Source organism: Mustela nivalis (genome assembly GCF_964662115.1).
Source record: "Mustela nivalis genome assembly, chromosome: 2".
In the NCBI taxonomy this organism is placed as follows: domain Eukaryota; kingdom Metazoa; phylum Chordata; class Mammalia; order Carnivora; family Mustelidae; genus Mustela; species Mustela nivalis.
In genome coordinates this window covers 71,715,423-71,859,601 of record NC_139021.1, presented here as the reverse complement: position 1 = coordinate 71,859,601, position 144,179 = coordinate 71,715,423, and the positions used below count along the sequence as shown (strand labels likewise).

Sequence of the window (144,179 nt, the reverse complement as noted above, 5' to 3'; positions counted from 1 at the left end):
GGGGAAAGGAGAAGGAAATTAGTACATGAGATACAGATATGGAAAAAGAAATTCAAAAAGTGTTAATATTTGATTTAAAAGATTTATGCTAAAATAAGTGGGGCACATCTAAATTTACATTTAAATATACGTGGCATCCTAATTTAGTGACTACAAAGAATATTAGATTTCCTCAAAATAGAGTTTTCTCCAAATTAGTTATCTCTCAACCTAAATTTTGCCTAAGAATAATCTTTAAATCTATCTTAAAAACATCTAAATCTTAGATATTTTAATAATGAAAAACTTTCAGATCTAATTAAAGACTGCTAAAGAATAATACTAATATTTTATTTTCTATACATGTAGTTTGATAAGCATTTAAACTGTTTAGCCAAATTAGCATAGAACTTACACATATATTAGCAACATTTTAATGATGTTGCTCTATATTTCCTGCAAAACTATTGATGATTTTGTTATTTTTAAGTAGAAAGCCATGACTTCATTATAAAAATTTAAAGTTGTCTCACTATTAAGTAAAACTAGCTTTATATGCCAACCTTTAATTACTTAATGTGGTATTGCTAAATTCAGTCACCTTCCGAAAACTCAAAATTTTTTTCCCTCAGTCTGTGGAATGCACTTAAAAGAGGCATTTGAGTGTATCCACACATTTGTGTGGGGATACACTTGATGAAATACCACAGTCGCAAACAATGATCTTCCTATTTTTAAAAAATGTAACTCACTTAATCCAAAATGCAGACATGTTTACAAAATGAATATTTTCTGCCAGATGAATCAGTAATTTCTGGATTTTAATGCTTCCTAAGCTGCTCATTTTTAAAAATGTGAACCCCTGTCTTGGATCTTTTGAGAATCCTAGACGTGGCTGGGGAGGGCTGGTGCTCTCTGTGCCATGGAACAGTGGTTCTCAAGCCTGTCTGTACATTAGAATCACCTAGGGAGCTTTAAAGATATATCTAGATCCACTTCAATAGATCTGACTTGCTTGGTTTGGTGTAGGGCTTGGGCATTGTTTTCTTTAGTTTTGAGACTCTCCGCAGGTGACTGTAAAGTATAGCTAGGTATAAGAACGGTCCCGGGACTTCGAGGAGAATGCCAGCCATAACTGATACAATGCACTGAGTGGGGTCCACCTCACTCAAGATCCCCAGCAGCCTATCCAGATTGTGCTACTGGGGCTGTGGCCCATGTTCCCTTGGCCTAAGGCTGAAAGCCTCCGAGGTAGCTCTACACATCTAATGCAGTGGGGCAGAGGGGGTTTAACCTAGCCCCACTCGTGTGTGTCTGTGTGTTTTCCTTAATAATAAGTACATTTATGGATTCACTGGCCTCTGTACTTGATGTCCATGTTATTTTTAATTTCCCCAACAACTCTATAAAGTAGTGAAAATTATTATAACTTTTCAAGGAGAAAACAAAAGAGCAAGGAGAGGGAAGAAAGTAATATGCCCAGGGTCATACAACTAGGAAGTGTTGGGATTTAAATCTGGGTAGTCTAATAGCAGAGTTCTCACACTTAAACCAAAAGGTTCGAATAAAATGCTCATGAGGTAAGGCAGGGAACAAAAATGGCCAAAGCTGATCAGGGGCAAACACTAGGGAATGGTAAGGACTGGGGAGCGCAAGGAGGGCAGCACCCCTCTGCTCCAGCCAATTGCTGCCAGGCAGGTGTGTGGCCCCAAGTATAGTTAGCACATCTGATGTTTTAAGAGGTACTCTAAAAAATCTGGAATTTTAATTTTTAAAATTTATTGATTTATTTAAAGATTGTATGTATTTATCAGATAGAGATCACAAGTATGCAGAGAAGCAGGCAGAGAGAGAGAAGGAAGCAGGCTCCGGGCTGAGTAGAGAGCCCGATGCAGGGCTCAATCCCAGGACCCTGAGATCATGACCTGAGCCGAAGGCAGAGGCTTTAACCCACTGAGCCACCCAGGCACCCCCAAAATCTGGAATTTTTAATATGAATCTTCCTCAACTTTTTTTTTTAAGATTATTTATTTATTTATTTATTTGACAGAGAGAGATCACAAGTAGGCAGAGAGGCAAGCAGAGAGAGAGAGGAGGAAGCAGGCTCCCTGCTGAGCAGAGAGCCCGATGCGGGACTCGATCCCAGGACCCTGAGATCATGACCTGAGCCGAAGGCAGCGGCTTAACCCACTGAGCCACCCAGGCGCCCTTCCTCAACTTTTTAAACTAGCAAACTTCTGTTACAAATTATGCTGTCTTCACTGTTCTTTATTCTCATTAAGAGAAGCTCTAGTCAAGGACAGAGATACTGAAAAGACAATATGAGCAACGCATTAAGCTCTGTGAAAAGAAGGCATGTAGATTCTTTTGGGGAGGGACTGGTCTTTCCACAGACAGGACCTGCATTGATCTATACAAGCTCTTTGTGGTACTCTTCTGAAACTGGTATATACTCTTCTTTGTGACCCTAAACTAAGCTGCAGGTGCAGGAATGTCTTATTGATCTAAAGGTCATATCAAGGACATCTCTCCAGTTTGTTTGTCATCTCTGTGGTCTGTGGTTCAGCAGAGATGAGGGTATCATGATATCATAAACACAGGTCTTAAGATACAACCTGCACCCATCAACTTAATATCCTGGTTTTGCTTAATTTTCATGTATAAATTTCTCATTTTTGTACATGTGCATTAATTAGTCTCAGCTGAGAAGTATGATGAACATTTTCTTAGTATTTATTTATTCAACAAACCTACAGGCTGAGAAGTGTTTAAGAACTTGGAAAAATAAAGTGTTTAAAAAAATAAAGAGTTTTATAATTTAAGGAACATTGCTTCAAATCTGATTTGGTCAGATATTGACCCTTTCTAAATAATACCTAAGATTAAGGAACATTAATTATAAACAGCTTTTTTTTTTAAAGATTTTATTTATTTATTTGACAGAGAGAAATCACAAGTAGACAGAGAGGCAGGCAGAGAGAGAGAGGAGGAAGCAGACTCCCTGCTGAGCAGAGAGCCCGATGTGGGACTCCATCCCAGGACCCTGAGATCATGACTTGAGCCGAAGGCAGCGGCTTAATCCACTGAGCCACCCAGGTGCCCTATAAACAGCTTTTGATAGATTTCTCCCTTAGTGTTCTAATACAGCACAATAGTTTAGACATTCTTAAAACAGTGCAGTGTTTTGCAAGTAATGTCATTGTTAAAGGCAGTATAACCATGGGACCTGATTGATAGCACTTTGATTTAGAAACAGTCAAAAGCTTATTTTTCATAGCCTCTATAGCAACAGGTCGGATTCCATTAGTTTGAGTTATTCATCTGAACATAATGGGAGCTGTCTTCTTGTTAGAGGAACCAGAGTTATTTTAGAAGATGTAGGGGATCATAACAACTGGTACCTTAGAAAAACAGGGGCAATGTAATTAGTTATTCTTTTTTTTTTTTTTTTGCTTCAAATTTTTTTTTATTTAATTTTTTTATTTTTTATAAACATATATTTTTATCCCCAGGGTTACAAGTCTGAGAATCACCAGGTTTACACACTTCACAGCACTCACCAAAGCACATACCCTCCCCAATGTCCATAATCCCACCCCCTTCTCCCAAACCCCCTCCCCCCAGCAACCCTCACTCAGTTTGTTTTGTGAGATTAAGAGTCACTGATGGTTTGTCTCCCTCCCAATCCCATCTTGTTATATTTATTCTTCTCCTACCCACTTAAGCCCCCATGTTGCATCACCACTTCCTCATATCAGGGAGATCATATGATAGTTGTCTTTCTCTGCTTGACTTAGTTCGCTAAGGATGATACGCTCCAGTTCCATCCATGTTGTCGCAAATGGCAAGATTTCATTTCTTTTGATGGCTGCATAGTATTCCATTGTGTATATATACCACGTCTTCTTGATCCATTCATCTGTTGATGGACATCTAGGTTCTTTCCATAGTTTGGCTATTGTGGACATTGCTGCTATAAACATTCGGGTGCACGTGCCCCTTTGGATCACTACGTTTGTATCTTTAGGGTAAATACCCAATAGTGCAATTGTTGGGTCATAGGGCAGATCTATTTTTAACATTTTGAGGAACCTCCATGCTGTTTTCCAGAGTGGCTGCACCAGCTTGCATTCCCACCAACAGTGGAAGAGGGTTCCCCTTTCTCCACATCCTCGCCAGCATCTGTCATTTCCTGACTTGTTGATTTTAGCCATTCTGACTGGTGTGAGGTGATATCTCATTGTGGTTTTGATTTGTATTTCCCTGATGCCGAGTGATATGGAGCACTTTTTCATGTGTCTGTTGGCCATCTGGATGTCTCCTTTGCAGAAATGTCTGTTCAAGTCCTCTGCCCATTTCTTGATTGGATTATTTGTTCTTTGGGTGTTGAGTTTGCTAAGTTCTTTATAGATTCTGGACACTAGTCCTTTATCTGATATGTCGTTTGCAAATATCTTCTCCCATTCTGTCAGTTGTCTTTTGATTTTGTTAACTGTTTCCTTTGCTGTGCAAAAGCTTTTGATCTTGATGAAATCCCAATAGTTCATTCTTGCCCTTGCTTCCCTTGCCTTTTGCATTGTTCCTAGGAAGATGTTGCTGCGGCTGAGGTCGAAGAGGTTGCTGCCCATGTTCTCCTCAAGGATTTTGATGGATTCCTTTCTCACATTGAGGTCCTTCATCCATTTTGAGTCTATTTTTGTGTGTGGTGTAAGGAAATGGTCCAATTTCATTTTTCTGCATGTGGCTGTCCAATTTTCCCAGCACCATTTATTGAAGAGGCTGTCTTTTTTTCCATTGGACATTCTTTCCTGCTTTGTCGAAGATTAGTTGACCGTAGAGTTGAGGGTCTATTTCTGGGCTCTCTATTCTGTTCCATTGATCTATGGGTCTGTTTTTGTGCCAGTACCATGCTGTCTTGATGATGACAGCTTTGTAATAGAGCTTGAAGTCCAGAATTGTGATGCCACCAACGTTGGCTTTCTTTTTCAATATCCCTTTGGCTATTCGAGGTCTTTTCTGGTTCCATATAAATTTTAGAATTATTTGTTCCATTTCTTTGAAAAAGATGGATGGTACTTTGATAGGAATTGCATTAAATGTGTAGATTGCTTTAGGTAGCATAGACATTTTCACAATATTTATTCTTCCAATCCAGGAGCATGAAACATTTTTCCATTTCTTTGTATCTTCCTCAATTTCTTTCATGAGTACTTCATAGTTTTCTGAGTATAGATTCTGTGCCTCTTTGGTTAGGTATTTTCCTAGGTATCTTATGGTTTTCGGTGCAATTGTAAATGGGATTGACTCCTTAATTTCTCTTTCTTCTGTCTTGCTGTTGGTGTAGAGAAATGCAACTGATTTCTGTGCATTGATTTTATATCCTGACACTTTACTGAATTCCTGTTTAAGTTCTAGCAGTTTTGGAGTGGAGTCTTTTGGGTTTCCACATATAGTATCATATCATCTGCGAAGAGTGATAATTTGACTTCTTCTTTGCTGATTTGGATGCCTTTAATTTCCTTTTGTTGTCTGATTGCTGAGGCCAGGACTTCTAGTACTATGTTGAATAGCAGTGGTGATAAGGGACATCCCTGCCGTGTTCCTGACCTTAGCGGAAAAGCTTTCAGTTTTTCTCCATTGAGAATGATATTTGCGGTGGGTTTTTCATAGATGGCTTTGATGATATTGAGGTATATGCCCTCTGTCCCTACACTTTGAAGAGTTTTGATCAGGAAGGGATGCTGTACTTTGTCAAATGCTTTTTCAGCATCTATTGAGAGTATCATATGGCTCTTGTTCTTTCTTTTATTGATGTGTTGTATCACATTGACTGATTTGCGGATGTTGAACCAACCTTGCAGCCCTGGAATAAATCCCACTTGGGCGTGGAGAATAATCTTTTTAATGTACTCTTGAATCCTATTAGCTAGTATTTTGTTGAGTATTTTAGCATCTCTGTTCATCAAGGATATTGGTCTATAGCTCTTTTTTTTGATGGGATCCTTGTCTGGTTTTGGGATCAAGGTGATGCTGGCCTCATAAAATGAGTTTGGAAGTTTTCCTTCCATTTCTATTTTTTGGAATAGTTTCAGGAGAATAGAAATTAGTTCTTCTTTAAATGTTTGGTAGAATTCCCCTGGGAAGCCGTCTGGCCCTGGGCTTTTGTTTGTTTGGAGATTTTTAATGACTGTTTCAATCTCCTTACTGGTTATGGGTCTGTCAGGTTTTCTACTTCTCCTGGTTCAGTTGTGGTAGTTTATATGTTTCTAGGAATGCATCCATTTCTTCCAGATTGTCAAATTTATTGGCGTAGAGTTGCTCATAGTATGTTCTTATAATAGTTTGTATTTCTTTGGTGTTAGTTGTGATCTCTCCTCTTTCATTCATGATTTTATTTATTTGGGTCCTTTCTCTTTTCTTTTTGAGAAGTCGGGCCAGGGGTTTATCAATTTTATTAATTCTTTCAAAGAACCAGCTCCTAGTTTCGTTGATTTTTTCTATTGTCTTTTTGGTTTCTATTTCATTGATTTCTGCTCTGATCTTTATGATTTCTCTTCTCCTGCTGGGCTTAGGGTTTCTTTCTTGTTCTTTCTACAGCTCCATTAGGTGTAGGGTTAGGTTGTGTACCTGAGACCTTTCTTGTTTCTTAAGAAAGGCTTGTACCAGTATATATTTTCCTCTCAGGACTGCCTTTGTTGTGTCCCACAGATTTCGAACCGTTGTATTTTCATTATCATTTGTTTCCATGACTTTTTTTCAATACTTCTTTAATTTCCCGGTTGACCCATTTATTCTTTAGAAGGATGCTGTTTATTCTCCATGTATTTGGGTACTTTCCAAACTTCCTTTTGTGGTTGAGTTCTAGCTTTAGAGCATTGTGGTCTGAAAATATGCAGGGAATGATCCCAATCTTTTGATACTGGTTGAGTCCTGATTTAGGACCGAGGATGTGATCTATTCTGGAGAATGTTCCATGTGCACTAGAGAAGAATGTGTATTCTCTTGCTTTGGGATGAAATGTTCTGAATATATCTGTGATGTCCATCTGGTCCAGTGTGTCGTTTAAGGCCTTTATTTCCTTGCTGATCTTTGGCTTGGATGATCTGTCCATTTCAGTGAGGGGAGTGTTAAAGTCCCCTACTATTATTGTATTATTGTTGATGTGTTTCTTTGATTTTGTTATTAATTGGTTTATATCGTTGGCTGCTCCCACGTTGGGGCCATAGATATTTAAAATGGTTAAATCTTCCTGTTGGGCAGACCCTTTGAGTATGATATAGTATGATATAGTGTCCTTCCTGATCTCTTATTATAGTCTTTGGCTTAAAATCTAATTGATCTGATATAAGGATTGCCACTCCTGCTTTCTTCTGATGTCCATTAGCATGGTAAATTTTTTCCACCCCCTCACTTTAAATCTGGAGGTGTCTTCGGGCTTAAAATGAGTTTCTTGGAGGCAACATATAGATGGGTTTTGTTTTTTTATCCATTCTGATACCCTGTGTCTCTTGACAGGGGCATTTAGCCCATTAACAGTCAGGGTAACTATTGAGAGATATGAATTTAGTGCCATTGTATTGCCTGTAAGGTGACTGTTACTGTATATGGTCTCTGTTCCTTTCTGATCTACCACTTGTAGGCTCTCTCTTTGCTTAGAGGACCCCTTTCAATATTTCCTGTAGAGCTGGTTTGGTGTTTGCAAATTCTTTCAGTTTTTGTTTGTCCTGGAAGCTTTTAATCTCTCCTTCTATTTTCAATGATAGCCTAGCTGGATATAGTATTCTTGGCTGCATGTTTTTCTCGTTTAGTGCTCTGAAAATATCATGCCAGCTCTTTCTGGCCTGCCAGGTCTCTGTGGATAAGTCCACTGCCAATCTAATATTTTTACCATTGTATGTTACAGACTACTTTTCCAGGGATGCTTTCAGGATTTTCTCTTTGTCACTGAGACTTGTAAATTTTACTATTAGGTGACGGGGTGTGGGCCTATTCTTATTGATTTTGAGGGGCGTTCTCTGAACCTCCTGAATTTTGATGATCGTTCCCTTTGTCATATTGGGGAAATTCTCCCCAATAATTCTCTCCAGTATACCATCTGCTCCCCTCTCTCTTTCTTCTTCTTCTGGAATCCCAATTATTCTAATGTTGTTTTGTTGTATGGTGTCACTTATCTCTCGAATTCTCCCCTCGTGGTCCAGTAGCTGTTTGTCCCTCTTTTGCTCAGCTTCTTTATTCTCTGTCATTTGGTCTTCCATATCACTAATTCTTTCTTCTGCCTCATTTATCCTAGCAGTGAGAGCCTCCATTTTTTATTGCACCTTATTAATATTTTTTTTTATTTCACCTTGGTTAGATTTTTGTTCTTTTCTTTCTCCAGAATGGGCTTTTATATCTCTCGAGAGGGTTTCTCTAATATCTTCCATGCCTTTTTTGAGCCTGGCTAGAACCTTGAGAATTGTCATTCTGAACTCTAGATCTGACATATTACCAATGTCTGTATTGATTAGGTCCCTATCCTTTGGTACTGCCTCTTGTTCTCTTTTTTGCGTTGAATTTTTCCATCTTGTCATTTTGTCCAGATAAGAGTATATGAAGGAGCAAGTAAAATACTAAAAGGGTGGCAACAACCCCATGAAAATATGCTTTAACCAAATTAGAAGAGATCCCAAATTGTGATGCGGGAGAAAGGGGATAAAAAGAGGTTCAAAAAGGAAGACAGAAATAAAAAAGAAAAAAGAAAAGAATTTTAAAAAAAGAAAGCACATAAGAAAAATATAAAAAAGAACAAATATATATTTTAGATAAACTAGTTAAAAAACGTTAAAAAAGAAAAAGGTAAAAGTTAAAAAAAAATTTTACACAAAGGCAAGAAAAAAAAAAACAAAAAATGAAAAAAAAATATTAAATTACCTGGAAGACTAAAAAAAATCACAGGGAAAAAGCCATGAGTTCCGTGCTTGGCTTTCTCCTCCTCTGGAATTCTGCTGCTCTCCTTGGTATTGAAACCACACTCCTTGGTAGGTGAACTTGGTCTTGGCTGGATTTCTTGTTGATCTTCTGGGGGAGAGGCCAGGTGTAGTGATTCTCAAGTGTCTTTGCCCCAGGCGGAATTACACCGCCCTTACCATGGGCCGGGGTGAGTAATCCGCTCGGGTTTGCTTTCAGGAGCTTTTGTTCCCTGAGCGCTTTCCGTAGAGTTCCGGAGGTCGGGAATACAAATGGCGGCCTCCTAGTCTCTGGCCCGGAGGAGCCGAGAGCCCAGGGCCCCACTCCTCAGTGCGCCCTCAGAGAACAGCGCCAGTTACTCCCGTCTGCCTGACCTCCGGCCGCGCTCCGAGCTCACCGAGCTTGCGACCGGTTCAAGGTAACACCGAGCTGCGAGCTTACTGTCGGCTCTGTCTCTGTAGCCGGCTTTCCCGTTCCAATACCCGCAAGCACTGCGACACTCAGACACCCCCGATCCTTCTGTGACCCTGCGGGACCTGAGGCCACGCTGACCCTGCGTTGGCTTCGCCCCGGGTAGCCTCTGGAGCGATGTCCCTCAGCGGAACAGACTTTTAAAAGTCGTGATTTTGTGCGCCGCTGCTTCGCTGCTTGACGGGAGCCGGCCCCTCCCCCCGGGGTCTATCTTCCCGTCGCGTTGGATTCACTTCTCCGCCGGTCCTACCTTTCAGAAAGTGGTTGTTTTTCTGTTTCCAGAACTGCTGTTCTTCTTCTCTTCGATCTGCCGATGGATTTTCAGGTGTTTGCAATCTTTAGATAAGCTATCTAGCTGATCTCCGGCTAGCTGAAGTAGTCTCAGCCTGCTACTTCTCCGCCATCTTGACTCCTCCTTCTCTGTAATTAGTTATTCTTAAGGAGAAACTTCAGATGAATATATTTCTCTTCGAAAACATAAGGTTATGGAAAAAATTGCACTCTTTATTTTAAAAAATAAGTTTTGAAGATTATGAATTGTTTATTTCAGAACTTGAACTGTTCAAAATTATCCTTGGCTTAAGTTTGTAAGCAGATGTCAAAATATTGTTTTTTTTTCTTTTAATGATGAGGAAATAATTATTAAAATTTGTTCTAGATTTATAAGTATTTAGAGATAGGTGTTATATTGTTTAAGAATTCTGTTCCTTTAAAAAGCTCCAAGGTGATTCTGATGCAGTCATGTTCAGAATTCTAAGAATGACTTCCAGTGGCCCTTGTCCTGATGCAATTTCCTCCTGAGTGAAGGTGGAACCCATGAATATGGTGAGCTTGGACTCTCATGGTTATATCACGTTATATGACAAAAGATAGATTATCTGGCGATTCTAATCTAGCTACAAAGCTCTTTAAAAGCAGGGTTTTCTGTGGCTTGTGGCAAAAGAAACTGAAGAGATTTCAAATGTGAGAAGTCAAGGCACCATTTTGCTAAGCAGCGGGTGGAGAAGGTCATAGGAGAATGAAAGCAGAGAGCCTTAGGGACTGAGAGCAGTGCCCTGCTGACAGCCAGCAAGGAAACAGGGACCTTGATCCTACAACCACATGGAACTAAAGTCTGCCAACACCCTGAATGAGCCTGGAGGCTGATTCTTCCAGAACCTCCAGATAAGAACTCATCTGGTCTTTGACATCCTGACTTTGGGCTTGTGAGCCCCTAAGTAGAAGACCCAGCCAAGCCTGCTGACTTCTTACCTGCAAAAATATGAGAGGATAAATGGGTGTTGTTTTAAGCTGGTAAATAGATGGCAATTTGTTATGCAGCAGTGGAAAACCAATGCATAAACATTTAGGTTTGGCAGTAGACCATTAAGGAATGGGATCCTCCCATAGGCTCTGAAGCACAGGTTCATTATTTCCACTTTTTGGATGACCAGGTGGGGTCAGAGGACTGAGGTTCTTTTCCCACAGTCTCATACCTAATGTCAGAACTATAGTTTGGGAAAAAAATATATGTACATTAAATATATATATTCATATATATATGAAAAAAATATATGTACATGAAATATATATATTCACATATATAAATATATGTACATGAAATATGAATCTATCTCTCTCTATATATATGTATGTACATATTTTTTTTTCCAAACTATAGTTTGAAGTTCCCTAATGCTCAAAAACAGAAAGGGAAAAGATCAAACATATAGGAAATAGGGAGACTGGATGAAGCCAAAGAAGAAAGACTTCAGTTCAGTAGACATTGAAAAAAAATGAGTCCTATTTCTTTAATGTGCCCGCGAAAATTGCAAACTCCAATCTGTTTGCTTTATAAGATAGTTGAATGGTTCAAGCACATAAGGGAGGCTTGGGATATTCTTTCAGGCTTAATGTAGTTGCAACTCAAGGATAGGAGATAACTGTAGAGTCAGATCCTCCTGACAGTGGCTCCAAAGGTTGGCAATGTAATCAATATGTCAGGAGGCCCAGAACAATTGTCCAGGCTTTGTCCTTTGGCAAGGGTCTTACAGCCCCCTGGCTCACTGGAGATACAGAGAACATTTAGGTAAGTCCCCCACAGTGTTTCATCAACTTCCCAGAACATACCTTTGTGCATAGTGATGTCAGCTGGAATATAAAACACGGAGACTTAATGAAGTTCTGTCCTCTGGCTCTTTAAATCAGGAGTAGTCACTCCTGCCAAAGGTATGAAGGGTGATGTGTGTGCCTACTTCAACCCAGTCTTTCCACTGAGGTTCCTTCTCTGCTGTCTCAGACACTGACTTAGGGAAGCCAAGACAAGGGGAAGAGCCACCCATCCATCCATTCATTCATCCCTTCTGCCCACACACATATATTAAGCTCCTGCTGGGGTGCTCAGTGCGATTCTGAAGCAACTGGGCTTCATCAGACCAATTTTAGTACAAAACAAAAAGCATCTTCGCTGTGGAGAGAGTAAAAATAAAAATCTATCCCTAATTCTGATCCTATCTTTTGAAAAGAGTCTTTACAAACTATATTAATCTGCTTGCATAGACAAGTTCCAAAAGTGTGTAATAGAAATTCTACAGAAATCCATCTAAGAATAATTTATGTTGCTCTTCCAAAGAGGGCTGTCCTGGCTTCACTCCCCAAATGTTTATTCATGTCAGCCATTCATTGGCTCAAGGGATATACACTGGGTGTCTTCTATGTGCTCCCCAGAGAGGCATAGGTACAAAAGTGAATAAAACAAAGTTTTGCTCTCAAAATCTAGCCCAGACAATCCCCCCCAAAATATTAATAATAACAACACATTTTGCATCCAAATACTCTGATGCAGGGGAATCTATGTGCCCAGCCATAAACTCTTGTTCGTGCAAGAATAACCTGAAAACCAGAGGACTGTACAAGTAGGTTTTTCTGCCGGGCTGAGGGTTTTTTTGTTTGTTTGTTTGTTTGTTTGTTTTTGTTTTCCTTATTTAATCTGCTTGTAAAACTCTCACTTTCCATATCTGCAGCCACTCCATTAGGAATTTTGATGAACTGGAGGACAGAAATCCTATCTGTGTGTAAAAAAGCTGAGGTATTGCATATTGTCTTTTGGATTTTTCCTCTGACAAGTGGTTGGCATCTGCTAACAACACTTCTTTTCTTGAGCTTTGTAACATTGCCAGCCTTAGAGCTGAGCTTTGAAAAAGGAGATGGGACTGTTAACAAATGCCTTTGTTATCTCCAGAATTGATTATTGTACAGTGGTTCACAGAAAAAACTTGATGTGCATCTTGTCTCAATATTTACCTGCTCCTCTCAGGAAATATTGTGCTAAGAGCAATTCCCTGCCTCACAACAAATGTCAACTTGCCTAAGATAGCTGGTGTGCAGCTCACCAATCGACTGTCTTTCTCCCCATTTGGGGAACCAGTATGATAAGACCCCAGGAAGAACTTCTCACTGGAGATCTTGGGTGATCTTTTGGTTGTGATGGCTGCGTGAAGTGTCTCATATATCTCTTTTCTCCCCTTGCTTTCATTTGAAAAATATTTATTGAAACCTTCTACTTGCTAAGCCCTTTTCTGGCCTCTTGGAAAATACTAATGAATGAAAACAAACCTGAGGCAAATGGCCTTCCTGGAGATTACATTGGGCGGAGGAGAGGAGCATTCCTCAGGCAATCCCAGTACATGGTGATAACACAGGATTGCCCAGTACATGTGCTACAAGAAGTTAATATAGTCAAAGATCAAAGACAGCTATTTTGAGAAAGTGATTTTTTTTAACTGAGTTAGAAGGAATCCAGGAATTGGGATGGGGGAGAGTGAGTGAGAGAGAAGCAGTAAAGAACAGGGAGGTGGCATTTTCTAGACGGAGAGGACAATAGTAAAAAGGGGTTTCAAAGGTGAATGAGGGCATGGCAAATGACCCTGGGCAAGCTGCTAAACTTTTCGAGGGCTCAGTTTCCTCATCTCTGAAATGAAGGAATGAAAAATAAATAAAATGGGCAAAATGGTAAAACCCATGTATAATAGTGTTGTAAGGATTAACTGGACGGTCCATGGAAATCATTGACACGTATTTCCTGATAAGTCCACATGGACAATAAGCTAGTATTTATTCATTGATTGAGGAACTGAGAAAAATTTGAGATCAGGGTGGCTGGGCTGCCTGTGGTTTTCACCCAATCTTGTATGCCAGACTTTCTTTACAGTTAGAGTATAGCCTGTGTTGTACATCTGAAGCTCTCCAATGTGTAGCAAACATTTGTTGTTTATATGTCTGTATCTGACTCAAAACTATCATTCTTTGCAGACAAGTGCTATGTCTTATTTATTTCTGTATCCACACACATAATGTAGTGCCTGGCACAAAGTAGTTTCTCAATAAATGTTTCATGGATGAATGAATAAATAGAAGAAGATAGAAGTAATAGAGTAGAGTAGAATAGAATCCTTTAAGATCTTGGTGCTAAGCTAAATGCTACAGGAAATTTAAAGAGTAACTGTTGAATTTAGTCTCTAAGATACTTTTTTAAAAGAGATTTTATTTATTTATTTGACAGAGAGGCAGGCAGAGAGAGAGAGAGGAGGAAGCAGGCTCACTGCTGAGCAGAGAGCCTGATGTGGGGCTTGATCCCAGGGTACTTGGATCATGACCTGAGCCAAAGGCATAGACTTTAACCCACTGAGCCACCCAGGTGCCCCCCTAAGATACTTTTTAAGGGCTGTTAGAACACTGCTGCCCCAGGAAGACATGAATAGACATTTTTCCAAAGGAGACATCCAGATAGCCAACGGACACTTGAAAAGATATTCAGCATCACATCATCAGGGAAATGAAAATCAAAACCACAATGAGATATCATTTCCTACCAGTCAGAATGGTTAAAATCAACAACACAAGAAACAACACGTATTGGTGAAGATGTGGAGATCTTGCACTGCTGGTGGGAAAGCAAACGGGTGGTAGCCACTGGGAAAACAGTATGGGAGTTCCTGAAAAAGTAAAAAAATAAAACTACCCTATAATCTAGCAATTGCATGAATGGTTATTTACCCAAAGAATATAAAAAATACTAATTCAGACAAGATCGGGTATGTTTAGGATGGTATTGCCATAGACCAAAAATACTAATACAAAGGGTTATGTGCACCCTGATGTTTATAGCAGCATTATTTACAATAACCAAATTATGGAAATAGCCATACACACACACACACACACATGTATATACTGCATATATTATTTATGAATATATTGTGAATATATTATATATAATATATTATATAAAATATATATGATACATTATATATATATAATATATATATAATATTATCCAGCCCTAAAAAAGAATGAAATCTCTATTTGCAACAACACGGGTAGAGCTAGAGAGTATTATGCTAAGTGAAATATGTCGGTCTCACTCACATGTGGAATTTAAGAAACTAAACAAATGAGCATAGGGAGAAAAAGGCAAACCAAGAAACACACTTTTAACCATAGAGAACAAGCTGATGGTGACCAAAAGGGAGGTGGGTAGGGGATAGGTGAAACAGGTGATGGGGATTAAGGAGGGCACTTGTGATGAGCTCGGGGTGATATTGGAAGTGTTGAATCACTATACGGTACACCTAAAACTAATATTAGATTGTATGTAAACTACACTGCAATTTAAATAAAAATTAAAAAAAAAACTGCTTCCCCAGGCTGCCAGATGTTTGGAACAGCAGAGGAATAAAAAGCTCACTCACCCTAGCAACCTTCCCTCTCGCCTCAGAGCACAAATTTTGGGCATTGCATTTCTTCCCCATGCCTCCCTTGAGAGAAAACTGTGCAGCTAAACTCTATTGCATGACAGTAAATATCCAAGACCCCTCCCAAATAAAAATCCTTATTATTATTTCAAGAATTATATGTACTCATTTTTTACAATATGGATATTTTTGAAGATATTTAAAATATGTCCAAAGATAGCTACAACCTTGGCACCTTTGCACATTATTATAAACTATATATTGTCTCACAATCCACTGTCATTAACTCTGTGCTAAAGATGGGAAGACTGAGGCTCATCGCAGCCAGGGGAGCTATCCAGTGTAGCACAATCAGTAAATGGTGCAACTGGTACTCAGGCCCGACTATGTCCTGGGTATGCAAGGCCAAGAGGGGATGGTACCTCTTCATGATAGATTACGAAGCCCACGCTACCTTTGGACTTGGGAGAGATATCCATTTTAATTTTATATTCCCTCTAACCTAGCTTTAATGATACTCCCTCACTTTTCCATTCATCTGGACCCCACTCTCATTTGGAGGTTCTGTTAAAGTTTTTCATCCTCCAGCAGCCTTCTTGAATCTGTCAAGCCAATTGATTATAGCTCCCCCTGGTCTCTGTTGTTAGGCCCTCCAGCTTTGCATCTCTGGCTTAGGACTTTCAAATACTACATTACATAGCTATTTTTTTTAGGTACATGCTAGGCCATTAGTTTAATAATAAAACCACCAAATATTAGACCCGGGAGTCCCCTTCTTCTGAATTCAGATCTTATCTCCATCACTCCTGGGCTTTGTGTCTATCTGCATGTTCTCTGACTTCTCTGTGCTTTAGCTCCTCATTTAAAAATGGGAACAAATACTACCCTCTCATAGGAGGGCAATAAGTTAATACACGTAAAGCATCTGGGAGTTTTGAGTCGCTGCTAACTATTTTCGTAGGCCAACCTTTAAAGACCTAGAATCCATTCTTCATATAAAGCTGAATTGAGGAAGGAAGGTACTGACATTTTGTTATGTCCATCTCATTTGTGGGCACCCCTCACTCCACCAGAATCCCTGGAGCTCCACAGATCACCCAGCATTTTTTGTGGGCTAAAAAACAAAAGGCCTAGAGAGATGAAGTAACTTGTCTAATCACACATGGCCAGTAGTTGACAAGGAGGTCTGGCCTTGGGTCCGTGTTCTTCTCACTTGTACTAGACATGAACAAGTCTGACTGTCTGTTATCTTTATGTATTCCTTCCTCCGCCCCCCAGCCCAAAGCTTTACATGGCTTTATTCATCCACTGAGGATATAAATAAGTTTAGACCAGTCCCAGCATTTATGGAACTCATACTTTGGTGGGAGGGGAAGGGTAGAGAAACATAACTATAGAAGAGAATTAATTTAATGATAAAGGTATGCAGAGGGAACACAGATGAGGAATAATTAATCCAATGTTGAGCAGAATGTGAGGGATGAGTAAGAGGCAAATTGAGCTGTTGTGGGATTGGGGGCATTCCTGGCAGAGGGTACTGCTGGGACAAACCCACAAGGGCAGGGAAGAGCATGACATCTGTGAAGAGCTGCAATTTCCTTTCCCTGCTAGAGCGTGGAGCCTAAGATGTGAAGAGGGGGAGAAGCCCAGGAGAGAAAGCCAGGGGTGGCATACTGGGGGAGCATTGGTGAAAGGAGTCCCGGGCGTCATGTTGGAACACCTGGGGATTGATGTCGGTTTCCAGAACTACGTACTTTAAAGCTGAGAGGGTTGTGTTGGCAGAAAAAAATAAAAAAGACCCGTGGTTTTGAAAAAGTGTTAAAATCAAGCAATATGAAACATATGTTGGTATCCTCTGAGGTGATGGAAAAGGGAAAATTCACTCCATTAGGATAGCACAGAAGTGCTGAGAGTCAACAAAATAAAGACTTTGACCAATCACTCTCTGTGTTGCTGCAGTACAGATTCTCTTTGATAAATGGAGTTTCAGCCATGAGGAGAGTTACCAAATACTGTTCCAAGCGACCTTAGTTAGCAACGCTTGTGTTCCACTTCTAACTAAGAGCAAGTTTTTCAAATCAGGTAAGATGAAAATCCTGTAGAGCTTGAAAAAAGACAATTAGTGGATGCACCAGACTCTGACCAGAGATGGGCACTGACAGCTGGAGATACACCCTCCCCGTGGCCTGCAGGACCTTCCCAGTGAGGCAGGGAGCTGGCTGGGCATGGAAGGGGGAGAGACGGAAAGGACCAGCTCGGCTGAGACAAGGAGTCCTGGCAGCTAAAGTCTATTTATTAGTGTCTCTGCTCCTCCCTTGCTGTTATATTAATATAACGAATTGCTCACAGGTGCGTCAAATGAGGTTTAGATGATTGCTGGGAGCTTTGTTACCCAAACAGGCCAAATTAGGGAGAGAAGATGCGTCAGGCAAACTAGCTCCTTAGCAGAAGTACAAAACTTGAATTAATGAAGGTCGGTGTTCACATTTGGCCTTCATGGCTTTCACGGCAGTGAGATTCAGCCCCATGTTCAGCTCTTGCTTGCCAAGAAGTTCTCTCTATCTTCACTTCTGTGGGGATAGGATAGATGGGGTGAGTGTCCCAAGGAAATTGTCTTCTCCTTCCCAATAATAATGAGAATAAAAAAAACTGATGGCCACATGTACCGGGCCTTACTGTAAGGGTGTGCAGGTTTTGTCGCTCAACACAAAGGTTCTAGAACAAAGGAGTGAACGTGTGCTGGCATCATGTTATGTAGTGCTCCCCACATCGTGTGCCCTGTGTGGGCTGCACACCCTGGAGGAAGGAGCACCTTTTTCTAACTGCCCCAAATATACAGTCCACTCAAGGACTTGTGTACTCGAGCCTTGGTACAGCTTTTCAGAGAGAGTGATTTTTCCCTCCTAACCCTCAGCGTGGCACATGAGCTAGTGGTAGCCCCCCACATATTATCTATAACCCCAACAACCACCCTGTATGGTGCACATAGTCTTAGGATCCCCATTTTACAGATTAGAAAACTGAGTGCCAGAAAGATGAAGCAACATGGTGAGAGTTTTACGTGGCAGAGCAAGGATTTGATCCAAAGCAATTTCCTATTCCTCTGCTGCCTTAAACCAAAATAAACACATTTTTTTTTCTTTATCTCTCACTCCAGAGAGAGGGATGAGAAAGGAGAAAGAATACTTCAAAACAGAGGCATGAGAGGGGCTCTATAGTCAAGAGAGCTAAGTTTGATGTTCAATATGAAGCTCGCTTTGAGTCCTCTGAATTTCTATTTCTTCCTGTAAAATGAGAATTGCCCTAGATGGCTGATCTCCAAGGTTTCCTCTAGTTTAATGTCCAAGAAATCCAATGGCCTTTTCTTCCATTCATTTTTTTTCCCTGTAGGAGAGTATTAAGACTACATAAACTCCATGCATCCTGGAGGATGATCTGAGAATACACACCAAAGCCATAAAAAGAATCATGTGCATAATTTCGTACAATGATTACAATTATGGAGAACATCCCAAGGAAATTATAAAAAAGAAGAGCTCTGAGTACAAAGCCTTGGCATTTGCTCATTGTGTCAAACAGCCAAGACCTAAATGACCCACAATAGGAGAATGGTTTTATAAATTTTAGGGTGTACATGTGATGGGGTGATTGACTATAATAACATACCAACTGTGATACCTCTCCAAGTAGAAACATGCATATGTCTTTAGGAAATAATGCCAAGCAAAAAAGTAAAGAATTTAAAATTGTGCATAGACTATATTACAGACAGAAAAATGTTTACAGATTGATTGAAAGAGAATATAATATAAAATCATTTATTTTGGTAATGGGTTTATAGTACTTTACAAAAATTAATTTTATAATATTTAAGTCTCACTATCACTTTGGGCAGTTAAAGGTACTTCATCAAAACTTTTTGACTTCTGTATTTCTCTTGGGATTTCAAAATTGATACTCATTACATAAAATTTGGAAATTCAAAAGAAAAAAAGAAATGGAAAAACATTCAAACTGCACTCATGAGAGGAAACCCAATTTTTTTTTTAAGATTTCTTTATGCATCTTAGAGAGAAAGAGAGAGAACACAAGCTGGGGAGGAGCAGAGGAGAGGAAGGGAATCCCAAGGAGATGCCCCGCTGAGTGTGGAGCCCGATGTGGGTCTCGATCTCACAACCCAGAGTTCATGTCCTGACCCAAAACCAAGTTAGACACTTCACCAACTAGCCACCCAGACATCCCACAGGCAACTTATTATGAGTTTGGTCTTTTTCTAGTTTTTTTAAACATTGGTTTTGATTTTCCTTTGCACAGGTAGATCATTCTATCTCTATAAATCTGAATCATGTTTTGCTTTTAATATTACTTAACTTTATTTTGTATTTTCTCATGTTGCTAAAAAGGTTTATAAACACATAATACATCATTTAGTCCCCCAGTTATTTCTAACTCTTGTTACATATTTAGATTATTTCCAATTATTATTGGATTATTATTTTGCTTAATAATCCTGAAATGGTCTTTATAGTTTATAAATCACTGTCCAAATTTTAGATTATTTGCTTATGATAGAATCTCAGAATGGGAAAATAAGAAACTCTTCTTTTATTCTTTTATTTTTTTTAAAGATTTTATTTATTCATTTGACAGAGATCACAAGTAGGCAGAGAGGTAGGCAGAGAGAGAGGAGGAATCAGGGTCCCCACGGAGCAGAGAGCCCAATGCGGGGTCCGATCCCAGGACCCTGGGATCATGACCTGAACTGAAGGCAGAGGCTTTAACCCACTGAGCCACCCAGGTGCCCCGGAATTCTTTTAAACCAAAACTTCTCATTCCCAGACCTCATATTCAATGTATTTTGAAGTCAGTAAGGATTGGTAATTCATCTTCAAGGATTTTTTTTAAAGGTTTTGTTTTTTATTTGAGAGAGAGAGAGAGAGAGTGAGAGACAGAGGTCATCAGGAGAAGCAGACACCCTGCCGAGCAGGGAGCCCAATGTGGGACTTGATTCTAGGACTCCAGGATCATGACCTGAGCCGAAAGCAATTGCTTAACCAACTGAGACACCCATGCACCCAAGGATTTTCTTTTTTAATTGAGGTACATAGTGGCATATTATTTGAGCTCTTATACATCTTCCTTTTGCCTATGCATGTGAAGATAGCACAGCATAAAAATCTTGGGTTGCAACTTTTTATTCTGAGAACTCTGTGGGTTTTCTTTCATTGTCCTCTGACTTGAAGTATTAAAGAGAAGGCTGAGGCTAATCTGCAGGTGGTCATCTTGAAGGAAATTGGAGTTTTCTGCTTGGTCAAGGAATGCTTATGAGTTTTAAATTTCCAATTTAAAATTATACTTTGTATCATTTGATCTAGCAATTTAAGTTCGTCAATTGGTCTCATAGGAGTAAACAGAAATGTGGTTGTTTATAGTAAAGTTTCTAATACAGAACCTTTTTTTAATGTTTCTAATACATAATTCTAATAATTATGTCTATAATCATGAAGATTTAAACTGATTTAAGTGACCAACAAGAAAGCATTAGTTAAATAACTCAGGATATGATGGACTACTCTAAAAATATTTTATAACACTTAGGGGCATTAGGAAATATTTGTGATACATTGTTAATTTAAAAAGCAAGCTACACAAATATGTATAGTCTGAATACATATGTGCTACATATAAATGTATGTAAATAGACTTATCTATGAAATACCTCCCTGGAAGAAGAATGCACACACATACACACACAAACACCAAAATATTTACCACAATTTATTAGTGAAACAGTGCAAACCACCATTTTTTCCAGGTTCTACATAGGTGTGATTCTGTGGTTAACTGATTTTGCCTAAAATACAGCAAGCTTTTCTAATTTATGGGCTTAAATCGGATGTCCTTTTGCTTTTTTGTTTTACTCTCAGGAAAGTTTTCCTCAGTTATATCTTTGATTATTACTTCTGTTTCAATTGTTCTACTTTGCTCCTCAGACCATCCTATAAGATTGGAATTTTCTTTACTGTCTTCCATCTCTACTCTCTTTTAATTATTTTGATCTGGTTTTGTCCCTTTTCTCCTCTGAAAGTTTTCCAAATCTGTCTTCTTCATCATAAATCCCATTTTCTCTCAATATCTTTCTATTCTTCACTACTTCTGCAAAAGCTTTAATTTTGTTAACATTTTTAGTCTACTCCCATCCTTCTTTCTTGTGGCGTTTGGTTCTGGTTTCCTGGAGATCACACCAACTTGCAAGCATTGAGTGATGCCAAATAGATTTCTGAAATTATTTCTTCTGAAGTTCCTGCAGTAGATAATTTTCAGAAGTCTTATGAATACACAATTCCCTTTTCCTTATTCTATAGCATTTTTTGTACAGTCCCCATGGTGATTTTGTTGTTTGCCATCTAATCACCCTTTAATAGAAGAGATCTATTCAGACCTACTGTTTGCCAATAAATGCAGTGTGTGGATTGCCCTTGACCCCAATTTCTGTCCACTGACATGCTGGTCAGATTTCTTTAACAGATCTATGGCAGATGGCGCCTTGATTCTTAGAGTTCTTACAATTCTCGTGTCTACTACACATTTGTTTCTTGCTGAACTGAAACAGGTTCTTTCCTCTTTGCCCACCTCTCAACGATCCCTGATGCTCTGATCAAAGTATACATGACAACTGTGTTCAGGATTCACTGCTACAGGATTCCTTGTCCTTGTGTCCTCCGCTATCTTCTTTAGCAATTCATAGCTTTACTTGTGGAAGTCACGCCTCCTCGGATTCACTGCACTCCCATGAACATGATCATCCTGATTTCTTTTTGTTTGTTTGTTTGTTTGCCTTTTAAATTCTGGCAATTCCAGTTTACAGTGGTTATAAAAAAAAAAAAAGAATGCTAATATGGAAAGTTAGGAAGAGCTCTCTGGGTTCTATTTTTCTCTTTCAAAAGTGGAACCCACTTAGGAAAATGATGTCTGCCCTGTTTTCAAGTTGAAACAGATCTTACTTTTAGAATAGAGATAGCTGGGAAGAGCTAAATCACATTCTTTTTAGGATCAGATGATATAATTGGAACATTGATTGCATTTTCCAACTGTTCAATGCTTGTTGTGAATGAGCAATGCTTGAATAACGTGTCACTATCTTAACAGTGGTTATTGATGGGCTTTTATGAGTTTTTGGATTTTTTGTCTTATTTGGAAGGTTGAGAGAAGATTTCCCCAACTACTTTTTTAATAGTATTTTTAAACCAGAGGCTTCTGATTTTTAAATTTATATAATAACTTTGTTTTAATATTAAGCATACATGCAAATGTATTGTGGAATTTTTATTTTAAATTTATGATTTGAATTCTAATCCAGCATCCGTTTCTGGTGGTCAGATATCTCAAAGCCACTAACATCTGTAATCTTTCAAATTATAACTGATTTGATTTCTGTGTCAGTCTTGGACTCTGCTAATAGTGAGAGATGCTGTATTTTTTTTTTCAGTAATGCTTAGGAATTTAGTCATGCAAACTGAGTAGTTATTAGCAGATTTGACTGCCTTATATGAGAAACTGTTGAAGAAACTAAATGTTTATCTTAGGAAAGAAGAAAACTAAGAAACCCTTGAGAGCTTTCAAATCTTTCAGTATTTGAAATGCTACAGTACATAAGAGAACAGCTTACTTTTATAATTCTAGGGAACAGAACTAGTTACCATAGGTGGATATCATAGGGAAACAGGTTTTAATATTAGGTTTTAAGTTCCTCAAGGCCCTGTTTGCTTTTGTTTATTGTATCCACAGCATCAAAAATAATGCCTTGACCACAGTAGGTGCTCAATAAATGTTTACTGAGTAAATGCTGTTAATCATTCTAAAGACATTTTTTGCTAATAACTTCAGGCAAAGAATAGAACATCATTTGACAGTGATGCTTTATAAGGAATTCCTAACTGGAGAGGACAGAGGTACCGAATCAACCTAAGCTTTCTTCCAGCTCTGAGTTCTGTGAGTCTGGGCCCCAGCTGCATGTTAGAATAGAGGGTATTTTCTCTTAATGCCATAATATACAGGACTGTGAATTGGGTAAGATGGTAGAGCAAAGTCCAAACCCCACTCTTTAATCCTAGCTGAGCTGGTTATGTCACCTTTGGCCAATTACCTTTCTGTGCTGGAGAAATCATGTCCCTTGTAGTAGTTTCAGTCTTTGTTATATTGCCTTGATGACGAACTCTGGTCTGCTAGGTGGTTTTGCACATACAGATGCCCTTCTTTAATCCATTCTCCACACTAGGGTTTGAAGAACCTTTGTAAAGCCTACTCTTGCCATGCTATTCCTCTCTTTGAAACTCTTCACCATAGCCTAAAGATAAAGCCCAGACTCTCATGTAATGATGAAGAGACAAGAGTCTAGAATCAGATTCTGTACATTTTGTTGCTGTTAATTCCCAGCTATGTGACTTTGGATAGCCACGTGTGTCTCAGTTTCCTTATCTATAAATTTGGGATTATAAATATTACAACCTCGGGCTTATGGGAATTAAATTATATATACACACTAGATAAGAAGGTAGGTAGGTAGATAGACAGACAGGCAACCAGACAGACAGAAGCATTTGATATATATATACATAGTAGAATTTGGCTGTTCCATGAACTCATCCATTTATTCCTATCTAATCTTATCACTGGTACTCCCTAAAACTGCTTGTAGTTTCTTGCACATACCAAACAATTGTCCTAATCTTGGAACATGCTTTTCCCTTGACCTGAAATCTCCTTGAGTCTTCCTCTGGATTATGATTCCCTTTCATCTTTCAATACCCAGCTCTGCATCTCTCCTTCTTCCCTAATTGTCCTTCCCTCTCCTAGACAATGCTGTCCTCTCCCTCCTTTGTATCAATTAATGTTCTTTTCACACATCTTTATTAAAGCACTTGCAACAGAATATTGACATAATTTGATTATATTCTGCCTCCTCTACCAAATGACCTCTTTGAAGAAAGAGAAATTTTTATTTACTCATTTTAGAATTCTCAGTGTTCAACTTCGTTCTTAGTGCATGATAGGCATACAGTAAAGGTTTGTTAAATGAGTAAAAGAATCAACAGATGGATTCCTGGGTGCCTCAGTCAGTTAAGTGCCTGACTTTTGATCTCAGGATCATGAGTTCAAGCCCCACGTTGGGAAAAAGAAGAATTAAAAATTAAAAATTAAGAAACATGAACAGAATATCATATAATGGAATCTCTAGCTATAGGTGAAGTGAATTTTCCTCCTACCTACATACCTAATTACCATCCTCAGCACATTATCCTCTAGGTTCATGAGAGTTATCTCATTCCCCCTTATAATTGTCCTGTGGGAATTGTCCAGTTGGGAATTAGTCCTGTGGCTATAAAACGGGGAAGAATAGGAGCCACATTTACTATCAGTCTAAGGGTCTAGAAAATATCAGTCAAGACTGGGCATGGTGAGCCTGGCCCATGAGCATTTTACAAGAGGTTTCCAATAAGCATTGTAACTGGTTCGTAGGTGTTCTCTCTTGCGGGCTGCAAGATTCTCCTTCTGTGCAAATCTGGGAGGAGCTGCTTTAGCACCGATTCAAGAACTAGTAAAGTTAAAAAAGATGATCTTTTCCAAAATACACCACTTCCTAAACTAATCAGTAAGAGTTTGTTTTTCTTCTTTAGTGTGTTTAGAGAAATAAGTCATGTCTGCCATAGGCAGCCATAACTGTTTTTTATGAGATAAGCAAAAAATACATACAATAGCACATAATGCACTTACATCTTAGGTTGTAATTAATGCAAATTACACAACATTCATATACAATGTAATTAGACTTCTCTAGCACATAATTTATGGTTGAATTAACAAAGAAGCTGATTAAATGAGAAAATTGATTTCTGTCGCTTGACTTTTTTTTTTTTTTTGGTTATTTTTTTTATAAAAACAGGTCTGAAGACTCGAAGAAATTAGATTATAAAGTTGGAGTTCAAGGTATTCATCCTACTCTCTGACCTTCTTCCAGAGTAGCAAGCCTACCAAGGTCCACAAGCCTACCGAGGTCCATGATACTTTCCGACAATATACCGCAGGGCAAGTTTTAGTAAAACAATGTGAGGCTTTACCCTGAAGATACAGTGAAAAGAAGGGCCACCTGTTCCCCAATGTTTATGGCAGCAATGGCCACGGTTGCCAAACTGTGGAAAGAACCAAGATGCCCTTCAATGGACGAATGGATAAGGAAGATGTGGTCCATATACACTATGGAGTATTATGCCTCCATCAGAAAGGATGAATACCCAATTTTTGTATCAACATGGACGGGCCTGAAAGAGATTATGCTGAGTGAAATAAGTCAAGCAGAGAAAGTCAATTATCATATGGTTTCACTTATTTGTGGAGCATAAGAAATAACATGGAGGACAAGGGGAGATGGAGAGGAGAAGGGAGTTAGGGAAATTGGAAGGGGAGGTGAATCGTGAAAGACTATGGACTCTGAAAAACAATCTGAGGGTTTTGAAGTGGCGGGGGGTAGGAGGTTGGGGGAACCAGGTAGTGGGTATTAGGGAGGGCACGGATTGCGTGGAGCACTGGGTATGGTGCAAAAACAATGAATACTGTTACACTGAAAAGAAATAAAAAATTAAAAAAAAAAAAAACCATGAGGCTCTTGTAACTCCAAAATACAAATGTGTGGATGATTCAGTGGTGAAACAGAATAGATTTCTTTTCATGGTTTACTGGCCAGGAGCCATTTCCTTGAGTCCTATTCAAAAGCACTGTGGCAAATTTTTTCAGATACAAATACAGAAAGTTTGTATATGGTTAAACTTTTTCCTTGATTCTAATTCCAGTGATGGAACTGAATTTGAACTCTGGAATAAACAATAATTGGAAACCTTTCCCATTTCTTAGAAGAACACCCCCTGTAAACCAATGATCAATATTCATAGACAGAAATTTCATCTCCCAGACAACAGGACTCTTGATGGCCCAGGTCTGTGTCTTCTTAGCTTCTCTCCCTGCTCTCTAACTCCTTCTCAGGCAATCAAGTCCCAAATTCTGCCAGTTTACTTTAACGTCTACAATATTTATTTCCTTCCACCCCTCCTCCATTCCTTCCTTTCTTCCTTGCTTCCTTCCATCCTTCCTTCTATCCCTCTTCCCTCCTGCCCCCCGTTCCATGTTTATTGAATGCCTACTCTGGGCCAGGCCTTGAAAACACACTGATGCATGCAACAGACAAGACATTGATGTCTAGAGGTGCCTGGGTTGATCAGTCGGTTAAAGCCTCTGCCTTCAGCTCAGGTCATGATCCTGGGTCCTGGGATAGAGCCCCGCATTGGGCTCTCTGCTCCATGGGGAGCCTGCTTCCTCCTCTCTCTCTGCCTGCCTCTCTGCCTACTTGTGATCTCTGTCTGTCAAATAAGTAAATAAATAAAATCTTTAAAAAAAAAAATAAAAAGCTGCCTTCAGCTCAGGTCATGATTCTGGAGTCCCAGTGTCAAGTCCCGCATTGGGTTCCTTGCTCAGCAGGGAGTCTGTTTCTTCCTCTGACGCTTCTCCCTCATGTTCTTCTCTCTCTCCCATTCTCTTTCTCTCAGATAAATAAGTAAAGTCTTTTAAAGAAAGTCTTTTAAAGAGTAATTGCTGCCTCAGCTACTGGAAAGAGTTATATCCTGGTATACAGAGGGCCTTGTTGGTGCCACCTTGGCTGACAGACTTTACTGTCAGAGGGTCCAAGCTATACCAATGCCTATAAGATCAAAGTAGAAATATACAAAGTTGCTTTAAAACAAAAGAATCACAGGGTGCCTGGGTGGCTCAGTCCATTAAGTGTGTGACTCCTCATTTTGGTGTTGTGGAATGGAGCCCCACTCTTGGGCTTCACACTCAGCAGGAGTCTGCTTGAGATTTTCTCCCTCTGCCCCCCTCCCACTCTCTCTCTCTCTCTCTCAAATAAATAAATCTTTAAAGCAAAAGAATCACCCTCCTACACCAGAACAAAGCTGAAATGACACCTTACTAAGCCAAGGGTGGGGATCAATCACAGAAAGACATGAAGAGAGACTAGAGGATAAGATCCATGGTGCTCATCGAAGGATTTCCCAGGAAGGGGACAGGGCATGGCTCAAGGGCCACCAGCCACCCCCTTACCCCAGTGCGGCCTCTGTCCCTAGGATGGAGATGGAGGGTTCAAGTTGTTTTCATCGCTTACCACCTGCTTGGCTGACGGGAAGTTAGTTCATGTCTCTGAGCTTCTGCTTTCTCATCTTGAAAATCAAACCACCTTCTGATAATGTCACTATCCCAGAACAAAGTGCCCTACTCATGCCACTGTAACAGTTATCACCCATGGGTAGTTCTGTTTCCCACCATAAAATCTTCAGTGCGAATTCAGTGTCATCCTCGGCCTCTTGTGAGGTTTGTTACTGTGAGTCAGTACTCCCAAGCTGACTCACTTCTTGGGTATGACAAATTTATTTTACAACTCAAAGTCTCAGGGTCAAATGTTAGTTTAGGATGTAAAATGTAACCAACATAAATGCTACTTCATGAGGCCTATGGACAGCCAGCCACTTTTTCTTTGGATGATGACACAGAAGAAGGTACTATCTACAGGTGCTTCTGAGAGTCACATGCAATAATGAATGGGAAAAGGGCTTTGTAAACTATCGAGCACTTCATACATATAAATTGGGACACAGTTTTGAAAGAAAGGATATTGCTAGGGCTTCCACTTCAGGATGCAAGATAGCCTGAATATTCTATATACGATAAATGCCAAAGTCAAGGGACAGTTTAGGAAGAATTCCCGTTGACAATTCTACCATTCCCCCCACCCTAAGAATTTGGCCAGAAAGGGGGGGGGGTATAGAAAGAGAAAGAGAGAAACTGTCATTTTTAATATCAAATCCTCCCTGCTGATTCTGTGAAGGCCTGGAAACAGCAAGTAACAATGTATAAGTGACTTTGAATTAAGACTGAACTCACTGTGCCCTTCGTTTCTCCCTCAAATGTGGAATGATTTTCTAAGAATTTAATTATCCAAACAGAGCATCAATGCTGTTAGACCCTTGTTAGTGTTAATTCAATGTGCATGAGATTTAGAGATCTTGGATACTAGGAAAATGATTTCAATTTAAATAGCCTTCTTTGTCTTACACATCACAAAACATCTTTTAACATAGGCTTTTTTTTTTTTTAATAGAATACTATAACCCAGGTCTCTCCCACTAAAAAAGAGTCTCTCTGTGGAGAAATCAGATGTTCTGCAAATCAGCAGGATGCAATAGAAAGAATACATATGAGCTTTGGTGCCTTAGAAATGTAAGTTCAGGGGCGCCTGGGTGGCTCAGTGGGTTAAGCCGCTGCCTTCGGCTCAGGTCATAATCTCAGGGTCCTGGGATCGAGTCCCGCATCAGGCTCTCTGCTCAGCAGGGAGCCTGCTTCCTCCTCTCTCTCTCTCTCTCTGCCTGCCTCTCTGCCTACTTGTAATCTCTCTCTGTCAAATAAATAAATAAAATCTTTAAAAAAATTTAAAAAAAAAGAAATGTAAGTTCAAATCTTAGAGGTTCACCTTTTTCCCTGTGTCTGTGGGCAGAAGCTTAACTTCTTTGAACCTCAGTAAATTAACCTCTCAGCAAGGACTGAGAGCAGACAAGAGGGCATGTGGGAGAGCCACCAAAATGGGGTGAAGGCAGAGACATGTCTTGAAGCTGGTGGTCCTGGTGGAGTCTGGGGTCTAGAATTATCCGATCCATCCTAAGGCAAGAAGGGGACTTGTAATGAATGTTGGCCTGAGGACACGATAGGTCCATTGGATTTCATGACCCACAATTAAATCATGGCTAGTAGAAAACAACAAAGCAATACCTCCTAACCAATAAAGCAATACCAAAACATAACTGCTTAAAAAGTGTTATGGTACTGTAAGTGAAATATAGATCTCATATGTTAACTGTGGAACAATTGTACAATAGAAATCAGCCAATCCTACTGGAATATGTTTATTTCAAAAGTGTGAGATAAGCCCTGTGACACAATAATTCCTTTGAAAGGCATAAAGGAATCATTAGTTATTATGAACTGAAACTATGGCTTCAGGTAAATTAAAGTTCATAGTTTTAAAGTCTGAGAGTAGAACTTTATTACTGGACCAACAAAGATGTATGTATGTATAATTACTTTTAAATCAGTGTCCCAGCTTACACTTGTTTCATTCATCTTTTAGATGTAATTTGAGGTTTCCAGTGCAGTATAACAATTTTCCTGCCTTATTAACACCTTACATGTGTATAGCCTATGATCAATATTACTTTCCCCCCAAATTTGTGAGGTGTTGGGACAAACTTTGTTATCCCCTTTTAATAACAATAATTTAAATCTCAGAGAAATTACAGGCCTTTTTCAGAGTCCAAAGTGAAGTGATTGAGCCCAAAGAACAATCTGAACTTAGAATTCTTTTCATCAAATATATACTCAAAGGACTCACCATAAGCGAGATTATTTGGTAGGTAATTTCTCCCCACTCATAACACCATGATTCCCCTAATTTAATAACCTATTGTACCTTCCTCTTTACCTTTTCTCCATCAAGAGCTTTATTCAAGAACTAATATCCAGTGTCAGTCATTTCCACTTCAGTATGAATTCAAGCCAATGAGCCATGTGGCCTCCTCCTTTATTTGTTTGCCTTTCAGTCATTATCTTTCAGCTGAATAATCACAAACATGTTTCTCTTATTTTTTTAAGGATTTTTAAAAATGTATTTATTTGACAGAGAGACAGAACACAAGCAGGGGGAGTGGCAGAGAGAGAAGGAGAAGGAGGCTCCCTGCCAAGCAGGGAGTCCAAAGTGGGGCTTGATCCCAGGACCCTGGGATCATGACCTGAAGCGAAGTTAGATGCTTAACAACGGAGCCACCCAGGTGCCCACAAACATGTTTCTCTTACTGAAAGAATTTCAGGAGCATAAGGAGCTCTAACGGTTTCTGTTTAGAGACCTCTACTAGAAGCCCTTAGTGAAACACTGCCTGAGATATATCCATGAACCTGAATTATTAAATGTGCCTCGCCACAGGATGGTAAGCTTCCTAAAGGAAGGGACCACAGCTGTCCAGTTGGCTTTTGTATTCCCAGTGGTTGACTACAAAGCCTGTCATATATTTAACACTAAATAATTCTAGAATCAATAACATCAACCTAACAGATACAGCAAGTCATGTCAAATATATCACATTTTCATAAGCTGAGTAAAAAAAAGAGAGAGAGAGAGAGAAAAAGACACTAAACGACATATTTGAAAAGAATTTCACAGCCATCAGTCAGATTGAAAAAGAATTTCTTAAGGCACCTAAACAATCCACCCTCTGCCTGGGAACTGCTTACACAATCAGGTCCCAAAGAAACTAAGATGCTAAAGAAGGGCCTGGGACTCCAGCTGACATGGCCGCGGTAGGGATCCGGGAGAGTTTGTGCTTACTCATGACTTGACTGTGATACCTGCGTGTTCTTATATTGCCACAGAAAAGTAGAATCCAGCCTTTGGATTCATGGTTGGTCATACTTCTTACATGAACACATTGCTCTTTTGAAATGCAGGGTTATGTTGATGTTAGATGAGGACTGGATATAACCTGGTGGGTCGGGGGGAGAGTTGCCCCTTCCCTCATGAGCCCACCAAAGCCTCCAGACCCCACACCAGAAGGCAAGATGTTTATCCAAGACAAGAGAAGCTTCTGTTGCTTGGGAGGAATCAAATTCCTAGTCAGAGGTTGAGGAAAATAAAAGTTCCTGTATAAATGAGCCTTAAAGACAGAAGTGGGAAAATTAGGACATAAGCAAAATTTTGGAACACAAAGTACATGAAGCTTACTGATTTAGAACTGGGGACAATAACAGTGTGCAGCTAATTCCTAATCAGGGTTTTCAATATAGTGTGTGTGTGTACATGGAGTTGGCTTGATAGCATGAAGGAATAAGACAGGTCAACCTGTGTCCCGTATTGGTTTTTACTTTATGCGACTAAGACCTCAGAATAAATGGAAATACTCTGCTCCTTGAAGGCAAGGATGATATCTAATTTCTTAGACAGCAGTTTGTTTTTGTTGTGTCTAATAGATACTCAATAAATATCTATTGAATTAATTCATTCATACAAGGAGACAAATCCAGTGATTATTTTTTTAATATAATTGTACAACACTCAAATGTTATTAGCTACAGGTTGGGTTATTTTGAATCTAACTCTTCAAATTGCTGGAGAGTGTTTTTCATATAACTAGTTTATTGCCTCATGGAGAAGAGTAGTATGTATCACTTCTTAAACTGGTTTGCATTTTCTGTGCTTTGTATTTTATTTTTTCAGAAGGAGAAAAAAATGATAGCAAACCCCGATTTCAAGGCACCCTTCTTAAGTAGGTGCAGACAAGTATGAAATAACTAAACACTTACAGTGATTCACATTTTCACCCAGGTGCTCCTGTGCAAAATGACACAGAGAGGGCTATGTTTACAAACTATTGGCCAATTTAGCATTTGTCGAGAGAATACGTAATGGATTGGCACTGGAGTAACTCAGGAGACTGATAGCAAACCTTTAGATTGACATTTTTACAGAAGTAATAGGAAATACCCTGGAACCCTCTTTGGTATATTTTTTGAAGTACAATATGCATTTTGTTGTTGTTGTTACTTATTCTCTTTCCCTGTTTTTTTGCTTCCTAATTGGTGGTCTGTCTCATTCCAGGAAAGTATTAAGGAAGCACGTTGAGGTATACATGGATTTTGCTGCAATAGTTGCTCCATTCAGGGAATGTAGAACAAACTTCGAAAAATGTAGATTAGCTCTTATCACTTCTCCACTGACTCCTTCAATGACTTCTCTGGTCACAGGCCACCTTGCCTGGTGGCCTCTGATGCATGGGGTCCTCTTGATAAGGGATGCCACAGAGTACACAGGTGCTCACCATGAAGGTCCTGTATGCCAGATTAAAGACCCTGGATTTTCTCCTCCAGGCACTGGAGATGATTTCAAATAAGGGCATAATCAGACCTGGGCTTCACATTATGGAACTGCCGTACAGTATTTTTCTCTGGAAAGCTGGTTCTTTACTGACCTCTCTGAAAAGAAAGCCCACAGGAGGAATAAATCTCCCCCTAAAAAACAGTGAAATATACTGAAGCGGTAACAATCTGAGTGCAAGTGTGGGCACAAATAAAGTTATATCTCATCTGAGCAGTAGCTGCATGGTTGCCCAGAGAGAGAGAGAAACCTTCACAAGGCTTCCTCACTTTGGAACTTCTCTGAGAATCTTAACAGGGTGATCAGTGTCACTGGAAAGGAATTAGTTGGAGAAAATCTCTGAGTAGTAAAAAATCTGGAGGGCTGAGTGGCTAAGGAATGAGATGACCTTTGTCATCCATCTAACAGACTCACAAAGTCTTTCTTTTGAAGCTGCTGATCACTTCCCCACTCTAAATACCTCTCTCTTGGAAGTGGGGAGGCATTTAAGGCACTCAGTCCTTACCTGTATTATGGTACTTAGGGCACTATTTTATTTCATTTATTAATTTTTTAAGTTTATTTATTCAAGTCGTTTCTACACCCAGTGTAGGGCTTGAACTCATGATGCCAAGGTCAACATTACATGCTTCACCAACTGAGACAGGCAGGTGCCCCACTTAGGGCAAGACTTTTTTTTTTTTAAGATTTTATTTATTTATATGACAGACAGAGATCACAAGTAGGCAGAGAAGCAGGCAGAGAGAGATGGTGAGGCAGGCTTCCCACCAAGCAGAGAGCCCTATGCGGGGCTCAATCCCAGGACACTGAGATCATGACCCGAGCCAAAGGCAGAGGTTAGGGCAAGATTTTAAAAAACTACCTGTTTACTTATCTTTCTGTCCCATTGTTCTATGAGTTACTTGGGAATGGAACTAGTCTTTCATTTCCTTACCATCGGCGCCTAGCACAGCGCATCATTCACAGGGAAAAAATACTTGGGTTTTGTTTTGTTTTTAGACAAATGAACATACGAATGAATAAAAATTGAGCTTTATAAATGAAAACAGACATGATCGTTCAGAAAAATATATTCCAGAGAAGATGTGGGCTCCAGTTCCAAGGATACTTAAAAGTATAATGGTTAAAACTTACATAGGTGTGTGTAATTAAAAATCAATCTGCAGCTGGACCTTTGGTAAATGACCTTGGGGAGTCCTCCGACTATGACAGGAGTCTCCAAATTTAGTCACATATGGTAAATCCGAAGGAAAGAACACACCAGGTTCTCACAATCATTGTGCAGTTTTCCTGACAGGTATAGACGGATATTCATGGCATGTCAGGGAGGACAGAACAACTGGGGACACAGCGACTAAAAAGAGCATGTGTTTGGGAATTAAATGATGTGGCATTAACAGTAATGGAATTAGAGCCTGAGTAGCTAGATAGCGAATGGTCAGTGAGTGATACGCACAAAGGTCATGTCAGTTGCCCAAGATCATACAATTAGACCAATGAAATAAATCCAGCAATGCTGATTTCCAGAGCTCTATTTTGGGTTCTCACATAGTGGGAACCACTAGAAGTGATTCAAGATACTCTTTTTGTATTAACAGAAATATATGTGGTCTTTTCTGTCATGCATACATAAAATATGAGAAAGCATTAAACTGTAATCATTAGAGACTCCTTGAGTGGAGTTACCCCTAAGTCAGAAATTAAGTGGGAAAAACCTTAGTATTCAAGTGCATTGGTTTACTCTATGCATTTTAATATATTTTGGGGTAAATTCTTAAATGAAGAGATAATGCCTGATAAGCCGCTTAAATATTTGAATGCCAATAATGAAATCATAATTAAATCAAGTAAAATGTAATAGTAAATGTCTATCTAATGTTGCTATTCCCTCATGGATTCCTTGGAATTTGAATGGATAAAAATTTTATCTTATAATTCTTGGGATTTCGTTCAACATTTATTTCATTATCAGTGCAGACCTACACATACTAACTAGTTTAAGGACAATGAATGCTGGGGTCTTTGACTAAAGACAGCAGCAACATAGCAAATGATTTTAATTAGAATAATATAATTGTACTTAAGAAAGATAGTCTAGTATATAGGAATAGGAATGGTATAGGAATTATATAAATGCCATTTCCTTCAGCCTGAACCTGCTGTGTGACCTCGTGTAAGTCAGATAATCTTCCTCAATTCTATAGTTTTCATTTATAAAAATGAGAATATTGCCTAGTATATCTTTGTTTCTCTTGCATATTTAAGCTTTAAAAATTTCATACACCTGTATTTCTTATAAAATGAAATCAAATTAAATGAAATTTAATAAATAATTTGAGCACCAAGTGTGCTCTGTTCACTGTGGAAAAATCTGGTATATAATGCTGGACATTTATAACTTTTGCTCTATGAAAACTCGCTTGTTCATTCTGCATGTACTCCCCGATCAGCCCTCAGCAATATATCCAATACAGAATTATCTGTGTCCTAGAAATACAAAAATATTAGTGCCATAGAGCTGCTGTAACAAGGTGCCACAAATTTGGTAACTTAGAACAACAGGTGTTTATCCTCTCCTAGTTCTGGAGCCCAAAGTCTAACATGGAGGTCTCCACACAGCTGGGCTCCCTATGAAGTCTTTAGGGAGGAATCCGTTCCTTGCCTCTTCCAGTTTCTTCTGCTGTTAGCTGTTTCTCAGCTTATTGCCGCATCACTCCTGTCCCTGACCGTCTGGTCACATTGCCTCCTCTCCTCTATGTCTCCATTGTGTGTGTCTTACAAGGATACTTTTAATTTGATTTAGGACCCACCTGTATAATCCTGGATTATCTTTTTTTTTTTTTTTTAAGATTTATTAATTTACGTATTAGGGAGTGAGAAAGAATGATCACAAGCAAGGGACAGGGCAGAGAAAAGGAAAGAAGCAGACTTCCTGCAGAGTGCAGAGTCAAATGGGGCTCCATCTCACAACCCTGAGATCACGACCTGAGCTGAAATTAAGAGCCGGACACTTAACTGACTGAGCCACCCAGGCACCCTTGTCCTGGATTCTCTTCTCATCTCAACATCCTAACTTGAGATACAAAGCCAGCAAAGATTTTTTCCAAATAAGGTAACACTCATAGATCTGGGGACTGAGTCACGGACATATATCTTGGGGAGCCACCATCCAACCCACTACAGTGACCAAACACAAAAACAACAAATAAAAGCGTCATTCTACCCTTATGGAGCTTATAGTCTATGAGGGGAAATAGACATTAAGCCATAATATTATTATAAAATGTAATTATACTTTCTATATTGTTGTACATTAATAGTTTTACATTGTAATTAGGTCTGTGGAGGGAAATTACAGGTGCCTTGAAAGATTTTAACCAAGGAAACTCATTACGGCTGGGAGTAAGGTCAGACCATTAAACAAGGGACAGTTAAGCTAGCACTGGTGAATATGTAGGAGGTGGGGCCTAGGTAGAAGCTGTTGGCGACATGGGGAGATACCATTCCAAGCAGACAGAACATTACTTGGAAAGGCCTTTATATGGGGGTTTGTAGAAGTGAATGAAGCCCACTGTTGCTGGAGTATAATGAGCAGGGGCAGAGTGGAGTGAGTTGAGGCTAGGTCATATGATGGAGGGATTTGAAAGCCTTTATCAAGACTTCTGAAAAGTCTTGGCATCATTAATGTGTTTTAAGAAAGAATACCTGAATTATATTTTTAGAATGTTACTGCAGCTAATATTTGTGTTTCAGGGAAGCAAGAGTAAAAACAGGGCAAAGGATGGTTCGAGGCCAGAGATGGATGTGGCTGGGTCCAGGATGATAGCAGGAGAGATGATGGAAGTGAAGGGATTTGAGTTACATGTTGGATGTACATTGACAAGGATGGGGAAAGGGCTGGTTATAGTTCAATGAGGCACAGGGAAGGTACAGTGATGGCTTTTAGTCTGTTGGGGGAACAGGCATTAAACAGATGCCCATAGGAGAGGGATTCTTAATGGGATTCAATAATGGAGATGAGACAAGTGACAGCACCTGGAACCAGACAGGGATGCATGCCTGCCTATCTTCCTTCCTTCCTTCCTTCCTTCCTTCCTTCCTTCCTTCCTTCCTTCCTTCCTTCCTTCTTCCCTTCCTTCCTCTGTTATCCACTCTCCTGTCTTTTTTTTTGTAACTTCCAGTTAGATTGAAGTCTAAGCATTCCTAATTATAAAGACTTTCCATCTCTTCATGAGGTGCTGTTTATATGGTTTTGATTGATGATTGTTCAATGGTGGAATTACAACCACACCAGCTGAATCACCCTTGAAATTTGTGCAGTGACAGGTGTCACATACATCTCTCTCTCTCTCTCTCTCTCTCTCTGCTGTTTATAAGGAGCTTAGCATCTACTCTAAGAGATTATAGTCCTTATGGGTTATCCCATAACGCATGGTAGGGATCAGGATTTAAGTAGGAACAATATATAAAGGAAGCAGAAGAGAGAATGATGGGGGGTGGCTTCGTTTAGACTAGGTCCTACACATTGGGAAGGATTTCAGTCCGTGGGAATAGGGAGGAGTCATCCAGGAGTAAGAAGCAGCCTGAGTGAGGGAATGGAGGCAAGCATGGAGAAGGTGTGGTCAGGAAGAGACCCATCATCTTTGTGGTTTGATCAGGAATATATAGGAGTGCCCTGCTAGAAGAAGATTATAAAATGAATCTAGATTGAAACGTAGAAAAATGAACTACTTTTGTCTTTAACCCCTGAAGGAAATTTCTGATCTATGGGAAATTCCAGAGCCATGTTTGTTGAAAGGTGTTCCTCTTCTCCCAGTCATCATGTCATTGTTGTCATAATCACCATTGCTAAATTTTATGATTGTGTAGCCTTTGCAATTTATCATTCACTACCTCATTACATTGATGATGTGGTTTGGGCAGAAGTAACAGAAACTATAAACAATGTTGGCTTAGATAATCAAAAGGACATTGTGGCTCCTGCTATTGTTAATGCAGTGCTGACTTTAGACAGTGACTCCATGATATGACAGGATGAGTTCTTTTTGGTCTCTCTGCTTTGAGCTCTTTGGATCCAGTTTAATTATAAGACCCATTCCCTTTAGAAGCATACACTGCTGTGTCCTGGTCTACAGGATTTTTTTTTTTTTTTTTTTTTTTTTTTTTTTGTCTCAGGTCACATGCTCTTATCCAGAGCTGAAGCTGAAGACAGCTTCTGAGAAATCACACACTTCTCCAAATTGGAACTGGGTTTTCAGGAAGGGAGAAATGGTCTGGGTATGGGTGGGATGAGAGCCAAAGAAGGAACTAAAAAGTATCCTTTAGAGAAACATAGGTACTTTCATTGCCATTTTATAGCTGAGGAATAGAGGTTCACAGTACTGTTGGTTGCACAAAGATGTACTTGTTCCCTTTCTGTAAGAGGATCATGTATGTTGAGACAAAACAAAGTTACCTGTCTATGGGAATTCGTAGATGAAAGTATATTACTATCCCTTCTGAATAGAAAGGACAGACACGTGTCATGGATTGTATGACCCTGAACAAGTTATTTAACTTCTCTTTCTTTTACTTGTGTGTGTGTGTGTGTGTGTGTGAGAGAGAGAGAGAGAGAGAGAGATGTGTGTGTGTGTGAATGTGTATATGTGTGAGTGTGTATGTGTATGTATGCTGAAAAATAGAGATGAGAGGAGCACCTACTTCACACGGTTGCTGGAAGGATTAAATAAGACATTTACAAATACAGGTGACCAAATGACTTTCCCGTTCATTGTGTGCTTTATCTTAACAATGCCCAAGAAATTAGCTGAGGGCATCTATTCTAAGAGATGAAATTCCTGGGGCCTGGTATGGTTATTAGCCAAAGGAAATGCCAAACCAAAGTCTCGTGATTCCAAGTTCTATCTGCCTCTCTTTCCACTATACTGTGCTGCTGCTTAATGAGATCCCCAGCTCTCTATCTTTTCACCTTGCAGATAACAGGAACCACACTGAAAGAACTACACATGCAAATTATTATTAGCATGAAAACAGGTAATTATTATTTTTTTACATTTGCATCATCACAGATGATCTTTGCATTAGATATCCTTTAGCAATGAATGACTGCACCACAGGGCTTGTGGTTCATCCAGACAGTCATTCATTTTAAATAAGAAATTCATTTACTGTCACTCATGTTGCTTAAACAATGCAAAGCAAAGAACAACTACAGGGCCGTCTTAGATTATAAGGGCTGGGATGGAAGCTGGAAATCACCTAGTCCAGCCTTCTGATTTACATATGAGCAAAATGAGGGTCAGCATGAGGAAGGTGACACAATTAATTAGTGGCAGAGCTGAGACTAAACCCATTTTCTTTATTTCTCTACCCAAGCCTTGCCATTAAAGCATGAATGCTGGTCATCTGACTCCTATTTAGTTAGGAATTCCCTGATTGTTTAAAACACATGGAGGACATAGGATGGAGAGACACTTAACGTGCTAAAGGTTCCAAGGGAAAATATATTAAGAATCTTTCATAAATTCCCTTGTGCTATATTAATTTTATCTCATTTATTTCTACAATGTACTTGTGGGGGGCGGGATGGGTATCTGTCTGTACTGAATGGACTCATTTGAGTCCTGCCAGTGTGAAGGTATGAAGAAAAACATTTTACATTAAAACAGAACAAATTGCTTATGGTAACCATTGCATAATGAAGGACCACAATGAAGAATTACAGCTCAAATTACTTATCAGGTCTCTTCCATTTTCTAAGTTTTTAAAGTAGAAGATTGCACAGTATAATTACAGTAAGTTAATTTGCATTCATATTACAATTCAGTGAGCAATTACATTCTTTTTATTTAAAAAATATATTTTATAAAGTGTGATTTCCATCAGTAAGTTTCCAGGAAAGAGTGGTGACTTTTTCCTTGTGAGGTTTTCATACAAATTCAACCACACAGCATAGACCTTCCAGTAGAGAGTTTTATATAGCCTTTATCGTCTTTCTGGGACAGGAGAGAAGAGAACCATTTGAAGTATAACTGTGGTTTCTGAGTTTTTTGAGAACTCTTCAAGGAATCATCAACTGTTGGGGTTTCAAAGGTCAACTTAAAAGTCTTATGGCTCAAGATTCCATTCCTCCATTCACTTCCACAATCCGAAGCTTAAATGTGCCTATCCCATTTCTGCTAAACCATCATCCAACCTACGTTTGCTCAACTCCTCTGCCAGGAAATCCTTTACCTTTTGGTGACACCCACAGCATTGCTGGACAGTACTTTCATTCTGTGTATGTAGGGGGCAGTGGTGGTGAAGGTACTCTATTTTGGCCTAACCTAATGTACTTTAAAGGATACTTAGATGAAACAAGAGAGGGAGACAAACCATAAGAGACTCTTAATCTCAGGAAACAAACTGAGGGTTCCTGGAGGGGATGGGGTGGTTGGTGGATGCACATTGGGGAGGGTCGGTGCTGTGCTGAGTGCTGTGAATTGGGTAAGACTGATGAATCACAGATCTGTGCCCCTGAAACAAATACTACATTATATGTCCATTTTAAAAAAGGCATACTTAAAACACACACACACACACACACACACACACACACACACACACTCTCTCTCTCTCTCTCTCATTCATTGCTTTGGTTGTGCCTTACATAACATAGAGCACTCTTTTTGTTGAGGTATAAAATTTCATTTAGAACTTGCAACATTATCACAAACATCTGTGTTGGGCCATCATGGAGTGGTCCCCATGAGGACTGTGGGGTCTGATGGGCTGCTCCACTTTCTCTGCACTTGATCTCTTAAATATTTAAAAGGATGAAATTAACTTATATTGCAATGCATAGGTTTTTTTTTTTTTACCTGCAATGCATAGATATTAAGAGTAATTTGGCCAATTTTGGCAAATGTATTTGCCTATGTAACCAACACTACATTAAAGAAAGAGTATATTCTATTAATCCAGGAAGTGCCTTGTGCCCCTTTCCAGACAATCCCTCTCCACAGAGGCAGCCAGTGTTCTGATTTTTCTTATCATACATTTAATTTCCCTGTTCTTGATCCTCCTATAGAAGGAACCATAATAATGTTATTGATCTTCTTATAGAAGGAATCATAATAATGTTCTTGATCTTCCTATAGAAGGAATCATAATAATGTCTGGTTTCTTTCATTTAATATTTTTTAAAGATTGGTCCATGTTGCTGTACTCATGAGTAGTCTATTTTGTTTCTTGCATATTAGTATAGTAGTATTCCACTGTATGACTTATCCTCCTGTGGAAAGACATTTGTGTGGTTTCCACTTGGACCTATTAGAAGTATATAACTTTCTAGCATATGTGTTTGTGTGTATGTGTGTGTATTAAGTGTGCGTGTATGTACTTATTTTATTTCTCAGAGGTAAATACTTAGGAGTGCAACATCTATAAATGCCCAAAGAGTAGATGTATCTTTAACTTGATAAGTTTTCCAACATGACCACACCATTGTACACTTCCACTGGAAACATATGAGAGTTCTATGTCCTCACCAAAATTGAATGTTGTCAGGCTTCCAAAATTTTAGAAATTTTAATGGGTGTGAAGTGATATCTCATTATGGTTTATTTGCATATTCTTTATGATCAGAGATGACACACACCTTCTCGTGTGCCTATTGGCTATATTCAATATATCTTTCTTTCTTTTTTATTTTTAGCAAAGTGTCTGTTCAACCATTTTGTCCATTTTGATTAGGTTGCTTATCTTTTTATTATTAATTGATAGGATTTGTTTATATTTTCTGGATTTAAGCCCTTTGTCAGATATGTATTTTTAATATTTTCTCTGGGCTTTTAGTTTACCATTAATTTCCTTAATGCTGTCTTATAATCATCACATGTCTTATATTTTTATAAAGTCTAATTTATTATATTTTCTTTTATGTTCAATGAATTTTTTTTTCTGAGAAATCTGTGCATACCTAAAACCTAAGAGGATCCTTTTATAGTTCTTTTCTAAAATCTTTACTATTTTAGTGATTGTATATTGTTCTATACATGGTGGAAGGAAGGGACTGAGGTTAGTTTTTTTCCATATCTTTGTCCATTTGTTGCAAAACCATACTTTAAAGACATTTCTTTCCTCAATGCATTGTGATGACAACTTTCTAAAATATATATATGTATATATATATATATGTGTGTGTGTGTGTGTGTATCAATTGGCCACATATATGTTGGCCTATTTGTTTCTCTATTCTGTTCCATTGATCACTTTATCTATCCCTAATGCTAAGACTGTACTGTCTTGATTATTGTAGCTTTGTAGTAATTCTTGAAATAAGGTAGGATAAGCTCTCTAATTTTGCTTTTCTTCCTCAGGATTGTTTTGGCTATTCTAAGTCTCTTTGCATTCTCACATACATTTTAGATTTATCTTGTCAATTTCTTGAAAAAAAAAAAGGGTGGGATTTTTTGGGATTTGTACTAAATGTGTAGTTAAATTTGGGGGAGAATTGACCTCAATGTTGAGTTTTGTAAACCGTGAACATGGTACGGTTCTCCATTTATTTGGGTTTTCTTTAATTGTTTTCATCAAAAATTTCTGTTTTGGGCCGAAATCTTGGATGACTTTTGTTCAATTTACTCCTACTTTGAGACATGCTTTTATAAATAACATTTAAATTTTTCATTTTCCAATGGTCTAACTATGTAACTTTGGGAATGATTTAACCTGAGTTTATTTTAACCTATAAAATGTAAATTCATGTATTTCTCAGAACAAGGCTAAGTATAAAAATATACAAATAGCTTTTTGGTATTCTTTAACTATTAAATTGGATTTAAATATAGAAAGTTCCTAATACAATACATGGTATATTAGTATTCTTTTGGTCAAAAGTGAAAAAAAAAAAAGAAACTAACCCAAACTGACTTAAGTAATAGAGGGGATATTTTGGCTCATATTGAAAAATCTGGATGGGGGGATGATAGTTAGCTTTAGGCATGACTAAACCAAACATTCTTCGAGTTTCCTCATACATCTCTATTTTTATCACCTTAGTCTGTTTTCTTCTTTGTTAAGGATTTTCTTTTTCTTTTCTTTTCTTTTTTTTTTTTAATTCTTCATTTAAGTAGTAGTTCAGTACTTCATTTAAGTAGTTCACATACACTGCATCACCAGTTCCCTGCTTAGAATTTAGTGATTCTTTAGTTGCATATAACGCCCAGAGCTCATTCCATCAAGTGCCCTCCTTAATGCCCATTGCCCAGTTACCCCCCCAACCTTCCCTTTAGCAACCATCAGTTTGTTTCCTAGATTTCAGAGTCTCTTATGGTTTGCCTTCCTATCTATTTTCACATTATTTTTCCTTCCTTTGACTATGTTATCTGTTTTGTTTCCTCAGTTCTACATATGAGTGACTGACTTATCACACTTTGCATAATATCCTCTAGCTCTATCCACACTGTTGCAAATGGCAAGTTTTCATTCTTTTTGATGGCTGAGTAATATTCCTTTGTATTTATATCCCACATTTTCTTTATCTCTTCACCCTTTGATGAACATCTGGGCTCTTTGCATATTTTGGCCCTTATGGACATTGCTGCTATAAATATTGGAGTGCAAGTGCCCCTTTGAATCACTATGTTTGTATCCTTTGGGTAAATACCTAGTAGTGCATTTGCTGGGTCATAGAGTGAGCCTATTTTTAAATTTTTAAGGAAACTCCATACTGTTTTCAAGAGTGGCTGCACCGGTTTATGTTCCCACCAACAGTGTAAGAGGGTTCCTCTTTCTCTACATCCTCACCAATACCTGTTTTTTTCCTGACTTGTTCATTTTAGCCATTCTGACTCATGTGAGGTGGTATCTCATTGTGGTTTCGATCTGTGTTTTCCTGATCTCTGAAGGCTTTTCTTATGAAATGGGTTCTTAGAGCTACAGGCTTACCATCTTTCCAGTTTAGAATAGCAGTAAGGAGAAAGCATTTTCCCTAGTTGCTCTAGCAAAAGTACACAGGCCTATTGGACCATCCCTGAATTGTGGCCATTGATGTGTTGCACCTGTTTCTCCCTGGAGTTCAAGGTTGGGTCAACTCTCCCCAAATTAAATGGAAACCAAATCACTGAGTGTAGGAAATGGTTCCCCAACAAAATTTGGGTGGTGTTTACTAATGAAGGGGCAATGGCTGCAGAGAGGCCAAAAAACCAAGCATCTGTCATAACTTGAATATTGTAGCCACAAGCTACATGGCATTGTATCTTTTAGCATTCTGATTCTTCCCTGATCTCATACTCCATAGGCTCCGGAAACTTGGTCTTTCTGATAGCGTCCAGGCTCCTCCTATTTTCAATCACTAACATCCACTTATGCTCCATTTTATGATTGAAAAAAAAAATTGGGATTTGTGTTGGAACATAAGAGCCTTTTTTTTTTTTAAGATTTTATTTATTTACTTGAGAGAGAGACAGTGAGAGAGAGCATTAATGAGGAGAAGGTCAGAGAGAGAAGCAGACTCCCCATGGAGCTGGGAGCCTGATGCTGGACTTGATCCCGGGACTCCAGGATCATGACCTGAGCCGAAGGCAGTTGTCCAACCAACTGAGCCACCCAGGCGTCCCCATAAGAGCCTTTTGATGATTGTTTCAGCTCTGCACTTTGTTTCTACTATGCATTTAGCCAAAAAGAGCAGATTGGTAGCATAAATACAATTGTAGTGCCACTAGTCCCCTCCACAGCCTCCTTGGAGAAATAAAAGGAGGGCTATTTATAGCAACTGTAAACCAGAGTCAAGTTTAGTCATAATACTGCCACACAACGTTTCCCTGGAATCAAGAAAGGCCAGCATCATAAAAGAAAGGAGCTTCTGTTTTGATGAAGACTTACAGAAATTTCTTGTCTTTTTAACCTTCAGAAGAGAAATAGCAATTGAAAATCTTGCTTGAGTCCAGGGTGTGTAAGAAACATATCTGAAATGTGGCTAATGTAAGGATTGCAAAATATTTTTTCTTGCTTTTTAAAAAATCTGAGCCCTTTCACAGTAAATTCCAAAGTCCTTAATATGGCAAACAAGACCCTTTAAAATTTGGTTACATTGCTTCCCTCTATATAGTTAACTATATCTACCCTCTACCCCCATGAGGGTATTTGTCCATTCTCTTTTCTTGTCCTGAAATACCTTTCCCTGCTTCATTTGGTCATCTTTCGAGATGATATCACTTCCTTCCTGAAGTCTTCCTAATGTCCAACTCTGTGTTAAATGCCCCTATCTGATATTCCCCTAGCATGCTGTACTTAACACTACCATAGCATGGATCAGAATGCAGCATAATGATGTATGGCCTTCGTGTGCCTCTGATTTGTTTGAGAATGAGTTTTGTTTGCTTTTTGTTTTCTTTCTTTGTCAATGCCAAGCATTGTGCCTGGTATGGAGTAAACAATCAGCAAACACTTTTTGAGTAAAGGAATAGAATCGGAGTGTTAACATGAACTTGAATGAAAGGGCCTGTGCAAGGCTCATTTACTTTAGGTATTAACCTTCGAAATTTTGTGCATTCTATATACTGGTATACTTTGAACACATGATGTCTCTAGTAAGCTGGGTAGAAATGTTCCTACTGAGCATTAGTCAAAATCTTATTAATTTGAGAGCTTTATGTATATAGAATATTAGTGTATTCCTGGCATATGCAAGCACTAGAAACCATTTAATAAACAGTGGCTATGTAATAATTTGTGTTTGAAACCCTCAGAGCTTATGGCCCAAATTTATTTATTTATTAGAAAAAATTGCAGGAATAAACTTAGTTTTAAATAATATATACTACACAAAATGAGCTACTTTCCATTTCTTTCACAGGAGGAGTAATTTCTGGTAATTGAATTGATGATTTTTGACATTTGGTTTTACTTTTAATCCTAGGTCAGTTTCAAACAGTAACTCATACAGGCTGCTCCTCTGTTTAGCTCGAGAATCAGGTACATCAGGATGAATTATGTGAAGTTCAATAAAACTCCTTTGTGCCCATCCACCTGCCCATGCCCTTGCTTTTTTATTCAGTTGACTCACAGCTCCTGAAAGGCAGAGTCTGTTTCTGATTTATCATCATTCCCATTGCATAGCACAGAGTCTGATATATAAAAGGAATGGCATAGATGCTTGTTGATTTAAAATGAACTATTTTGGGGGCGCCTGGGTGGCTCAGTGGGTTAAGCTGCTGCCTTCGGCTCAGGTCATGATCTCAGGGTCCTGGGATCAGGTCCCGCATCGGGCTCTCTGCTCAGCAGGAGCCTCCTTCCCTCTCTCTCTCTCTCTGCCTGCCTCTTCGTCTACTTGTGATTTCTCTCTGTCAAATAAATAAATAAAATCTTTTAAAAAAATGAACTATTTTGGCATTATTCTAGGAGGACAACCAATGTTTACTAGGTGATTCCTTTGGTGCTAGCTATGTCTACTGCATTATCTCTCTTAAGACCTGCTGTGATCTCATGAAGCAGGTGTCTCATGAAGCTAACACCATAGCAGAGTAAGGAATGTTGGAGTGCAGAAAGGTGAGTAGCTTGTCGAAGGTGATTCAGGCCCATCAGATTTCAAAGTGGGCAGTCTATCCAGTATATGTTAAAAGCGATACTTCTCTCACTGGGCTGCCATGAAGATTAAATGAGTTAATGTATGGAAAGCACCCAGCACAGTGCCTGGAACATAATACAAAATGCATACATCTTTGCTTTGCGGTTTCTCAGAGTAGATGGTAAAGAAATGTTTATTGATTTTTTTTCTTTATGCCACACTTAATAGAAAGGACATTGTTATGTAAAGAGAAGAAAAACAACACCTACTTAGGTATGTTCTTTCTTGATATGTTTACTACAATAACTCAAAATAGTGCTTTAAGACTTGGTTTGGGGTTTAACCCAGAAGAATATTAGTGTCTTCACCAAGTTCTTGGTGAGCAGCTTGTGTGCACTTACTGTCTTTCTGTTACACTTTCTTCTAGCCTGGACTTGGGAACAGCTGTGGCTTATTGCCCCTGTTGGATGTAATGGGGATTTGCCCAGTTTCTGTAGTTGACCTTATTCAACATTGAATATAGAGAGAGTTTTACATGAACCTCTTCCATTTCTATTACTTGGCCAACTCAGCGTCCTGCATTCCCTTCAAACTTCCATTTGTACAGAAGCTGTTATTACGGAATAAGTTTAATGGGTCGTGAATTTTATGCAGAAAGCGAGGGTTTCTCGATGACTTTGTATGTACCAGCAATGGACGTATTGGCTCCACAAGGAGTGCATTAGGCTAAATATTTTTAGCCCACTGACCCTGGGGGTAATAATCCTAAATGCTTCATTAAATTTTCATGGGTGAGTGACAGAAGCTATGAGGGGAAAAAAACCCCAAAACCCAAATCTGCCACATTAGCTTTATTATTATACAGCTGGAGGACAGGAGTGTGGCCCCTCAAAAGAATAAAAAAATCAATTTTTTGAGGAACTGTTCCCTGTCTTTTCTTCCTTTCTTGGCCCTGTTCCCATGGGCAGCCCTTGATCAGGTTTTTTTCTCTCTCCCACACCTGGCATTCCGGCGTCTGGAGACAGGTTATACCATACCAGACATTTACTGGAGTTAAACCCAATCTCAGGATACAAGACTTTCAGACCAAAACAGTCTTCTGTGCAACTAGGACCAGAAGGAGGGAGCAACTGTTTACTGGCTGGGGCCTTCTCCCTTGCAGGCCGCGTGTTCGAACTGAATCTGCAGATTGTCTTCTGCCGAGCATTCTAAGAACGCGAGTGGGCGAGCAGACCAGCCCGCATACCTTCAGGGGCTTGAGCCCCTAGGACTGAGGGCCACGGGAGCGATGCAAGCCTTCTCCCTTCTCCTCGCCCAGTGGAGCCTCAGTGGAGAGGCGGGTCTGCCTAACCAGGGTTGGCCGCTGAGAGCTAGCGGCCCCTCCCGCGAAGGAGCGAGGGGGCAGCGGGCCCTCGCCAAACCCGCCTCTGGCTCTCACCCGAGGTCGCTCTACCCTTGGGAATGCGTGAGAAGTTTGGAGGCTTGGATAAGAGTAGACCCTAGGGAAAAATGAGGCAGGTCGGGAGGGCGCTGTGGTCGGTGGGGACGGTGGCGAAAAACACTGGCTACTTTCAGCCGAGGCTGAAAGCTTTGACCCTTTCCCTCCCTCCCCCGCTCGGCGCGATGCGGCTGGGGAGGAGACCCCAAGCCCTGGAGGGGACCCCAAGCCCTCAGCTCCGCTCGCCTCCTTCCGCACCGGGATGCGGAGTGAGCGCAGGGGCTCCAGAGGCGCGACCGCGAATCGAGGCGCACCCGCTCGCTTGTTCGCTCCTTCTGCCTCCTCCACCCCGCGGCCGCCATGATTCGGCTAAGCTCGCGGAGCGCGCTCAGGCGCCGCGGACAGCGTCCGGGCGAGAGCGGGGGCGAGTGCCGGAGCCGCAGCCAGAGCCGGAGAGAGGAGGCCCCGGGCGAGGGCGCGCCGCAGGCGAGCGGCCCGGCGGCCAGGCGGCGGAGAGGCAGAGAGGGGAGCCAGCAGGTGAGCTAGGTTGCCCTGCGCTGGGCGGGCGCGGGGGCGGATGGGGCGGAGGCCGCGGGAGGAGTCGGGGCTGCGCGGGCGGCCTTCTCCTCCCCCGGCGCTGACGCAGGCTGGTGGCTCCTGGGGAGAATGGACCCTGCGCGGCGCTCGCCGGGGCTTTCCCAGGCTGGAGAGCGCGCCTGAGTGTGTCGCCCGCCGTGCATGGGGAGCCGCTTCCAGCGCGGCTGCGACAGCGGAGGAGGATGCTGTCCGCGAGCGGAGGTGAGTCGCGGTGGGGCCCGGCGCAGCTCTGAGTTCAGCGCCAGCAGGTGCCGGGGGGAGAGGGGAACCGGGTGCCAGACGCCACCGCTGGGGCTCCGGGCGCAGAAGAGGGCTCCTGGGCGCGCCCGTCGTGGGAGTTTGGCTGGGGTGTTGCGAGGATGGCGACAGCAGTTTTCCGCCCGCTCCCTCTTTCTGCTGGGAGAAAAGGAGCGACCTCTCCTCCTTCCTTTTGGCTCTCCCTGACCACCCCTAGTCTCCTTCTGACCGCGCGCGTCTTCTTTCCAGACGTCCTCACCCCAAACACTCGTCTCTCTCCGAGACCGGCTGCTCCCTCCTCCCTGCCGCGAACCCGGTTCTATCCACCTTTGAGCCCTCCCTTCCACTCCAAAACCTCCCCATTGCTCCGGAGCCCATCTCCCGGCCTCTCGAGCGGCTTCCCGCGGCCGGACCCTCTTCCCCACTCATCTGTAGAGCTACGGCTCTGCCCGCAACCGTCGAACAAGCGGGTTTCTCCTATAACCCCTACCTTTTCGCAAACACCCTCAGAGCTGGACCCCGCGTCTCCCCGGACCCAAGCCGTTCCCGAGTCCTCCGTGGACTCCGTTCTGTGCTGCTCCCCCCTGTCCCATTCCCCAGGCTCCCCGCAGCCCCGATGGCTCTCCTCCCTGGCCCGCCCCCTTGGTTTAGGTTCCAGACTGGATGCTGTGCCTGGGAACCAGAACTCAGGGCTTTTGTTTCTGTTTTTGCTTTCTTTCTTTTTCTTTTTTTCTCCTACTGGGGAAACTTTAAAATCCCCGTGGTTCGGCTCCTAAAAAGCGCTATCGGAGGGCTCAACCGCCGAGAGAATCTGTACGCAGGGAGACAGAGATGGGGGAGATTGTGTCGCTCGTCGGAAGGGAGCCTTGGGATGAGTGTACAAAGTAAATTTCAAAACGGAGGTGGTTGCTGCTGCCGGGACCCTCCTTCCCCGGCTGATTCCGTCCCCGTCCGGCAGAGTATTATTGTGACCCTTGGTGGGAGGGCGAGTCTTTTCTCTGCACTTTTTAAGGCGCCCGTCCCTCCCCGCTCCCCTCCCTTGGTGGTGCTGGTGACCTGACCGGGTGGGGGAAGAGCTAGTCGGCGCAAGGGAAATCTGCTTGGAGAGGCTGATGCCACTTGGCTCCTGCGTTGCTTGCTCCCGGACCCGCCAGATTGTGTATGTTTCACTCTAAACTACCCGCCACCCCCAACTGCACCACACAAGTCCTCATTGTTGGGGGTCTGCCAGGGCACGTCTGCCTGGGTTGGGAGAGTCTTAAGGAATGGGATGCGGGTAGGGAGGCCGGGGGCGCTCAGCGAACGGGCGCCGACCCAGCGCGGGCATCCGTGAGCTCCGGCAACTGTTGGCGAGCGTGGTTGCGTGCCCACGTGGGTCGGTGCCTGGCGGGTAAGTTTGGAGACTCAGGCACGCCTGGACTTAGATCCTTTAGGAAGAGCCGCGAGTGGAAAGCTTGCGGAAGCGAGTGAGTCTTTTTCTGTCCGGGCGCTGGGCGGATAAGAAAAACACTGGCTACTTTGTGAAAGCCAAGGCTGAAAGCTTTGACCCTTTCCCTTTCGCCCGCGGCAACCTAATCAGAACTGTGTAAAAGTCAACTTCTTATCAGAAATTGTCTGCTGTTGTCCTTGATTGAAACCCCAGCATTCAAATGGAGTATTGAAGAACTCGCAGACATAGCTTTTGAAGTGCTATTGTTCTTTTCCATACACAGAGGCCCTCTTAAAGGTTTGGGAAGTTCTAAATGCAGTGATTTGAAAGACTGACATTGTAACTATTTGCTGACTCTCAGGGGATTGGCAGGGATGAGAGCAGAGGCCGCGGTGAGAAGTGCAAATGTGTTGCTACAGTTTTCTTGGGAGCAGTGCCACTGTCAAGTAGGAATTCAGTTCTAAGCATCAAGTTGGCAATTAAATCTCCTCCTAAAGCAGATTTAGGGGATGATTTTTACTAGGTTTTTTTTTTTTCTTTTTTCTTTTCTTGATGGTTTGCTTAAGGTCTGAGTAGGCATATTTGAAACATTTAATCATGTTAATTGTATTCAACAATAGAATCTGGATAAAAATTACTTATTGTTGATGAAGCTCATCTCACAAGCTGTTTCACAGTATGTTTCATTTGCAAGACACACCACTGTAGGAGGCTGCAGGGAAGAGATGCCATCACTTACTGTTCTGTTCTCTTCCCCAGGCCAGAGAGGAATCTGCTACTTCACTCCCCTCTGCCCTCCAAAGTCATTTCCCTTAAAGGGATGGGGGTTGGCTTGGTACCTGATAGGACCCTTCCTAAAAATTGCATTTGGTGGATATATGGATGCCTGGAGCCACCCTCCAGGCAGATGAAGAATCTAATTGAAGCAACATTTCATTTTGATAATTCACTCAAGTCAAACATTTTGGTTTTTGCAGGAATTTAATCCCTCTCTCAAACTACTAAAACTAACAAAGCAAGAACATCACAGTTTATATCTTTTAGATGGCACTTTAAAAAATTGCCCACATTGAAGGCTGTTGTCAGGAACTTTCAGAATTATTTAGGGCTTACTGTGAAGAACATGCACTGGGTGAGTTAAGTAATTGAGGATAAATCTCTTGACCTCTCAGAACTTCCGTTTTGTTATTTGCAAAGCAAGGACAGTATTATCTACTTTGTATGTTCTTCCAACAATTTGATAGGGAAAACTATCTCTCTGGGCCCTTTGACAGATAACAGGACTTCATGGGAATGGTAGTTTTTGGTCAGAGGATGGAGTCCTGCTAAGGAGAGAGGATATTTGGCGTTGGAAGGCCATGATGGAATCCTGACTATGTGATGTTTGGTAAATCACTTCTTCTATTAATAAAAAATAAAAAAAAAAGAATAGTTTACCTTTTTGGATCACTTACTAAGAGTCAGGTACCCTTTTAAGCACTTTGCATGCATTAGTTTATTTAATCTTTAAATAACCATGAATAATCTTTGAGTAACCATAGGTTGATAGTTGTATTTTTGTTCCCCTTGGATTGATAAAGAGACTGGGGCCCACAGAGGTGGTAACTGGTCCAAGGTCACAAAGCCAATAAGTTATAGAATTAGGGTCTGTCTGTTTGTTTGTTTATTTATTTATTTATTTATTTAGAGTGCCCATGAGCAGGGAGGGGCAGAGGGCAAGGGAGGAGGAGACAATCCTAAGCAGGCTCCATTATCAGCATGGAACCCCATGTGGGCCTCATCTTCACAATCTGGAGATCATGACCTGAGTCAAGAGTTGATAGGTAACCAACTGAGCCACCCAGGTGCCCCTAGAACTGGGATTTAAATCCAAGCTTTCTGGTTCCTGGGCCTGTGTGGCAGCACACTGCTGCCTCTGTGTGGGGGGTGATCCCAGCTATCTCTCGCGGTGGTTGTAAAACTTAACAGGGAACAATGGAATAGACTTCTGGCAGGAGCAAGTTATAGATTTTTCTCAAGGTTCAGATGCTAAAACAAAATGAGTATTGTGTTATCAATAGGGCATTGGGCTGATGATAGACATTTTGAACACTTGGGACTTCATGATAGGTATTGGTCAGTATGTTCACATCTGTCTGTGCTGTCAAAGTATTCTTTAAGTAGGTATTCAGAAATTGCATTACTACGGTTGTCTGTTACCAACTGTGATAAGCAGAGATTCTTAAAATTGAATGGTGGCATAACAGGTAGTTAGAAGTCTGGACTTGGGTGCTAGACTGCCTGAGTTCAGACCCTAGTTCCTCCAGCCCTGCCAGCGGTGTGGACTTGACCAACCTCTCTGACTTCTCCATGCTTTAGTGTCCTTGATAATAAAACAACAGTACCCACCACCTATGACTGTGGAGACCATTATAGGAATTAACACCAAGTGCTTAGAACAGCAGTGAGTATGTAATGTTACTAATCTATGTGTTACCCTTCAAATGAAAGCCAGATTCTTCCTTTTCATAATACAAAGTTCTCTGTCATTGATATCCCAAGGCCTAAATATCCTAACAGTATCTGTTATTATTTTTATTTTTTTCCTAAACAGGAGATATGGAGAAAGAGATATAGTTCAGGATTTCAGAGAAAGGTTTTATTGTTGTTGGTTATTTTTTTGTCTTTTTAGTTTATTGGAAATATTACCTTGAACATTTACATTCTTTGTGAAGAGAATTGGGAAGTATACATAATGCTAAACTCTCCATGGAATTGCTCTTTTCAGAAACTGTTTTGAGGAAAATAAAATGACTGTTGGATTGATTGGATTCTAGTAGTAGAATAGTCAATTCTCCCCACTTACAGATTGGAAAACAAGTCAGATTGAAGGAAGCATGTAAACATAATGGCTGAGAGACACCATTGGAACCCAGAATTCTTGGGCTCCTCTTCCACTGTTTTTTCCTCTGGGCCAGATTGCCTCCCATACCAGGATAGGGAAGTAGCCTGAAATATAAACAAACCTTGAAGCAAGGGGAATGTTGCCAGACTGGGAGCAGGAGCCAGTCAGATGTTCGGTACTGAAAAATGTGTCCAATAGGAAAAGAAAATGTGTCCAATAGGAAAAGAAAACCCCTCCTCTTATAAGTACACTTATATCCATGAAAACTGGCACTAAACTCAATCTATGAAATGCATATCAGGATATGAACCCATGTTAAACATACACACACACACACACACACACAGCAGTTGATGACTTGAACACCTCCCTTAGGTTGGAGAGCAAATGAACAAATGATTGGGTTTCTTTTTCTGTGAGATGCTCTTTGTGTTTTTCTTCCACTTAGTTCTCAGATATGGGAAGGTTTTGGTTCAGGAATCATTAAAACTCCTCCGGCTTCTATTTCATGAAATATGCAGCATATGCAATTGGAGAGAAATTGCCAGCTTGTTTATTATTATTATTATTATTATTATTATTATTATTATTTGAACCCAACATATAACCAATCTACAATGCCAGTGGGGGATTCTCATAAAGAGAAAGGAAAACAGAAATAAAATTTTTGCTGAATAGAGCAACTCACAGCCAAAATGATACAAGTTTTGTGATGGCTAAGATGGGTTGTTTAGTTTAGGGGGTAAAAATGAGAGGAGGGCAGTCCCAGACAGATGAGGCCATTCAAGGTGAACCCCAGTCCCTGTCGACCACCTACAGTGAGCCTTGCAAAATAGTCAACTTGGTATATTGGCTCCAAGATTCAATTTCTGACTCTTGCTGTTGGTCAGTGTCTCTGGTTCTTGACTGGACAACTGTGATCTGTTGGTCCATCAGTTAGTCTTCCTTTCCCCCTCTTTTCCTCTTCTTGTTTTTGTCTCAGAGTTTGTCTCTCTTTCAGTCTTTGAATTGGTTTGTATCTCTTCTTGTTAGTGTCACTTTTGCTAGTAAAGACTGAAAAGTTACAAATATGTCTTTGAGACTATCTGGGAAATGGAGGAAGCTAACTCAGGGAATGTGCATAGACATTACTTCCATGCCCATTTAACACATACTTGCCTGAGCACCTAGTTTGTGTCTGGCTCTGGCTTTGTGCCTGGCATTATGAACAGTACCATGAGCAAGGATGTCGTCTCTGCCATCTAGGCACTCTGCCTCACGCATAAATTACTGCCACAGTGTGAGATACGGTACAGGAAATATCTGCATGGCACTAGAAGCTTCCAGAAGAGTAACTTATTATGTCTAAAGAAAGGAAAAGGAGGGGGAAGCTTCAAAGAAGAGATTGTTTTTCAGCTGGAAGCTGAAGGTTGACCAAGAATTTCTCAGGTCTTGAAGGGATCCAGACCGGGAGAACTGTGGGCAAAGATAGGTGGGCATGAAGGTTCATCATTGGTTTGGAGACAGGCAAAGTTTGGTGTGGTTGTAGTGTACAATATGTGACTGAAATGGATTATTTTATACAGCATTTTCCAGATTGTGTTCCAAGGAACACTAGGGTTCCCCAAGATGGTTATGAGTATTTTAAAAGAAAGAACATACAGAAGGAAAATATTCTGTGCCCCCCAAAGTTTGAAAAGCATTGAAAAACATAACACACTCTTGCTAAGACATGGTATTTACTGACATTAAAACTTCAGTAAGAAGTAAAAGCAAGCAAGCAAGGAAGCTCATTGAAATCATTAAGATCTTCTAAACTTACTTGCCAGAGACCCTCTCATTTCAAGAATCCCTTTTTAAAAAGTGTCTTATGAGATAGAGTGGGGAATGTGTTTGTAGGTAAATCAATTAGGATTTTTACAAAAAGGAGTTGATTTTTTAAAAATATTTTATTTATTTATTTGACAGAGATCACAAGTAGACAGAGAGGCAGGTTGGGGGGGGGTGGTTGGAAGCAGGCTCCCCGCCGAGCAGGGAGCCCGATGTGGGGCTGAATTCCAGGACCCTGTGATCATGACCTGAGCTGAAGGCAGAGGCTTTAACCTACTGAGCCACCCAGGCGCCCCAAAAGGAGTTAATCTTATCATAAAAGTAATATGTGTGATTTGAAATGTAGTATAGTATATGTGAGACATACAAAAAAGTATAAAAATAGAGTAAAAGTTGATTAAAGAAGAAAAAAAAGCAACCCAAAAAAGCTGAGAACACTCAGCTTAAGAAATAGAGCCATGTAAATACAGTTGAAGTCTCCTTTCCCTGATCATATCTCCTTCCCTTCTGCCAGAGGTAACCACCGTCTTATATTTGGTGTTTATGATTCCATATAATTCTTTTGAATATTCTTTTTAGAAGACAAAGAATTCCTTTGAATTCTCATTCAGTTTCTAGCTTGTCAGTACAGAGATAATAAAGAAATTGTTGTTCTGTCCAGGAATTGTTGTTCTGTTCCTGGAATAAAATTCATTTATAAGCTCTTCAGAAGAAGGAACTATGGCTTCTCCTTTTAACAGTTTTCAGAATGCAGTAGATGCTCAATAAATTTCTGCTGAATTGAATTGAACTAAATGTGTGCACTCTCATGGGGTATATTAAGTTCACGTGGTAACAAAGATTGGGGAAAAGTAATTATTTTTCGTTAACAGTATTGAAATTCTTTGTGATCAGAGATCTTGAAAACTTTTTTTGTTTCATTTTTGTTTTGTTTTGTAATCTGGATCTGTAAGTGAAAAGGCATTTCAGGTCATCAAGTTGAGCAGGAATAGAGATCCAGGTCTCCTGTACCCATGTCGGTATTCTTCCCACCTCCCCACCTTGACTTACCATCCTCAAGTATATTGTGTTGAACATGTGAAAGACTGAAGCATTTTTCTATATGAGGAATCACCATTATGCACAGACATTGTAACATATCTGCAAAAATGGGGACAGCAGGACAGACGTCTACCTATGGCCCAAGGGATGATGATTATTTGTCGATTGCTATCCTTCTCTCTCTGTTGCTGTCTCTCTGTGTCTTTCTCCGAAATTCTTTTTTTTTTTTAAATTTCAGATTTTATTCATTTATTTGACAGAGAGAGAGATCACAAGTAGGCAGAGAGGCAGGCAGGTTGGGGGGGGGGGGGGCGGGAGCAGGCTTCCCACTGAACAGAGAGCCTGATGTGGGATTTGATCTAGTACCCTGAGACCATGACCTGAGCTGAAGGCAGAGGTTTAACCCACTGAGCCACCCAGGTGCCCCTTGGAATTCTTTATGTTATTAACTCTTTCATAAACTCACTTCCAGTAATATTTTTCCCATTCAAATATTATTTATATTTTAGGAGCTAGAGGGGATACTCGTTTCTCTCCCGGAATATGCCTAGGATATTCGTGTGGATAAAATTTCAAATTTTTCTTCTCTCCTTGCTTATTGGGGTACCTTTCTCCTCTTTCTCACATTATGCCATCATGTTTCATTGTATTTTCTGGGGTGAAGATAATGCAAGTCATACTAATTTAGGTTGATGTAAAAAAGGGTGTCATTTTAAGGCAAAATTACAGGAAGGAGAAGCTGATCACTTGGTTACCCTAATATCACTCCATATTTTCTCTTTGCTCTCCCTGGGTTCATAGGAGTGAGGTCAGATATCATTTTGTATACATTTGACTGCTCCAAATGTTTCAGTGGAGAGAGAGGTCTTGATTCCAGTAGCCATAAGTTAATGTGGCTGAGAGGAAGGGGGTTGGGAGAATGGATTGACATTGTCCTTTTTTAAAAACAAAAATACATGAGTCATTCAGCATAGGCTCAGCCAAGTTTGATGCCTCCCTGTGCCTGCCTTTCCTAGGCATGTGTATCGTTCTCAGGCTTCTGGAACCTCAAACTCTATTAAACACCATACTTCATTATGCCCTATGCTGTTCTGCTCCATGTCTGTTTCTCTCGATTCCTCTAAAGATTGAGAGTTTCTCCAGGGCCCTGTCGACTTGTCTTCCATGCCTCAGAGGCTTAGCTTTTCCAGGAAGTTCACACTAAATTCTTGCTTCTTCTGATTTATAATGCCTACCAAGGTTACTTTGCAGTAGAGAGAAGATTGTCCTCCCTTTCATGAACTATTTTGAACCTTGAAAACAAAATAAGAGCTTTCTCTTGTAATTTTCAGTGTTTCCTTTTGGGACCAGTCCTTGGCTCCTTTTATGCCCAAACTGTGCATTTCCTGCCCTGTCCTCTCTCCTTCCCTCCTTTACCTTGCTTCCTTTGTTTGTTTGTTTTGTTTTGTCCTTCCCCTTTCACCAAATCAAAGAAATTGCATGAAATCAACAACCACAAAAGGGCTCCCAGCTTAAAGTTTTGTAGTGTGATCTTGCACAGTTGCTGAAATATGCTTTATTCCCTCTTTCATGTGTTATTTCTATTTGGGGGAATAGTCAGGAGGTGGACCTTATCAGTTCTTTGCCCAGTTCCCTGGTAATGTAGGTATTTTAGCTGGGTGATTGTTCCCTTCATGGGTTGTCTGCAGTTGGTTTAAAATTACAATTTAAAGATGGAAACTCTGCCAACCATTGTGTTTTGGGGGCAAGGGGAGAGTGTCTCTGGGTGCTGTCCTGTGAGCACACCTCAAAACCCAGCCACACCACTGGGACATCCAAGCAGAACGTAACAATGTTAACAGTAGACACTGTGTCAGTGAGCGCTGTGTCAAGAGACACATACCAGGTAGCCTAATAGAAGGAATTTAATACAGGAAACTACAAGGAAAATTTTCATAGAATCACACACGTGTCTGAAGAGCTGAGAGTGGGATGGAACAGCAGTGGGAAGCTCCTTCTGGAGTTAGAGGCACAAAGGGAAGGGGTACTGTTCCCAGAGCCTGGGAATTGGGGCTGCATGGTGGGAGCAGGTCCCACACAGGGCTGAGTAGGATCCATCGAGGAGACTGGGCCGCTGCCCAGGATGCCACCTTGAAGCAGAAAGAGAGGGATAGAGGGAGATAGATACCCTAGTTTCTAACCCCCTCCCTTTCTTCCTGTCTCCTGCCTGCCATTCCCATTGATTGACCCTAACTGGAAGTCAGTTGGCCAGGGAGCCTGGGAATGGGACTTGGGCTCAGCTTCCTGCCATGCAGGAAGGCTGCAGCGCAGGGGAAGGAGCCTGAATCGGATCAGAGAGAAACAGGCAAAGGACTAGTTCTGATGCCAGGAAGACTAGTCTCTTATAAAAGTGTTTGTTAATATTGCAGAACTTGGGAATGGGAAGTAAAGCCCTGCTCCTCCTCTAAGCTGCCCTCCCATGCTGTCCCATCCAACCTCCCTTGCTGAACTGTGAGAGGGACCCCTGGCATTGAATCTCTATCTTGCCAGGGGGAGCTACGTCCATGCCAAGTGCCCTGGTGAGTAGAACAGTGATAGTCCCTATTCTGCAGTTCCCAAATCTAGATGACTCTGAAAAGTCCCAATATTTTTCCTAATTCATTGAATGGCAAGACCTGATCTGATCTGAATGGATACGAGGCTACTTATCATATCTGTTGATCCCCCTGAGTGTGAATAGTCATACATATGGCTTGAGAGGTATTGATGAACTTGATTACGGAGGGAGGGACCTAGCTAGGGGTAGTCCAGATACCTAAAAGCTAAGTGTGTGACATGTGACATGCGACACGCTGCCTTTCTGAACTGCATATTAAAATCTGCATTCCGAACACATCAGACCCAGGAAATTTGGATTGTGAACCTGTATTTCAACATGACAGGAGAAGGAAGAGTGGAAATGTGGCCTGATTATAGGCAGCTCTAGGCCAGTGCTCCTGGTAAGCAGTACAGCCGTTCCGGGATCACTGAATGCCAGAGCAGGGTTCCTCTGTAGCCTGGCCTAACAGCCTGCTCAGTCTATAGATGGGGAGACTTCATTGAGGTTGGAGAGCTGGTCCATGTGTTGTGGGGTCACCAAGGGCTTCTCAGAGGAGCTGCTACTACTTGAGTTCCCTTTGCAGTCCATGCTGCTTTGGTCTGAAGCTTGGGTGACTTCCAGCCTTGAAGTTTCAGAATGAAGGAAGCCAGCTGGTGAGTGAACATACAGGTAAATCTGCCCTCCAGCTGTGGTCATCTTATCCTTTTGTAGCATTTCACATAGGCACGCACATTTGCACACCCACACACATGTACTCACACTCATGCAAAAACTTTTCAGCTTCTGATCTTATCAGACAGACAGGATGGGTGTCACCATCCCCATTTTCCAGACCCTCAGACCAAGGTTTGAGTAATGAAGTAATTAGGTCCATGGCTGTGGGCAAGTCCCTGAACGCTTGGAGCCTCCACTGGAAAATGAATTCTTACTCATGCTTTTGTTTTAATTGTTTAGCCACAATCAGACCTATACGGGGAGTGGCAACACAATTAGAACTGTGCCTGGTGCCCATCGACCATCCTTTCTTCCTCACCGCTCCACCTTCAGACAAGTAAAGTAGATTACATGAAGCCACACAGCTATTCCCTTTGAAAGGGAAGGCTACAGTATCATGAAGAGAACTTAGTAGTTGACTGAAGACAGACCTTTTCTCTCTGTGTCTCTGCTTGCTTGCTTGCTTGCTTGCTTTCCTGGCTTTAAGAGGAGGGGCTTGAAGAAATGCCACCATACTAATTTTCTCTTTCTCTCCTGGGAAACTGGGTCTCAGTTGGCTGTGAACTTTGTGACCCCTATTGTCTTCACAGATCCAGATACGCACAGGTTGTTATTTTGGTTACTCCAAATCTGACTGGAGAGGAAACAACCAGATCACAAATACAATTTGCTGTAGAGAGCAACTTTATTTCTTGTCAGCACACATGGGACTTTGCTTATCATAATTCATGGTACATGGGCATAATAAAATATTCTCTTTTTCTAAGTATTTTGCAAGATTAGTAAGGCTGCATTCTTAGGGAAAGTTTATTAATCCATAACTTATAGAAAACTCCAGAGGAAGAAGATATGAGATATGTCCTGTAAGACGTCAGCGTTCGTTATTCAACTAGCTCTCTGCCAGGTGTAGTGCAGGTTGCTGATAGGATAGCAACTCTCCCTTGGATGTGATCTAAACCAGCAGTTGTCTCCATTTTGTTTTCAAATTGGGAGGGTGTGAAAAAGTAGGCGGCAGCCCACTGAGTAATCACGGTCCTTGGGATGCTGGTCCCTTCCACCCTTTTGGCGGCACTGTAGCAACATTAGACACAGAGGCATGCATCGGACCCTGGCTGCCTTGCCTCAGGCTGTGTGCCCTGGGTCTCTGCTCTCTTAGCAAATGGAGATGGTGTGCTGGTGGCAAGGGCGATAGCAATGATGAGGGTGATGGTGAGGAGGTTAGTTACCTCTGTGTCCATTACAAGGGGTAATGGCTGATGGGGAAGTACTCTGTGATCTGTCCTGTCACTCATTTACCCATGTTCAGTGTACCCTTGCAGGGTATTGGCACGATGGTGGGCTCCGTGGAAATGGCCACAAAAGATAGGCTTCCTTCTCAAGATTGAGGATTGGTGTGTAAAGCCCAGATACACAGATGACAACACAGTGGCTAAATACAACAACAAAAAAAGTAGAATTAGTTGAGGGATGAATTTTGCCAGCGTCCAGCTAAGTAATTTGAAGGTGAACTGGGATTTGCTGATGGATCGTTCTTTTTTTTTTTAAAGATTTTATTTATTTATTTGACAAACAGAGATCACAAGTAGGCAGAGAGGCAGGCAGAGAGAGAGGAGGAAGCAGGCTCCCCACTGAGCAGAGAGCCTGATGTGGGCCTCGATCCCAGGACGCTGGGATCATGACCCGAGCCGAAGGCAGAGGCTTTAACCCACTGAGCCACCCAGGCGCCCTGATGGATCATTCTTATTGTAAATATGTTTCAGGTATTGTGTGGGGTGAATGTCACAGCAGCTGTTGTCTACCAGGGAAGGCGCAAATCCACAAATGCATGGAGGAGGTACGTTCTAGGTGAGGGGACCATGGTAAAGGTAGAGATGGGCACCTCCATGTATGGTGAGCCCTGAATGAGCTGGTATGAGCTGGCCAGAGCCGGGGAAAGTGAGGCCGTAAAGGTAGTACCTGGTTGCCATGTTAGCCTTGAGATTGTGGCTGGTGGTGAAACAGGCTTTTCTTTGTGTGCCCTTCTGGGCAGGTCTCACTCTTCTCCTCTTCCCTGAGGTGAACAGGCAGTCTAAGGAGAAATGGGGTTATATTTATTTAGGTGAAACGAGGATAGGTATGTGGCAGGTACGGTGTGTTTTAATGGTCTCTCAGAGGCCTCCTGTGACCATATCTGCAAGCCCAGGTGCCTACAAAGATGGTGTAGTTGACATTGCTGAATGAAACAATCCAGGGGAGGCATTGGGGGGGGGCTTGGGTTAGCTACTATTCAGCTCCAGCCAAGGGTTGCCATAAGAGAGTTCTAGACCAAAGTAGCCAAGTCTTCAGCTTTATTGAGAAAAGTTAGAAATTTTTTAAAGACTTATTTATTTATTTATTTGCCAGAGAGAGAGAGAGAGAGAGAGAACGAGCATGGGAGCAGGGAGAATGTCAGGAAGAGGGAGAAGAACTGAGCAGGGAGCCTTGGACAGGACTCAACCCCAGGACTCTGGGGTCATGACTTGAGCCAAAGACAGATACTTAACTGACTGAGCCACCCAGGCATCCCAAGAAATCTGTTTTTTAATTGTGAAATCCATCAGTTTAAAAATGTGGCACGAAATTAGTTACAGAATAATGACAATAACAACAGAAAAATAACATTTGTAGGCTAAAGATAACTGGCCCATGGGCTGATTTTGACTCATGAACCCCCTCATTGTGGATTCTGGCCTATTCTTGATAATTATCTATGACTACATAGATCTCTCTCAAATGGAAGTTCGATAAATATACCAAGGGGTAAATCGGGCCATTTTTAGTAAGGAAAAGTTTCTGTAAGACAGTTGGATGGTAGGAATTGGTCCTCATTTATTTCTGTGTGTTTCCTCAATCACCTCTTCTGTTGTTCTTGATTAAATGCTACTGATACAGGGTAAACCTTTGGTAAAACCGGTATCCATGGCAATCCCAGTGTGTTGCTCACTGTTTGCTGGGCAGCACTGAGGTATATGTGTGTCTGATTCTACAGCTGCCTTGGTGAAGCCTGTTACATCCTGCTGCCCAGGCAAGTGCCCGTAGTAAGTTAGATGAGTGGGTGTGGTATCTGTAAATGACAGTGTTCTATGGTGTTCTTGTTTAGGGTTGAGCTTTGACTCCCAGCCTCTGAAATATGCACATTTCAAACCAGAGTGAGAACACAAACAACTTAGTATTACTGTGGAATTGAGTGAATGTCATAAATATTTCTTTATCTTTTTCATAGCTCGCATAAAATTGTTAAGATATAAAAAAGTTGTTCATTCTAAAAACAACGAAAATTCATTGGCTATCCATCTCCTAAATGCGTGTGTCTCTTTGGGTTTTCATTAGCGTCTAGCAATATACTTTGAGAAATTAGATTTGAACAGAAGTTTCAGCAGAATATGAAACTCCTGGTGTTCATAATGAACCCGTTTTCAGCACTGATCCACTGCGTACAACAGCCTCCTTTTAACCATTATTTCTTCAGAAATAATCCCTTGTTTATTGAATTTGGAAAACACACAATAAATATGAAAAAAAAAGTCATAATATTTCTACTCAGAAGCAGTCTCTGTAATGTTTTGAATTACAGAGATAAACAGGCTAGAGATTGAGGTCAGATGAATATGGGTTTCTATCCAGGCTTCTTCTTTTATGTATTCTTTTTTTTTTTTTTTTAAGATTTTATTTATTTATTTGACAGACAGAGATCACAAGTAGGCAGAGAGGCAGGCAAAGAGAGAGGGGGGAAGCAGGCTTCCCGCCGAGCAGAGAGCCCGACGCGTGGCTCTATCCCAGGACCCGGGACCACGACCCGAGCCGAAGGCAGAGGCCCCAACCCACTGAGCCTCTCAGGCACCCCTTTTATGTATTCTTGATAAGTCTTATTTTTCTCACCTATGAAATAGAAATATGGATATTATCTCTTTTATCTGATATTTTCTTGATTCAACCAGATAATGTACATGAAGCACATAGCTCTTCGCTCTTTTATCTGATATTTTCTTGATTCAACCAGATAATGTACATGAAGCACGTAGCTCATTGGTTGGTACACAGAATGCATTAAAAAATGAGCAATATGCTTATGTCTCCTATTCCTTTGGCTACAAACATTTTACTTTGTGGAATCCATGTGGTCAATGACCTATTTTCTGTTAAAAAAAAAAAAAAAAGGACGACTTCCCTTGTTCCCATATCTCTTTAAGAATCACTCTCCCTAGTATCCTTTTTAATATATTTCTTTACAGACCTGAATCATCCTTAAACTTTTCCCTTGCATGTTTAAGGTGTTTTCCATCCTTCTTTATTATAAATAATTATTTGATGGATATCTCTCTTCATCAATCGTTGGTGGCAGCTTGATTTTCTGGTTAATATAGTGACTGCATCTCAATGGGAAATGGGCAGGACTCCTGCCAGCATCCTCCATTGGAACCCATGCCGATGATGGATGGGAATGTTCTGTATCTGCACTGTCCAATATAGTAGCCACTAGCCATGCATGGCTGTTGAGCATTCGAAATGCAGCTGGTGTGACTGAGAAACTGATTTTTTTTTTAAATTTTTAACATTACTTAATTTTAGTTTGAAAAGCCCTGTGAGTTCATGGCTGCCATATCGTACAGCATGGGCTTCTGCTTTTCCGGTTAAAGGAGTAGAGTAGACCTAGGCTGGGGTTTGTTTTTTAGAGAAACCTGTCAGTGAAACATCTAGCTTTATCTTTTGGCCTTTTCCTTTAATTCTCTGGTACAGGTACTTAAGTACTGGATTTTCCCTTTCTTTGTGTACCTTCTTTTTATTTTGGCAGAGGGTTGATAGAGGACACATCATGTGCCAGCTAACTTCTTAACTTAGAAGCTGAGTTTTCAGTTTTGCTGATGTGAGGACAGTTCAGGTTGTCAGTGACAAGAATGTAGCTTAGTATGACTTTGGTCTAAAGGGGAACTCCTTGGCCTTTTTAATAGGATACTTTTAATATCTCAGGGAAAGTCTAAGTTGCCTCTTATAATCGGTGTCTAAATATCTAAATATATTACTACAGGGCTTGATTTTGAACACAGGACAAGTAAGAAAACGAAGTTTTTGCCTTGATTTTTGTTGGGTTTTGATTTATTTTGTTTTGGGTTTTTCTTTTTCTTAGAATAATCTCAGTGTGGTTGATGCACAGATTGGTTGATGCACAACCAATCTCAGTGTGTAAATGGCCTATTAAAAGGGCCATTTACAGAAAAGGGTATACAAAGAGCCAACATACACAAAAAGGTATAGTTCATTCCCAGAGAAATGCAAATTAAAGCAACAAAAAAGCCATTTTTCAAATAGAAGATTGAACATTTTTCAATTTTTTGGAGTTTCACTAATGTTGATGAGGCTGTGGAAAAAAACAACACAGTGCTGATGGAAATGTGAAATTGCTACTAACTCATCAGAAAATAATCCTGCAGAATCTAGTAAGAGTTCTGGTTCTCACACCTTTGTACAAATGCATTTTACTCATAGAAATTATCTGACCAAAAAGTTAGCATGTGTAAAAGCCTGGTTAGCCAGAGGGAGCCATGTTGTTGTAAGCTTAGATTGGAACTTACAAATCCCGGATATAGGGGCGGGCCAGGCCGGATGGAGACATCCAATCAGTGGGGTGCACATATATTTGCTATGGTGAGCTGGAATTCAATTGGCCACCGGTATGGCTGACCGAGCATGACTGTGCAGTTTTCCCTGTGTGTTGCAATCTCATTGGCCACCTGGGTGTGGGCCGGGCTCAACCACGTCTATAAAGGTTAGTGTGGGAGGTCAGGTGGGGGTAGCGTCCTTCGGGTGGTCGTTTGAGGTCTCCTGGCTGTCGGGGGAGCGGTCTCGTGGGGAAGTGGCCTCATCTTCGGGGGAGCGGTCTCGTGGGGAAGTGGCCTCATCTTCAGGGGAGCGACCTCTTCCGGTAGGGTTGTGGTGGGGAAGCAGAGTCCCCGGTCGGGGAGCAGCGTGGTCGGATAGCGGCCTTGCGAGGGAGCGGCGTGGTCCGTGAGCGGCCTCGTCCGGGGAGCAGCCTCCTGGTGTAGGGTTGTGGTGGGGAAGAGGAGTCCCAGGGTCCGGGAGCGGAGTCCCGGGGTCGGCGATCAGCGTGGTCCGTGAGCGGCCTTGGCTGGGGGCTGCGTGGTTGGTGAGCGGCCTTGTCCGGGGTGCACCCTCGTTGGGGGAGCGGCCTCCTCGGGTAGGGTTGTGGTGGGGAAGCGGAGTCCCGGGGTCGGGGAGCGGAGTCCCGGGGTCGGGGAGCGGCGTGGTCCGTGAGCGGCCTTGACGGGGAGCTGTGTGGTCCCTGAGCGGCCTCGCGTGGAGCAGCCTCACTGGGGAGCGGCGTTGCGGTGGGGTTTGTGGTCAGGTAGGGTCGTCCTCAGGTAGCGGAGTTGGGAGCGGCGTTGTCGGGGTCAGTGTCCTGGTCCTGTCCTGGTCGTTGTCGCCCGGACTGGTCGGTTTGATTTTAGATGCTTGGCAAGGAATAAAACTTTGTGGGACTTTCGCATTACATCAGTCTCCTTCCTTTGATCAGGGACCCTAACTGTGCATTAGAATATTTATTGCAGCATTGAGGTGGAATTAAAAAAACTGATAGCTAGAAGTCCATCAGGAAATCCATTGGAAAAATTAAGATCTAAATCAAGAGAAGTCTATAGTATGGAATATTATGAAGCTGTTACAAAGAATGAGTTATGGACACACACTGACCTAGAGGAATATGTAGGATATGTTAAATGAAAATAGAAAGCTTTAGAGTCATATGCATGATTTTTTTAAGGTAGCCTTTGCACTGTAGGGCTGTCTCTCTGGGATGTTAATTCTTAGGAGGTAGGGAAAAGGTGATGGTGTTTTGAGAGAAATTCTCTTCTTTTTATCCCACTAAAATGATAACAACATGGGAGATTTAATTTGACCATTTAATTATGTATTTCATAGTAACTGGACTAGGAAAGAAGAAATCCAGGTTCTGTTTTGACTTACATGCCATGGATTATATTATTGGATTCCTAATCTCTTCTATCACCTGTTGAGGAAATATGAGGAATTATCAAATGCTCCAAGGTCCTCCTAGGACAAGATAATGTTTCCTCTGCACTTCTTACATTTTGCTGTAGTTATATACCAAGATTTAGAAGATCATAAATTAGTATGTCAGCTATGGTCCCCTAAAAAAGGGCCATCAGTCTTCACTTGAGAAGGTTCAGTGCATTTATGCCCATACTTAGCATATGGAAAATGGACACTCAGTCTGGAACACAGCCTACTTTTCATAGAATCTCCCAGTCATAGAACAATACATCTAGGAAGAAATGAGCAGACTTTAAACATGATTGCTCATCAGAATTATCTGCAAATCGAATAAATGCAGATCTATCCTATGCATACCCTCGAATGTACAGAATCAAAATATCTAGAAACTAAGCCCAGGAATCTTTTAAAAAATGACAACCAAGGGATTCTGAGCCATCTCCTTTGTACACTAGTGTTTGTGGACTACAGATGAAGTTTATCCTATAAGGTCGAGCTGCCTGTCAACAAGGCAGGGAAGACAACAAACATTTGTAAAGTCCCTACATAGGAAATACCTCTTAGTGCTAAGCCCTCCTGCACAGCTAGCAAGATGTATGAAATTCAAACATGTTAGTAGAGTTTCATTTTTCCCAGACTAGGATCCTTGATAAGGAATTTTTCCTAAAGTAACATACAAGTCTTGCCATAAAGGGTTACCCTGAGCCACTTTAATCTGCAACTGATTCTCTGTGTCCTGATAGGCTGTGTCCTAATCTTTAGTCCAAGGGCATATACTTTATGCAAAAACTCCATCATCCGGTGGAGCCCTCTTTAAAACTTTGTTAAAGCTAATGGTCAAATTGTAGTTGTATAGTCCCTCTTTAAAAAAAAACAAAAACAAAAACAAAAAAAAAAAAACAGTCTATTAACACCAGACCTTCAATTTCTGAAATGCTTAAAAGAATATTACCACTAACAGAAAGACCAAGTGGAAAGGGAACCATTTAGAAACACTGAAACAAAGCAAATGGCACACATGGCATTTCTTTTTAGTTCTAAGGCAGTGAAGTACCAGATGTCATGTAACAAAGTCTGAGGGGACCATGGAACCTAATGGGCATAGCCAGAGTGCTAGCTTTAAAAAGCTCTTGTGCTTATAAAAACAAGCAACTTGTCACCATTAACTCCATATGTTAGACTTAAGACTTTTTCCAGCCTGCATTTGATTTACTTAAACACTTGTAATGCTTACCTTTTGCATTAAAAGGGAGAATATTAGTGAATAAGGGGTTTGTCCAGCCCTGTTATAGATCTTTCACATAGTAGGTTGCTTAGTAAAAATCTGGTGGCTCTGTTAGCTACTACCTTCTAATTGTGGGGATGGAAAAGGAAAGGTCAGCTGAAGTTATCTCTGAACTTGAAATAAGCTACACAACATAAGCAGTGACTTCATTATCTTATGGGGATGGCAGGAAATGGTGAGTTTGAAAATCCACAGCAGAAGTCTCTAATTCCACAATCTTAAAATGAGCCTTGGTTAATTTCAGGGTACACAATGCATAGATATAGTTACAAAATTACCAATGACCAGTCCTTCAAGTTCTTTTTCCTAGAAATCTATGGAATTATCCAAATGCAATGTTGCTCACACCTGTCTGACCACTGCTCCTTTGTCTCCATTGATGGATCCCCTCCCTACCCCAACCCCATTTGCTGCTCACATTATCACTCAGAACGTTCTCTGCAAGCTCTGTATTCTCTGCTCCAAACATGTTGATTGTTTTTCAGGGCACTAGTTCTATTATCTCTGTTCTGATGAGTTTCAGGCCTTTATTTCCTGTTCTGGCTTCTTCATGCTTCCAGTCTGATATGTTCATGATGGCTGCTGGACATTTCTATGTAGATGCCAACTTTTTTGAAACTGTTTATCCTTTAACACTTGTCCTCTTCCTATCCTCATTCAGGTTGGAGAAATCTAACCACCCAAGGTCAAAACTGCTCATTTTTTTTCTTCCCCACTATCATTACTCACTGAATCTTAGCATTCCTTTTTCCCAGCAGCAATGTCTTCCCTCCATCTCATTTCTCTCAATCTTCTTTCATTATATCATTCTCATGTGGCCATAATAACCTCCTAATTTCCCACTGCCTCCGTCAGTTCTATGCCTCAGTACCAAATTAATCCTCCTCAAGTACATTTATGTCATGTAGCTCTGCTGATCCAGAACACTTCAGTAGGCCATGACTTCTCAAGAATGCTGTTCAAACTCATTTTTCTGAAGTCCAAAACCCTCTGCAACTCTTTCCCTTTCCCCTCTGTTCTGGTCCGAGGAGTCTGCCATTTCACCAGACATGACCACAGCTCACTCCTACTCCATCCACTTCATTTTTAGCACCTAGGAGGCTGTCCTGAGCTCTGTCCTCCCATGTGAAAGGTCCCTTCCCTTCAACCTCTAGATTTATGTTTCATCTCTAGCGTGACCAAACAAACCCACAGAGACCACCTTTAACAGCTTTTTTGTTAGCACTAGTCACCTTTAATATAGAGCCTGTATCTTCAACTACTTCATATGCTTCCCCTAGTATTTCATAAATAGTAAATGCTCAAAGATTTATTTTGATTAGATTTAGAAACTGGCCTATTGCCTTGTTTATGATTCTCCATCCAACCTGCCCAAAACAATGAAAGAAAAAAGAACCCAAAGAAAATACTGGCAGGTAAGCTAAGTACCCCTCCTCCAAGGTTCAAACAAAGTTCTGTGAATAGAATTCAGTCTCCTCTGTCTCTGTTCAAATAATGCATGTCTCCTAAGACTGGGAAATCTGTACTTGGGGAAAGGTACCAGCCCAGATGGAGATATGGAGGAATGACTCTTGCCATAGGAACTTTTCTAACTTCCAGTTTGAAAAAATTCCTTTAGGGGGATTTTCTGATATACATGTGTGTCCCTCACTGTAACCAGCAACTGGTCCTTGTTTATGTGGGACAGGCAATTAGCATAGACCTGGATGGTTTCCCTAAGATTTTGCAAGTTCTGTGTTTCTGACCCTTAGAAGAATAAGTCATGATTTTACCTAGATGAATTTTCCTTAGCCAAACTACCTTTTAAAAAATACTAAAAACACAATTCTTCTTTCCAGCCCAAATTTTTATTTTTTCAAATATTCATAGTACAAAAGCATAATTCTTAAAACCCTGGTGTGAGTTTCCAGATAGATATATTTTTCTAAGATCTTACTCATTTTAGAGCAAGCGAGCACACAAGTGGGGAGGGGTGGAGAGAGAGTGAAACAAAATCTGAGGCAGATTCTGCGCTGAGTGGGGGGCTTGATCCCACAACTGCGAGATCATGACTTGAGCTGAAACCAAGAGATGCTCAACTGACTGAGCCACCCAGGCACATTACTTTCTTAATTATGCTAACTGGGATTGATTAAGTCTTAATATATTTTGCTGTGAAGAATTGGCTAATACTAAGAATAGATTAAATATTCTAGAAAATGATGGACCCAGGGACTGAATCAAAGTATGCTAGCTTGGAGGGTATACATATAAGTCTTCAGGAAAGAAAAAAAAAAAAGATGCACACCCTTCTCTTTGTCTTCTAGTGTGAGAGATTGGGTCCCAAAGCCTGCTTCTAATAGTATGCCAATGAGGCTGAAATCAAAGTGTCAACAGGGCAACATTTCCTCTGACAGCTAGAGGGGAGAATCTGTCCATTCCCTCTAGCTTCTGATGACTGTGGCTACCTCATTCCAAACTTTCTCCATGGTCACACTGCCTTGTCTAATCTCTTGCTTCTTTAAGGACATGTGTGATTGCATCTTTAGGCTCTTCCAGATAACCTAGTGCAATCTCTTGTCTTGATATTCTTAATAAATTTGTAATGCTCTCTTTTCTTTTTTGTCATACAAGGGAATACACATTCTAGAACATCGATGTATTTTGCGAGCCATTATTCAGCCTACTAGAATGATGATGATTATTCTGCATATATAAAAAACTTAAAGTTTTAAACTATAAAACAGCAAAAATATTAGTGTCTATACCATATGGTCAACAATGATTATTCTTGGGAGTGGGTCGACCAAGAATTTTCACTTTCACTACCACACATGCTTATTTTTTCCCCCTAATATTATTGTGCTTTTGAAACCATTCACTCTTCTATTAAGAACATGTAACTGATATGTTTGTATTGAGGGATAAAATGGCAAGGATTAAAGTGCAAAATTCCAGCCATATAAAAGCAAAATGATGCCCTAATTGGGTATCTTTCTCCTTCATCTCATGGTACTTCTTTCCAGCACGGCCCTCCCTCGTCCTTGTGCTGCTGCTCATTCACTCATCTGTGCAACTTGGATTGAAAACACACTTGAGACAATTAAATCCAAACTTGGATTTGCTTGGCCTCAAAGTCCCTGCTGTTCCCTCTGTTGCAGGCTGTTTCTCTTAATTTCTCCCTTCAAAGACCAAAGAACATTCCAGAAGAAAGGGGACAAGGAGAAGAATTGGAAGGAATAGGGAATATTTCTTTTTTTTGACTTGTGGTCTGAGATGTCTTTGGTTTCGTGTATGTTTGTTTTCCTCTCCTCAGCAAAGGCTGCAGAGTCCTGTGTGGGGATAGATCAAGCCTTACTCTTCACGTCCCAAACTCTACCATTTGTGGAAGGTTTCTTTGCTATGCTGCTGACTTAGTATCATTTGTCCTCTTTCTCAATTTGGATTCTTGGAGCATTTGCTATCTTTTAGGCAAGGATAGTAGGAGAATGCCCTAAGAAATGCAGTTTCCCTTCAATCTGCTGCCAGAGCCCAGTGCCGCAGATTTAAGATACATAGATCTCATTGGTGATTAATAACTCCCCCCATCACTCTCCTCTAACATCCAGTTTCTTTACAAATCCCTAGCAAGATCAAAGTGTCCACTGGTTTGAGCAAACTAAGGATTTGTAATTACACAGCGGTGTCCTTCCCTAGAAACGAGACTTCAACATGTTGAAGGACAAATCTGGAAACCCATCTTCTTTTCTATAGATATCTTAAAGAATTAGTCACTGTTGCATTGTATCTACTTGGCCATACTTTGCATTTTTTGTAGACAAGATATTTTCCATTGTTTTGGTGAAATAACAGTTTTAACATGTATATGCAATCAGGCATTTAATTAAATCAACTTAGTTTATCACTGGGTGCATTTATTGTACTGTCTAATCACGGAGGTAAACACAGCTGCCATGGGCATGTGGTGAGAATACTCTGGAAAAAGGGGGCATGGTGGGAAATCTGTTTAAAAGCTGCCAATTTATCTTTCCTTTTCTCACTTGAAATTTTGTAGAGAGGGGCTAGTTTTCACTGATAACAAAGGCAGCAGTCAAGTATATACTTTTTAAGGAGTTGAAGAAATCTAGATTTCATAGAAATGAATCATGGGAAAAGTGTATAACCAAGCTTCTCAAAACTGATGTGTGTAGAAATCACCTGGAATCTTGTGAAAATGCAGATTCCAATTTAGTGGGGCTGGGCTGGGGCCGGAGATTTTCAAACAGGCATTTCTGGTAATGTTCCCCACCCCCACCCCCACTCTCCTGGCGCTGATGCTGCTGGGGTTGGTTCAAGAGACAAGCAAGATTGAGAGGAGTCCGTCAAATGATTCGAGGTCACCATCTTTTTGAAATCAAGAAAACATCCACATCTTTTGTTTTTAGGGGCCAAAATATAGTGTTCTTTTTTGATGAATTAAAGAAGCTCTAATCCAGCGGAGTGCCTTTCTGATATTCCAAGCCTGCAATAATAGCTGCTTAGTTCTTTAAATGGCTTGGTTTACTCTGGACTTTTAAAATGTATGTATTTTTAAATTTCCAAATGCTACCATACTCATTGAGAGTAGAAACAGGATCCTGATAGTGCTGGATGCATATTAAATATTTAACATATGTGTCACCAATTGAGTAAGACTCTTTTGTTTCTATAAGGTATTTCCAGTGATCCTTGTCAGTGAATTTCCCCTTTTGCAAATTAAACAATTGAGAGAGCTTAGGAGGACACTGGGTCTAAGCTTTAAATGTGAACAGAGATTAAAGGCAAAGGTTAAGGCTTCCTATTAGATTTCAAAGAAATACTCTGAGATCTCTGGGAAACTGTCATCACCTGAATGCCCTGTCCTTCCCTTCAAGATTGCTATGCCAACGCCCTTGACATTGCTCCTCATTCAAAGCAAGCCTTCTTTTTCAATCATTTTCCCTTCTGTTTTGGTATGAACTTAACACTTTGTCAGTGGGATAATCCTGTGTATCTTCGAGAGGTTGGAGGTGGGTAAAGAGATCATGGACAACATTTATGTCCCAGCACCTATCTTGACACATCTTATTTATGTATAATTAGGTGTACTTACGATCAGAATTCAAACTTAGGGATTTTGCAAATATGACCATTTCCTAAATCATTTCTAGACAAAAACTTTAGCTTTGAAATTTTGAAAATACTTTTGAAATCTGTTACTTTAATTTAGGGCGTATATAAAATCAGGATCAAATTTCATTTGTGGGTCGCATCTAACAATTATTAGAGTGTTTGAACTTCAGCCTTGTTTTGTGCTAGGAGAGAGAAGCGGACAGTAAATAGCAATGGAATGCAGCTATAAATTGGAAATGCATACAGGACTTAATTTAATATAGAAGACTAAAGTAGCCTTCCACTTGCCAGGATACTGTAAAATCAATCTTCTCTCAGAAATAAGGAAAAACTGAATGAAGTCATTAGGAGTTAAAAATAGTAGATAAGGGGCGCCTGGGTGGCTCAGTGGGTTAAGCCGCTGCCTTCGGCTCAGGTCATGATCTCAGGGTCTTGGGATTGAGTCCCACATTGGGCTCTCTGCTCGGCGGGGAGCCTGCTTCTCTGCTTCCCTTCCTCTCTCTCTCTCTGCCTGCCTCTCTGTCAAAAAAAAAAAAATAATGTAGATAAAATCTTCTCAAGCTGCCTATATAAACTTCACAGAGTCCTTACTGTTTATTTTTTGTTACACACAATATATTATTTGCCAAGTTCCACAAACCTAATTGCCAGAGCAGAGGCTCCCAGCCACCTCCTCCCCCCCCCCCCTTTTCTGAAGCAGAGTCATGAACTGATTACATGGAATAAATAACTCATTAGGGTCATCCATACATACTTGAAATAAGAAAATATGGCTAAGTGTCCTCCACAGACAGGCTACTTAACCAGTTTTCTCTATTCAGACTTTATTCACTTACCAAACCAAACTTCAGATCACATTTGTCTATTAAAATCCTCAACATCCTACTGGAAAGTGAATTGTGCTTAGTGAAGGAACTAATCTTTAAAACGAGCTTACTTTTTTGGGAGAATGCTTTGGACATCCTAACTTTTCAGTGTCCACAAGGGCTAAAACCTCTCTCTGGCCTTCTAGAAGAAATTTTCATAGCCTTGTGAGGGTTTGTACTCCCCAGTTTGTTTCCCAAAATAGAGAGAAATGAGAGCTGTCACAAGTTTCTTTCAAATTCTCCATAGAAACCCTGATCAATCTGATATTTTCCAAACTATCATAATCTGGAATTTCTAGCCAAATAGCATTTCAGCTGTTGTGTATTTAAGTGTCTATTGTTTATAAGTAACAGAAACCAATTTGAGATACTTTAGACTAAAAAGGGGAATATATTTCAAGGATTCAGACTGGGCTCTGGGGACTTGAAGGTGAAATCATGGTTGAAGGTGAAATCATGGACCTTTCTCAAAAGCCCTGGTCTCACCAGACCTACAGTCTCTCAGTATCACAGTACCTGAATTCTGAAAAGAAAGAAGTGGCTCTCCATGTTTCAACTAACAAAGGCCAGGGACCCAATTTTAGGTAACTTAAGTCAAAAACCTGGTACCAAGCTCTACAGACAAGGTACAGAGCTTGGGAATCCCTGTGGCCAGGCTACAAATAGTACCCACTACAGGAAGTATTGATTTTTTTTTTTTTTAAACATTAAGACAATAGTAGTGATCAAATTTTTACAACTCCTTAATCTGTACTTCATACAAGCCTACTCAAAATGTTCTAGAAGGGTTGAAGATAAACCCAGTAGTTCTGAGCTTGGGTTTCCTGGACCTATAAAGATCCATGCTAGGATTCTGAAAGTTCTTCAGCCGCTCCCGTGTTCTGAGAAGCCTTCACTTACTTACCAGGATAAAGCTGCAAAGGATCACTAGCCCCTTGAGTTTCTTGGATTTTTAGCTAAAATGTTATTAAGTTGATGTGGTAATGTTCTGTGTCCTCATGATAGAAGTTCATTATATAGATCTTTATTTAATCATGGAGAAATTAAACTCAGAAACAGACACAGTACTAATAGCAAACACTCATGCAATGTCTTCTGTGTGCCTGTGCTCTTCCAGTACTCCAGACGTGATCTTTCCAAAGCTGCAGTTCATTGACAAGGGAGGTAGAAGGAGATATTTAAGTGCCAGAGAAGACTGGGAGCCACCAAACCAAGTCTTCAGTTAGAGTTCAGCATCAGCGGTGATCCTCATGCAGAGATAGAAACATCTTGCTCTTGACAGGGAGTTAGTTATTCCCAGAACAAACTTCATAACTGAGTCTTCTTTTGCTTGCCACCCCTGAGTTTGATTCTAGCCACAGTTTCACACATTCCCAAGTTGTAGTTTTGGTCTGTGTTCAAAGTAACCCTTCAGCAGGCTTGCATTTTTTACTGTGCTGGACATCTGGGGTTAGACTGTTTAGCAAGATAAAATATCCTCATTAGACTATAGAACAATTTGAAACCACATAGGGCTGTTGTACTCTTTCAAGAATTTGAAATGTGTACTCTGATCTGCCACATGGCTTGTCTATCACTTCAAAACCATAAAGTAGCTATTTAATAACAATCCAGATCTAAGTGTTACTTTGTTAGATAATGAACCAGATACCTTTTCATAAATATTCATGGAAACACTCAGAGATGATATCCCCTCCTTTACAGATAAAGCAACTGAGGCTTGGCAAATAGCTTGGCAAATAGCAAATAAAAAGTACTCCAAAGCACCCCAGGAGTGAAAGCTGTAATGTTCTAGGCAGCAGAGACTGTACCTGTTTCCTGTTGTATTCTCAGTCCCCAGCACAAAATGGGTCCATAATAAATACACAAGTAAGAAATAAACGAACAACTCCAACTCTTATTTCGAAGTTCATTCTCTTTTCTGCTATATTGTTTCCTTTAAGATTACCCTGGCATACATTTTGTGCCTAAGCAAAGAAATAATTTATCAGCACTAGTAGGAGTAAAATATTCTGTTGTCATAGAATAAATGTATACTTCCACCCATTGGCTTGTCTTTTGTGTTGTTGGCATGAAGGTTAGTTGCAGTATATAGAAATAAATCCCCATAAGAAAAGCAATCACCATAAATCCATGCTTGAGGAAAGGGGCCATCATCATTTTGTTGGAATGCCGGTACAATATGCGAGCTATCAAAATTCACCTAATTCTGGGATATTTTTTCCCCAGATAACAATATATAAAAGGTAATTCCATTGAACTAATCTTGTCAGTATGTTTAGTTGATGTTTTATAGCAGTAAAAATGTACTTAACTGCAAACCTCAAACCAAGTTACTGGAAGGAAAGATAAATACACGGGTGATCTGTGTTATGAAAATCACAAGGCAAAATTGCTCTAACTTTACTCTTACATTGTTGATCATACCACATTGCTTTAAACATTCGAATTCCAGTTCTAAGTATTCATTGGCCTGAAAGAAATACTGTATGAATTATAACATTTACTTGCAGTCCTTAAAAAATAAGGAGGATGTATGCAGAAGACTTTGTCTTGGGAAATGCTGCCCAATGTTTGCTGGAGAAAATGGCTATATTGATTCCGGACAATGGTTTATATTATCTTAGCAAATACAGTTTGAGGTCAGTTACCAGTAATGCTATTTTTCACTGAGTTTATAAACTTCCTGGTATTTATAAAACTGAAAGAATGTGTGCTGTTCAACTTGTAACCATGATTATTCAGTGGGTCACTTTAAGTAAATATGTAAACATCTGGTTCCAAGAGACCAGCAAAGACCTCACAGCTTCAGATCTGTAAATAGTGCCTCTCTATTAAACCTCCTATATTAGTGTTTGGGGGAAAAACAAAACAAAACAAAACAAAACAGCTAAATGTTGTTCAGGGGAATATATAAGGTCAATCTTAGTTTTGTAAGCTTCATGATTATATGACCCAAAATAGATTATTTAGACCAGAGAGGGATAAATTCCTTTTTGGTTCTGGATCCTTTTGTGAAGCTGATGACCCCAAAATTGGCAGAATATTACATACAGCTTTAGAAGGTTCTCTGAACTGAAGTTCATCTATCTACATTAAGAATATAAATATCACTTCAATTTTTAGGCACAGGTGTACATGAATTTAAATCTACATATTAGCCTATTTTTCTCTTTAAACTCTTCATTATATTCATGTGCCTCTAAGTGCCCCAAACCATAATGCTACAAATGCAAGAAAAGTTATTCTAGCAAAGTGGTATTTGATACTGTGCTGTTTATCTAGGCCCTCCCCTTTCCCTTGTCCACTAGGCAGTAGCTTATATTCCTTAACCTTATGTGGAGAGGCCTGCTCTGAGATTTTGGTTGTTCAAGTGTAGGATTTTCTCTGGAAATTTTTTAGAAGTCATATTCAGGAAATGGGAGAAAACTGAACCTGGGAACATAATAAAACTTTTGAGCATCATGCTTCCCTTTTCCAGCTAATTCCATGGTGGTGTTACTCAGCTAAAATCTGTATGTCAATATCTTTGCCTTTCTTAAGTATCAGTTACAAAGTTTCTGCCTGAAATAGACATCTGTCTCTAGGATCTTACAAATCCAATTGGAGAGAAGAGGCTATACACGGAACAAGAAAATAGTGAATTATTCAGTATTGATACAGAATTGTAAATATTGATGGGGGTAATGGATGCTAAGAGGAAGTCTACAATTAAATCATTATAAACATAATGAGTAATAGTGTGTTCCCAAGCTTATCCGAGCCTAAATCCTATTTTATAACACTGATTAACATCCAAAACAAACTAAGGAACTATTATCTAGAATTATCATAAATTTTCCTGAGGCTGAGGGAAGCCCTTGAGAAATAGACAGGATGTGAGTTTGGTTTGGTCCAGAATCACCAGGGATTAATTGTTTTAAAAAAAATTCATTACTGAGCATTACCTCTGTCCTATGAAATCATAATTTTTGATGTGGTGGCATTGGATCTCCACATTTTAATACCATCTCTGCCTTTATGAACAGTCAGGCATGAGAACCCCCTTACAGACATGTGTGATGAAGAGGAAAGGTGTCCATACCATGTAGACAAAAAATGTTCAACAGTAAAATTCTTTGAGCACTTTGAGTCTAACCTCAAAACTTGAGAACTTGAAAGATTTTGTAAATAGTGACCTCTTCCAGGCTATCATTTGCTGGACCTAATAAAATGAACATCTCATTGCTAAAATAGTCCTTTTGGATTTCCATTTCAGCACATGGTTTCAAATATTTACTTCCTGCCAAAAAATTCAAATAATGCAAGTTTGTGTACATATAAGTCACAAACACATCTATCTACATAATTTCTTTTGATTTTTTTATGGGAGCATGTGGAGGCACTGATTGCCTTATATGTCAAACTTCATAAAAGTGAAGCAAGGGAAGAAAATAATTACAGAGTAAAAGGAGTTTCATGCACTTTTTTTCTTCATGACTGTGAGATCTTGGATAAAATTTGAGGACCTGCTAAGTCTGATGCCCAGGACTTGTGATGAAAAATTCCCATTTTTCCTCAGTGAGAAACACTTTTTTTAAAAAAAATCTAAATCTTGGGGAAGAGCTTTGTTATGGTTGTGGGCTCTCCACCTCTGTGGGATCAGGAAGCTGGGGACGCGCCCTTAGACGCTGCCTCTGGCCCCTAGCTGTAGCCCCACTGCTGCCGGTGATAGATTCCTGTGGCCTTTTAAGTGATTGAATAATGATGGAAATGGATCCAAAATAATAAATGACTGCTCTACTAAAGCAGTAGAAGACTCCTCGTATCACCTTCCAGTTCAATTCAGTCTTCAGGAGGAGGCGGAACAAGTGAAATAGAGAAGACTGAAGAGAAGACGACCTCACTTTGGAACTGTTTACTCCTTGACTTCTTTATTTCTACTTGTTTTAATTTTGCTGTGAATTTAAATAGTGAAAACCAAAGAAATAGAAGATACATTTGGGAGCTTTATATAACCCAAGAAATTTGCCTTGAAAGCTGCTATTCTTTGGAGGAAAACATACTAAGTTCCTGTCTGATTAAAAACAAACCAGATTTCCTATGTCCCTTAGATTCTGAAGAATAAAACAGATATAAATACATATCCGCACACTTTTTAGCAGCTCTGTAGGAATAATGAGATTTATAAATTAAGGGCTTTGTTATGTGGATGTTTTGCCGCTGGAATTGACTGCTCAGAAGATCTTTTATTGCTCTCTAATGCTATATTTTTGATCTGTGGCTTTGATGGCATTCGCCCACACATGAGTTTACCTCTTTCCAGTTATGACCTTGTTATGAACAGTGTTTGCACTCAATGTGCAAATGTCCATGTATTATCTATTTAAACAGCATCATAGTGCCATCACTCAAGGAAGTTGAATGAGGTGAACATAGACATAGCTCTTTCCCCTTCCCCCCATTTTTTAAATGTAACAAATAATTTTTATGTTTCCCTCCCCCTTTCCCCTTCCCCTTTTTGGAAACGTGTCAGGAACTAGATAGTTTAAGATGAGCAATTGAGGAGACTTGAAAAAGTGATACAGACAGAGCCTGGCTTCCTTGTGCTTTATCACAAGGCGTGCTGCTGGCCAGCCTATTTCAGCACCCTTTTAACAAGAGAACCTCGTAGGAAATCCAGCTGGCAGACTCAAGGAGTTCGGGAAACAGGACCACAGAGGTTACACTCTGGGATCCTGGCCATGAGGTTGGATGCCTCACCTTGCTGAAAAGAGACACTGGACCTAAATGGCACAGCATGACTTTTTTCCTGCTTGGCTAAATTTCTCAACACCACAGTCAGCTAAGTCACCTACAGCCACCTTCGAAAACCACGGAGAGCACCTACCCCGAGGAGATCGTAGGTTTGGAGTAAGCCGTCGTCGACATGATTCCTCTGATGGCTTTTTTAACAATGGACCTCTGCGAACTGCAGGAGATTCCTGGCACCAGCCCTCCCTGTTGCGCCACGACTCTGTGGACTCTGGTGTCTCTAAGGGAGCATATGCTGGAATCACAGGGAACCTATCTGGTTGGCATGGCTCTTCCCGAGGTCATGATGGCATGAGCCAGCGTAGTGGGGGTGGCACAGGGAACCATCGCCACTGGATTGGCAGCTTCCATTCCCGGAAAGGCTGTGCCTTTCAAGAAAAGCCACCTACAGAGATTAGGGAAGAAAAGAAAGAAGACAAGGTGGAAAAATTACAATTTGAAGAGGAAGATTTTCCTTCTTTGAATCCAGAAGCTGGCAAACAGAATCAGCCATGCAGACCTATTGCGACCCCTTCTGGAGTGTGGGAAAACCCACCTAGTGCCAAGCAACCCTCCAAAATGCTAGTCATCAAAAAAGTTTCCAAAGAAGATCCTTCTGCTGCCTTCTCTGCTGCATTCACCTCACCAGGATCTCACCATGCAAATGGGAACAAATCAACCATGGTTCCAAGTGTCTATAAGAACCTGGTTCCTAAGCCTGCACCACCTCCTTCCAAGCCCAGTGCATGGAAAGCTAACAGAATGGAACACAAATCAGGATCCCTTTCCTCTAGCTGGGAGTCTGCTTTTTCCAGTCCGATCTCTGTTACCAAACCAGTAGTACTGGCTTGGGGCACAGTTTTAAGCTCTCCTAAAGAGAGTCCCTCCAACACTACTCCTCCGATTGAGATCAGCTCCTCTCGCCTGACCAAGCTCACCCGCCTAACTACCGACAGGAAGAGTGAGTTCCTGAAGACTCTAAAGGACGACCGGAATGGAGACTTCTCAGAGAACAGAGACTGTGACAAGCTGGAGGATTTGGAGGACAACAGCACACCTGAACCAAAGGAAAACGGAGAGGAAGGCTGTCATCAGAATGGTCTTACTCTCCCTGCAGAGGAGGAAGGGGAGGTCCTCTCACACTCTCTGGAAGCAGAGCATCGATTATTGAAAGCAATGGGATGGCAGGAATATCCTGAAAATGATGAGAATTGCCTCCCCCTCACAGAGGATGAGCTCAGAGAGTTCCACATGAAGACGGAACAGCTGAGAAGAAATGGCTTTGGGAAGAACGGCTTTTTGCAGAGCCGTGGTTCCGGCCTGTTCTCCCCGTGGAGAAGCACTCGTAAAGCAGAGTTTGAGGATTCGGACACGGAAACCAGTAGCAGTGAAACATCAGATGACGATGCCTGGAAGTAGGCATATAAGTCCTCAAAAATCTGACCCAGTAAACTCAGCTTGTGTGTTTAGGGAGTATACAGAAGAAATCATTCTTTTCCTTTTCTTATATTGAATACTTCATGCACAAGGGAAAATAGTCATATCCCAAAGAGAGAGCAATTGGCTTGTTTAGCTTTTGTTGTTCTTCCCTGTTATCTGCTTAATAGAAGTTTGTGTGATGGGAAAGATTTTTTAAATACACACACACACACAGACACAGTATCTATGAGGCGACGCACAGGTGGGAGCTGGCAGTGCAGAGAGGAGACGCAGGTCTGCAGCAACAGCTTCTACCACCAACCCTTGGGGCACTCACCCCTGTGCTCAAGCAATCATTGTCAATGACAAAGTGACTATTGAAGTTATAATTGTATTAAATTAATGCTAATAATTTGGATATTTTATTTTATTTTTGGCTGCTCGGGTAACGTTAGCCCTTAACCAAGCATACATGGTTTTCTTCTTTTCTTTTTTTTTTTCCCCCTTTTTTTGGGTACAGCTGTAAAATATTTGGATATAGGAAATGTTGTGTTATTCTTGCAGCCTTGATATTCAGGGTGGATTGTAAAATATAAATTTTTGTGAGATTTCAAAGATTAAGATTATTTTGATAACATTATTTACAGATTTAAAAGATGTGGTTATCACAAGTCTGTTGAAGGGGAAAACTACTGCATAAAATAACTAACTTGGAATAAATATTTTGCATCAGTTTGGAAAAAAAAAAATCTAAATCCTTATTAAATGGTGGGACTGGATGTTTTTTTCTCTTAGGAACTAAAAGGGAAGGGAATTTAAAAGTATTTTACTTTTTAAAAAAGAATTTACTTTTCCTGAGGCTCTACTAAGGATCAGGTCCTTTATTTCACTTACTGCCCCTTCAACATTCAACACAACTCCATAAAGGAGGTGGTATGTCTCTAAATCCTTTTCATGGATTAAGAAACTGAAGCAGTAAGAAGTTGCATGGCCTCCTTAAGGTCTTAAGGACTGTTAAGTGCCAAAACCAGAGTTTTGACCCTCTTCTCTGTGCTGTGCTTGTTTTTCTGTAGCACATTTCCCGAGAGCAGCAGGATCTCTAAACATTGTACCTCTAGCCCAGGACACCCCTCACTTCCTGGTGGCAGACCATTTCTGTAGAGGGGAGCAGCCCACACCAGTTTCAGCTTGGGTGGAATCTGCTGATTGTGGAAACTTCTAGGAGCATCACAAGGTCCCTAGTGTCTCCTCCACTCCAACAAGCAGAGTAGAGCAGTGATTACCAATGTGGACTTAGGTTTGATAATGACTAGCTGTTTAGCGTTAAGTGAGTTACCCAGCCTTTGAGACTCTTCCCTCAGTTGCGCAATGGAAGTGAGGTCTACCGCACAGAGCTGTATGGGTTTAACAGCTTTAGTGAGGTGTCATTTACATGCTCTAAAATCAATTTATGTATAAATTTCACTGAATTTGGTAAGCATCTTTAGTTGGGAAATTGCCACCACAACCTAGTTTTAGGACTTTTGCATCACCCCCTAAAGTAAAGGGCCTTTTTCAATCCCTAATGCCTACCTTTCCTTGGTCCCAGAAACCATTTGACTGCTTTCTGTTCCAACAGTTTTGCTTTTTTCCAGAATATCACGTGAATGGAAACTGTGTAGGCTTTTAGCGTTTTTCAGTTAGCATGTTGTTTTGTGGTGCATGCATTTTGTTTGTACCTTGTATCAGTAGTTCATCCCTTTTATGGCTGAAAAGTATTCCATTGTATAACCTACCACATCTTATTTATGTTTGGGTAGTATCTATTTGGGGTTACTATGGATAATGCTGCTACACATAATCATATAAATATTTCTGTGGCCATAGGTTTTGTCTTGGGTAGATACCTAGAAGTAGAATTGTTGAGCCAAGTAAGTATATGTTTAATATTATAAGATGCTGTCAAACTTTTCAAAGTGGTTCTACCATTTTGCATATCCACCTACAGTACATAGTGTTTCAGTTCCTCCACATCCTCAACAACACTTGGTATTGTCCACCTTTCTAACCTGAATTATTCCAGTGGGCATGGAATGGTGTCTCAATGAGGGCTTAATTTAATTTCAATGATGGTGAGCTTCTTTGTGTCTTGTGGATCATTTGTATATCTTCTGTGGAGTATCTGTTCAACTTATATACCTTCTTTTGTGTGGTGCTTGTAAAGAAAACTATGTATCTTTTGTGTAAGGTGTGTTCAAATATTTTGCCCAATTTAAAATTAAGTTGTATGGTTACTAACATAAAAATTTTTTCTTACTGTGTATTTTAAGCACTTTTTATATTTTTTGGAAACATTTTTCATTAGATATTTCTGTAAATATTTTCTCAGTCTTTAACTTTTCATTTCCTTGCTGGTATATCTCAAAGACCAGAGTACTTGTAATAAAAGCTGACTTACTAATTTTTTTCTTCTATGACACAATAAACATAAGCCAGAAAAGAAGCTTTGGGTGTCACATCTCAGAAATCTTGCTTAACGCAGTGTCATGGATTTTTTTTTCCCTAGGTTTTCTTCTAGAATTTTTAGTTTTAAAATAAGTTCTCATTTAGATTTATGATCTGTTTTAAGTTAACTTTTGTGCATGGTACAAGGATCAAGGTTCATTGTTTGCATGCAGATGGCCAGGTATCCTAGCACTATTTGTTGAAAAGATTTTCTTTTCACTATTGGTTTACTTCACGCCTTTGTTAAAAAATCAATTAACCATTTAAACATCTTTCCAAATTCTCCATTCTCTTTCATTGATCTGTATTTCTATTCTTATGCCAATATTATACTATTTGATTATTTTTATATTGTTTTGAAATCAGGTAGTATATAAGTCCTCTAACTTTGCTGTTCTTCTTTAAAAATGCTTGGTATTGAGGAGAGCCCAGGCAGCAACCTCTTTGACCTCAGCCACAGCAACTTCTTCCTAGAAACGTTGCCAAAGGCAATGAACCATTTCAAAGAACCATTTGAATGGTTCAGTGAACCATTTCAAAGAACCATTTCTTGGTTTCATTGATCTATTTAATTTTTAACATTTTTATTTTTATTTCTGCTCTACTCCTTATTTCTTTCCTTCTGCTGCCTTTAGGCTTTGTTTGTTGTCCCTTTTCTATACATGTAAGGTGAGGTTGTTTGAGATTTTTCTTGCTTCTTGAAATAGGCCTGTATTGCTATATAGTTGCCTCTTAGAATTGTTTTTACAGCATCCAAAGATTTTGGACCATTGTGTTTTCATTTTCATGTACTTTATTTCTGTTTTTATTTCCTGGTGTTGGGCTGGCAGGAAGGGCTACTAAAGATGGCGAAAGTTCCCGCCACAAGACCTGAGCTCGGACAGGAGAACAAAGGCCCAAGCAGGAATCTGAGACCCCCCGCCCCGGGCTCCCGTGGACCAATGGGATCCCGATGAGCAAGCGGGATATCCAAATAAGGGAAACTTCCAAAAGACCCCTGAGCTTCCTCTGAGACCCCTTAAAAGTCCCCTCCTCCCTGCCTTGGGCGCGACTTCCGCCACTCTGCTTTCCAGAGTGGCGGAACCTCGCCCGAGGGTGCCCACCTCCTCCCGGCGCAACTTTCCTGGCTCCCCTTCTCCTGAGCCCTGAAACTTCGGCGGAGAGCATTTTTAATAAATCTTGCCTTGCACCCACTTTGCCTGGTGTTGTGTTTATCTCGCCGGAAAAAACTTTACACCTGGTTGACCTATTCATTGTTCAGTAAAGCATGTTAAACTCCATGTATTTGTGTTCTTTGCAGATTTTTTTCTTGTGGTTAATGTCTAGCTTCATAGCATTGTGGTCAGTAAAAGATGCATGGTAGGACTTCGATCTTCCTGAATTTGCTGAAGCGTGTTTTGTGAACCAGCATGTGATCTTTTCTGGAGAATATTCTGTGATACACTTGAAAAGAATGTGTTTTCTTTTAAGATAGATTTAACAGATATACTCAAAATATCCTATTCTAGTGTGTCAGTCAAAGCCATTGTTTCCTTGATTTTCCATTTATATTATCTGACCATTGCTATAAATGGTGTTTTTAAAGCCCCCTATTATTATTAGCTCCTTTGTTACTGTTTTATATATTTGAGTGTTCCCCTCTTTGGTGCATAAATATTGATAACTTCTATTTTCTTGTTGGAATGTCCCTTTTATGATTATATAGTATTCTTCTTTATCTCTTATTATAGTCATTGATTTAAGGTTTTTTATCTGGGGGGATCTGGGTGGCTTAGTTGGTGAAGCATCTGAATCTTGAATTCAGTTCAGGTCATGATCTTGCAGTGGTGGGATTGAGCTCCACATCAGGCTCTGCATTCAATGGGGAGACCACTTGAGATTCTCTCCCTTTACCTCTTCCCCTTCTCACACGTGCTCTCTCTCTAAAGTAAAACTTTAAGTTCTATTTTGTCTGAACTAAGTATTGCTACTCCCACTTCCTTTGACATCCATTTGTATGATAAATGTTTTTCCATACCCTTTCAATTTGCAGGTGTCTAGGCCTAAAACGAATCTCCTATAGGCAGTATAAATGGGTCTTTTTTCCCTCAATCCATTCTGTTGTTTTTTTTTTTTCTTCAATCCTCTATGTCTTTTGATTGGAGCATTTAGTCCACTTACATTCTAAATAATTATTGATATGTATTTATAGCCATTTTATTACATGTTATATTTTTTGAAGTGTTTCTCTAATCCTTCTCTTATCATGATTTTTGACTTTTTTTTTTTAGTGATATTCTATCCTCTTCTACATATAGCTTTCTATATTAAGTTGGTTGTCATTTAACTTTGTGACCATTCTTTGTTCCTTAACTCCCCACATTTTAGGTGTATGTTTATATTTTATATTCTTTTATTCTGTGAGTTCTTTGACTCTGTGGTTTTTTTGTTTTGCTTTTTTTTTTTAAGAGGAAAGAATCATTTTTACTACTTTTGTCTTTCCTACCTCTATATTGTCACTTTTGGGGTTTCCTTTCCACTCAGTGAATCCCCTTTAATATTTCTTGCAGGACTGGTTTAGTGGTCATGAACTCCTAGGAGGTTTTTGTTGGGGAAACTCTTTATCCCTTCTTCTATTCCTAATGGTAGTCCTGCTGGATAGAGTGTTCTTGGCTGCAGATTTTTCCAACTCAGCATTTTGGATATATCATGCCACTCTACTCTGGCTTGCAAAATTTTTTGAAAAATCTCCTGCTAGCCTTATGAGTTTTCATTTGTAAGTTAATGACCTCTTTTGTCTTACTGCTTTTAAAATATTGTTTTTACCATTATATTTTGCCAGTTTAATATATGTTCTGGTGTAGGTCTGCTTTTGTTGATTTGATGGTAGTTTTTGTGCCCCCTGGATCTAGATATGTTTCCCTCCCCAGATTAGGGAAGTTTTCAGCTATTATTTCTTCAAATAAATTTTCTGCTCCCTACTCCTTTTTTTCTGGAACTCTTAAAATACAAATGTCCTGTTTGAAGTCACCGAGTTCCTTAAATGTATTGTTTTATATAATTCCTATTTCTTTTCTTCAGTTTACTTCCCATTCTGTCTTCTAGGTCACTAAATTTTTCTGCTGCTTCTACCTAGTGTTCATTCCATCAAGCACGTTTCTCATTTTGTTTATTGAGCCCTTTCTCTCTTCTGTATCATGCCTTATTTCTGTTAAGGGTTTCATTCATGTCCTCCACTCTTGTCTCAAGTCCAGTGAGTACCCTCCTGATCATTGCCTTAAATTCTCTATCAGGTATATTACTTATATCTGTTTCACTTAGATCTCTAGGCATGGCCTTGTCCTGTTCTTGCATTTGGGATAAATTTCTCTGTCTCCTCATTTTTTTTCTGCATTTCTGTGTCTTATTTCCCTGTGTTGAGAAAATCAGCTATGTCTTCTGCTCTTGAAAAGAGTTACTTTATAAAAAAGAGGTCTTGGAGTGCCCTGCAATAGAGTGTCCCCTGTTCGCAGAATCTGGCATTTCAAAAGAGTATTCTCTGTGTGATGCCTATAATCTGTTGTTGTGTCTGAGTCACTTAGGTTCCTTTCAGTGCACTTGTCTGCACTGACATTCTGCCTGTTGTGGGCTGTGCTTGTTCTCTGTAGTGTTAGTAGGACCCAGGCACACCAGTTCTGAGGGAGCATGGCCACCAGGGAACTTGGGAGTGGGCAGCAGGATTAGCAAAATTTCCATTAGGTCGCAAATCCTATGCCAGATCTCTTGAAATGCTATAGTGGCTGGGGGCCATACACCAGCAGTTGGAGGCACAAGGTGTGGGGCATAGTATGCAGCAATGTCTGGGCAGGGTACATGTGCAGCTTTAACAGAACTTACCTTGAGGTCAGGCCTGAGTTATATTTTGCAGTGCTTGATATTGACCCACAGATCTTCAAGTTTGTTTATTTTTAACTTTATTGTTCTGTTTTTAGATTGTGACCTACTGATTTTTCATTCATTGTTTTTTTCTTCACCATTTCAAATCTGTTTGAGTATATACAATATATTTTTCACTTCCATTAATATGCTTTTCTTCTCTACAATAGCCATTAGATTCTTTTAGTTTCCTTCTCTTAGTATTTACTATTTGTTCATTATTTGAATATTCCTTGAACAGGATTTCCTTTAATTTTTTAATGTATTTATAATAGCTCTTTGAAGTCTTTGTCTTAAATCCAACCTCTGAGCCCACTCAGTGTCAAATTCTAATGGCTGCCTTTTTCCCTAGATATGGGTCATTCCTGTTCCTTTTCCCATCTCATATATTTTGGTCAAAAAATAGTAAAAAGTATTTGTAGTTGTACTCACAGTGAATCTGAAATCGGTTTTGTTCTTTGGAGGGATTTAGACTTTAACATGCCTGGAGTCAAACTGAAATCTCCAACCACAGATGTTTTTTCTTTTGCCTAGTTCTCTAAGGAGTTCCTCTGCACCTGCATAGTTCAGAGGCCAAAGAGGCAGAGATTGTAGTCAGAGACTCTGAGTTAGTCAGGCTTTCATCCTCCTCTGTTTTGTGTAGATTTCACTGTGCATTCAGATGTGTGGCAAATTCACATGCTTTCTTTCAATTTTTGTTGGGTTCCCTGCTGTATCCAATAAGCACACATAGTTTAGCAGTTAACCAGGTATATATGGAAAGCTTATTGTATCAGTTGCTCTATAGCTTTCTCACATCCAAAATCTCCCTCTGAAATTTCTAACTGCTTTGTTGCCTGCTCCTGAGTCTGTCACCTCCAGCTCATAAAGCTGGATTTTCACTGCCCATGTTTGGTAGTTGGTGGAGCTTGGGAATGCTCTCAGACTCCCACCTCCCCTCCAAAAGTTAATTCTTAGTTATTACTCAATGCAGTAGCAGTTTCACATGAATTAGTATTTCCCAAGTTGTTGCCTACCTTTGGTTATTTTCCAGTGCCCTGAAATGATTGTCACAAATGGTTTTGTCCAGTGTATAGTCATTTTCTATGGAGCAGTCATCTGACCATCTCATGCTGTTGTTACCAGTAGAGTCCCTAGATTACTTTAAGGATAAAAAGAAATAGTGTGCATTAAGTGTTGGGTATAGTTGCTGGCATATGGTAAGCACTCAGCAGGTGATAGAATCTGTTAAATAATAACAGGAAAAGCTAGATCCCTCAATGGACTCTCAGTATTATTCATCTCTTCTGGAACATAGCTTCCAAACTATGTGCTGGAGGATCCATCTCATCAGCCCTCAGGTTTCCTGTCACCTCCACCTTATGTAGGATTCCAAAATCCTCCATTTAACTACTGTTTCATGCAAATACTATCATTTTCTGTGTGTGTCATGATGTAGAAAGGCTTAGGAAGCATTACTTTTAGAGGACAGCCTGGAGCAGGATCCCTATTTGGTTTTCTAGATCTGCTTTCAAACAAGTTCATGGGAACAAGTCTTTTAAGGTACTTTTCAAAGTTCTCTGAAATAGGAACTCCCTTACATATAAGACTCTCCATTCAATAAGTAATGTTGATGACTTGCAATGTGCCAGGCCCCTTTTCCCACCTTCTCTTAATTCCAGGAGTAAACCAGAGGTCCTGACTCCAGTGTGGCCCATGGTATTCTCTTCACTACCCTAAGGGATTGAAAGGCCCTAATTAGATGTGTGGCTTGCCAAAGACCTCTGGGTGTGTACATGCATGCATACATGCAGGAGATAGCTCTAGTAATAGCTCTGAGTATCCTGCCATATGTCTTCTAGGATAGTGCTGCAGAATAAGGTAATGGTGATCTTGGGTCACACAGTTTACAGTGCTGTATGGGAAATAGGCAGAACTTCATTTCAGTTATTTTCTGGTCTGGGGCCAGTCTTTTCAGTCACCAACACACGGTTACTGTTGCAGCCATCAGCCTTACTAGCTAGAGATGGACAATAATGTTGGTGCTCTAAGTCGTTGTTGGAATTTTCAAGTTTCTATTCCTGCTTGTGTGAACTAACCCTCAGTAGAGTTCTTTGTGCCCTAGGCTTATGGGTTTATGCTAATTCGTATAACTTGGTGAATATATATCTACTTTCACAACTCTAGCATATTAACTAATAAATATTACATTTGAACTAACTTGGGTATTGCTTTTTACTGTTTATCTGTGTCCCAATTTGATTCAAAGAGGTTAACACTTTTATAGAGACCTATGATTTAATGGCAAAGTACATCAGCTTCCCACTAATGGATCATGTTTTGATGTTGCCACTTAATAAACCTTTTATGTAACTGTCAGCATTTCTGTGTGATACTAGCTTCAGTAAAAATAGCCTATGATGCCCACTTTTGAAGTAATATAAAGAAGACATGATTTACACATAATAAATTATGGCAAGAAAAATAAGCTTCACTGTTAAAAAAAAAATACAAACAAAAAACACATTCCCAGGGAAAGGTTTACTGTTGGTAATTAAAATGCTTTACAGAAATGTTTCACTGAAAATAGTACAATGGTGAATTGTATTATTAGACTTACAAATCAAAACCCCAATGAGATACCACATTACACCAGTCAGAATGGCTAAAATTAATGAGATAGGAAACAACAAATGTTGGCAAGGATGTGGAAGCAGGGGAACCCACTTACACTCTGGGTGGGAAGGCAAGCTGGTACATTCTTTACTCTGGAAAGTGGTATAAAGTATGGAGGCTCCTCAAGATGTTAAAAATAGAGCTGCCCTATGACCTACCAATTGCACTACTAGGTATTTACCCCAGAGGTATAAATGTAGTGATCCAAAGGGGCACCTGTGCCCCAATGTTCATAGCAGCAATGTCCACAGTAGCCAAACTGTGGTAAGAGTCTAGATGTCCATTGACAGATGATTGGATAAAGATGTAGTACATATATAAAATGTAATATATACAATATGACTCAGCCATTAGAAAGGATAAATACCATTTACACTGATGTGGATAGAATTGGAGGGTATTATGCTGATGGAAATAAGTCAGTCAGAAGAACAATGATCATATGGTTTCACTTTTATGTGGAATAAAACAGCATAGAGGGATCATAAGGGAAGGGAGGGAAAACAGAATGGGAAGTCATCAGAGAGGGAGAAAAAACTATGAGAGATTCTTAACTATGGGAAACAGGGTTGCTGGAGGGGAGGAGGGTAGGGGGATGGGTAATTCGGTGATGGGCATTAAGAAAGGCTCATGATGTGATGTGCAATGGGTGTTATATGCAACTGAGAAGTTACTGAACACTACATCTGAAACTAATGATGTACTGTAAGTTGGCTAATTGAATTTAAATAAAGAATAACATAAATTTTTCAAGCAGCTGCCAGTGCACAGTTCACACTGTAACAAGGGAAACATGGCTTCATCACACTCAAGTTGTTGCAACAACCTCTTGTTCTTTAAATCTGTTTTTCATCCCTGCACAAGCAACTGCTAGTACAGAAAGATGTGTTAATTAAGTCCAGCATAGTTCATAAGGGAATTATTCTCTATCAACAAGAGAAGTTTTGAAGTCAGTGCCAAAGGTTTATCTGAGGTTTTGTTTTAATTTAATCAGTTCATGTTTGGGCCCCTGCAATTAATATTCTTCTTCTAAAATGATCCTGAAATCTATGTACCATTTCAAAGTTCTGTAGGTAAAATATCAGATAAATTTAAAAAGAAAAAGTCTGTGAGGTAACTTGGTAAAGTATTGAACCAAGATATTTAAAGCTTGAAATTAAATGTCACAACCATAGTTGCAGAAATATATAGGAAACATGAAGGATTTGTTGTTCATGACGCAATGGGTAGGCTAACGATGCTATATTCCACAGTCATGGAGGGATCCAAGCTCTTTTAATCTTTTCTCAGTCTTGCAGTGGGTTCTTGCACCCCTAATCACATGAGGAAAGTGAAGGTGAAGATGATCTCAAGTGAAGTTTCAGGGGCCAGGTTTGAAAGAGGTACATAGTACTTCTTCCCTCATGCCATTGACCAGACTAGTCTCTCAGGGCCGCCTAAATGAGCTGAAGAAATAGACTGTGATAATCTAAATAAAAAGATAAAAATAAAGATATTGATGAGCACCACTAATCTTGATCACAAGCATGGAGCTATACACTTACATAAATACATAACATGAGCTCTGAACAGGTGTATGAGGCCAATAAGCCTTACTTCTAAAAACTTAAATATTTGGTTATTATGTGAACTTCCCCTCATTTTGTTTTTTAATAAGATATCCCTTTTTATTGAGAGAAAATTGACAAATAGAGTTCTCAGAATGTAATTTTCAAGTTCTCAGTCGTTGCTTTTTCTCAAGATTGTGTTAGCTATTCAGGATTTTTGTAGTTCCATACAAATATTAGGACTATTCCAGTGTTTTGAAAAGCACTGTTGGTATTTTCACAGGAATTGGTTTGAATCTGTAGATTGCTCTGGGTGGAGTGAACATTTTACCAATAGTATTCTAATCCATGAACATGTATCTTCTATTTGTTCATGTACTTTTCCATTTCATCAATGTTTTATAGTTTTCAGGGTACATTTTTTTCTTGGGTTGATTCCTAAGTATTTTTATTCTTTTTTGTGTAACTTTAAATGGAGTCTTTTAAAATTTGGTTTTCTGCTACTTTTTTTGGTGGAGTCTTCAGGGATTTTATTTATGGTGTCATGTTCTCTGCAAATAGTGACAATTTTATTTCTTTACCAATTTGGATGGCTTTTATTTCTTGTTTGATTGCTGTGCATAGGACTTCAGGTTATGCAGAATAAAAGTGGTGAGAGTGGAATCCTTGTCTTGCTCTTGCTCTTAGAGGAAAAGCTATTTTTAACCATTAAGTGTTCTATTACCTGTGGGTTTTGCCATCAGTGGTCTTTCTTATGTTTGAGGTATGTGGTCCATGTAATCCCACTTATGAGTTTGTATCACGAACAGCTGTTGAGTTTTGTTATGACTTTTCTGTCGGGGACCACCTCCAGCCGGGAAAGTCCCCGCCATTACAAGATGGCGCTTGGCTCACTGCCAGCAAAATACGCTGCAAGTAAAAAACGAACTTTCTGGTGAAGCCTGTCTAAAAGAGGACATAGTCATTGGCTGTTTCAAATTTAATAAGCATAGTAACAGGACTCTCATTGGCTCTCCCCACTGCTTGGCCCCTTATTTGTCACGCTGCCGCATATAAGCTAAGGAAGTTGACGAAATAAAAGGAGGAAATGAAGCATTAACACCGAACCAGGCTTTTTGTCGTCCTTGCGGGTCGAGGGCGAAAAATGGTGCCGAAACCCGAGAAATATTAAGAAAAATATAAAAACCTTGCAAGGGAGAAGTCCGCAGGACAAAGAAGTGCCGATTTGGATTCCAGAGAGATTGGTCCGGAAGGCCCCTGAGAACGAGGATGAGGACAGAGGAAGCCGTGATCCTCCTACTGTCGTGGGGGACTCTGATATTCCTAATTCCCCAGATGGCGACACGTGAATTATGGGCTATTCTAAAGGCTTGGCCCTATCCTTTACCTTTAACTAATTCTTCCTTTATTTTCCCCCGTTCTTCACTAGCTGAAATACTGAGTGTTGGTTCTATTGTTTCTTTTTCTGCACTCTGTGTTACCCCTGTAAAATTCTCTAACCTTAGTCAGATTAGCAATTCCTCCGAACAGCTTTCCCAGGTTTGCAGGGTGCTTGGTCTGACTATATTCAAAATTTCACACAAATCCTTTTGGCTGAGATAACTCGAGTAAATAGTACGCATGTGCAACCAGCTTCCCTTCCAGATCTATTTCAAACATTGAGCAATATGTTCCAGTTTACCAAACAATGGGCTGGCACAATTGGTCTTCTTGTCCTCCTCCTTATTGGCATTCTGCTTCTATTCAGAAAAGTTCGCCAATGGAGAACACAGCAGCGAGAGCAGAGCCGAGCTATAGTACAAGCCCTTATGTCAATAGAGGCTGGGACATCTCCCCAGATATGGCTAAGCTTGCTAGATCGGTAGTCAAAGATGGGTAAGATCAGTAGAGAAGCATACCAACCTAAGACAGGACAGAGATCATTGATATCTTGTGTCTGATGATGGGTAAGGATGTTTTCTGCTACTGACGACCTAAGACAGGCACCATCTCTGCCATAAAACAAAAAAGGGGGAGATGTCAGGGACCACCTCCCACTGGGAAAGTCCCCGCCATTACAAGATGGCGCTTGGCTCACTGCCAGCAAAATATGCTGCAAGTAAACAACGAACTTTCTGGTGAAGCCCGCCTAAAGGAGGACATAGTCATTGGCTGTTTCAAATTTAATCAGCATAGTAACAGGACTCTCATTGGCTCTCCCCATGGCTTGACCCCTTATTGGTCACCCTGCCGCATATAAGCTAAGGAAGTTGACGAAATAAAAGGAGGAAATGAATATTAACACTGAACCAGGCTTCTTGTCATCCTTGCGGGTCGAGGACTACACTTTTCCACATCAATTAAGATACCATTTTTATCCTTCATTTTGTTAATGTAGTATCAATTGATTTTGTAAATATTGAACCATTCTTACACTTCCAGATTAAGTCTCACTTGATTGTGGTGAATGATTTTTTTACTGTATTGTTAAATGTGGTTTGCTAACTTTTTTCAAGAATTCTGGCATCTGTATTCTTTACGGATATTGGCCTGTAATTCTTTCTCCTGCTCCTCCTTGTAGTGTTTCTGTCTCATTTTGGTATCAGGGTAATGCTAGCCTCATAGAATGAATTTAGAAGCTTTCCTTCCTCTTCTATTTTTTGAAATAGTTTGAGAATAGATATTATCTCTTAAATATTCTAGAACTTGTGAATATGTCTAGTTTTAGACTTCTGTTTATTGACTTTCTTTACAATTTAATTTTATTACCAATCATCTGTTCATTATTTTCTATTTCTATTTACTTTTGGAAGATTGTATGCTTCTAGAAATTTATCCATTTCTTCTAAATTGTCTAATTTGTTAGCATATAATTTTTGATAATCTCTAATCTGTATTTCTGTGGTATTGATTGTTATTTCTCCTCTTACTGATTTCAGTTGGGTACTCTTTATTTTTCTTCATGAGTCTTGTTAAAAGTTTATCATTTTGTTTATATTTTCAAAGAAAGCTCTTGATTTCACTGATATTTTCTATTTTGGTAATTTTTTAGTGCCTATTTCATCTGTTTCTGCTCTGATTGTTATTTCCTTTCTTGTACTAACTTTTGGCTTTGGGTTTTGTTGGTTCTTCTTTATCTAGTTCTTTAGATGAAAGATGAATTGTTTACTTTAGATTTCTATTGTTTCTTGAGGTAGATTTTTCTCGGTATAAATTTCTCTTAGGATGGTATTGTTGTGTCTCAAAGGTTTTGGACCACTATGTCTTCCTATTTATCTCCATGTATTTTATTTTTCTTTGATTTTTTTCACGGACTCATTGGTAATTTAGTAGCATGTTGTTTAGCCTACATGTCTTTTTTTCCAGTTTTTTTTTTCTTTTGTAATTGATTTCTAGTTTCATTCCATTGTGGCCAGAAAAAAAAAAAAATGCTTGATATGATCTCCATTTCAAATTTATTGAAACTTGTTTTGCTATCTACCATATGATCTATGCTGGGGAATGTCCATGTGCACTTGAAAAAAAAAGTATATTCTATTTTGGGTATTCTGTTTATATAAGTGTATCTGATTTAATGTGCTATTCAAAAACATTGTTTTCTACTGCTTTTTTCTCCCCTGCCTGGATGACCTTTCCACTGATGAAAATGGAGTGTCAAAGTCCCCTGTTACTGTTACTGTATTACTGTCACTTTCCTCCTTTGTGTCAATATTTGCTTTGTGTTTAGGTACTCCAATGTTCGGTGCATAGATGTTTACAAGTGTTATATCCTTTTGTTGGATTAATCCCTTTATCATTATGCAGTGCCCTTTGTCTCTTATTATAGTCCTTGTTTAAACTTTATTGTGTCTAAGTATTGCTATTCAGCTTTTTTCTTTTTCATTTCAATTTGCATGGAGTAACTTTTATCCTTCACTGTTAGTCTGTATGTGTCTTTAAGTCTGTAGTGTCTTGTATGCATCATATAGATGGGTATTAGGTGTTTTGTTTACCATTCAGTCACCCTGTGTCTTTTAGAGTATTTAGGCCATTTACACTTAGTTGATTTGTTTTTGCCATTTTGTTAATTGCTTTCTGATTACTTTTGTAATTCTCTTGCTCTTATCGATGAGTTTTAGTGCTATGCTTGATTTCATTTCTCTTCACTTTTTGTGCATCTGTTGTAAATTTTTGGTTTGTGATTACCATAAGGTTCATATATAACATCCTAAATCAATCTATATTAAGTTATCTTCACTTAAGTTTGAATACACGTTAAGGAAGTTTCATTCTTCCTACTTCCATGTTTTTTATGTATACTGTCCTATTTTATATCTTTATTTTTCCAGTCCCTGCAACTAGTAATATCTTATTATTTTTGTCTCTTAATCTTTATAATAGCTTTATAAGTGGTTGTTCTACTACCTTTAGTGTATGTTTGCATTACTGGTGAAATTTTTTCTTCCATACTTTTCTTATAATTATGGTCTTTCTACTTAAAGTATGTTTAACATTTTTTATAAGGCCAGGTTAGTAGTGATAAACTCTTAACTTTTGTTCATCTAAGAAACTTTCTCCTTCAATTCTGAATGATAATCTTGCCAGGTAGAGTATTCTCAGTTGTAGGTTTTTGTTTTTTTTTTTTTTTTTTTTTTTTTTAAACCTTCCAGTACTTTGTAGCCAGAAGGGAGTGGCATGATATAGTCGGTTTCTGACAAAAATAATCTGATGTTGTTATTAGGAGGTTTCCCTTGTATGTAACCAGTTGCTTCTTGCTACTATTAAAATTGTCTTGATGGTTAATATTTGCCATCTTATTTTTTTAAAGATTTATTTTAGAGAGTGAGCATGCAATGGGGGAGGGCCTGAGAGAGAGGTAGAGAGAAACTGTAAGCAGACCCTGTGTTTAATGTGGATCCCCACATGAGGCTGGATCTCAGACTCTGAGATCATGACCTGAGCCTAAACCAAGAGGTGGACACTCAACTGACTGTGCCACCCAGGTGCCCCTAATCTTTACCATTTTAATTATTATGTGTCTTGATGTGGACCTCAGTGGCTTTTTCTTGTTTGGTACTTTCTGTCCTTCCTGAACTCAATGTCTGTTTCTATCCCCAGGTAAGGTAAGTTTTCTGCTATCATTTCTTCAAGTAATTCTCTGCCCCTCCTCTCTTCTCCTCCTGGGACTACTATAATACAAATGTTTGATTTATATTATCAAAATATCACTTACCCTAACCTCATTTAATATTTTTTTCTTTTTGCTGTTGAGCTTAGGTACTTTCCATTATCCAGTATTCCAGATCACCTATCCATTCTTCTATATCCTCTGATTTCCCAAAGCTTAGCTTTGATTTCAGTTATTTTTCAACTCTGGTAATTTATATTTATTATCTAGATCTTTGCTGAAGTACTCATTAAGTTCATCTACTCTTCTCTCCAGTCCAGTGAGCACTTTTATGATCAGTACTTTGAACTCTTTATCAGATAGATTACTTATCTGCTTTGTTCTTTTTCTGAGGTTTTGTTTCTTTTAGAGCATATTCCTCTTAATTTTCTGGGTGTATTTCTATGAATTAGGTGTAAAATCTACTTCTCCTAAACTTAGAGTAATAGTCTTGTGTGTGGCCATCACCAGTGTACACTTGTGTGCCTGGTGACTTTGGGTGGCTGACTAGAGCTGTGGCTGGTGGGGGTGTCCTATGTCATTCTTTGCTGGGGCTACCCCGGTGGGATTGTTGGAGCCAAAGTATGCATAGACTGGTATGGTCCTGGGGATTTCTTTATCGACAGCACCTTGACAGGGTTGCTGAAGCTGAAATGGGTACAAGCTAGAAGGTCCCAGGGCTTTCTTTGTAGAGGACATGCTTTTTCAGAACAACTGAAGGCAAAGTAGATGATAGCTATGGTGTCATGGGGCACTCTGTATAGAGGGTGCACTGGCAGGGTGGCTGGAGCTGAGACAATGTGGGCTGCAGGATCCCAGAACACTCCACATTAGGGGGTGTCCTGGTTGGGCAGCTGGGGCTGAGCTGGCACCAAATTGTGGGGTGGGGAGGGAGGTCCTTGTGTGTTTTGCTTAAGGGTGTTCTGTGAGTTGTCTGAGTCTAAAGCAGCTATAGGCTGAGAGGTCCTGAGGTGCTCTGCACTGGGGATGTTCCTAAAATTCTGGTGCTGAAGTGGTGCAGTGATTTGTGCCTGTGCCATTTTAGCAAAATGGCTGGAGCTAAGGGAGTACTGCCAAGGGGTATCCCAGTATGCACTGTACTGAGGCTACCTTGGTGGGACAGCTGGAGATAGTGTGCAGCAGAACCCCAGTTCTCCCTGAAGCAGCTGGCCAACTATAGTGCCCAGTTCCTCCCCCAATCTGTACTCTCAAAGTGGAGGGGTAGCATAAAGTATTGTGCTTACCATCACCTTAGATCCAGGGAGCATTCTAGCCACTCCCCTGACATTTGGCAGGGATTCAGGGCTAGTTCCTTTGAAAGGGCAACTAGAATTTAAAATGGCAGCTTCTCCCTCCCCACCACCATGTTTCCCAGGGAGAAAAATTTATTCCTGGTCCTTCAGTACTGTCCCTTCCTATGATAGTTTGCAACATCAGGGTTGGGGGTTTCCTTCATTACTGTATCTCCATCTCTCTTGCCATTCTTCATTGTGCAGAAGCTGTTCAATCAGGCCTCCATTCTTCAGAAGGAATTGCTCTATATGAAAGTATAGATTTGGTTTGTTTGTGGAGAAGTTGAGTTCAGGATTTTCCTACATTGCCATCTTGGACTCTCCCTGATTGTTTTGTCTTTCTTGAGGTTTAATAACTAGCACCACAGGCAATATGCCAACTGACTTTTTAAATAAGTGTAACTACTGTTATCCATTTCATTTCTGGAGGTCCAGTCCTTCCTTCAGCATTGACACATTAGCATATCTTGAATCTTTGCATTTGAATCCAGCTTTACAATATACATTTCTCTTAACCTACATTTTCTCATTTGATTTCATAATAATCTTCCAGTACAAGGATGGGTTCTATAGTTCTCTTCACTTTACAGGTAAGAAAACTGAGGTCTAGGACAGGGAAAAGTCTTGACCAAGGTCACAATAATAAATAATGAAAGAGCCTGAACCTTTGATTCTTAGGGCCATGATAATGATGAGGATGAAGAGGAGGAGATACCATCTACTGCAGCTTATTAAAAATATACACAACTAATGAATCATTGAACACCACATCAAAAACTAATGATGAACTAATAATAAATTACATAGAGATACTTAACTCTAGGCACCATGCTAAGTAACTTCCTATTTCGGTGTTATAAGCAGTCCTACTAGCCGAAGGTCAAAATTGTAAAGGGATTTGCAAAAGCTCACAGGGCTAGTAAACAGCAGAACATAGTATCTAGGCAAGATGTCTGCCAGATGCAAAAGCTCATTATCTGGTATAGACCCTAAGACCCAGTCCATTGTTTTGGTCTTGGTACATCAGGCAATGACTTCACAAAACCAAATAAATAGTTTTGGGTGTGATCTGATAACTTGGGCTTGTTATCATTAGAGAGATATCTGTAAGGGTGACAGCCATCCCAGTTTGCCCAGGACTCCATGGTTTCCCTGATTGTTGAATTTTAGTCCTAAAGCTGAAAAGTCTTGGACAAACCAGGATGACTTGCTCACTGTAAGTCCTGTGTCCTTTAATGCATCTTGTTGGAAATTCCTGTTTTTTTTTAATCCTAGTTTGCTATCTTGTTTCCTAGAAGAGCTAATTTATCACTGGAGTTAAGATATCAACTTTAACCAAGCAGAAAAGGAGGAATTTGAGCCCTAACAGGTAGAGGTAACTTTGAGTAATCCATGAGGTTCTTTGGCCTCTGAAGGCCTAAAGTAAAGAAAGACTGCATGTAGGTATCTATTATATACCAAAATGTAGTTTAATTGAATTGTTCTTCAAAATTATTTTTGTGAACTCTCCCACACTTAAATAAAAGTCAATTCTATGTATTTTTCCATTCCCTAAATGCTTAAATTTTATGATTTCTTAGAAGCCACTCCATGCCTTTCCCTTATGTATTTAATTTGTGTCTATAAATTTATTCTTTAGTTGACATGTTCCCTAAGAACAACATCAGCATATAAACTGTTCCTTCATATGGTTTGAGATTGTGAAATCCATGCTTGCAATGCAACCATTAAACATGAATAAAGTTCTATTTTGTTTTATTAGAGTTTTTAGAGTTTGTATCTTAAAGCAAACGCTCTAACAGCTTTCTTTTGCAATATAAAGTGGGTTTGTGGTCAGCCAGGGCAGAGTGGATAGGCCCCAAGACTCATAATTCGTGTTATCACCACTTTCTTTTCGGCTACATACATATATGTACATTAAGAGATTTTTTTTTTAATAACACTAGTTATTTTTTTGTGAGAGTTTTTTTTGAGAGTTAAGGAATTAAATGACAAATGGTTGGGTAGTAGTAACCTAGGCTAAGGGGGAAATGTGATCCCAAAAAAAGGTCCTAATGACTTGATTTTCTGTCATGGTGATATATCACAGACAGTTGAGCTGAGCTATTCATGTTGGCTACTATGATGGAGAAGAGAAAAATGAATAAATGTATCAAGTGGCTGTAAGCACTATAATGAAACCCAACAAGATAAGAAGATAGAAAGTGAGGTTGGGGAAGTTGCCTCCAATAAAATGGTAACTGATTATAGCTATTACTGAAGTAAAAGTCACCCATGCTTATGTCTGGTGGAAGAAAACTCCAGGCTGAAAAAATGTTAAAGAGAGATCAGTCAGTACTTTTGGATCACTTCCTTCGTCATGGAAATGGTGGCATATACCACAAATTAGGAAGAGGCTAGTTAATAGCAATGAGAATGACCTTTTACAGGCACCATGGTCTTTATATCCTGGTAGTTAGCAACTCTGTTCTTTAAATGTGAGCCAGAGTACAAAAAAAGGAAAAGCCACTGGGCTATCTACACTATGAGGGTGGCTGGGAATCTCAAAATATAAGGAGAAGATTCTCTTTAGGGTACTGGGAATTGTTTGACATATCTTGATACCCAACAAAAAGGACCCTGCTTTTTGAATACCCATAGCTCCTGAGAGAGTGGACAAAACCTCTACTTCTCTAAGATGAAAGATGACTGGGACCTTTACTAGAACACAGATTTACCAAGCATCAGGAGAGCCTTGTGCTATGGAGAGACTAAGGTGTCTCAGTGTTTCATTGGCATTAAGGTGTTCTGTTGGCATTCCTCACCCTGTTGTAGAATCACTCCACATATGAAGCTGATAATTTTTTCCTGAAGGGGAAATAGTAAAGGAGGTAAGAAATTAAAGGAAGAGTTCCTACAGCCTATCACCTTGAAGCTTTGCAGAGCTGACAGGTTATCAGGGATAAGAAACTTACATTGACATTTTTAGCAAAAGAATGTGAATAGCACAGAGACTGACCATGAAATATTACACTCCTAGAGGACACAGTGATGAGCTTAAGCATGTAGGTAATGGTGTATAAGACAAGCTTCTGATGTCAAGAGATATATCATCTAGTGAGGGAAAAGTCAGACTTGCCTATCAAAAATTAATTTTTAAGAATGAAAAGAACCTGAACTTCTAAGCTTTGTTCTGAAAAGTTACTAGGAAAATTGTCAAAAAACCTATTAAATTACCATCTTGGTAGGCAAGGCAATAATTTTAAGCAGTAAGGACAAAAAAAAAAAATACACATAGAAGCTTCATGGAGTAGGGTCTTAAAGGATCTAAAAAGAAAGTGAAACTTAAACACTTTCTTGAAAAATGGGTAGAACTTGAATAGGCATAGAGAAGAGTGTTCTTCATGGGGAGAATATCCTAACAAGACAAAGAGAGTGATGTGCACAAATAACGTTGGGAAGCCCTGTTTAGTTCAGCCTGGTTGGAATAATGAAAAGTAAGTTTTGAAAGTTAAATAAATGGAGGTCGGATTGTGGAGGATCTTGCATGCTAGACTAGAAATTGGGATTGCATCCTGAAGCCAAAGGGAAACTTCACTGGTTTTGAAGAAAGTCATGGTACATTAAAATTATTGTGACTGAGTTAAAGTGAATGAATTGCAAGTAGTAGAGACTGAGAATAGGGAACATTGTTAGAAAAATTTCAGTAGTCAGATAGTTCACGTACCAGATGATACACTGTGACCTATTAGGTGAGTTGTACAAAGACTGGCCCAAGAAGTTTAAAAAGCCGTAACAACTTCTACACTTGACCAAGATGGAGTAGCAAGGATTTGATATAACCTCCTTCCTGAAACAACTAAGTAAAACAAAGTATATGAAACAAGGTTTTTAGATCTTCAACATTACAGATGACAGGACAGTGATCAGAGGTTGAAAACAAAGTCAGCACAAGATCAGAGGTTGTGAAACTCCAGTTTACTGAGTAGAGAGATGAAGGAAGCAGGATATAGAGGGAGAATCCTGATAGAGTCTAGCAGTCTCTCCCATGAATTGAGATGATCTTTTGGGAGTTCAAGACAGCAAAAGCTTATAGGGAGGAGTATGAAAAGGAGTGGGGAGCGAGAATACTAATAAAATAAGTGAGAAAGAGAAACCTGAGAGAATCACCAAGAAGATATTAGAGAACAATTCCTATATCTCAAAGTAAAAATAGTTTCTCTTCTTGAAGGCTAGAGTAGAAAACCCCAGTAATTCATAGGATATCAGAAGACTACTCCAGAAAGATCTACCTTCAGTAGTGAAACAAAACTGTCTGTGGAATGAAGCCTGCTCTAATCCTGACATTTTAAAAGAAGTTATAGAAGAATCCAATTGTTTCCAAGTAATTTAACAGTGTCAAAGAATACACTTCAAAAATATTTATAAGAACAAAAAAAGGATAAATAGTCAAGATGGAAACAATGTTAAGTGTCAGTTGGTGGATGAATGGATAAGGATATGAGACACACATACATGCATATATATACTATACACACACATGCACAGATACTACTCAGCCATAAAAGGAATAAAATCTTGCCATTTGTAACAACATGGAGGACTTCAAGGGTATCCTTCTAAGTAAAATAAGTCAGAGAAAGACAAATACCATATGATACAATTGGCATGCAAAATCTAAAAAACAAAGATGAGCAAACAAACTCATGAATACAAAGAACACAGGGATGGTTACCAGTGGAGAAAGGGCCTGGTGGGCAGGCAAAATGGATGAAAGGGAAGGTACAGATTTCCAGTTGTGAAATGAATAGGAATGTGGTGTGAGCCTGGTGATTATGGTCAATGGTATTGTGCATATTAGAAGGTTCCCAGGAGAGTGGATCTTAAATGTTTGCATTACAAGAACAAAGTTTGTAACCTTTTATGATAATTAATGGTGACTAGACTTACTGTGGATTGAATCATACTGTATGCCTGAAACTAATGTTTCATATCAACTCTTTCTCAAAAACAATTATGTCCAGAACCCAACAAGGTAAAATTCCCAGTGTCATCCAGTCAAATATACCAGCCATGCAAAAGAGTAGGAAAGTAAGTCATGATGACGAGAAAAATTAATCAATAGAAACAGACCCACAAATACTGCCAGTGATAGAATATACAGGTAAGAACACTTTTTCTTTCCTTTTATTTTTTAATTTTTATTTAAAGTTTTTTAAAAATTATTTTTATAAACATATAATGTATTATTAGTCCCAGGAGTACAGGTCTGTGAATCACCAGGTTTACAACTTCATGCACTCACCATAGCACATACCCTCCCCAATGTCCATAACCCCACCACCCTCTCCCTACCCCCACCCCTGGCCACCCTCAGTTTGTTTTGTGACATTAAGAGTCCCTTATGGTTTGTCTCCTTTCCGAACCCATCTTGTTTCATATTCTTTTCCTACCTCCCAAAGCACCCACATTCCATCTCCACTTCCTCATATCAGGGAGATCATATGAAAGTTGTCTTTCTCTGACTGACTTATTTCGCTAAGCATAATACCCTCTAATTCCATCCACGTCATTGCAAGTGGCAAGATTTCATTTCTTTTGATGGCTGCATAGTATTCCATTGTGTATATATATACCACTTCTCCTTTATCTATTCATCTGTTGATGGACATCTAGGCTCTTTCCATAGTTTGGTTATTGTGGACATTGCTGCTATAAACATTTGGGTGCACATGCCCCTTCGGATCACTATCTTTGTGTCTTTAGGGTAAATACCCAGTAGTGCAATTGCTGGGTGGTAAGGTAGCTCTATTTTCAGCTTTTTGTGGAACCTCCATGCTGTTTTCCAGAGTGGTTGCACCAACTTGCATGCCCACCAACAGCGTAGGAGGGTTCCCCTTTTTTAGCATTCGCTTCAGCATCTGTCATTTCCTGACTTGTAAATTTTAGCCATTCTGACTGGTGTGAGGTGGTATCTCATTGTGGTTTTGATTTGTATTTCCCTGATACTGAGTGATGTGGAGCACTTTTTCATGTGTCTGTTGGCCATCTGGATGTCTTCTCTAGAGAAATGTCTGTTCATGTTTTCTGCCCATTTCTTGATTGGATTATTTGTTCTTTGGGTGTTCAGTTTGCTAAGTATTTTTTATAGATTTTGGATACTAGCCCTTTATCTGATATGTCATTTGCAAATATCTTCTCCCATTCTGTCTGTTGTCTTTTGGTTTTGTCAATTGTTTTCCTTTGCTGTGCAAAAGCCTTTGATCTTGATGAAGTCCAAATAGTTCATTTTTGCTCCTGCTTCCCTTGCCTTTAGCAATGTTCCTAGTAAGAAGTTGCTGCTGCTGAGGTTGAAGAGGTTGCTGCCTGTGTTCTTCTCAAGGAATTTGATGGGTTCCTTTCTCACATTGAGGTCTTTCATCCATTTTGAGTCTATTTTCGTGTGTTGTATAAAGAAATGGTCCAATTTCACTTTTATGCATGTTCCTGTCCTATTTTCCCAACACCATTTATTGAAGAGACTGTCTTTTTTCCATTGGACATTCTTTCCCACTTTGTTGAAGATTAGTTGACCATAGAGTTGAGGGTCTATTTCTGGGCTCTCTATTCTGTTCCATTGATCTATGTGTCTGTTTTTGTGCCAGTACCATACTGGGCAAGAACATTTTTTAACAGTAATTTCATAATATTCCATATGTACAAGAGGGTAGATAAGATAGAGCATATAAGTAGAGATAGAAAACATGAAAGACACAAATTAAAATTCTAGAGATAAAACTGTCTAAATATACACTGGATGAGTGAACACATCACCAAAAAAGATGTACAAATGGCCAAATCAACATATGAAAAATAGTTTGTAATTAGCCATTAGGCAAATGTGAATTAAAACTACAATGAGGGTAAAAGGTGACTTCAAACTTTGGACCTTGAGTAACTGGAATATTTATGGTATGCATGACTATTAATATAGGAAAGCTAGTTAGAACTGGACGTAAGGGATTTAATTTTAGATACGATACGTTTGAGGTAATAGAGGAACATCCTGAGTGGAAATATTTATCAGACAGATGAAGATATAGAACTAGAACTTGGAAGACACGTGATGTCCAGATATATAATTAAAAAAAATAGAGCCATGAAAGCTATACCTGAATGCTTTTTCTTGATGGTACAGTGTTCTATGTATGTTTTGTGTATGCTCATGTGTGTAGTCATGTGAAAAGCTTATGTTTCATTGCTTTGAAGTAGCAAGCACTCAAATGTCTAAATTAAATTACATTTGGTTAAATGAGAAACAGCATACTCAACCCTTACCTATTCCTCTTGTTCAGAGTGACACAAAGTTAGAAATCCTGGGAAAAATGCATTTTAATACTAATATTTAGAAAAGATCAATGAATAGCTTTAAGTCTAATCCTGCATGCAAGTCATTTTGCATAGGTATGCCTCATCATCCATGGCTACCGTCAAAAACAATACACAGTCCCTAGCACACCTCCCCTCCAAGTCTGTGTTAGGAACACCATTAACAATTATAGCCAAATAGTAACATGCTGTATCACTTATGGAGGAAATGAGATAATTAAGTCTTAGCATCCTTGGATTTAAGCCTAATATTAGATTGAACTATGTAAGGAAATGTTCTCTTAGAGAGAGCCATTTGCACAAGAACAAATAAAACTTGGTGGCATGTTGCTGAATTTGGTGAGGGTGTTGGCTAAGAAGTTCTTGCTTGCTTGCAGCTTCCTATCCATTGAAAGCATGACCGCTATGGATATCCCTGGGTATTTTTCAGCTCGACTACTTTATGTAGACAAAGAAATTTCCATTCTGGCATCCCAAGTATCAAGCTGATTAGCATAAGCATTTGTTGATCTTTCAGTAGTAAAAACATAGTAGTACTCAAGTCAATGATATGAAATTGAAAATGTTTAGCTTAGCACATTATCAATAAAATGACTTTTAGAGGCATTGAAATCCATTCAAAACAGATGCCTAGAAGCATTTTGTCTCGAGTGTTTTCTCTTCCAAATATCAAGTAAGGTTTTTAACACAGAGACATATGTTTGAGCAAAAATGTTCTTTCTATAAAAAGCAGGATAACACTAAGCAGTGTTGTTTGTTGTTTTGTTTTTTTTTTTAGCAGTGTTTTAATCAATAAGCTTTCATGAATAGAATACCTATAAAATTCTTTTGTTTTGGGGGGTGTTTAGGCTGTTTTTTTTAATGTGAACTTCTGTTGGCCTCATACACAAGAATAACACACAAAACAATATGCACAAACGATACATGTTCAGTTGAATGACTTTCCAGAAAGTGAACACTCCTATGTATTTGATAACCAAAGACTGAAAATTACCAGCACCTAGAATCTCTCTTGAGTTCCTCACAGTCCTTGCTTCTCTCCTCAGGGTTAACCACCATTGTAACTTTTAACACTGTTACTTAGTTTTACTTGTGTCTGAATTTTATGTAAATTGAATCCTATTCTTCAGGTCTGGGTTTCTTTCACTCAACATTGTGTTCAGGAGAGGTGTCAATGTTTGTGCATGCATGATGGTACAGTGTTCTCTTATGCATTCTCTTATCTCAATGTATCCATTCTGGTGTTGATAGACATTGAGTTTTCAGTTTGGGACTATGACAAGTATTACTACTATAAATATTCCTTTATGTATTCTGGTAAACATAGGGGTATAGTCCTGTTGGGTATATGGTAGAACTTACTGAAACATTAGGTAGATACTAATTTCACCTAAGAAGTTGCAGTGTACATTTTTATCACCAAGCATTTTAGTTGTTGCATAACTTAGCTAATAGTTGATCCTTAAAAACTTGGGTATGAACTGCTCAAGTCCACTTCTATACTGGATTTTTTTTTTAATAGTACTGTAAATGCATTTTCTCCAAGGATTTCTTAACACTTTCTTCAGCATGCTTTGTTGGAAGAATACAATATATGATACATGTAACATACAAAATGTGTTAACTGACTTTGTGTTATCAGTAGGGCTTCCAGTCAACAATAGTTAGGTTTGGGGGGAGTCAAAATTTACACATGGATTTTCAAATACGTAGGTGTCAGTGCGCCTCACCTCTGTGCTATTCAAGAGTCAACTGTATGTGGTATTATTTGCCTTTAATTTGAGCCATACCAGTGGTGGTACTGCACTGAGTTTTAATTTGCATTACTCTGATGATTACTGATGAGCCATTGGTGTGTTTGGCCATTTTCAATGTCTTTTTTCATAAAGTGCTTATTTAAGTCCTTTGCTCATATTTCTGTTGGATTATCCTTGAGTTGTAGGAGTCCTTTATGTATTTTGGATATGACATCTTATTGGAAATATATGGTAGTCATAATTAAAATTTGTAAAAAAAAATTGTAAATATCATCTCCCATTCTGTTGTACCTTTTGATAAATAGAATTTCTTCATTTTAAAGTAGTCTAATTCATCAGATTTTTTTGTCTAGAACTTTTCTTTGTTTTTTTTTATTGTTTTTAGAAATTTTTGCCTATCCTGAGGATTTGAAGACATTCTTTTTTTTTTTTTTTTTTTTTCAAAAAAATCTTGTCTTCTCATTTAGAACTATAATCCTCATGGAATTTTTGTATATTATGTAAAATAGTCAAGATTTATTGTTTTCTATGTGGTTATCCACTTTTGCCTAGATATTCATCACCTTGGGCATTTGATTATTTCTTCCTAGTGGAACAAGGACAGTAACTCCCAAGAAATAACATATATACATATATATGCGCATGATATAGACATACATATATTGAGGTACAGACTGTGCTCCAAACATTCACTTATGAGTTGGCTTTTTTTTTAATGTTTCTGCATACATTCAGTGTTACTGATAGATTTCCAAGACAGCTTATAAAATGTTCCTTGGTACCTACTGTACCAGTATAGTGAAAAATGTATTCATATTCCATTTATGAACCCTAGGACATCTTCCCTTTCACTCACACAGCAAGATAACATGGTGCTTCGAAAGTGAATAAAGAGATGGACACCAATAGGAGTGATATGAAGGAGTAAGTAAAATAGCTGCCATTGAACAATAATAATTCTCACAACTCATGGATGACAAAATCTTAATCTCTTCAAGATATTCTGAATTGAGAAACAGTAAGTACTTCCAATGCTAAGGCAAGAATTGTATTGGCAGATTCCAGGCTGTCAGTGTAAAAGTGGAAGATTATATCCTACAGATCTCCTGGGAATGGGTCAACATTAATACCCCTCAAAGTGAATGGTACTCCTAGAGTTGCACAGTTCAGTACTGTGGTCCTGTTGGGATAGAGATATATATGAATAATAGATATGTCATACACATTTCCCAGGTATCAAGGAGGAATTGTTGCTAGAATTGGAATGTCAAATTTGCTGATGTATTATCCTTATTAATAGTTATGAGTAAGAAGTTATGCATTCTAAGCCTTTTGTACCAGATGCATTTTAAGCAGCAGTAGGCTATAACAAAATATTTTACACTATACTGGAATTTTCAAGCAACATAAACTTCTTCCTTTTACTATTTCTAGTGCTAAAGTTCGTTGTTGTAAAAGAGTGTCCACTAAGCATGTAGAATCCTGTCCAGGGAAAGGAATTCAAGTTAACTTATTATAACCAGTGCTGATTATTTCTGTGCAGTTAATCTATAAAAGTTTTATAACATAGCTGAGTGTACAAGTTGAAAGGTGAAAGGCAACACAGTAACACTTTTCCCAAAGTTGTCTGACACAAGCCAAACCTTTTGAAGTTACTGTTATCAGCTTAAAAAATAAAACACTTGACATGTCCAAACAGCCACAGGGAATAACTACGACTAAGGTTTAAAAAAAGATGTAGACTTTCCTAAGCTTGGTATTTTAGTAGATGAGATCACTTGCGTTAGCATGATCCTTCTCCATGCTGGCCTTTTATCTGCCTTTCTCAAGCCCACTCAGGAAAGGCTCACCCCACTCAGCAACGTGGCTTCGAGTCTCTGCTTCGATCCTTCACCAACTTATTTTAAAACTGCTGCTGTCAGGTGAGTGGCAATGCCTCCTCCACGGACTAAGAAAAGACAGAGAAACTACATACTTGGATGTGAGCAGGCCGGGCGGGTGCGGGGGAGCTGATTCATAGCTTTGGGAGCTCTCAGAACAAATGCAGGGCTCACTGCCAGCCACCAAAATGGCAGATTGAGTTGGGAGGACGGTAGGGATATAGGTTCACCAACAATGACTCCAAGGTCAATGGTGCTGTAGCAGAAACACTAAAGGTCGGACAATCCACTGGAAGTATGGATATATTCTACTGTAGGTCCCAGGCCCTGTTGTGGGCACAAACAAGATACAAGAACACCCCTAGCTCAAGAAATTCACAGTCTAGTACAGTCACTCTGTGGGTGTGTACATCAGAAGCATCCATAATACCTTTAGATATACAGTTACTCAAGATCACCCAAGACTTTGAATCATAATCACTGGGATCAGGACATGAGAATCTCCATTTTAGCAAGTTGTGCAGGTAATTCCAATGTGCATTCCTGTCTAAATGCCTGGTCTACGGAGGAAGAGCAGCAGCCCTTGGTGTCTACACTGATCCTGACTCCCACCTCTTCCAGGGCCCTGGGCACGCTATTTAGCCATCGAAGCCTCAGTCTTCCTACCTGTACAATGGGCACAAATAAAACGGACCATTTATTACATGCTTCCTAAATGTCAACAACTGTGCTGAATGCTGTGGGTTTTTTGTTGTTGTTTTCTACTTAGTCCATAAAATAATCTTGTCAGGTAGGTGCTATTAACACATGTAAACTCATATAAAGCCTTTGCATTCTTTTTCTCTTGCTGTGTAACACATCATCGCAAATTCGGCAGCTGAACACACATGCCTGCTGATCAGATCACAGCTTGGTGCCTATGAGCAGGCTCAGTGGGTTTCTCTGCTCAGGGTCTCACCAGACCAAGGTTAAGGTGCCAGCCAGCACCGCTCTCACCCAGGGACTCTGGGGACAGTCCACTTCCTGGTGTATTCAGGTTGTGTTGGCAAAATTCAGTTTTGTGGTTGCAGTGATTAGTGGGGGCTGCTCACCACCCCTAGAGCTGCTCAGATCCCTTCTATGGGGGCCCTCCATCTTCAAGCCTCAACAGCACCAGGAATCTCCCTTGTGCTTCAAATCCCTCCGACTTCTGCCATCAGACAGAGAACTCTCTCTGCTTTTCAGGGCTTATGTGATTCAACTGAGCCCAGTGGCGTAATCTCCCTTCTTAATGTAAACTGTGAGTATAACATAATGTAATCACTGGTGTGGCCCCTCATAATAGTCACAGATTTCAGGGATTAGGGCATAACCTCTTTTGGGGCCCACTTTAGACATTCTGCCTAGCATAGTTATAGCCAACAAAATGAGTACAAAGAGTTTTCAGAGTCTTAAAGGGTGAAACTCCCTCTCTGCTATTTATTTCCTGTTTGCCTCTAGGCAAGTTACTTAACCCCTGTGGGCCTCACTAGCATGGTAAGTCAAAGGGAGGACATTATTACCTAGTTTAGTAGGTAGAAAGATTTACAGAAGTTACACCTATAAAACCAACCAGAATAATGTGTGATACGTAGTCTGCTCAGAAATGGATAGTAGGGTCTAGAAACAAAAGACGCTCTTTTGTGGTAAGGATCACATCTACATATTGAGGATGGTGTTGGGGAATAAATAACAAGAATGTAATGGGCCTTGAAGAGATTTTGGCCCATGGAAGGTGCCTGATATAGCTCCTTTCTTCCCAGAGTTTATGGGTTAAATGGCGGTGAGCCGTCTTGTTTAAATGTCACCGCATCCCGATCAGGTAGGTGAGTTATTATTACGTGTGTTTTACAGGTAACAAAGTTTCAAGGACTTAACACAGTGCCTCTCATTAAATGAGAGCAGAGCCAAAGGTCAACTACTCTGTCTTAGCCCCTAGTTGGATGGTTTCTACCCCAGACTTTATTTTTTTTAATAAACATATAATATATTTTTATCCCCAGGGGTACAGGTCTGTGAATCGCCAGGTTTACATACTTCACAGCACTCACCATAGCAAGTACCCTCCCTAATGTCCATAACCCCACCCCGTTCTCCCATCCCCCCTCCCCCCAGCAACCTCAGTTTGTTTTGTGAGATTAAGAGTCTCTTATGGTTTGTCTCCCTCCCAATCCCATCTTGTTTCAAACAATCACCCTGTCCGTGGCTGAGTCACATCTGTTGCATCCACCATTGTAAGCACAATTTCATGGCTTTCATTTTAATCCCCCTCACACTAAACTCACAGAATTTCTACTGAATGTGCATCACTCTTGGACCACGGCACGAGTATCATAAATTGAACTGCTATAGACTGGGACCATCTGCAGAGAACAAACACACCTGGGACTTGGGACAGGAGTGGCATGGGAAGAATAAATAACCATGCTCTTTTCATGTCATGCTAGGGTTTATTTTTGCTCCTGGTGGGCACAGGAAGTCCAGGGCTGATTTTCTTTTCTTTTTTTTTTTTTTTCTTTCTTTCTTTTTTTTTTTTTTTTTAAATCTTTGATTTATTTGAGAGAGAGAAAGTATGAGCATGGGGAGGGGCAGAGAACCAGGCTTCCTACTGATCAGGGAGCCCAATGTGGGACTTGATGCCAAAACCCTGGGATCATGACTTGAGCTGAAGGCAGATGCTTAACAGACTGAGCCACCCAGGTGCCCCAAAGACTGGTTTTTATTTAGAATGGGAAATCCTGATATTTGAATAGAAGAGATCTCTGTGATCCCAGAGTAGGAGGAGTCAAACTACAGGGGCAGAGGGCTGGCAAGAGACTGACTTCAACCTCTCTGCCAGACCCTCAGGTCCTCCTGGGGATCACACAGGAGCCAGACTCCCAGGGCTACCCCACTGGATGCTCTACGATGGTGAAAGATTCTGTGCTCACAGAGTAGCTACTGGCCACAAGTAACCCTAGAGCACTGGAAATGTGGCTCCTCCAAATGAGGAACTGGATTTTAAATTTAAATTTACATGTAAGCCTGCCATATGTGGCAAATGACAACAGTTCTCAGAGAAGACAGAGTTAAAATTTGCTCAAATAATCCCTCTCTTATCCTCCTCTCCAGTGCTCTAGCTTCCCAATCCTTTGAGAAGAGATAGTCCCAGGGGTGGGGGAAGACATTTCTGGACACTCTATTTACTAAGAGTTCACCCACGATTTGAGTTGTCTGAGGACAGGGACTGTGTCTTTTCTCTGTATACCTGACATACCTGGCTTGGGACCGGATTCAAGGAAGGTCTTTTGAGCTGAAGCAGACATTATCCAAATGAAAGATAACCTTTCCACAAAGAGAGGCAATTCATCTTCTCTTGGGGGAAGCTTTACAATTAAACACAAACCATTTCTGAGGCTTTCTGAATGACCCGGAAGTATTTGTTTACTTCTTTTCAGTATCAGGGCTCTGTGCAAAGTAGGCAGATTTTCTTCCTATCTAGGAATGCCCCTCTAATTTTCTGCTACTAACTAAGCAAGGGCATCAGTTATAAATTTTCTGATATCAAATAAATAATAACTTTTCTATTTCTAATATTACTAACTATAAGAAATACTGTAAGAAAAGAATAATAACTAACATAACTAGTGTTTACTAGTACTTCATGGTTTATGAAATATTTGTTCAAGCACAATGGGCTTTGATCCCAACAAGAACCTTGTAAGTTTCAAATCTTCATGCCCATTTTACAGAGGAGGAAGTAGAGGTTCAAAGATTATCCAAAGTGTTCAAACACACATAGGTTCTAAGGGGTAGAATGAGATTTGAAAACCAGATTTATTCTAAAGTCGTTACTTACCATGTGTAAGGAAAACACTTTGGGTCAATGTGAAGATGAATTATATATAGATCTTGAAGAACAGATTCGATTTAGACATTAAAAAAAAGGTATAAAGAGAAAGGCATTTCAGGAAAAGTACAAGCGCCACCTGCTCTATTTTCCCTGCCTGGAGTCCCATAACTCTGTTTCTTCTTCTTTCTTTCTATTTATTTACCCAAAAGATTATTTCATTCCTTAACCTGGGATGTTCTGACTGTTGATTCTTTAACCTGGGAAAACTTTCCAGTTGCTCAAATCTGTTTATTCCCTTTTTGTGGGTCCTCTCTTAGACTGTATTCTCTGGCAAAGTCAGTTCTCCCATCTCTTAGTCCAATTGCATTTTCTGTCCCACACCCTCTAAAAACCTTACACTTTAATCATCCATTTTCATGTCTGATTCCTCGACTAGACAGTGAGCTTGCCATGACAAGGCACCATAGTCTCTGTCTTTGTGTTTCAAACACCCACCACAGTACTGGGCACATAAAATGGGCACAGTAAATATTCGATGTGGTTGAGGGAAAAAAAAGGAATGGACCAACCAATGAAGGAAAGATGGATAGATGGGCAAAGAAATGACAGAGTGATGAGTCTTTGGTCCATGCTTTATAGCTGAGTATCACCACGTAAACTTCTATGGGAAGTCATACATCACCAAAAACATGGTAGAGGGAATGTTAGAGCAAGAACGATGATCACTAGCTGAAAACCCTGTCTGGAGAAGTATTTGTTGCATTGTTATTTTTGACCAGTGAGAACACTATTAATTTCCCTGCAAATTGGGGACACAGGGACTGCAAATGTTCTGTTTACTTTTCATCTATGGCTTCAAATGAGCACTATCAAAAGTTGCTTGCAACACTCTGAGTCTCCCTTTCTTTTTCTGTAAAGTGAAGATAATGATATGTAACCCATGAAATTTTGCCTTGAGGGCCAGAATGCTCTAATTCATGGGGAAGCAAACGGCTGACCTCGTAGTCAGTAAATCTACCTGATTCTCCTTTCTCTTGTATTGCCATGGAATCTGACTTATTGTTCTCTATAGTAGACCGTGATGGCAGAGACTTGCAGCACCCCCTAACCAGTCCGCAGGGCACAGCCAGACCACATTTCTCATCCTCTGTCACAGGCAGATGCATTCTACCCAAGTGAAGATGATGAGTGCCGCCTTAGAACCTGGCCCAGAAAGACCCCGGTGGATGTTTTTTTCTTCCCTTTGTCTCTTCTAACCATCTGGAATGGAGACCAGCCCCAGGAAGATCCCTTGGACCTACTTGTAGAAAACGGCAGAGCCTCCTTAGGTCTGCATTCCTGAATGACCACACAGAAACAAAATGCTTAGCAAGTGGTTCCTTTGCCCAGGACCATTACATGAGCAGGAAGTTAACTCCAATTTTTCTTGAATGATTACACATTCGAGAGTGGCTGGAATTCCCCTCACACGAATTTACCCTCCTTTAGGGCAGGGTCCACATACTGAGCATGCCACAGAGCAAGGACAGTGCTTGGCAAATAGTGTAGACTCGTTAAACACTTCTAAAAGGAAAGAAAGAAAAAGAAAAAAGAACAAACGCGTGATGGTATCGGCTAATGAGTGCCAGCACTGAAAATGTGTCCTTGAATTTGAATTCATGGACTTTCTCAAAATTGACTCTAAAAATAGTGTTCAAAGTATTATAGTTTCTGGCTTTCCTGCTTGGTAACTCTCAGCACATATTGATTTAGACGCTCAAGTCTTGGCAATTCCCCGATAATGCTTTTCCTCAGAATAATGAAACAGGAAGGTCCCCTACACCCACAGTTGTGCTGGGAGTGGAGAAGCTGTGATTTTCTTTAACCACAGGTTTCTGCGCTTGCTCAGGCCCTCATTATGGCAAATGGATGTTATTTAATCTCCAACGAGTCCCTAACACTTTTCTTCCTCCTTAGGAAACCCAGTTGCATTTTTTTTTAAAGATTTATTTATTTATTTGAAAGAGATTACAAGTAGGCAGAGAGGCAGGCAGAGAGAGAGAGGAGGAAGCAGGCTCCCTGCCGAGCAGAGAGCCCAATGCGGGACTCGATCCCAGGACCCTGAGATCATGACCTGAGCCGAAGGCAGCAGCTTAACCCACTGAGCCACCCAGGCACCCCCCAGTTGCATTTCTTACAGATGCTGTGTTGGCTTCACTATTGTACTTCCCAGGGTAATTCTCAGAATTAACCCACCTGATTTCTGCTTTCCCTCAAACAAGAGAGGTACGTCAAGTTCGTGATCCCTAGATATGGGCACTGCCAAGTCAGACCTTCCACAAAGGTTTCAATTAGCACTTCAGGCTTGGATCAATTATTCAATTGTCAGGTGTCTAGAGAAGGCCTTCCAAGAGTTTTGTGGTGAGGAACTGACAGTCTAGCTGGGAAAATTAGACAAATCGTCAAAGGAACAGAGTAACTGAATTCTGATAAGGACCTTGGATATATAGAGAAAAATATATGCCAATTTATTTACTCCATTATTTATTTGTTTACTGAGTACCATGTCTCGGGCCTTATGCTAGGAGATGGGAATATATCCCTGTACAAAACAAAGTTCCCCACTCTTGTGAAGCTCTTAACCAAATAGTTATAATTTGATTTGAATGTACCATGCCTTTTCCTTACTTTGCACACATTAACCTTCTACCCAGAATGTCCTTGTGCTCTTTTCACTTCCTCCTCCACCAGCTCACATTCTGCATCTGACAACTTCTGGCTCCATTCAAAATTGTGCCCAGGCATTTCCTCTTCTATTTGCACTGCTCTGATAATCTATGTTTTAATCTAAAACGTATCCTACTCTTCCATACCTTGCATTAATTTTCTCTTTTGCATTTGGCAAGTTATAATTGGGAATGTACAGATATTTGCCTTTACTTTATTTGCCTTTAGGTCTTGTGCCCAGAATCAGGACTGGCACACAATAACACAGGAAACTTCTGCTGTCCTGAACTCAACTGGAAAGGACGTCAAAATAAAAGTGCTTGCTCAAGACCACAGAACTAGTTGGTAGCACAGTTGAACTAGATCCATGCCCTCGCTAAGATAAAATTCATCGTCTTGGACCATGTGGTTTGCAGGAATTTTGCATGGAGACAAATGTTAGTCCCTCACCTCAACTGGCAGAATATAGTACACCAATCTTTCTATGTTTGGTGGGGTAATTATTTATGCCAATAAACTTTTAATATCTTTTGCATTCAGGCTACAACTATTAAGAAATGAAATTTCTTAAACAAAGGAAGTACTTAATGTATGGAGGTCAGGACCTGGGGGGACCAGTAAATATATTAAAAACTATAATATTTATCTTCTTCCTTTGATCATATTCTAAAATCTTTTAAGGGAAAATTCAGAGAGTTCTTTCTGAGACTTTCCTATTGCACAGGCACAAAAAGCTGGGTTCCAATAAAGTTCACTTAAAACAGACTCATTCCAGCAAATCTTTCTAAGATTTTCTCTTTCCTTACATTCTATTAAGAATCTATAGCTTTTTATAGCTTGTACTTGTTCATCATTATAGAATATTAGGTCCAAAGCTAAGATTCATGCACCAGTCAACAGTTCTTCACTGATTCATTATTTTAGAAAATACATTTATTTAATTTTTTTGTTCCAATAAATTATGACATGCTTTATATGTATAATTTTATGTTATCCCTTTAAGGAGAATACTTCTATTCCTCATTTTACAGATGAGAAATCTGAAACCCAAAAAGGTGAGGTAACTTGGCTAAAGTCATCCAGGCAGCATTTTTCAGGCCCAGGATTTAAATGTGGGTCTTCCTGGTTTCAAAGTTCACACTCTTTTTACCATAGCAGAGCTCAGAAGTTGTGTGTGTGGTGACGCTGTGTATGTGTGGGGAGCCAAGAGAAGGGATAGCATTAGTTGGTTGGAAAAATAAAATGTGTTATCATTATATTATCATATATATATCATATATCATATATATATGAAGAAAAAATCATATATTATTTTAAATGAAGACCTTGAGATGTGCAGTTGGCCATAAGTCACTATGGGCCGGCCACCAAAGAAAGCCACCAAATCTTACTGTGAATGACAGTTGCTAGAATATGCTAGCTTAAACAGTCAAATGTTTGTGTAAACTTGAAACATCTTTGGGAGTGAAAGGTCTTGTTGCAAGAAGAAAAAAATGGGTTTGGGGCTGCCAGCTTAAATGGTCATTCCTGAGAAGCCAGGCACCATATTGCCTTGATCTCACTATTAATCAAAAGTGTCCTTAGAAGCTATTGGAATAGCAAAATTTATGGAATTATTTTGTGAGGAGATACCTTCATCTTATAACCAGCTGGCTCCTTTAGTACAACATTTAAAAACTATCCAGCCTGCTAGAGCTGAATAACTTTATAAATGAAGAATCTAAAGGTTTAGCATTTTATACAGCAGCCAGTAAGAAGTGTAAACACAAAGAGGAGACAAAAAGATATCATTAGACAACTGCTTATAACCACAGCCCCCTGGATTTCCTCATTTCAGGACTTTGAACAGATCAGTTTCAACAGAAACCAAAGCAAAAGAATTTAAACAAACAAACAAACCCTTCCCTCTTAACTGGGTTATTGAAATAAAAAGGAAATGTTTTTCTTCTGGACCCTGAAACCCTTTTCTTCCCAACAAAACCTGCTGAGAGAAGTTTTCTTTTTTTGTTTGTAGACAATGATTTCAGAAACAGAAAATGCTGGAATTCTATGTGATCAGAGGATTTGGGAGGGGCAGGCTGATGCAGAGGCCCTAATAGGGAATGACCTTGGTCCTAGGAGCCCTGCAGCCTGCAGGCTCCATGCAAACCTGCCCAGAAAGGGACAGACAGTCAGGAGAGGAGATGAAAGTGAGGCACAACTCAAGCAGTCTTGCTTTCCCTTTAAGTCCTTAAAGATAATCACAGCCATTGTTCCCCAGTATCAGAGAGGCAAAGACTTCAAAGAAGGGTTCTCTATCACTTAAAAGAGCAGACTTAATAAAAGGAGAAATTCCATTTATCCCTGTTATAAAGATACATTCATTGGTCCTTCCCCTTGTACTTAAAAAAACTTCCATCCACTGCTGACTAATTATCTGTGCAAACCTGGCCCATGGCCCACAGTCCCCTATGTGATTCTGTCGCAGAGAGGATACAGTCACAGCTGAGTAAAACCAGTCTGCGTACTCTAAGTACTGGATTGAGAACTCACGTAGCTTACTATGAAGGACCTTAGATGAAGTGAGGGCTCTTATTCTACTTGATTCCACTGATAATCATAAAAAAACTCACAACTATTTTCCTTTTTCCTTTAATTTTTGGATATGTAAACTTTATTTTTTCAGTGTTTCAAGATTCATTGTTTATGCACCACACCCAGTGCTCCATGCAATATGTGCCCTCCTTAATACCCACTAGCAGGCTCACCCATCCCTCCACCCCTCTCCCCTCCAAAACCCTCAGTTTGTTTCTCAGAGTCCACAGTCTCTCATGGTTTGTCTCCCCCTCTGATTTATCCCAACTCCCTTCTCCTCTCCATCTCCCAGTGTCTTCCATGTTGACCTTAGCTCCACAAGTAAGAAAAATCATATGGTAACTGACTCTCTGCTTGACTTATTTCACTCAGCATAAAGGGAAATTAGAGAATCAATTCCATTTACTATAGCACCAAGAACCATAAGATACCTTGAAATAAACCTCACCAGAGAGGTAAAGGATCTGTACTTGAGGAACTACAGAACACTCATGAAAGAAGTTGAAGGAGACACAAAAAGATGGAAGAGCATTCCATGCTCATGGATCAGAAAAATAAACATTGTTAAAATGTCTATACTGCCCAGAGCAATCTATACTTTCAATGCCATTCCAATCAAAATTCTACTGACATTTTTCAAAGTGCTGGAAACAAACAATCCTGAAATTTGTATGGAAATTTTAGCAAAGACCCAAAATTGCTAAGGAAAAGTTGTAAAAGAAAAACAAAACTGGGGGCATCATGTTGCCTGATTTCAAGCTTTACTACAAAGCTTTGATCACCAAGATAGCACGGTACTGGCACAAAAACAGACACATAGACCAGTAGAACAGAGAGGCCACATATGGACCTGCAACTCTATGGCCAACTAATCTTTGACAAAGCAGGAAAAAAATATCCAGTGGGAAAAAAGACAGTCTCTTTAATAAATGGTGCTAGGAAAATTGGACAGCTATGTATAGAAGAAGGAAACTCAACCATTCTCTTACACCATACACAAAGATAAACTCGAAATGGATAAAAGACCTCAAGGTGAGGCAGGAATCAATCAAAATCCTAGAGGAGAACATAGGCAGTAACCTCTTTGACAGACACGTCTCCAAAGGCAAGGGAGACCAAAGCGAAAATGAACTTTTGGGACTTCATCAAGATCAAAAGCTTTTGCACAGCAAAGGAAACACTCATGACTATTTTAAAGAAATCTTCAAAATGGTGAAAAGGGATGCCTGGGTGGCTCAGTTGGTTAAGCAGCTGCCTTCGGCTCAGGTCATGATCCCAGCGTCCTGGGATCGAGTCCCACATCGGGCTCCTTGCTCAGCAGGGAGCCTGCTTCTCCCTCTGCCTCTGCCTGCCGTTCTGTCTGCCTGTGCTCGCTCTCTCCCCCCCCAAATAAAAAAATTTAAAAAATGCTGAAAAGTGACATTAAGAAACTTATTTCCATGAAAACAAAAAGACAAAACAAACCTAAAAATCATGTTGAGATCCTTCTTTAGAATGGAAGGCTTATTGCTCTATTTTTTCCAAATGTTCATTCACTGACGTAGCCAACCAAAAATCACCAGTACCTACTATATGCCAAATGTGAGGCCTCACATATCTAATTGAAGAGACAGAGAAATACACTGAGTGGGGAAATGCTGTGGAGAGTAATACAGATGTTTGGTCTCTGAATTGAAGGGCACCTTAACCAGGAGAATGGGGGGTTGCATTAGAGGCAAAGGATCAGGGCTGAGAGAGAGCAGCCTCTGTTTAAGGAGCCATCAACAATAGTTGACAAGGACTGGGGTGTATCCATGAAATAGGGGAGCAGATTGTAGGCATATCACTAAAGAGCTTAAAACCATGCCAACCTGAAAGACTGGGAAGCAGGGGAGTGGTAGGACAAGTATTGTGTTTTAGGCACATGAAATCAGGCAGCCAAGGGCCAGGCAGATGGACAGATGGATGGAGTCTGAAGGGAGGAGGGTGGCAGCCCATACAAAATGGAGACCCTCATCTCTTTCAAACAATGGGAAGGTGGTATTGTCTCTTTCCTCCATCCCTCCTGCTGCTTCCCTTAAGAAGAGGAGTGAGTTATGGGATCCTGGAGACTGGGTACAATTGTGAGAACTGGAGCTCAGTCCATGTGGGGTTTTTCCACTTCTGGATCTGCAAGAGGGGTGTGAGCACACTACTGTCCAGCCAACCAGGGCAAGCCCTTTCCTTGTGCGTGTTAGCAGAGGAAACACAGAGAGGATGGGAGGGGGCTGCTGTCCTTATCTCTCTGACGGGTGGGGGGCTGGGTGACTTCCAGCTCTACAGACCTCATTTTGACTCAAGTAGGTCTCCAAGTCAAGGAGGGGCTGGTAGAAGGCGGCCTGATTCCAGCCTTCCAGCCAAACCACATGCTCCAGTCCAGCGTGGCCAGCAACATGAGGGTATTTTATCTTTATCTGGTCCCTGTGTCTGGTTTGTATTTGGCTCCAAATGCATGGGGAGAAGGGGTGTGATTAGCCAACCCTCCCAGAGATTCCCCAGTATGAACCCAAACCCAACAAAGGGCCTTGGGGATGATGAGGAGAGAGACACCAGACACGCTGAAGTTGGGGCTGCCATTTCCTGGCTATTCAGCTCTTTAGGTGCAATTCTGATACATTTGCCTTAACGTGCTGTTTATGAAATGTGTATCTTAATTCAGCAGTGAAATGAAACCAACATCATTTATCCTACAAAAATCAGGGAACTGCCACATGTATTATCCTGCCTTGTGCAATGTTACCAGCATGATACCTCCCAGGCTGGATATTACAATCATTTGATATTATCCCTTCTTACTTTAAAGGCAATTTTACATTTCTCATCCAAATTAATGGCTAATCTCAAGAGACTTACTATGTTTAATTACTTTTTATTCCTAGAATCCTCCCTTTCTCCCTGAACATTCTTTCCTTAAATGATGGTAAAAAACTTGCCATATAATCATAGAGCACAGGAGTTGTTAAATGTTGGATACTGATTACAACAGAGATGGGATCTTGAACAAATCTTTCTAAATTCAAGAGCAAAGAGTTTGTAAGACCTTAAAACAGAATCATATTTGATCAGTTTAAGAATCTGGCAAAGGATAAAGTTTCTAGATCCAGTTCTGTACTTAATATGCCAAGTCTTTAGGCAAGTTGCTCAGTCTTTCTGGTCTGCATTTTTCATATTTATTCATCAGAGCCTCCCTGTGCCATAGTCAGCACCACACTTGTAAACACCAAGTTCATCAGGCTCTGACTCTATCCACAATCTTAGCTAGAGCTTCTTATTTGTACCCATCTTGCACTCAATTTTCTAGATGTCATTGGTTTTTTCAGATACTGAAAAGCACCTTGTAAGCACCTAGGTTCAGCTCAGATTTCTTTGACTTGGTGACCTAATTTCTAAAGCAGCCTTGAGTAATCCCTGGCATCCTAGCAGCCACTGTTCCTGGACTAGACCCACTCTGATGGATGCAGAATTTATACCAGTGAATTCAGAATCTTAGGACCTGGTGTTACGATGTCCTTAGAAACTAAGGATCTGGGCCCAGCAGTCTTCCCTGAGTTTTCTTCACTAGCAATCACACCTGAGACCCAGGATGAAGTCCTTAACCAAAATCCTGTTTTCCTAACCTGAGATATCCCCGTCTCTCAGTTATGGTGCTAGCCCTTAGGTTCTGCTGGATTGCCTTTCCTAGAACCCCAACCTTCTCTAGGGCAGGAGCCGGACTTGACACCCTTTTTGGTGGTCATGGTCCTGCCTCCTATAGACACGCTGTCAAGATGTCACCAACACTCCAGCTGCCTCTTTAATACTGAGTATTACCTTCATGCTCCAAAATTGTACCCTGTCAGCTTCTCTGTAATTCTGAGTGCTGATAAATACTGCTTGATTCAAAACCTAAAACTATGCCTAGCTTTTTTTTTTTTCTCTTAAATATATCTGTGGTGGAGAGGGTACATGCATTATCTATTTTGCAACTTCCCAATAATCCATATAAAGGAATATACTATTATTATTCCAGTTTAAAGATGAAAAACAAGTCAAGAGAGATGACCCAGGGTTCCACAGAAGGGAAAACCAGAGCCTGGATTCATCCAGATCTCTTCTGTATTGGTCAAATTCCCTTTTCCTACAGTTGTGATAACATATTACTTCAAACTTGGTGTCTTAATACAACCAAAATTTATTCTCTTAGAGTTCTGGAAGCCAGAAGTCTAAATTCAGTTTCACTTGGCCAAAATCAAAGTTATCAGCAAAGCTCTGCTGCCTCCAGAGGCTCTGGAGGGAGGGAATTCTATTCTTGCCTCTTCCAGCTTCTGCTGGCTACTGGAACTCCTTGGCTGGTGGCCACATCACTCCAGTCTCCTTCTTCTAAGTCAAAAATCCCTCAGTCTTCCTCTTAAAAGGACATTTGTAACAACATTTTGGCCCCACCTTGATAATTCAGGATAATCTCTGCACCTCAAGATGCCTAATTTAATCCCATCTTCCATGTCTCATCTCACAGGCTCTTGGGATCAGTACAAGGATATTTGGGAGAGGGGTCATCATTTGGTCTATCATGCTAGCACACAACCACTTTCCAATTTCCAGTCATTGAAAACACTGGATTTGGGGGAGGGGCATTGTGAACATAGAATTATATTCATAAGAGTGAATTTCATAGGTTTCCAAACAAGTTGCATGCATTTTTCACATCCATGATCTCATAAATTCTTCAGTGCAACAGGAAAGTATACACCAGTCTGCTCATGTTACAGTAAGGGAAAGTGAGGCTCAGGGAGAAACAGATTCTCACCAAGGGGCCATAGGTAAGACAGGAACAGGAGAAACATGAACCCATAAAGTGACCATGATGGCTTTTCTGCCCAGACAAGCATCATCCTCCCTAGATCCTTCTCTCCATCAATTGTTTCCTTTCTTACTTCAAGAAGACAGGTCCTCTCTCCTGCATTCCATCCAGCAAGAAGTCACCAGAGTACTCTATTTGATCTGCCTCTGTTACCCAGAGTTGTGCTGCTTGTCCTAACACACTGAGGTAATGATTTCAATGAGCTTGTCTCCCAAATCTCTTCCCTCACCCATAAACTGCTTTGCTTTCTCCTCTTACAATTAGTCTACATTTTTGTACTTTGAAGTACATTTGCCATCTGCTAGCCCAGTTACGCAAATGATCCAAATCCGTTTGAATCTGGTTAAATTGTTCAACTGGATTTGCTCACTCTCCATTTCTAAAATCATCTGCAAACCTGAATGTGACACATCGAGTCATAAGTAGATGAGAGTGGGAAGGTGGGAGGTGGGGCAGGGGTGGCAGAGACATGTCAGAAGGATGTCAGAAGAGAAGGGGAGGTGCAGGCATGGTGAGGCGGGTATATTCTGTACTGACTCCTTAGGAGCTGGGGAGCGAACTATATCAACCCCCAAACATGCAGGTTCAGCACCTTTGATGTCTCATTTTCTCATGCTACAAAAAATGAATTCTACTTTCTCACTTCCTTAGAAGGTGTTTGTGAGATTCACAAGATGTTTGTGTGATTCTGGTTCAGCACCTCGGAGAGCGACACAGCACAGATAATGGGCATCTGGAGGATGGTACACATTCAGCTGTTGCTTAACAGAGGCTAGAGTCAAAACTCCCTGTGCCACCTCTCTGTCCTTTGGTCTCTGCCTTCCCTGCTTAGGGTGCTCTTTGCATCCCATCCCTGGTGTGACCTCTTTCAGTTTGTGGACCATTCAGCCAATAAAACATATTAAGCACCGGCTGCAGAGATAATGAACACAGAGCCAGTCCTTGTTCTCAGGAGATTCACAGTTTAGACAACAGGCAAAGCAGTAAAGAGGTGATTAAAGCACAGTGAAATGAGGACTATGGGGAGGGAAGCAGAATACCCTAGGAGAGAAGAGAACAAAGTGACTAATTCAACTGGGGTAAGCCATCAGAACATCTGATTCCAGAATGAGTAGCAGGACTAAGTTGACCTTGAAAGATGCAGAAAACATTACAGGCTGAGCAAATGACATGTACACAGACCTAAAGAGTGAGAAGCCAGGGGAAAGTTCTAGGAGGTCTGAGGCCCTGCCTGTTCCTGGTGAGCAGAGGCAGAGCACCCATGTGGGAAGGTGCTGTAGTTTGTAATGTACTTGGGTCTCACAGTGAAATTAGTGTGCAAGAAGTAGTAAAGAAAACTATTAGCCGGTTTTAAGAGAAACTCTTTTCTCTGCTAATTGTTGTCCTGCCAGTGGCTGGCCCTCAGAGTCCTCACAATGTTATGATGAGATCAAGCCACCAGGGCCTGAGAGCAAGGCAGTACAGTACAGAGTCCCCTCACATGACATCATTTTATCTTCATAACAACCCTGTGGCCAGGGCTCTTTCAGTGCACCCATCTAACAGATGATGAAACTGAAGCTCGAATTGTTCAAGGTAAGCTATTTATTCAAGCCATGTGCCCTGCCCTAGCAAAAGGGAGAGCCACCAATTCAAACTAAGTTGGTCTGCACTCAGGGCTTATGACCTGACGGTCCAGAGCTGACGAGATGGCACAGCCCTCCTAGTTCCGGAGGCTCCATGGCAAAGGGCCTCTAGATGATCCTCTAAGCTAATCCCTTTCCATGGTGCAGATAAGGAAACCAAGGCACAGGGAAGTATAGGCCAAAAGTATGATTCAAGATATCCAGTGCTCTTGGTTTTTCTCATAACTGAGCTGACTTCACTGCACATCTACCCCCCATCACTCCATGGCCTGTCTGCTCAGTAGGACCCTGGCAGTTCTCAGGCCACACCATGCCAGCTCCTTTGTTTAAAGGGGGCTGGTTTCCACCCTGCAGCATAGTAGCATGGTTAAAAGAGCCAAGAAACAACCACCTTGGGCTTGCTCGGCTATCTTCTGCTGTGTGAACTTGGGCAAGTTATTAGCTTCTCTGTGCCATAGTCTCCCCCTCCATGAAATAGGGCCATGATAAGCACTACCAGAAGGGCTTACTGTGAGGATTCAATGAGTTGCTATATATAAGGAATTTGGATCAGTGGCTGGTATGTAGTAAGTGCTTAATAACTGTTAGCTGTATTTAAGATTACTGTTCCTACCCTCCTAATCTGTTCATACACACTGGTAAATTCTGGCCCTCTTGTAGTTTGCTGCGGCCTCCACCAGCCCCCTCTAACTCTGCAAGGAACAGTCAGCCTACAGACATAATTCTTCATCTTGAAATCCTTGGGGACCAGGCATACATTTTCTCAGAGTGTGGAGAGGGACACAATCAATGACAAAGTAACTTTCTTTTTCTAGTAAGAGACATTAGAAATGAAGAGTTCTTCCAAAGGTCTCAGAGCCCTTTCCCTCCCCCGCCCCCATATCAGTGATTACCTTCTAAAATTCTCAATAATTTACTTATTTAACAAATGTACTATTTCTGTCTGCTCTCTGCTTCCACTACAGAACATCAGCTCCATGAAGGTAGCGGCCCCCATCTACAACTGGGGGTCCCAAGCAGCTGGGAACTGCTCACTGAAGTGTTGGTCCCAGAAGAATGTGGCTACCCTGGGGAAGAAAGGAAGAGAATAAGAAAGGCACCACCTTGGGGCACCTGGGTGGCTCAGTGGGTTAAACCTCTGCTTTGGCTCAGGTCATGATCTCAGGGTCCTGGAATCATGCAGGGAGCCTGCTTCCCCCTCTCTCTCTTCCTGCCTCTCTGCCTACTTGTGATCTCTCTCTCTCTATCAAATACATAAAATCTTAAAAAAAAAAAAAAAAAAAAAGGAAAGACCCAGATCACTGGCCACCAGGAAGTGCCCGGTGAATACTTGCTGACTAGTGAATGAAGTGTGAGCCATGCCAGGTACCAGGAGGGTCACCTTGGACAAGCCATGCCACCCACCTCAGGAAACTGGAACTTCCTCACCTGCAAAGTGGTAAAATTATCACAGATGCTTATGCCAATTACATAACGAGTGGGCGTTAAAAATACTTTTCCGAACAGAAGCATGGTACAGAAATGTTATCATGGCCTTTAAGTATGGAATGGCGGGGACACCAACAGTCAACTCATTCATTAGCCATCTCTCACCTATCTAGTTCATGCACTGAGCAAATGGAAATCAAAGAGGCATCACCACTACCCTCAAGCGGGTTTACTGGTTGGGGGAGGAAGAGAGAATGATTTGGGGGTGAGGGTTGTTTTTCAGCAGGTAAACAGAGGAAGGAACCATTAAAACAGATGGAATCCAAGAACAGCTGTCAGAGAGGGGAGAAAAGGATGTCAACACACAGCTTCTATTCGTCAATATTCAGGACCACTCTTGTCATGAAGATTATTATTCCCATCACACCAATCAGGAAACTGAGGCCCAGACAGATTAAAATGATCTACCCAAGGTCACACAGCTTTATGTGGCAGAACCACATCTGAAGCAAGCATGTTGGGTTGGAATCACGTCAGATACAACAATTAGGCAAAGCAGTCCCAGAAAAGTTTTGCTTCTCGTCTAGAACTCTTACCAACCCTCTTACAGGTGACTAAGAACCTCTGAGCCCAGGGCCTGTGCTCCTGCCTCAGATGCTTCTCCCCAGAGCTGGCCATGAGGATGAAGACTAAGCACCAAACCCACAGGTTTGCCCACATCAGCAGGTTGGCCACCAAGGAGGGCTGCTATAGCTAATTAGCCGGCAAGTCCCAAAAGGAATTTTTCCTTTTTTTTTTTCCAGGAGTCCCTGCTTTTAGTCACACACATCTTTTCAGCTCTTATCCAGAGCTCTCTGTAGGAAATTCATTTGCATCTCTAAGAGGCTCATTTGCATCTAGTCTGACCACCGGGGGCAAGGCTTCCCCCATGGTAAGGTATTGAACCCATAATGTAAAATGGGATCAAGAGGACCCAGAGCCTCTTCTGGCTGCAGTGGGCAGGAACCCACCACCCTCACACCTCTGCTCCCAGCCAGAGTGTAAGAGGGGAGGTCCCTGGGATGGCGTTCTCTCTGATCCTAGAAATACAGGTACCACCTCCCAGGTGTCTCAACACCACAGACTTGAGCATGGTGCCCTTGTCCAGGCAGTAAGAATTTTGTGAGCTCCACCATGTGCCAGTGTGAGGCTTCTTTTCCTTCAAGGAGATCACGGACTAGAGAGTGGTTCTCGCTGGCATCCATCTCTCAAAAGCATTGTGACCTGGGAAATGAGTGAACTCACTGAGTCTAAGGTTCATCATCTGTCGAATGAGACATAACACCTTTTTTCCTCAAGTGTTGTGATGATTAAATGATTAATACAAAATGCTTTGTGCAATGCCTAACTAGTTAAGTGCTCATTAACAAGGGCTGATCGTGGCAGGGACAGGAGGTGGTAATCATAGAAGGGCGCGGGGCTGCTCCCAGGGGAAGCTGAGGACAGGGAAGGCACAGGAGCGACAGTGGCCATGGTGGGGGTGTTCTAGGAGAAGTAGGGATGGTGGGAACAGCCACAGTAGGAGAAGGAAAAAAGATGCTAGACCTCACTGGTAATATGAGAGACAGAGAAAAAAAACTATCTCACAAATGAAATACCTGGAAAAGCTGTATTTCTTTCAGGTTTGGAGAGAAAGGCAAAGGAATGGTAGGTGGACTGGAAGCCATTCAAGAAGAGCCGGCTTTTGTGTCCATGGTTTTTGTTACATTTTTTTTTTCTTACTGAATCTTCACAAAGCTTTTCAGGAGAAGGAAGGGGGACTCAGAGTGATTACTTAAGATCACAGCTGTGTGATGGTGGTAGGGTCTGTGTTCAAACTCAAGTGTGCTTCATTCCAATACTATGATTACTGCCCTATACCTCCAGGGGCCAACTGTAGCTACCAGGAACACCAGCTCCCTGAGTGCACCAACCCTGGCTAATCCCCACCTGGGAGAAAACCCTCTTCATACATTATAAAAGAGCTGGGGAGCATACTTCTCTACATATCACTCTGTGTTTAACATTTTACATTAGACCCATCGGTTCCTATGTCTCCCCTCTAAACCCCCAAACAAACTATGAACTTTTTGAAGAAAAGAGTCTTTCCTCGGTACCACAGTACCTGTTCCCATTATAATGCCTAAACCACAACATACCTAACTCACCAAATATCTATTGTTCACCTACTAGGTGATGGGAGCTCTTCTGGACACTTAGGACATTTCAATGATCAGAACAGACCCCAAAATTTCTGCCTACCTGGAACATGCCATCGATGAAAGACAAATAATAAACAAGAAGCATAGGAAATAAGTAAATTGAAAAGGAATATGGAATAAGGTAAGTGGATGAATGAATGAATAATAGAAGAGAGGATGGGTACCCAGACCTGCCTCTCTGATCCTTTCCAAAGGGATCATGATATTTTCAATCATAAACTTCACGCTGACACCACCATTTCCATACACTTAAATGTGATTTTAGCTGATGTTGCATCAGTCCTGTGGGGAAAGTAATTATAGAATCATCTTACCTATTTTGTGGAGAGGGAGACTGAGGATCAGAGATGCCAAGTGCTTGAATAGGGTTCAATCTAGAGAGTGAGGACCCCAAAGCATGGAGCTCAGATCTTGAGAGCAGGTCTTACAATGGATCTACCTCCCAGCCCTGTCCCCACCACCTCCCAGGCTCTTGCTCACCTGGCTGGATTTCCCGCTATCAAAGCTGAGGCCAAGTCCAGCTTTACTCTCAGGCATTTTCTGTGTGCTTCCCTGATGCAGTCTTTTTTTTTTTTTTTTAAAGATTTTATTTACCCATTTGACAGATCACAAGTAGGCAGAGAGGCAGGCAGAGAGAGAGGGGGAAAGCAGGCTCCCCGCTGAGCAGAGAACCCAATGTGGGGCTCGATCCCAGGATCCTGAAATCATGACCTGGGCCAAAGGCAGAGGCCTAAACCACTCACTGATGCACTCTTAACGTGCTTTCCGATCACCTGCGCTGTCTCTTCCTGGTATACATTTGACTATGTCAAGCAACAGATCAACAGCTTACGTATGTAAACCTCATCTGCTCCCCCAACCACCCATGCAAGTAGAAACAGCTGAGACGATTGTTACTTATTTCATTTTGCAGATGGGGAAACGGACCCACACTCAGGGAGATGAGGAGACTGGCCAGAGTTCAGGTAGATGCTGCGTGGCAGAGCTGTGATGGAATGCTATGCCCTTCTCCCACCTTGCTGAGTGCTCCCTTCCCTGAGCCCCACATCCAGCCTCCAGGTGCAGTGGATTTACTCCAAACATCTCATTCACTATCACCTCCCAATGGCTGCTCCCTTCCAGTGAGTCAGCGGCTGCCATCCAGGCTCCTCATCTTTATGTGGCTGAAATGTGTGGGATGTGTTCTTGTGTGGAAGCCTGTAAAATCTACTTATGGACCTAATGGCCAGTTTTCATGAGTGACAGACATACAGTGCTTTGACTACCCGGCCTAATGCATCTGTATCTGACATTTTAAATAGAACTCTCTCTCTCCCCTCCCTGTTCTTTTAGAGAGTAATTTGAGATAGCAGGTATTTTTAAATTTGTACATCTTTAATTATATCTATACAACTGTCAGAGATTAGTGATTTCCTCAATCTGGCTCTCCTTAAAGGAGAATTTGGAACCTATGTGACACCGAAAAGGGCTCCAAAGGATATGCTATCAGGAACAAAGACATTCGCAGGTAGGGCGCTTGGCTTTAGTCAAGTTTGAGTTCTCACTGCAGATTAAGTTTGTGCGACGTTTCTATGAATTATGAAAAAGCAGCATTCATGTGAATGGCAAACGTAAATAGATGTAATCGTGTAAACCAATAAAAAAGCATGTGACAGATGGAGAGCGGGCTGTGTGTGGAAATACGTCCCTGCCCCCAGAGAAATAAGTAACAATAGGTTTCGGGCGGTATCCATGTATTTTGACTCCAGAAGAAAATCTCAGCCTCCCATGAAAGCAAGCTCAGTCTGGAAGCTTGAGGTCAGAGAGGACTTCAGGAAGAATTTTATCCGGCTCTCCTGCTTGATCCAGGATTTCTCCTGTGATAAAACTCAGTTAGCAAAGATTTCCTCGATGCCTGTGGGGCGCCAGGTATAAGGCAGGCCACGGGCACATGCTAGGCACAAGGCAGGCCTCCTAGAAATCAAAGGGCTCCCAATATTGGAGGAATAAGACACAAGCAAAGGAGAACATGCAGACCACGGGAGAAGAACACTGAGGGATATCTGCCTGCTGCTCTCTGATACAAGGGAAGGCAGAAAACGGGGCACAAGTCCCCCTTTTAACTAGGTATGTGATGCTAATTTCTCTTCATTTCCCAGTAAAATGGGATTAATACGATTTTCCCCTTTGTGGGTATTAAATAAAAGCTGGCTTCTGGTTCCTACAGCTGTCTCACTTCCACTGCTTCCTTATGAGAACCCTGCAGCTCCAGGACACTAACTTTCTCACCATTCTTCCAAAACACTACAATCTCTTATGCTTGAATACATGGAGCATCTCAGGTGTTGCCTGCATGTCTTCCTCTTGTTTAATAAACTCCTTTCAGGGGCGGCTGGGTGGCTCAGTGGGTTAAAGCCTCTGCCTTTGTCTCAGGTCATGATCCCATGGTCCTGGGATCGAGCCCTGCATCATCAGGCTCTCTGCTCAGTGGGAAGCCTGCTTCCTCTCTCTCTGCCTGCCTCTCTGCCTATCTGTGATTTCTGTCTGTCAAATAAATAAATAAAATCTATATAAAAAAATAAATAAACTCCTTTCAACTCGTATGATCTAGCTTGCATGGTACCTCTTTTGTGAAGCTTCCTCTAATCTCCTGGGCACATTTCTGGCTCTTCTAATCTTGGGCAAATATATCCACTGAAGGCCTGGTCACACTGGACTATAGTAGATTCCCCGTTTATCTTCATATCCAGTTCATGTCTCAAGAAATCTATCCTTCCATCCATTCATCTATCTATCTAATTAAATCCTCAGGGCCTGCCTAGTGACTGGCCTATTATAGATAGATACTCTAATAAACTGTTGTTCACAGGAATGAATAGTGAATGAAAAATGTTCAAATAAACAATGAGTAATATGTATCAATACCTTGTAAATGTTAATAAAATAAGCTTCTGCGGGCATATGATTTCAATGATCCCCCTAACCACACAAAGTAGACTTGTTCTAAAGTAAACTTAGGGCATGGGTACCAGCCCATGAGAGCTGTTGTCGGTCACATCACCATCAGCCCTTGAGATACTCGAGTGGGCTAAACAGTAGCCCTGAAAAGATACTGTTGTATCCTTATCCATGGATCCTGTGAGTATGGCCATATTTGGGGGGGGGGGGAGATCTTTGAGACATAAATAAGTTAAGGAAAATCTAGTAACAAGCGTCCTTACAAGAGACACACAGAAGAGAATGCTATTTGAAGACAGAAAGACCCACACTCAGGGAGATGAGGAGACTGGCAGAGAGAGACGTGACCACAGACCAAAAGCACCAACTAGCAACCATGAGAAGCTGGAAGAGGAAAGACAAGGATTCTCCTCTGGAGCTTTCACAGGGGGAGCAGCCCTGCTGACCCACCTAAATTTTGGACTTTCAGAGAGAATGTGAGAACTGTGAGAGAGTGGATTTCTGGTTTTTGTTTTGTTTTGTTTTAAGATTTTATTTGTCAGAGACAGAAACAGCACAACCAGAGGGAGCAGCAGGACGAGAGAGAGCGAGAGAGAGCGGAGTCCCCACTGAGCAAGAAGCCAGACACACGACTCAATCTCAGGAGCCTGGGATCATGCCCTGAGCTGAAGGCAGATGTTACTACCTAAGCCACCCAGGCAACCTTCCGGTTTTGTTTTTGGTCACCAAGTTTGTGGTAATGTGTTATAGCACCCTCAGGAAACTAGTCCGTGGAGGCACTCTAATGTCTCTCTCTATGCACACACACACACACATATATATGTATATATATATCTTTATTAAGTTTACTTACTTTATTAAATGTGGGGCATCCTGCTAGGAGTTGAAAATTAAAAGGCCAGCTTCCTTCCTGACAGGGCCTTACTCTCTTCCTCAGTGACTTGGAATAAGAGTTACCACTCATTAAACACCTACAATGCGCCAAGCCCTCAGTTAGCTTCTATACACACATAACCTCTAAATCTAAAATCTCTTTCATAGGAGACTGAAGAGGCTCTGCAGGTTAAGAAGCTGGTCCAAAGTTCTAGTTCTCACATAATAGGGGAGCCAGTTTTCAAACAAAGGATCAGTCAAGGACCCATCAGACAAAGTGAGCCCTTGCCAGCTATTCCAAGAGGGAATTTAGTGCAGGGAACCCTTACAATGGTGTTGGAAGAGCTGAAAAGCCAGGGGAAAAGGAAGTGATCCAAGGATTAGTGAGTGCAGGAAGCTGCCACCAGCCCTGGGAACAGACCCACAAAAGGAGGAGGTGCAGTCCCCAGAGCAGAGAGACAGGACTGTGGAGAGGTGGCTGGAATGACGCAAGGTTGTCCTGGAGGGTTGCAGCCGTCAAGACAAGAGCCATCCTGCAGGACCTGGATCCCCAGGATGTAGCTACTGCCAGAACCACAACCAGAAGGAGAGGGAGGAAGAGAAGAGTCCCCCACATCCCCCTTTGTCCCACTTTTCCCAAGCCCTCCACAGTGCCTCCCACGGGCTGAGCCCTGCCTGATGCCCAATGTCAGGAGAGCCTAGGGGAGAATGGGATTGCAAGGCACAGCTCCCTGGGTAACAGAGGACACTCTGCCGTGTCCAGGTAGAGAATGACTCTGACAGCAACAGGCACAGAACCGGACCGGACTGAACGTTTTAGCCCTGTGTCTTGCTGAGCGGATCTGCTGTTGGCAGCTAGGGTCTAGTCTTGGAAGAGGCCGTCGCTCACCCTGTGACTACAGGCAACCCACACAGGTCCTGTTGTTCTGTTCTGGAAGAGCACCCAGGAGTTGTTGTGGCAGGCCCGCCTCCTCAGAGACCTCACTGGAGAGTCATGCCAAATGACATGCAGGGTGACAGGGTGACGAGGCCAGGGTGAACATCTGCTTACCTTGAGCCACAAGAACAGGCTTTCTTTCACTTGACAAAACAGTATGTCCACACTCACACCTGTCCTCCCTTCCTCTGGAATGTTCCCTTCAACCTCTTACCCTGAGATGCTTTGTGCCTCTGCCCCAGCTGCCCTGCCTAGCTCTTTTCTTTCCAAGCATATTTCCTGGGGTCTGGGGCCCCTAGGAGGATTTCACAGGAGGAAATGATGGCTGGTGGGGGAGGGGAAGGTGAAGGATGGACTGCGGTTGGTCAGTAATCCTCCCTAAATCATGTATGGCAAGATGTAGCAGACAATCATTTCTTGTGACTGAGACAAGGTCAAAGGATTAAGGGGGTTTGGGTAAAGAAGGGTTGGCATTTGGTCATGAGAATTATAAAAGTCAGTCTGCTGAAAAGAACAGCGTGCTAGGTGAAAGTCTGATAATATAGTCTAGAATCTCTTTGAAAAGCCTGAGTTTTTTCAAGGTGAAAGGCAAAAGACCAGAGCCCTGTGTGTCTAACCATGCAAATGGAGCTACAGAAGAGCCCCTCTCCAAACCTGTCCCCTTCCTCCTGTGCATGGCTCTGGGAGCTGGGGGGGGGGCGGTCACTGCCTGAGCCCATTGAGCCTTCTCCTGATGGGGCTGGCATCACCTCTCATCTATGGAGCCCTGAGCCCAGACCTGGCTGTGCTCTGTTCACAGTATCAAATTATTCCTCATACAAACCCGTACAGCACAGAGAAGCATTTTCATTGTATAAATGAAGGCACTGAGATGTGGGTATGCAGCACTTTATTTAAAGTACTCCGTCAATAATAAAAGAACAACTACTTACTATGTGCCAGACACTGGGCTAAGTAAGCACTTAGCATAATGCTAGTTGGCATTAATACATGGGATGCCGGATGGCTGTTCCGTGGGGAGCTGCAGCAGGCTCTTCAGGATTCAATACCTAAAGGAGATCAGGATCAAAGACAGAGAGCATGACATGAAAGGCAGTCACCGGAGCCCTGCTTCTGTCCCGTGGATGTTTACTGCACCTTGGAGGCGGGCATGAGGGTGGGGCAGAGACGACAACTGTTTTTCTGCCAAAGCAGATGCTTCGTGCTGTTACTGGGAAGTACTTCTTCTGCAGTACAATTATTTGTCAGTTTCCCAGATGATACTTAGGTCTCCAAACTATTTATGGAGTACCTGCTTGGTGGCAGGCATTTTGGACACTGGCAGTGTCTGAAAAGACCAAGTAGATCCCATCCCTACCTTCAGGATGCACCACCGGGTTTGAAGACAGATGTGGGGCTAAGGGAAGTAGAGCACAACAGAGGCCAGTGCCCAGAATCAGAACATCCCAGGAGAGGGCCGATCTATCCTTGTTCAGATGGGTCGAGGAAGACTTCCTGGAGGAAGTAACATCTAATCTTAATCTTCTTGGTGGTTGTGTCTGTTCAGACCACACTTCACTACTTTGCATAGTGATCCCCTCCCACTGCTCATAGCTTGGGCTCTAGCACCTACTGTCCGTCATAGGTCTCTAATTCTTGAACAGCCCACTGTCAGGGGGGATGAGCCTACAGATTTTCCCTGCCCAAGATCTGGAATGGGGACCCTGCAACTCAGTCTTTATTGAGATTTTGAATGCAGAAGCCAGTAAAGCTGGCCATGAGCAGCACAGTGACCAAGGTGAGCCTGACTGCAGAGAGGGAGAAACAAGAAGCCAGTCTGGAAAAAGCAAAGTAGCTCTGGAGAGATGAGAGGAAGATATGTGAGTGCCTGGCTTTTCAGAGCTCTGCTCAAGGCTCTCAGAATGCCCAGCCTTCCAGATTGCCTCTTTTATGAGTGGGGTCTGCTCCAAGCAACAAATTATTCTGGAGGAAGGCCAATGTGAAGGTTGAGCAGGGAAGCATAAAGTAGCACAGAATGCTTGAGGGCCAACGAGTAACACTGAGTGCTAAGCTGTAACCTTCCAGAAGGCATGAAAGGGGCAGGTGCAGTGCCCCCACTCATCCTCCATCACCTATAGCACAGAGCTAGGCAGGGGTGGATGCATGCACATGGGCTCATCCAGCCCACCTCCCATGAGCCTTAAGGTTCCAGGAACCAGCCATAATACATGGACTTTGGTTCTCCCATAGTCAGAAGGGCAGCAGCTAGTACAGTATGTCTAACACCATCTGGAGCCCTTATACAGATGACTACATCTCGTCTGCATTCTCACCCTTAGAGATCAGTCCCATCACTTCCATTCTACAGGTAAGGAAATGAAGACTTATAGGACTTGAAGTTCCCATGGTAACTGCCATTGATAAATGGTAGAGCTGTGATGGGTCAGTTTGGAATTCTGAAGACAGTGACACAATCACTAGGCTATGCTCCAAAGAATATGGGCCTTACTGGTCATTTTCATGGAATCTACTCAAATAAGACCCTATGCATGCTGGCCATCAGGAAGATGTTCCAGAAATGGCACTTTGGCCTTTCTCACATTGGTGGGGATGCAGCGGCATGAGGGGATGGACATTCCCCTTTTGCCTGTGACACAAAAAGAGGTGTGGGGATATCACCAGGTACAAAGAGGGCTTCCTTCTCAGGCTACCAACCCAACAGCTGCTTTCAATCCCCTCTTTTCAGGCCTCACAGGCTGTGAAAGGACAAAATGTTCTGAGGACTGCTGTATAAACTGGCCAGAGAATCCAGGGCTGCAATCTCAATCAGCACCTCCTTTAAACCCACATGTGTCCAATATGGGGTAACACGGGGGACGAATCTGAACTGCTCATCACACCACCTAACTGAAGAAGTCAGAAGGGCTGAATGACTTAGGTACCTTGACTATCAGTTTGGTGTGGAGTGTGTGTGTGGGGGGGTTGGAATGAGAATGCATCTGGTAGACTTCTAGCTGCAAAGAAGGGAAAGAGCCCCAACTCCTGCACTCATAAATCCATTCCATGTCTACGGCAAGACTGTGTTTCCTACAGGCTGCTCCCAGCCAATGATGGAGCAGGCAGGGATACTCAAGTAGGCCTATTCCCAGGAGGTGGGGCCTCTTCTGATGCGTGACTCTGGCTCAAGGACTCCACAATGACCTTACTGAAGTCTGAGATGTTCCTTCTACTTTTCCTTCCTTCCTTCCTTCCTTCCTTCCTCCCTCCCTCCCTTCCTTCCTTTCTTCCTTCCCTCCCTCCCTCCCTCCCTCCCTCCTTCCCTCTTCCACTCAGGACCAAACCTGCACTCTGGTCTGATGGCTCCCCTAGCCTACTCTGGCTCCTTCCCCATGTCTTCTCATAGGCAAGACAAAGTCCTTCCATCTCTTCCTATCATCACCTCCTCTGTCTGACTGGAACCCCACCAACCCTGACAACCCTAACTGCTGCTGACTTTGGAGCCTGGTGAGCACAGGCTGAAAGGCAGACCTCCTGGTTCTGTTACAAGAGGAGACACAGGACACAGCAGGGATGTGGGGGGTGGGGAGCATATACTCAATATGGGCCTCCAGATGCAGACTTGACTCTGTTCATTTTCATCACCGAAGTTACTGGGTACCGCAGACATTTTCTGAAATATACCAACCTCTGCAGCAGCTGGTTTCAGAAGGATTTTAGAGATGATTTCCCCCATCGAGATGGATAATCCTTCAGCTCTGAAATGGAAGATCATAATGTTTTGCCAATCTACTCTGATCCCAGGGAAAATGGACCGGTAGAAGATGATTTTAAGGTTTACCGCCCCCTCCCCCACTTCTAACCCAATCTGTTAAAAATTAAAACTCAGTAAAGCATGGTGTGATGACTTTTCAATCTGTCATTCTTACAAAATAGAGATACTAAGCAGGCCCCAAGTTTTCTCACTGAAGATAAAGATAGAAGCTAGTGTGGTGGACAGAGTTCTCCATCAGAAGCTGGAGCTCCACCAGTCAGTCAAGTTTTGGGCCCTGGGAAAGCCGGCTCCCATGCATTTCAGTCTTCTCTTTTAGAAATCAACATCTTATTACCTTAAGTGAGTAACAGCACCGGAAACACATAGAACGGTGCCTGGTACATAGTAAGTGCTCAGTAAATATCAGCTATGACACCATTCTTAATAATAGTGCCATTATCATTGGTTTATCATGCAAATTAATTGAGGTAACAATATTTGGCGTTTTTTCAGGCCTTTGGTGAATGTTTATTTTATTTGAAACTAAACCAGGAGCTTCAATACTTTTTTAAAAAAGTGACTAATGAAAGTTTCCTCTTCAAGAGGAAGGGGTAGGGGGAAGGAGGAAGAGAAGGAGTATCTAAGGAAGGTCTGGGATACAGTGTCTGTCTTCATTTCCTTTCAAGATCTTTATTGCATTTTTATTGGATTGCAAGCAGTTCTGATCCTTCTGATGGATATGTGTGCTGTGCTCTCAAGAAGATAAAAAGAGAGAGAAAGAGAGGAGCATAAAACTATGTACACAAAAGCAGTGATGGATGCCACGGACAGAAAATTTCCAGCGGACCTGGTCTATAAATTGTCATTTAAATAAAAACGCTGTATGACTTTTTGATTTAGCTGACTGTATATGAGAGACAAATACTGGAATCCTAATAAGCAATGTTTAAATGACAGCTCCAGTCTCCCAGACAGAGAGGGCAGCAGTAGAATTCTAAGAAGAGAAAACAAATCTACCAAGAATAGGAAAGATGACCAGAACTAAATAGTTGCACTAATCACTTGATGACAGATACCAGGAAAATGTATTTTTGGCTGCTTAAAATTCGAATCCTTAACAGACGGAGGATAGGCGATCAGCTGAAAACCCCTACAGTCGCTGTGATTGAGCTCCATCTTTACATTTCATCACATTAAAACAGATGAGCCAAAAAATCAAGGCACCAGGACAACATATTAAAGTTGATAAAGCTGAGGTTAAAAGAGGTGAACTGCAAGAATCACTGGCATCCAGAGGCATCCATTGGCAAATCTGATTTCAAGGCTTTCCTGGAGTGGCAGCCCCTGCTGGGGACACACCCGTAGAGGGGAGCCCACTCCCAAGGTCTCCTTTTCTTCTTGCTGTGGGAAAACAAGTTAGCATCATCCCTCAGCTACAAATATTGAAGACAAACATTTGCATCAGTCCAAGGGTGAAAAGAGAAAAATGAATCATCAACCACTGAAATCAATTCTGTGTGCCACAGCTCAAGTGAGATCTGACAAACTTAGGAATGAACCACTGAAAAAAACTCAACAATGACATAAGGGTCTGGAAGCAGGGCTTGTGAGTAAAAGCTCAGGGAAATGAGATCGCCTCCCTTATTATAATTTGATAATTGCACAATTTATAATGACATGAGAACAGCTTAGATGGTAAGGTTTAGTGGAAAAGTAATGCAGAATTAAATATCCAGTAGGATCGTTGTAGTAGAATGCATGTGTTTGCATGTTTGTGTACACACACTCATGTGCATAAAAAACAAAGTAAATAAAAGATTGAAAGAAAATATGCCTGAATGTTAACAGTTCTTGCTCAGAGCCAGGGTATGACTTCAGAAACCCCCACACAGTGCTTCAAGCAGCCATTAAATCGCAAATGACACAAAAATCTATTTGTAATCTATAACTTTGAGAGCAGGAGGAGAAGCTAGAGTAATCATTACTTTAAAACATCAAAGGAAAACTAATGGAATATAAATTCTAGAAAAATGCAGGCCAAAGGCCAAAGAATTACCTATCTAATATAGGCTACTCGATTATTCTACAAATGCTTAATGAACACATTAAGCACATATGTTCCTGATCCTACATGTAATAGGAAATGAATAAAATATGTGTACAACTTGAGAGGCCTTTTACTCTAGAAGTCAAGTCAGGGGGAGCCTGTAGCTAGCCCAGCAAGATTTCTGATCTGTTGATCTTCCTTTAACTAGAGGACAATGTAGGATTTATTTTCCACAACTAGGGATTTAAATCTAATGGGTAGACAGTGTCTATAATAATAGAAGACATTTCACAAAGCACCCATTGAACTGAAAAAAGTAATAAATCTGCACTCCAAGAATCTTTATTTAAATGGCACAACCTCCAGGAGGCCCTTGGGTGGTTGCTTATCTCTGCTCTGGGATTTCAACTTACTGTAATGAACTCTAATTGCTTCTTAGTTGTCTGTCTTTGGGAGAGATCTCAAGTTCCCTAAGCCCAGGACTTGTTTATAATCTTCTGTGGCCAACACTCTGCCTGGTTTTGGAAAACACTCAAACACTCAAAAATGGAATGAAGGAAAGAAGGAGGGAAAGAGGGAAGGAGGAAAGGCAGGAAGACTCGCATCTCTTCAACATCTACCCTGTGCCAGGGCCTGCAGTACGCACTTCACATACACATTCGGTTGTTTCTATTTCTATTATTCTGAACTCCAACCAGGAGCTTATTTATTGAAAACTACCATGGTCTGCAAAGCATATAGACTTTGAAATTAAACTGTTCAGGTTCAAATCTGCACTCTGCTGGTTTCTAGCCTCAGGGAGGCTGGTGAATCTCTATGACTCCAGGTTTCCACATAAGCATGTGAAATGTGAAAATAAAGTAAGATTAAATATTTAAAATGCCTGTCTTCTCCTCCTTATGGAAATGGCTTTATTTCCTACAAATGTGTATTGCATACCTCCTACTCTTGATTCATAGCTTTGGGCCTGACCAAAAGCCGCTGGGTACTTGGCTAAGATAGCAGGAACAAGTCCTACAGAGCCTCACGAAGCAAGGGCTAAAAGCGACCTTAGCGAGTTGCACATTTCCCACCTGCTATCAAGCATAACACTACCTTTCATAAGTCCAACGTGATCCAGCACTCACAGTTATCCATCACAGCTTCAGCCCAATGTCCAATGTCTTTAGCACATGCTTCCATATCGCTGTTAATAAGGGATACGGGGATGATCATTTTCCCAATGATAGGGGTCCTGATCCTTTTTAGGATCACATAATAAGAACATTTTTCATTGTTGGAGATAATTCCCCTTCCCGTGCACATTTGTCAAAGACAGTTTCCAACAGTCCCATACATCATCCTGAAATACATGATAAGATTCAGGTCTGCTATTCATCATCTGCTGGGCTCCTTCCAGTGTAGAGAGTTCCTGTGTGGCTTTTCCTGCCTCTGGTTTAATAATCGGAATGCAAGCTCTCCCTAGAGCGGTATCACCAGTCAGGGGAACCAAAAAACTCAAGTGATGACAGTCCCCAATCCAAGGGAAGTGAATCTACAATGATGATATATAAATTCTTTCTTTGTAAAAAATAGTAAATTGCAAATCTTTCTGCCACATACCAACAGGACACAGACTCCCAGGAACTGAGCTTTTCACTGAGGTTTTATTTGACAACCACTGCTGGGAAACAGCGAATATGGCATATGGCATAAAGGGTCTGGGCTTTGGATCACTGAGAGCAAAGTTTAAAAACTCATGTGATGGGTGACCTTGGACATATTCTGAACTAAGTTGAGTATGTTTCCTCATCTTGTAAAATAGGAGTTTTACCGACCTCATCAACTCTTTGTTGACCGTACTTTCTGTTTGCACTGAGTAGTTGGGCAATTAATGTCATTTCCCATCTTGCACACTAACAACTCTTCAGTAAATTCTCATCCCAGCTCTGAGAGGGCACAACGATGCCCAAGACAACAGTCCCTCCCATCACGTCTCTACTTAACAACACAATCCAGTAAGGAAGAGAGGTATTTAAGTGCATTTCGGGTTGATGGAAGAAAGACAGAAAGGCTTTCTCTGGGTGAAAAATTTTGTAAAAAGCCAACATGCTGAAAATCATAGGAGGAATGAAGGCTTCATGGGGAAAGAGAATGCTGAGAAAGAGCTTCATGGACGTGCTCTCTGAGCTGGGTCTCAGAGGATGAGGCAGGCCTTGGCAGTGAGCTAAGAGATTAGGGTGATCCCCCCCCCCCCCAGGGAGAGAGAAGAAAATGAGCTGGAAAAAACTCATGCATGTGCAGGAAGGGCCAACCAAGTCAATGTGTTCAGAAGGTCCACATGCACAAAAGGCACATGTGATGCCTGTTGGATGCATGAGAGAGGCAAAACTACAGGTCTCTTCAGAGTATAAGGTCAGGAGTAATGCCATGAACTCTGTCCTGCCTCCTTAATTTCCATTTCCTTCTCTGTAAACTTGGAGTTTTAAATAGAGGAGCTCCCTCAGGGTCTTGTTCAGGAGAAAATACATGTAAGCGTTCAAATGCAATGCCTGACAATTTCTAACTGCGGACAGGCAGTAGCTACCTTCCTCACCAGCGTTGTCATGATTATTTCTGATGCAGGGAAGCCCACTGGGAGGTGAAATGGGTTAATGGGACAACTCATCGATTTGGAGGCATTTGCAAAATTGGAGTGCTTGTTCCCAATTATGAGCTAGAATTGCATTCTAATGAATGCACACAAAGTCCCTCAAGTTCACCTAGTCTTTACCTTTTTATATCTGGAAAACACAGAATAACTGGCATTCTCCTTAGAAAGGGAAATGTTCCTAGTCAATCACCGGGAACCCTTGTGTATGGCAACCTCCCACCTGCCAGAGGAGGGGAGTGAAGACCTTCCTCTGCCTTTCCAACTCCCCTCCTTATTGTATCACATATTCTGCCTTTCCTCTACCTTTCCAACTCCCCTCCTTATTGTATCACATATTCTGCCCTCCTTCCTTCCTCTCGGTATGGCCATGGCAACCTAAGAGTGTTTCTGCTGGACTCTGCCAGATGATGTCTTTCAGTGTAAGCCTTACTGATATTTGCTAAGAAGACACATTGTTCAGTAGGGAGTAGCTTAGTCTAGTGTGAAGCATGTAGACAGGACCTGGGATCAGAGCGAACTAGCCACAAATGGGTTTCTTTACCTCCTCGTTGCATGGACTTCAGGCAAGCTGTTCATCTCTCTGAGCCTCAGTCACCTCTCCTCTAACATGGGGACACTTGTCCAAAGATTGTTTTCAAGCTTAAATGAAACAACATTTCACCCCCAGCAAACTTCTCCTCTGTATTTTTTTTTTTTTAACATCTAATGCAAGCTTTATTGGCAGAATTTTCAGGGGAGTATTTTTCAAATTGTATAAATAATATGTGATATTTCCTTCCATTCTGCATTTTAAACCTCTGTATCAGGAATATATAATTGTTCTTTTAAAATTAATTTATTTATTTTCAGCATAACAGTATTCATTATTTTTTCACCACACCCAGTGCTCCATGCAATCCGTGCCCTCTATAATACCCACCACCTGGTACCCCAACGTCCCACCCCCCCACCACTTCAAACCCCTCAGATTGTTTTTCAGAGTCCATAGTCTCTCATGATTCACTTCCCCTTCCAATTTATCCCAACTTCCTTCTCCTCTCTAACTCCCCATGTCCTCCATGCTTTTTGTTATGCTCCACAAATAAGTGAAACCATAAGATAATTGACTCTCTCTGCTTGACTTATTTCACTCAGCATAATCTCTTCGAGTCCCGTCCATGTTGCTACAAAAGTTGGGTATTCATCCTTTTCTCTGTCTTTTATCTCCATGTACTCTCTTGATGGGTTGTGCAGAATTGTTCAATCCTGCAACATACGCACTCTGACCAACCCAGAGGCTTTACAGAAATAGGAGGGGGTTGCTGAAATCCTAGCACACCTTGGAACATCGTCTGTTCACTCAGCAAACCATGCGGATAAGAAAACCCCAAGCTCCAGGGCATGTGCTGATTATCTGCAAAGATGAACAATCTCCAGCTCCACATGTGCCCTTACCTGACTCATGGGACTTGGAGGGATAATGTAAAGGGCTTTGTTCTTCCCAACATCAAAATTCAAGCCCAGCCATGGCCAAGGGCAGCATACTGAGCTTAATGAAGCAGTGGGATGAACTAATATGGCAAATCGTATAGCTTTACTACCAATATGGCTCACATCACACTAAATTATGGCACCAGACGTGACAGGACACACATCACAAAAGGAGAAGTAGTTCACAGAGTGGTAGGAATTTTCAAGGCGACATAATAAGAATCTCAAGAGCCAGCACTTCCGGGATATGCTTGTGTTTTGTCATTTTCTTTCTCCTTGTGCAGATCATCCCCCTAACCCAGCCCCACCACGTGATCACCAATTCAACATGTACTCACCATGTTCTGAGTGCTGTGCTAGGAACTCAGGGCTAATGGTAGAGACAGAAAAATAAGCCAAAACTGATAGGAGAACCATGGCAAGTGTGGTGATTTGAGTACGTGCAGGGTGCTAGGGAATCCTTCACAAATCCAGCTGAAGGAGGCTTATCTCTGTCATAAATTCATTCATTCACCTGCTTATTCATTCGCCCACATTGCTGCATACCTACATCTCTCAGCACCGTGCTCAGTGGTAGAAGTGACGTGGTTATTAACAAGACAGGCACGGTCCCTGCTGTCACAGGGCTCCCAGCCTAATGAGTGACATAGAGGAACAAAAAGACGACTAAAAATATTTAACAGTGAGCAACATGAGACATCTGAGAGCACACAAAAGAGTCATGACCTGCAGCTGGGGGTCAGGGGTGTGGGCTATAATGGGACTCCAAAACATTTCCGAGGACAGTAATACTGAACTTGAAACTAAAGGATATGTGGAGTAAGCTCTGAAAAGAAATAAAGGAAAATGTATTCTTTGGAGAAGAAACAGGACTTGCAAAATCCCTAATAAGAACAATCGTATGGTATGATCAGGGAACTGAAATTAATTCAGTTGTGCCATAGAATGGACTATTACTGCAGAACAGCATGGAGAGATGTGACCAGAGAGATAAGGAGGCATCAGACCAGGTGTGGCCTCTGGGACACCATGAGAAGCAGTGTGGATGTCACCCTGGGGGCACTCGGAGCTGCTCACTGAAGGGTCTGAAGCAGAGGGGAGACGTGATCAGATCTCCAAGTGTCCCGAACAGCTTGGAGATGAAAAAGACTGAAAACCTGAGAATCCCTTAGGAGGGGCGTGAGAACAATCCAGATGGCAGGTGAAGGCAGCCTGGACTGTCCTTGGGAGAGGAGATGTGAGGAGAGAGAGCATGGACAGCTTTGGAAGGCATTTGGGAGGTCATAGGGGCTGGCAGTCAGCAATTAATTGAGAATCTTATGAAGCCCAAAACGTCAAGTATCGTGGCTCAGAGAAATGGTTGTTGGGTCCTGACCATGAGTTGGCCAAGTGAATAGACAGGGTGAGAAAGATGACCCAGGTAGAAGTAGCTGACACACAGATGTCACAGAGGTGAGTTCTGGAAACTGAAGCCTGGTGTGGCTCCGGGTAAGGAAGGCCAAGTGACAAAGACATGGGGACCAAAACTCAGAGGGCTTGCTTGGGGGGTTATCCTCTTTGGTATGCTGCTGGGGTTATACAACACATTCAGGGAAGAAAGGGATGTGAAGGAGGGCTTGGAGAAAGCCTGACTTCTTATAAAGGAACCAGTTAAAGTGAAGCCCAGAACTAAGTCACCAATAAAACCTGAAATGAGTTTATCTTCAGGGAATGGCTACAGTGAGTGATGTGTCCTAAAATAAATTCAAGACCATGTGCTCGAAGAGAGTACAGAATTCTCTCCCCACCACACATCATATGATCTGACAGCCTGTCCTACAATAAAGGACTGGACTTCTTGACCCAAAACAGTATTTCCTCCCTCCAAGCCCTTCAGCCCCAGAGCTTTATGGATCAACCTCAGAGAAACTGATGTCATCATGTAATTAAATCCTGGATTTTGAATTTCCAAAGCTTGCAAATTACAGAGTCAGGAGAGAACAATTAGCATACCAAGATCCAAACCCTGCCAAGAGAGAATGGTGCCATAAATCTGTGATGTGCCTCATCGGTTTCTGTGCCTCACCTGCCAAAAAGAATGCAGCCCCCCTGTAATTCTGTCGGAACCACCAGCCTCCAGCATCAAGGCACAGGGCAAACCCAGAACATGTTTTCAGGGAAGACCACACAGACGTTAATGTCTGGCAGACCTAGGGCTTTCCAGCTTATGCAGACAAATCACATGACCCAGAGCAAGTCTCTTGATCTTTCTGAATGTTATTTTCTCATGTGTTCCATGGGGCGATGTAAGATTTGGGCTCCTTGTGGACAATTTATCTAAAATGGTTTGCACACAGGAAGCACAATACAAATGATAGCTATTAATAAACATA

At 40.9% G+C, this 144,179-nt stretch overlaps 2 long non-coding RNA genes and 1 pseudogene across 3 annotated transcripts; all 3 read left to right on the top strand.

The window, feature by feature from the left end:
* Positions 1-47,767: 47,767 nt before the first annotated feature.
* On the top strand, positions 47,768-130,125 carry LOC309859219. Its single transcript, XR_014308616.1, has 3 exons — positions 47,768-47,933; positions 127,153-127,302; positions 128,095-130,125. It is a non-coding gene; the product is annotated as an uncharacterized lncRNA (long non-coding RNA).
* On the top strand, positions 78,211-80,653 carry LOC309859071 (vasculin-like protein 1 pseudogene; annotated as a pseudogene). The gene has a single exon. The product of its transcript is annotated as a vasculin-like protein 1 pseudogene (transcript).
* Positions 123,392-126,625, top strand: LOC309859220. The gene is made up of 5 exons (XR_014308617.1): positions 123,392-123,463; positions 124,479-124,609; positions 124,800-124,951; positions 125,552-125,649; positions 126,603-126,625. It is a non-coding gene; the product is annotated as an uncharacterized lncRNA (long non-coding RNA).
* Positions 130,126-144,179: the final 14,054 nt, after the last annotated feature.